The 136,869-nt window shown below is 42.0% G+C and overlaps 5 protein-coding genes and 2 long non-coding RNA genes across 9 annotated transcripts; 1 reads left to right on the forward strand and 6 right to left on the reverse strand.

The window, feature by feature from the left end:
• Window positions 1-1,592: 1,592 nt before the first annotated feature.
• On the reverse strand, window positions 1,593-24,811 carry asap3 (ArfGAP with SH3 domain, ankyrin repeat and PH domain 3). The gene is made up of 26 exons (XM_051385610.1): window positions 24,421-24,811; window positions 21,069-21,141; window positions 18,550-18,695; window positions 16,998-17,072; window positions 15,886-15,935; window positions 14,801-14,924; window positions 13,572-13,657; window positions 13,146-13,221; window positions 11,978-12,064; window positions 11,625-11,734; window positions 10,737-10,806; window positions 10,533-10,620; window positions 10,145-10,193; window positions 9,168-9,334; window positions 8,833-8,966; window positions 8,604-8,695; window positions 8,307-8,487; window positions 7,204-7,289; window positions 6,986-7,101; window positions 6,828-6,895; window positions 5,897-6,004; window positions 5,524-5,746; window positions 4,307-4,598; window positions 3,821-4,031; window positions 3,515-3,646; window positions 1,593-3,362 (listed from the first exon to the last, which is right to left on the reverse strand). The coding sequence occupies exons 1-26, from the start codon at window positions 24,544-24,546 to the stop codon at window positions 3,288-3,290; spliced, it is 3,045 nt and encodes a 1,014-aa protein (XP_051241570.1). The 5' UTR covers window positions 24,547-24,811; the 3' UTR covers window positions 1,593-3,287.
• Window positions 24,812-29,322: 4,511 nt separating this feature from the next.
• On the reverse strand, window positions 29,323-41,786 carry e2f2 (E2F transcription factor 2). Of its 3 annotated transcripts, XM_051385693.1 has the most exons (8): window positions 41,632-41,784; window positions 40,959-41,247; window positions 34,734-34,833; window positions 33,500-33,719; window positions 32,998-33,159; window positions 32,746-32,860; window positions 32,273-32,471; window positions 29,323-31,248 (listed from the first exon to the last, which is right to left on the reverse strand). In XM_051385693.1, the coding sequence occupies exons 2-8, from the start codon at window positions 41,232-41,234 to the stop codon at window positions 30,974-30,976; spliced, it is 1,347 nt and encodes a 448-aa protein (XP_051241653.1). In that variant the 5' UTR covers window positions 41,235-41,247; window positions 41,632-41,784; the 3' UTR covers window positions 29,323-30,973. The 3 variants fall into 3 exon arrangements, with proteins under 3 accessions (XP_051241653.1, XP_051241661.1, XP_051241645.1); XM_051385701.1 differs by having other exon boundaries at window positions 32,273-32,468; window positions 40,959-41,786; XM_051385685.1 differs by having other exon boundaries at window positions 40,959-41,785.
• Window positions 41,787-45,882: 4,096 nt separating this feature from the next.
• Window positions 45,883-48,034, reverse strand: id3 (inhibitor of DNA binding 3). Its single transcript, XM_051385964.1, has 3 exons — window positions 47,609-48,034; window positions 47,079-47,152; window positions 45,883-46,665 (listed from the first exon to the last, which is right to left on the reverse strand). Exons 1-2 carry the CDS (start codon window positions 47,906-47,908, stop codon window positions 47,099-47,101), a joined length of 354 nt encoding a protein of 117 aa, XP_051241924.1. The 5' UTR covers window positions 47,909-48,034; the 3' UTR covers window positions 45,883-46,665; window positions 47,079-47,098.
• A 13,228-nt stretch (window positions 48,035-61,262) lies between these two features.
• Window positions 61,263-68,437, reverse strand: LOC127355277 (uncharacterized). Its single transcript, XR_007881725.1, has 3 exons — window positions 63,371-68,437; window positions 62,274-62,394; window positions 61,263-61,374 (listed from the first exon to the last, which is right to left on the reverse strand). It is a non-coding gene; the product is annotated as an uncharacterized LOC127355277 (long non-coding RNA).
• A 3,087-nt stretch (window positions 68,438-71,524) lies between these two features.
• On the reverse strand, window positions 71,525-102,693 carry msrab (methionine sulfoxide reductase Ab). The gene is made up of 6 exons (XM_051385855.1): window positions 102,471-102,693; window positions 96,376-96,444; window positions 96,078-96,197; window positions 92,623-92,727; window positions 81,015-81,121; window positions 71,525-72,573 (listed from the first exon to the last, which is right to left on the reverse strand). Exons 1-6 carry the CDS (start codon window positions 102,652-102,654, stop codon window positions 72,400-72,402), a joined length of 759 nt encoding a protein of 252 aa, XP_051241815.1. The 5' UTR covers window positions 102,655-102,693; the 3' UTR covers window positions 71,525-72,399.
• A 411-nt stretch (window positions 102,694-103,104) lies between these two features.
• LOC127355273 (uncharacterized) lies at window positions 103,105-108,905 on the forward strand. Its single transcript, XR_007881724.1, has 3 exons — window positions 103,105-104,656; window positions 105,001-105,061; window positions 107,877-108,905. It is a non-coding gene; the product is annotated as an uncharacterized LOC127355273 (long non-coding RNA).
• Window positions 108,906-121,990: 13,085 nt separating this feature from the next.
• On the reverse strand, window positions 121,991-130,285 carry ythdf2 (YTH N6-methyladenosine RNA binding protein F2). The gene is made up of 6 exons (XM_051385663.1): window positions 130,083-130,285; window positions 129,833-129,857; window positions 128,477-128,556; window positions 125,614-127,308; window positions 123,727-123,792; window positions 121,991-123,475 (listed from the first exon to the last, which is right to left on the reverse strand). Exons 1-6 carry the CDS (start codon window positions 130,107-130,109, stop codon window positions 123,452-123,454), a joined length of 1,917 nt encoding a protein of 638 aa, XP_051241623.1. The 5' UTR covers window positions 130,110-130,285; the 3' UTR covers window positions 121,991-123,451.
• Between the last annotated feature and the right edge of the window lie 6,584 nt (window positions 130,286-136,869).

Consider the following 136,869-nt stretch of genomic DNA (forward strand, 5'->3'; position numbering starts at 1 on the left):
GTCCATCAGAGCTTCTTCTTAGCTGATTATTTGGTTAAGTGGAGGTTAGATAACCCTGTGTTGAGATGGAAAGGGCAGAATTACTGGAAATATATCCCATTTCCAAGTGCTCATTATTCCAAGCCAGGATTTGTGAAGTTACATTAAGCTGATGTTTCTGCTGTTGCTCACTTATTGAAAGGCATTAACCATGCAGATGGCTTTTAGACAGGCGGATTTGAATATCTAAGGTATTAGAAAGTCAGAACATCCTCTATCATATTCTATTTTCAGAGATTAGAGCCCCTGATGCATACAAACTTGACACTTGACACAAAAATGCTAATAATGGACTCAGGCCACACTTATATCCCATATAAACCCAGAGATTAGTGCAGGCTTTACCCTGCATTTAATGGACTACTATTATATTCCACAGCATGTACATTACATTAATTGATATGTGTGTGTGTAATGTTTGTTTGTGTATGAACAAATACACAACAATAAATGGATGAGAGCATCGTAGAAAGAATACATTTACTGTATGAATTAGAAGTAACAATTTACAGGAAGTGCTTGTTGTGCATGTTGTATGCATTAGTACACACAGGCCGGCCTAATGGTGGGAAATGGGTGTGTGTATGGGCTACTCAGTTGGCAGAGCAGAATCGGCCGTGGCATTATCATCCTGGCTGTTAGTGAGGTGGCCGGTTATGTAAGTGACAGGTTGGAATTTCATCATCCTGGACCAGGGCTAAGTAACGTCCGGATGGAGACAAAATGAGGCTGGAAGGATAGAGAGCTGCAGGGAGAGTTGCCAAGAAAGATGGATGGAGAGATTTAGCTTTAGGGAGGCATAAAGGGGGGAAAAAAGCTGTGAGGATTCCAAAAATGGCCAACAGTCAAAATGTGTGTACATAGGTTCCACTCCTTCAATTTTATTCAATTTAATATTCCAGATTTTTTAAATCCTGTATTCATCCAGTCTTGTTTCAATACTTTTTTTTAAAATGCCTTGATCACACTCATAAAAATGATCTATTGGCAGAAATGGAATATAATATTAATATGTATGTGTTCATTAGTGTATAATTATCTGAATATAAGAAATATTCTTTCGTTACCTTAGAATGAGCCATTTTAAAGCCGCGTGTGGCCCCCGGTGGAGTCCGCAATGTTTCCACAGTAGCCCAGAATGAACAAACCAAACATTGGCTGTAGCTTCTCCTTCACAGCCCGTTCTCATTCCCAGGTTGTCAAATATAGACACAACCGGTGTTCAGTTAGTTGCAATCTGCAGCTTCACCACTAGATGTCACTAAAGCCCACACACTGGTCCTTTAAAGTTCATAAATGAGCTATGTCTATGGATTTTGAATTATTGGACTTCTGGTATCAAAAACACCTAACTGATGGTCACCCAGAAGTGACAACATCCACCCATTTGAATTTGTATGCATACTGTCAAGTATAGGTGTGCTAAATGTAATCATGGCCACAAAACCCCTGTCACAGTCAGTTTATATAATACACATTACTAGGAAGTAGGTTTTATACTACATTAGTACATCTAGTACAGTCACACCAGATACAGAAAAATACCACATAAGTTACACTATTAAAAAAATGTGGCACTTTATTAAAAATGTTTTATGTGCATGATACAAATATACTGGCTAAAATTAGTTAATTTACTATTGCTCACATTTGACAGTTACTTACAGTCATCCACTGCTCCACAATTATCCGATAACTCGCTTGCCTTGTGATTTGTTTGCTTAATCATAAACACTGTAACAAGACAACATCAGCGAAAACAGCGAAGAGCAAACAGACTCATCGCCAGTTCGTTTAAACTCAGGAATGATTAAAAGGAAGTGAACACCTGCTTCCTGCTCACCTGTACTTATCAAAGGCAGTGTTTGTTTTCAGTTTGGTGAGACAGGATCCTTCCTGAACACTGATTATGCAACTGTATCTATTCCCTTCTTTTTTCTCTCCTTCTGAAAGCCATTTAGACAACCAATGAAACAGAACAGAGGACATCATTTACCAACATGAAATAACACTATCTGTGATACTACAACCCTTTATAATGCACAACAGATGAGAAAACAGGTGATATATACTGTACATAGGACATTTTTAGACAAGTATGTCTAACAAAGTGTGTGTATTAGCAGTGGAATGTGACATTGGGTGTTTGTTACAAGTATAAAAAATGGAGCAGTTACACCTCTCCTTTCTTCCCTAAAGGATCCTCAATCCACAAAGCTTGTGTATATCTGGTGGGATACACACATGCCCACTCTGAGTGTGTTAACTGAACAAATTACTGCAGTGGGGTGCTGTTACTAACAAGCTCTCTTTAAGTACCATTTCCTGGTAAAACAGAGAGTCTTTTTTTCTTTTTTTCTTCTGTCATTATTCCAGGTTCTCCAGAGACAGATGCCTGGAGCCAGAAGAAACTGGATCCTCCACTCCCCTTGCAGCCAGTGAGCTGTGCCCAGAGCCAAGATGGCTGAGTTAAAGTTTCAGATCTCTCCTTGGGCTGCCCAGACGCCTGCTGCTTTGTTGGAGACAGACTGGCAGGCACAAAGCCACTTTTAAGAGTCCCAGGGCAGGCTGCAACAGACACTGGGCAGGTTTGAACCTCAAAATGTCTCAGTATACTGTGATTTAAAAGACTAGACGGTTTCCATTCAGAACAGAAGCAGCTACATCCCTATACAGCGGCTGGCTAGATACAAATTTGCAGCCCTGCCAACTCTTCAGAACATTTCTTCTCAATGAGTTTAAAGTGCCTTAAAGGGGTTTTGCCCTGCAGGTAAGTTTTGCCTCATAGTCATTAACGGTTAAATGGACATAAAAGCAGTTTCTACCCCAACCACAAATGCATTCGTACCTATTATTAGTGGTTCATGGTTTAAACAACTGGAGAAACATGATGCAGTTAGGAAACACAAGGATAGAGCAACAGGGAAGAAAATATAGTCCTTTTCATAAGAGGCTTTATGGGGCTGTGAAAGCCATCAGTTCCAATGTTAGTTACCAGGAAATGTTAAAGGGTATAAATCCACAAAATAGTGCCATTTATATCCTCAGGTATCCTTTGGCTACATCCTCATGTGGAAATATTTTCAGTTCGCTCAAACACTTTAGTTTGAGTTGGATCCAGGAGAATACAATGTCCTCTCCTGTAGATAAAATCCACTGTGGGGTGACGATAAGATTCTATGAAGCATCCCATGCTGGTTCAGTTCCTCTACTATGTACATACAGTACTTTCACATTTCCATGTCCCTTCAGTCTGTGAGTTTGTGTACATAGTTGACAGGAAAGGTCCCATTCCTGCACGGGTCCCCCTCTATGTGACCAACCTGTTAAGATAAAGAATGATGTAATATTTACGATGTGAACACATATGAAAAGTCAATTTTATATATTTTACTTACTATTGTGTTAAATCCTTCACTGTGCTACCCAAAAGAGGAATGGTAACTGTAATGAAAAAAGTTGTAGTTGCACTTACCCACCAGTGGGGGTCATTAGCGGCCGTGACCACAATGATCTCATCTTTGAAAAAGGCGAGCTGCTCAGAACTGACTGCTCTGCAGTCCACTAAAGCCTTGACACGCTTCTGATGTGGCCTGCTGCCAGAAACCTTGAAGAGACATGTGATATATTTTTTTCCGCGTGCCACCAGCACATTTATATTGACTGTGAAATCTTACAGGCCTTTTTTCATTCTCCACAGAATTGAACTGAAGCTTGTGATATCTGGAGGACTTAAACTACAGGCTGAAAATAGTAGAAAGAGGTTTCTATGTGATCCTACCATAGCGTTCCTTCGGGGTCGTGGGGCGCAGGTCACGGTAGGCGAGGATGACGGTGCTGGAGCTGGAGCTGGGGTGAGGCCCGGACTATTCCCCACTAAGCTGCAATACAGCTCCTCCTGGCTGCCTACACAGCTTGGAGACAGCACACCACACTTCCCCTGGCTGCCTCCTCCACTGCTGGTCCGACGATACGATGTGGTCTTCTCTGAACTGGAGGGTGGGCAAGACACATGAAATAAAACTGATCAAAATAGGCCCTCTGTCATATAGAGTTGTTTGTGAACACATCAAAACTGGACAGCTTTTCATCTCTGTAGCATTAAGGATTGTCCTCCATAGTCTCAGGCAACAGCAATATTTAAATTTTTGTGTCTAGACTTGGCATCAACTTGAATTGCACCCTTTCAGTGGCCTTCTTTACACCTGACACTATTGTGTTTATAGTGTTGACAGAGATGTGACACCTTGTAGCAGTGCTGTCTCACCTCACAGGCCCTATGTGGTTCTGAGAGGATGTTGATGTGACACTGCTTTGAGACCCAGAACTAGCACCAGGTTGGCCCTCCCAGGTCTGTTTCTGTCCCCTGAGCAGAGCTCCCTGTCCGTGGGGAGACCTAGGTGGTCTCCCCGCTTGACCTTGGTGTTCTATGTTGGGTGACGGAGAGTTATGCCTGGCCTGTGTCTGGGGACTAGAGGAATGGGAGGCCGGGTTAGAGCACCGTCGTGGAAGGGGGTTGCCTTCCTGCGTCGTGACCGAAATCTGGGGGTCTGAGCGACCTGTGGAGGGGAAGAAAATGAAGAAGGCTGTAATTTAATTAAGATACTCATTAATTCAAAACCCAGTGTGGGATAAATGTCTTGCCAAGACCTAAAATTAAACTTTAAACATGTTATTAGAACTTGCACTGTGCTAGGGCTGCACAATTAACTGAAATATTATCAAAATCGCAGTATGGCCAAGTGAAATTTCCAAATCGCAGAACCTGCAATTTTTGGATGAGAAAGAAAGAAGAAAAACGTGTGACAAAACAGCATTATAATGAAGTAGCATAGTTCTGGCCTACAAATCTTTTTCTCCAGATGTAAGAAAAACCTGTTTGTTTGATACAGATCCAAAATAAATCTTACATCATCATGATCCAATCAATCATATCACATCGCAATATCTGTAATATAATTGCAATATGATTTTATATTTGTAGCTCTACACCACGCATGGGCTCAAGAGAAACAAGTTCTTGCACATAAGCAGGACAATTATGGGACATTTCACTTAATGCAACAACCCATTATAGTTTTGGCAGCAGTGGTACAGGTGTTGCATGCCAAATCTAACTGAATGTAACCTTATTAATCACTTCAATAAAACTTAATAAAAATCAATCTGCAAAATGTTACACACATTTGTTTTTTACTTTTAATGTAAATGTATCAGAATCATTGTTGTAAGTTATCGTAACCTACAACACAGTAAACTGCACATAACAGCTGTTGGAAAATATGACTTCATCTGGCTTTCGATATGTCACATATTACTTGGTGACAGTGCTCCACTGTGATTAGCACAGCTGTTTAAAATGTAAGCTGAATTATGGGCTGCTTAGAAGCACAATTCAGTGTATTCCAACTCTTTGGCACAAAGCATTATGTGTTTTCAAAGAGTGCTTTCTATAATGCAGATAAGCACACTGCAGTAGCTCACCTCTCTGGATGCATTTAGCTGGCAGTGGTGGTGGTGCTGATGCTCCAGAGGGGGCGCTGTTGGCTGGAGGATTTCTGTATAGGAAGTCTAGATTCTCATAAGTTTGACAAGGCCTGCTTCCAACACCACCACTGGCACCATTAGCCACACTCCAGCGGCCAAAAGAAGTCCCACCACCTCCATTTGAGGACAGAGGAGAGCGGTTTTTGGGTAATGGGCTTACCTGGAGGAAAGTGGAACATACATAAATGTTAATTTATAGTTAATCTTCAACTCTGTTTACGGCACTTTTTGTAGAGTAGAAATTGCAGTGGAAAACCCCCTTTGCAAAAGCTTTTTTGGCAGAGAGTCAGTAATGAGATTGGCTCCTTACCCTCTCATCCAGGTCATCCTCACTGTCATAAAACTCCTGAGACTGTGTCTCCCACATGAACTCCACGTGGATCTGTGAGTTAAACTTCCCACTCTGGGCCAGCTCCAACTAAAACACACACACAGAAGCACAAACACTCAGGAAACTCTCATCTCCACATAACACATAACAAGTTTGCACACACACAGTATTAGGAATCGGCTATGCTGCTGTAACTGTGTACTTTGCTTTGCTGGAGTAGTTCGGCTTCTTGGCTGTTCCTGGGTTGTAGGTACAGATGAGTACAAATATTTCAATGTTTGTGTATTAGCTGTTTGATATTTTGTGAGTGTGACCTTTAAGATTTAAAAATTTCACTGAAAAACTATTAGGAAAGAGATAAATGGGTTAAATATAATCGCTGAAAGAAAACTCCAGAGTCCAGAGACAGCCCTCATCTCATTGCTGCTTCCAGATTTTAGAAAAACAAGATCACCTCAATGCAAAGGAAATTTAGCCAATTGGGAAATAGGGTTTATTTTAAAGCTGCTCACTTGTGTAACCTTTTTCAGTCTCAACACAAAATCTCTAAAACAAGGCTGTGCACAATCAAACAGGATATTACACAAGGCAGGTCTGATTCAGCAGGGCAGATGGCCGGTAAGAAAATAAAACCAGCTTCTAAATGATACACACTGGGGCCTGATGAGTATAAAATTCCTTGTCCTGGGAGTGAGTCCTTAGCCGAGCTTTGCTGCACGGGGAGTTATTTCAAGGTAGTATTTCCAGCTGTAAAAGTTGTCCTGTTTTGTTTCTGGAGTAGGCTTTCTGGTAGGCATTTTAATGTTGCAACTCGATTCCTCAGTTGAACTTACCTCCTGACTGTGTGTGTTCCCTGAATTTATGAACAAAAACTTAAAGATGAATTAAATGAGAGAAAGTTGGTTCTTACGAGCTCGACACATTGCGTGTGCTGCAGTCTGCGTGCAACATCAAGGGCTGTCTCTCCTGCAGAGTTTACTATAGGAGATGTAAAAGAACAAATGGTTCAAGTCATTACTAGTTGCACTCGGTTAAAAAGAAATAAAGTTAATTAGTAGTTAAAGCTACCTGTGTGTAAGGCTGCCTTTGCTTTGAGCAATAATTTGAGAGACTCTGGCTTGTGATGCAGAACGCTGTAGTGGAGAGCTGTGTTTCCTTCTGCTGTTCTCTTCTCCAGACAATTGCTGTAGTCAACATACAGTATAGACAGATGGTGTTAAATAATACCTAGAATACCAACTCGAACAATCCTCTGAATCATACTTGACTATTTGTCAGTGTCTGACCTGTTCTGGCAGAGGAAATCCACCAGCGCCAGAGAGCTTCTTTCCTCCAGACGCACAGCAAGATGAAGAGCGGTCTCTCTGACCCCCTTAAACAGGAAGAAAAGTAGAGTACAAATTAGGCCAAATTGTTGACCCTCAAAAGAGACTGCCCATCTGCCACTCAGTGGGCTCAAGTGGCTGCATTTTGTATCTGACAATCAGGCCTAAAGACTACTCGAATACAAGTGAAGCTGTCAGAGGTTGATTGTGCAACAACTAATTTGTGTTTGTGTGTTGAAAAGTGAAAACATGGCTACAGCTTTAAGCATGATCTATTTATGTAAAGTGCAAAAGGAGGGGCAGAAGAAAGCCACTGAAGTGCCTGTGTAATTCAATAAGCTCGTCTCACTTGTTCTCAAGAGACATGAGCTCTGACCTAAAAGCTGAAATAATAAACGAGCGCCAACCAACACAAACAAACACACATACATACACACACACAAACACACAGCGAAGTCAGTGGTGTTACACAGGCTGCTTATGCTGAGCAGGAAGTGCTTGACGGGATGGTAGAACTTGATTAAAGACAAGAAGACGAGGCGTTGAGGAGAGACAGCAGAGGCGGGGGAAAATGAAATGAGAGGATGAGTAGAGAAAAAGGGAGGAAAGATTAGATTAGAGGCTTGAAAAGATGGGAGAGCCTCCGACTACCCACCCACATAAACCATAAACACAAGAGGACAATTAACAAATACTTCACATACTGTAACCATTCACACACCTCCTACATACTGTATGGCTTAACAGTTTTTAACACTAGAAGGGTTTGGTTCTATTTTTAGCCATTTCAACCACAGTTCTAAAGTGACAGGAACAAGTCACTTTAGTTAGAAACTTTATGAAACATTGCACAAATGTGTAGTATTGAACAAGCCGGGTGGGCGGCCTTGTCAGGATGTAGCTGTCATTCAAACAAGAAAAGGACATCTGTGTGGATGTTATGGTTTAGATTTGTCACAAGATGATGTGGGTTTATTACACGCATTCCCACCCTCACCCTCAGGACACATTTCAGGAAGAAAAGCAGGTGTGGAAATCCACATGCGGCTCTAAATTATTTTCACCTGTCCATCAGACAATGTGAGTGGTTTGGCCAGGTCTGCTCCCTCAGCGTAGAGCTGTAGAAGAGAAGTGAGGTCACGACTCCTCACGGCGTCATACAGCCGGCCAGGATCTGCTTCTTCTCTACGCACAACATACCGACGCTCAGCATACTTCGCCACAATGTACTCCTTTCTGGCATTCCTGGTTGTTAAGATTTAATGGAAAAATACAGTAAGTACAAATTATATAAATCACAAAACTGTAGTTTATTGATTTTGAACAGTCTGATTGTCTTGAAAAAAAAATCAGGGACTAACATGTCACTTTGTGGCAATGGTTTGACCGAGTCATTTGGAAGACCCGCCTCCATGATGTCATTGAATCTGGTGTTGCCAATACTGACAGCCAACTGAAGTGACACAAAATGCAGTAACAAAGATGTGACATTATAGTATTTCAATGAAAGACCGCAGACGGTTACGTAATTCCTGTAATTCCATCGAGACAGTGTCGGTTTTAGTGTGTTTCCATGTGTGAATTTAGTACCAGAAGCTCAGAGGTGCTCAGTAGGTCCAGAGTGAGGGACTGGATCCTGGAGTAGTGGACACCCAGCTCTCTGTGGATGCCAGAGCACTCTATACAGGTCAGGATGCCCAAATTGGTCGACAGCCAAGTTGGATCTGAGATACACCGAGCACAAAAAGTCACCGGACTGTTTAAACACACTGCCTCTCTAAAAACACAGCTTGAATTGATGAATGCTGTTTGTTATGAATAATGTCATGCTCATAAAATATATGAAACTGGTTAGAAAACATCTAAACTCCTGATATAAATCAATTTAATTATGCAGCGATCATCAATAACAATGCCTATCTGACCTGGAGCTCCACAGTCAGCGCAGGCCTCGTTGCCAGGCATGTGTCGGAGCTCAGCGATGATGGCTCGGGAAAGTTCCTGGAGCCCGCTGTCCTGGAGGTGGAGCTGATCTCCTCCCAACGCTGTGTTCAGGGCCTCCTCCTTACTGTTCTGCAGAACTGACACCCAGCTAGAGTACAGATACACATACATAAAGAAAACATTTTAATAAAAGAGCCAAAAAGTTATTTGTTTACAATTTCCACAATTTGTAACAGCTCACTTGGAGGGGAAGCATAGAGTTTGTGGCACCAAGAGAAACCAAAGGATTGATCATTTCAGTCGTTTCCCCAGAAGATCAAAAGTGGTCCAGCATGTGTTTTGCATGTGTTTTTGCTAAGCTGTCAAATGATAAGTCATCATTACGCTCACTTTCCCAGTTCTCTGCCACCAGGACTCATACTGAACCTCAAATCTTTCATTTCTGAAGCTTTCTGGTACTTTTCCCTCCAAACCATTTCCATCTCCCTCTGCCCCTAAACTCACACAGCATATCACATCAAAGAATCTGCCTGGAGGCCCACAAACAAGGGAAGGGTAAGGGACAGAAAAACCCACATCACATAATAAAGTTCCCTTGCTTGCTGTCTGTGGCTAGAAAGAGAAGTTCCACCCAACACCATCTGGGCCAGGGGGCTCCTAGAGGACAGCGTTTTCTTTCTGCATCCTTTAGTTTCTCAGCCTTTTTGCCCATTGTCAGCCTGTCTTCACTGCATACATCATTAGATTACACAATCTTTCTATTTTATCATCTTCAGGACACTTCTATTCCTTATGAACGCACCTTAGTTGTTTGTAACATTACACAGATTCTTTCTCATACAGGCCTAAGCTCAAATCAAGGCACATGACATGTAACTACTTGCTTACACAATGAGAAAATACAGGAGATAAGAAAGTGAATAAAGCTAACACTGCCTACATTAATTTCAACACTTACATCACGCATTCCTGCTCGTCTTCTGCCTGGAAATGGTATGTCCGATTATCTATAGAAAAGAACATACAGTGGTTATACACTGTAAGTGCATAAGTGCAAAAAATAAATTGCTCAATATAGGAGGGAGTGAAGAGGGTTTTGAAGTTGCATGAGTAAACATGGCGTAAAATTAGCATGATGCACACAAACGCCCCTATCAAAACAACAGTTTAGATTAATCATCCAAACTCTGGCATCATCCAAAATAAAATGTGTCTGATTCCAATTTCTATTAATGTGGGGACCAAACAGACAGGCTTACACACAGCTGCACTGCAGATGACTCTTTAGAGTCTTTAATCACGTGGAGGGTAAAATGTCAAGGGTCAAAAGTTAGGAATGAACTTACGAGTGACCAAGTCAAAGGTCCTCCTATCCTCTGGGTTCGGTCGCACCTGACAGGTCAGTAGGTTCAACTTGGCTGGGGGTCGATTGATCTGTAGACAGACACACAAACTTATATCAGTATGCATTGGAGAACAGATTTCAGTTGACAGCTGCACTTTCATCAGAATTCAAAAGCTTGGTGACAGTTTAGCCCACGTGTCCTCACCGTACTGTGGGAAATGGTCAGGCAGCCAAATTTCACTCCACACTTCCTCTTCTGCCACACCTTCCTTATCCTGTGGGTTGAAATGCACACAGAAAAAAACTTCCATCTTGAGGAAAAATATTTTAACACATACTGTTGACATAACATTATCAGCTTGGATGATTTCTGTGCAGTGCTTTAAGTGATAACAGTGATAACAGTGTTAACATGTACCATTGAATTGAGTAATGGTGATCTACACACTGTGCTGGCCCAGCTTACTGTGGTTGACAGTGCTTCACTCTTGTTGTCATTATCTTGACTGAATTGGGTAAAATGGAAAATGGCTGAGAATGTGTTCTGTTTTGTATCAGTGGCCTAAGGAAGTTTTTGCTCCCACCAATCCCCCCTCTCCCATTCATCCTACTGCACCACATCCCCTCTCCTTATCACACTGTAATCTAGCTCTGTGTATATGTGTGTGTAAGTGTGTGTATATGACGCAAAAGTTGGATCTGCTCAGTTAGCCAGTCTGCCAGTAAGTTTCAAAGGAGGGGCCCCTGCTTGAATCTTCATCTCTCACAATAATGAAGACCAGGTGGGATAGACAAAAGTTCCCCTTTCTCTCTCTCTGTGACTTACTTGCTTACTCTTCACCCAGCTCTGAACACTACTGCCCTCCACAGTGAGCAGTGTTTATCACTTTGAAAACTTTATAATTCCTTAAAATATGTGTTACAATAACAAATGAACTATGTGTTAATGAGCCACGACCCATTAGATGATTATTGACAGTTTACAGCACATTGTGATGTTAGTATGCATGTTTTTGACATCTTGTGTTTTTGTGTTGTTTTACAGCTGCTTGTAACCTGATATTTGGAGACTGTAACTAATGCTTTTACTCACCCATCACTCTTCTTGAGCAGGAAGCCAGATTTCTCTGTCCCATACTTCTTGTTGCCCTGTGGTTGGTGGATGCTATACCCGTTGCCAGAGTTCTTCCTGTTCAGATACTCCTGGGATAGAAACAGAGATTTAGGGCTTTACTTCAAAGGCTTCAAGCCAGCTCTGAAGATCTTGAAAATTTAAAACAATATAAAACAAATGCATCCAGACAAAGTCAGCTGACAGTAATAACTAGCAATTAAATCCGTCTGCCGCTGGACGGTTTAGAGCTTGCGTTTTGTTATATGCATTTTTATGCCAACTCAAGTACATAATATGTAATGAGTACAATGATGCATTATGAATAAGCATACCTCTTTCCCCTCCACTTGCAGAAGTAATCTGAGAGAATCCCTCAACTGAGTGAGTTGTTTTACCTCCTCGTCCTGGTCCAGACGCACCTACAAAACACACCATAAAAATCTTTTTATTCAATTGCAGCAATAAAGAAATCTAATGAGTTGGAAGATCATCGTGTTTTTGTGCTCTCCTATGTTCATTTGATCATATGCAATGGTTTTTTGTATTTGTTCCAAGAACTGGGTGTGGAATGACAATACATCAGAGCTTTGTGTAGTGGCCTAAATAATACAGAACAGAACTCAGTACTGGGGTGTGTCATCTTAGGAGGTTTTGCATTTTGTAAGCAGCAGAGTGACCAGTCTTGCATGCAACATAAGTCAGTTTATGCAAAATATTTTAGCATTTTTCCTGGGAACTATAACATATATTCTGTCTGAATTTCCTTCTTGAGGCTGAGGTCTGGCATGTCTGAGCGGGTCTCTGTTCTGCCTATGCAGAACCAGAAAAACCTCTAACACTCCCAGTATCACAGTTAACAGCCTGTTTCCAACGCTCTATCCAGAAAAGGGAAGGAGGCAAATTGTGGACTGGAAACCAGTTGGAGTGGTTGGAGAAATAGGTGAGCACCAGGGAAAGAATTAAAATGAGGGATGCTTTCAGTTTGGTCTTTGGAAATAGGGGGAAACATTTCTGGGAATAGACTCCAATAACAGTGTCTGCCTGTGGGGTCAGCTGGGGGGAAGTTTCAGAGGAGGGGGGAGAGGCTAAGGTTTTGGCCGTTGTAAGATAGTAACAGAGAAAAAGTGCTGTAGGAGGTACTAAAAAGCGAGAGCTTTACTGTAAGTGCTTCCTTTTAATAATTGTTGTGACTGTGCAATGGATGACAATGGATGGATGTGTGTGTGTGTGTGTGTGTGTGTGTGTGTGTGTGTGTGTGTGTGTGTGTGTGGGGGGGGGGGGGGGGGGTTTGTAATAACATCAGTTTGAGTCAGCCAGGACCACAGCAGCAAGAACAGACCCTACACTCCACTAAATCATGACAAAGATTCTCCTGGAATCATAACAAAGCTGAATAATAACAATACTGCAGAAATAAGATGACTAACATTTACCCCTATAAGCACTAACTGATATAAAGCAGATAGACAGACACACCAGCTGCAGCCTCAGTGTGTTTACCGTATGAACAGAAGCAGCAAGCTTCTCGATAAAGGGAGTGAGATTCTCTGCCGCTTTCAGCCCATCCTGAAAGAAACTGAGATCAGAAAAAGAACAAATGCTGAGTCATGATGGTACTTGAGTCCTAACGTCCTAGTTCACACCAACCAAAACATCACATGCTGAAGCTGTATAAGCAACTCTGTTCCCACATGAAACCCTCGGTATGATTAAAATTGGTAAATGGTTAACAACAGTAATAATAGCTTGTAAAAGGAAAGTGAAAACCAAAGAACCTCAACGATTATGCAAAATCCTTCACTGAAACCCTTAGATAGAAATCAAATCCACATGCTTTTTAGGCCAGAAAGAAGTCTAAACTTTTCTTCTTGTTATTATTTCATACATAAAACAAAATGGCAAAACATAGGACTGGCTGAGACTGACCTGAGCTGAGCCTGGAAATACTTGATGAGGCTCTGGAGAAGATCAGGGCCCTGACGCACCTTGAGCTCCTGGATCTTTAAAAGATACTGCAAGCATAAACACAGAGACAGTTAACAACAGCCCCAGAACTGACAGCTCTCCATAGAAAGGCTAGATATCCACAAAAACATGGAGTCTAAATATGAAAATTAAAATCAATTTAACCCACCATTTCTCAGTGCCCATAATTTTAGGCTCATCCTATCCTAGACACGTTTAATATCCTGTTTTGAGAATGTTTTTTTGTGTGCGGCTCCTTGCTCCCTAGGACACTGCTTCATATTGTTTCAAAGGTCATGTGCCTTATTTCAACACTCCAGCCAGTCAGTGAACCTTGTACACTGAAACTGGAAAAAGTCTTCAAAAAATATGAAAACACAGACACAGTGTAGGCTTTATTGTGAATAATTTCCACCATGCCCCAGGTCTAAATGCATATTTTAAAAAGGTAGAAAAAAGCTTTGAGGGCAAGCTATAAGTGTTTTCTTTTTGCTCTGTGTGGAAGGAATGACTATATTGTCTTTGCTCCATAAAACTCAAGTCTGAATCCATCTGTCTCTCTGTAACTGAAGCAGAGACAGGCTCAGTGAAGTGTTTCTGTTGTGTGTGTATATTTGTTTGAGTTTGTGTGTGTGTGTTTCTCAGTGTTTGTTGTATGTATGCAGTTTCCTGCTGCAGAGAGAAAGACAGAGGGTCGGAGGGGTGGGGTAGCTTGCAACAAGTGGAAATTCCATTTTCCTTGCCTCTCTTTGTCTCAACAGCTGGTCTCAGTCAGGGTTAGACCATTTTTCTCAGGGTCTCTACATCTGCACTAACATACTTAGCTGAGACACCACCTGTATGTAACAGCACTGCCAGTGCATTTAACAAGAATTTCCCCCAATTTGGCTTTCAGGTGTGGGTCATGAAGCATTTTCATCTGCCTTTGAACTGCACATGTATATGACCCGGCTCTGCTGCAACTCTACAAGACTCGACCAATTAAGCTCATGTTTGACTTTCTAAAACATATTTTTTCCATCATAGGAATTACTGGAAAGACACACAAGGGATAGACGCTGGCCATCCAGTTGACCATGGATGGAATATGGAATCCACAAGGCAGACCACCCATGTGAACTAAATCAAACCTACCTCAGGTATGTGAAAGGTGTCTGGTTCTGGTATTTTGACTGGCACTAATCCCTTACCTCACACATTTGCAGCTGAAAGGTCCTTCTTTCTCTCTCCATGTCCTCCCCTCCGTCTGATCCCTCTGTCCTGATCAGTCCCAGCTGCCTGGTCTTCTCCTTCCTTTCCTTCTCAAGCTTCCCTCTGATGGGGGAAGGGAAGATAAAATGAGCGAAGAAAGAAAGAAAGATAGTAAGAGAGAAAAAACGTTATCATTATTCATTAATGTACTTCACAATTCTATAATCTGTCTGATCCACTCTCTTTCTCTCTGGGATTTTCCACTAACTCATTCACCTTCCTCATAAATCGCATTTCCAACGCAGGAACTTTCCCCAGGCACTAGGAACCTTTAAAGGAACATGTGCATTTCCACCACAGGGACCATGGTCTAAATTTAAGTCCCATGGACATTATTTTACACCCCAAAGTCCCCCACTCGTGGAGCAGAACTCTCACAAGTATAGGAACGTTGGGGATGGGGCTTACCACGACGAACTTTTCGGTTTAATGGTCAAATACCATCAGCTTCAGTGCACCCACACATCAACAAGGAGTTACAGAAGAAAGGATAATACACATGAACTGTCACCATTGTTGTTTTTGTAGTTGCGTGCAAATATGACGTGTAAAAACAGCCCTTTTCACTTTTTCATATGTCAGCAAACTAATTCCCAGGTCTTGATACGGACTAGAACAAGCTAAAGGAATCCTTAACTTCAATGGAATATCGTTCCTGGGACAAAACTTTTCATGTACTTTTGGTTAAAACACGGCTATAAAGAGAGAGAAGGAAGAGGAAATTAGATGAAAGCCAATAAGGAAGAGGAGAACTCTCCTTACAACATTATAAAACACTTTGAACCAACTCCTGAATGAGATCAAATGATAGCTGCAAAGTGCAATGCCTCAGTTTTGTTTCACAGCAATGTAATAGAGAAAGGCCATGGGGAATTAACGATTATCCCATTAACCTCTGCTGTTACACCAACTTCTGTGACCCAGTAAAAGACTAGCAAGAACTGTAAATGTGTGAAGTGATTCTCCTTAGGCAATAACATATGTCTGATGATTCGATTTCTAAGTGTAGAGTATGGTTAATTACATTTTTATGTCATACTCCCTCCAACTCTTCTCCATCTGTTTCTTGAGCTCCTGTAGAGAAGAAAATGGATGTTAGTGTCAGACAGTATTGTTTACATGGCATTGTTAATAGTCCACATACATTCAGGTGAAGCAGTACTCCACAGTACTTCCTTATGTATTGGTTATTATCTGCGTAAATCTGAGTGGAGCCAGACAGTTAATTCACAGAGACATGATTACTCACATTATGTTAACTAGTCTGCAATCTGGCTGAACAGGACTTCAATAGCACTTTGCCTTCCTTCACAGTTATAGTGAAGCAATGTTCATCTGTCAATGTTCAGCTTTTTCAAAGATAGGGCAGTGACAGGAGCTTACAGAAGCATTAGCCTGTTCTTACTCACTAGTCTGTTGGCATGGCAAATCAAAAGGCCAAATACTGTGCAAGACAGATCAGTTCAGTTGTGGAACATAGCTCAGTCTTACGCATTAATCTGCATAAACAGCCTCATCTTATCCAATATCTTAGTAGGCTCAGCTGTGTCTGCGACACAGACAGACAGCATTGTGTGCTTAAAGAGGAAATCCACCCTAAAACTGATTTTACATTGATATATTTCAGGTATTTTGGACAGTAAACACGTACATTGGCTTTTAAAAGCCCCACACTGCAGTAAATAGAGCATGGATGATGTGCTAAAAGTTTTTTTTTTTTAATCCCATACCTTGATATAATATATTATAATAAAACACCGGATATGGTTATTGTATCATTATTCTGGGATTTCCATTCAATGTTATCTCCACTCATCCTAAACCTACATTACAGATAGCTGATTTGCTTAAATGATTGGGCTATAGCTGAATGAAAGGAACAAAGACTGCTTTCATATCCACATTACTTTGAACTGTTTCTCATAATGTACATCTCCAAATATTATCACACTATAAATCTCAAAAGCTGTATTTGATTTTTTTTTGTATTACACCATTTATTAATCAGCTTCAGGATAGGTATAGTATCTCTATCCTAAAACAAGCCATTGAAAATGTCATCATCATATGTATATAACAAGTTTAGCCAGCAGTTGAATTAGTACTTCGTACATTTATAATAAAATCTAGACTCACTAGTCTGCTGTCCCGGAGTTCTGACTTCAGGACATTTTCCAGAGGAAATGCCATGATGTTGTTGAGGTTTTGCACCTGAAACATGTAGGAACAGAACAAATTAGTAAAATCTTTTACATAATGTCACAGGTGGCTCTTATCTCTTGCCATGTGAGCCAACACTCAAATGCACACGCACCATTCTACACACTCATATTTCCCTATGGAATTACATTTCTGGGAATGAGTGTGGATAACCCAAAAACATGGTGATTCAGTCATTTTGAACTGGTGATTCATCAAAAGAAAACACTGGGCACTAATCTGCAAAATTAAGTTTTTTTTTTTATCCAAGGGGGAGCATGAGATAACAAGATTTTTTTTATCACTGTTTGTGTACAGTAAAGTGAGAAGTTGAGATTAATTTGATGTTTGGATGAAAACGAGATGAACTCCATCAGGGATCTGATAAATCACAAAATAACCAGCATAACCCCCACAGGTTGTGCTTTACAGTAATAAATAATTAACACAAATTCCCCCATGGAAATACATCACATCTGTACTTATGCATGCAGCATGGCTTCATTTATTATTCTTCATCTCCTGTCCACAAATCTCCAGTTGACCAGTGTCACAATTTACAGAGTATGTTTGTAAATGTTCCTGCAGCTTTTCCATGGATCCTGTTGGATTACAACCAAGCTGCATCCCGCTCTTAACATAAATAATGTCCAACCACTTCCGTGAGCTGACTGCAGAGCTGGCCTGTACATATTGACACAGAGGCCTGGAGTCTGGGGAGATTGTTTTGGTTGGCATCCAAAAGCTGAGGTAAGTAATAGATAATACATGGAGTTCTGACACAGGGAAATACCTACTCCCAAAGTGCCACATGTACAGACGACACGGATCAATGCACGCGCACTGAGACAGTGGGACAAGCACGCAATCACACACACGGCATTAAGGGACGCACTCAGGTTGATTTTTCAGTATAACTCCTTAAATCACCCTCCTGTTAGTCTCTTGGACCAATTTCCCTTTACATCTGTACTCTCCCCTGTGATGCCTTGATTGACACATGGTAGGGAGTGTGTGCGACGGTGTGTGCCGACTCACACATGGAGGTCTGGGATGAATTATCATCGCCACAGAAACTATCAGTGGGAGGGTTCCGGACTGCCCCAGATTTTAGAGTCAAGAGTGCAGCTGTTGAAAACCCCTTTCCTCCATGGAAAAGCATGCATGTTGCACACACACTTATTACTCCCAAATACATCCAACATCTTATGGGGAGAGATTTGGGGTTCTTTCACCTGTTGTTTGCTATATCCAATAAATAAACTACATTATGCTGATTTACTTTCTTCCTTCTTGGTACTTTCAGATTTCAGATCATTTTTCTTGTCTTTCCCCTTTTAGTTTTTTTTTTTATTTCCACCGCTCCTCTCTCAGTCCTCTAGATTTGGTATGTAGTTTGAACTCTCTTGAACTCTCTAAAGACAGCTAATTTGAGGAAACCTCTCCTTTCCCTTCCATTTTCCTCCTCACTCTTCTCTCCTTTCCTCACCAGATTTTTGAAGAGGGCCGTGACCTCTCTGGTGAACACAGCCAGGTTGAGGAAGCCTGTGGAGACTTCGTTGTTGTCCTGGGTCAGGTGGCTATTTCCCAGGTTCTCCAGCACCTCAATATACTGCTCCTTGTTGTCCACATGGGCTGAAAAACAACACACAAAGTGAGTATAGACGTAGACAATTAAAATGTGACTCAGACTTGAGTTACATGTGCAAAAATCTTAAGAAGGCAGACTGACTTGCCCTGTTGCAGTGTGGGGATTTTAACAAGACAAGCATATGGGATAAATTAGTACTGGTTTCCACCCATCCTGGAGCAGGAGACTAGCGAACATATAGAAACCCATGTTTCTCTGGGGCTTATGGGTCACTTTCCCAAGGGTCATGACCTTAGTGGGCTCTCAGTCTGTTGAATTTATGTGGAAAAAGGCTGACGGAAAAGAATCCGAGCTCCGACTGGCACCACTTTGGTTTACATTACACTAAATCAAGTTTTACCCTACAGCTATTTTAAACTGAGGCTTAGATGAAGACATCAAATAAACACAAGTTACAATTCAAACCATGAAAGTAATCATTTTCAACCAACAAAGATGGGAAACCAAATGTCTGTTAACCACAGTTATAGAGAAGCGTCTTAGCTGCCTTTAGGAAACCCCTTGTAGATTAACAATTTAAGGAAGTAATGAAGGACCACTTGGAACAGACATCTGCAGAAGCACCCAAAGAAGACTAAACAGAGAGTAGGAATAAGCATGAAGAGCACAGTAAGTTAACCTCTTCTGCTCTAGTTTCCACTTCCAGACAAATATAAAATGGTAAACTGAGTGTATCTGGGAGACAGACTGACACAGTTGTACCAACTGGCTAAAAAGCAAGTTGGATTTTGTATCACAGCAAAATTGTGAATTTAAGGAAAAATGCAGACACACGGCAGGATAGAGGAGACAAAATCAAAGGGGGAGCAGGAGAACTGAACCGTTATGGCTGTGTGGTCATTAAAAAAAACTATTACAACAAACAACACACATGCATCTATCAAACAACAAACAGCTGAGTCACCGAGGAGCTCAGAGGATGATTTTACAGTTGACCTTTAACCACCAGATACGAGGAGAGCAACTCAACTCTTCTCACTCCACTGCCAGAACACACACAGACTCGCAGGCTGCAGCGTCTTGGCAGAAAAGTGGTACTTAGTGGTTTATGGGAATAGAGAACGAAAGAAGAGAACATCTCACCATGTGTGTGTGTTTTTGCATGTGTGACACAGTAACGCACCATCAGACTGCGTGGGGGAGGAGTGGGCGTACAAATGTGTCTGTATGCAGGGTGAGTCAGACTGTTGATTAAAATCAGGACTGATTACGTGGTTCAACAACATAATGACAGAAGTGGGGGACCTCCTGTTGTCACATTACTGGAACTAACCCATATGATTCTATTTAGATACATAAGAAGACATAAAGAAGGGGAGCGAGTGCGTATGGAGAGTAATCATGGAGCACTTCTCTGCAGCAACGACATTGCTGCTGACCGTATCTGGTTGCTTAATTCTGGGCAGCTGGCTCTCTGACTCATTTTTTACTAAAAACTATGAGTTGAAGCCTCGCAATGGGAAGCAGGCTTGTAAGCGAGCACAGAAAAACAACTTCAGGATACATTGTGCAGTTCCTCTGTTTCTCCTGCACATTTTTGAGGTCAACACTCACATCTTATGCATGTTCACTTCTGATAGACTCAAGGTGACGTACTATAGGCCTACATGACACATACGCACTCAGAAAAACATTCACTTAGTGACCCAGTGGATCCGTTAGATCACTGAATGGCACCTCGTTGTTGCCAAAACCGCACATACCATTTACTTTAACACAGACGCACACACACACCACACCAATCTATACACTCTGTATGGATATAAACACAATCACCCAACATCCCACGCACCCTGGTCCCATAACAAGAGGCCTCACTCATAAACACCACTGCCCACATGAGCTTGATGAGGTCATCTCAACCAGGCTTGTACAATGAATTATGCTGAAGCTCCCCTGTGTACTGAACAGCTCATCCTGCCATAATAGAGGCTGCCCTTTACTAGATACCAAGTCGACATGTTTCATTTGTAAGGACGGACTTATTTGTGGATTGTAAATTGTCAAAAGTTGTACTGTAGTAATGTATTATTACACTAAAACCTGTTTTAGTAATATTACATGTCCAATTACAACAATCCCAACTCAAGGTCAACTTATTGTGTTTTTTGTGGCACTAGGGCAACGCATTGATGATATTTCTAAGCTCAAGAATGAACTTTCATGCATAACTTAACTGAAGTGCCATAGATGAAATCGTAACACCTACTGCAAATTCTATCCGCTGATAAAGACTATGCAAAACAGCAGAAAGTTCTGGAAATAGCTAGTAAGTGAGCCTTGAGTTGGGATTGTTTCCTTAAACTAGTAATGTACAGTGTGCATGAGATTATGTTATGTGACGCACTGACACTTACAGAGTCCAGACGTGTGTATAGTTTTGATGATCTTCTTCATCCTCTGTAGAGTTGTGAGGTCCATCTCCAGAGACTGCAATGAAACAGACAGAACAAAGACAAAGTATGTGAAATTAATAATCAAAATAAAGATCTTTACACTCAACAAAGCCCCCATGATATGAATCAACTCTTGTCTTGTTATAGTACATGTAATTATATTCTCTGAATTTAATGTATCTTTTTAATATTGTACGATTTCTAGAACTCTGGTGAACTAATTAACTCAGTTTAAGCAACATACTTTATCATATAAATCCAATATTTCCATGCAGAAGTCCAGCTCATTGATTTGCAACTTTGCCGGAAATGGCCTAAATTGTACACCCAGAGATATTAGGGAGATAACGCGCATATTAAGGGTTACAATCTTTCGTAGACATAGGGATTAGAACTCAGTTACGCCAATGTTTGACTTGAGCTTGCTTTACTGTACCAGGTTACAGTAGGTATCTGTGAATGTGTTCAGTTATGCTTAATTTTCTCACGGTGTGTGACTAAGACCAACAGGTGAGTCAGCACTCGCCGGCAAGACAACTTGTGTTGTCATGTACAACCCCAAATGATGTCACAGCATTTATTTCACCTGTCTGACTGTCTGTCACCTTTCAGGTTGAAACAACACTGTCTTCCATTGAGAACAGAATACTTTTTCTTCTGCTGGAAAGAGCTTTCCCTTAAATGTGACGCATGATTTAGACGCAGTGCAAACAGGCTTCATTGTATTTGGACTTTCTCTTCCAAACCAACCAGGTTTGAAACTACATCCCATTTATTTCACCTTACACATGCCACTTGTTTCACCGAGCTAGACATGCTCCTCTCCACCTATGTGCAACCAGAAATAGTTTTAATGAGCCAGTAATCTAGACTGAACAGAGACTCTGCCTTGTTAGATGGTGTTGTTTACACGCCCCAGTCTTTCCCGGTCAAGTCCGCTCCCTAAGTGTTGGTTCACTAATTAAAAGGCGGTGTGGGTGTTGTGTAATGCGACTCTGCAGACAATGAATGGGAAAGTGATTTAGTGGAGACTGGAGATGGGAGTTGCTCACTGATGATGCTGGTGCTGTAGTTTCCTCTGCTTGGTAAGTTGGTTGGCGTAAGGGATAAACAGTAGAAACAAGCTGGTGCAGGTCATTAAAACAGGTTGTGTTTGTTGAACTTTAATCAGGAAACACGGCCACACAAACCGACAACAGACAGACAACCCGCCCATTAGTTGAGATGGACAATGAACAACTCAACACATCTCTTCTGAAGAAAGTAATGAGCTCCACCCATAAGTGTGCTAATGTTGAGAAACTAGCGTTTGCTGTCATTTACAGTGCATTTTTGTGTCTGTATGTGAGGTTGTGTTCACCTGCAGTCAAGGGTGTGTGTGCTACTGCTGGCAGCAGAGCTTAATATTTCATGACTAATAGACATCTGATCCTTATTTACCACATTAACCAGGCACAACGTCACGTTGCTTCAGGAAAACCTACAGTATTTCATTTCATCATGTTAACCTTAGGGGGAAACTTAAGAGCTGTTCTTCAAAACACTTTTATGGCAATGACATTAAGACCATCACAGCTTATAGCAAAAGGAAACTAAACCATTCCTTATCTGTCTGTCTTTATCGTGGCGTCCAATCAGGAGTAATAAGTAACAAGCAGCCGAGTGTGTGGCCGTAAATGGTGTCTCTGTTTCTCTGCTTGCCACCATAAACCACACACATGCCCACACATTGCCCTGGCCATTAATCAAGCTTTTCCCAGCTGAGCAGACTAAACATAATAACCACAGATCTATCTATAAAGGGACTGTTGCATTTACATCTGAGTGTCTGACTGTCTGTCTGTGTGCACATGTGTAGGATTCCAGCATGTCCCTCCCCAGAGAAGCTATTCCAGCTATGTATTTTCCAGTATGTCATGGGCATAAAAAAGGACATTAGTCCTAGATAAATACATCAGCCAGCTGTCTAAAATTGTTCTCTTTATAAATCCTGGACTCTGCTGTCTCCATCTCTGCTCAGCAGTCCGATTCTAGCCAGGAGAGTCTTAATGAAGACCTTTCATCACTCACAGACTTCAGACTCCTTACATAATCAATGAAATATTAGGATATCGGGACTATATAGAGTTACTGCTGTCAAACAACCATTGCATATAAAACTATATAATTTCCCCATATGGTGTATATTTAATTTTAGAAAAATAATCCTCAACTTTCAATGCGTAAGAGCTTTAACTGAAAACAGAGCTCCATCTTGGGTTACAGGAGAACAGTGAACCATACTGTTATGTCACAAGGAATACGGACAAGGGAGGACTGACTTGTGTGCGCACTTGGATTATTTGTTTTATGGCAAAGTTTGTGGCTGTCTCCCTCTGTTTCCTCCTTTGCCCGAGGAGCTTTGGGAGAACAGATTTCAAACAAACACACACGCACACACACAGAGACCTTAAACAGGGCCTTGAGCCAAAGTACCAGTGCAAACAGACAGAATGCACAAACTGGCCTTCACAGACACGCTCGCAAGCATGAACAAACATGAGTGCGCTCACTTACATTCACAAAAACAATACATCATTCTGTTAAAGGGCCACACTGTCTGCTCGGCCATGTGTGTTCTGTTTGTGTCCCATCTCAGTCTGACTCCCATGAGATGGAAGATGAGGCTAAGTAAACTCTCTGTATGCTACATTACCTCGTGTAACCTTTTCTTTTCTGCTGATCCGGCCCTTACTGAATCACCATGAGTGATAACATCCACTCTTTTCTGAAAAAAGTACAAGTGCAGTACCCACCACACTGAACAATCTGACAAGCAGTGCTAAATAGGACCTATACCAGTTTTGGGTCTCAAATTGTATTTAGTGAATAGTGCATATAAGTGAGTGCACAAAAACTTGTCCTGACAAGAGTTAAGAGCACACAGGTCACCCCAACATCAGCACACCACAAACATACATACATGCAAATATATTTCTCCAACATCTGTGCTAACAGAAACACCTTGCACCTTCCCCTCTGTAAATGCATCCTGTTGCCGTTAGCATTGGGTAGCTATTACAGCTTTGGAAATGAAATGACAGTTTTGTCTCCACATCTCTCTCAGACAGCTGTGCCAACCTGGAAACAATATAAAACAACTCTGAAGAAAGTTTTTTAATGTTAGGTCTACTGTAAAAACTCCAACACCTAAGGAAAAGAAAGCTCGCCTGCAGGTAAAGCCTGGAGCTACATAGCTTATGCTATATGGACAGGTAAACAACAGCTATAGGTGCGCGTTTCTCTGCGTCGCTACCCCCTCTGCCCCTCTCACCTCCTCCACGGTTGAAACTGTGCTCCGACAGTCGCTCATTTTGGACTGAAAACTTGACGTCCCCGGCGAAGACAAATCCTCGTTTGTCAGGACCACGAAGTCCGAAATGCTTATTCGCTCCGGCATGTTTCGAAGCGAAACGGGTCTGACAATCACTGAGGAGAAAATAGAGCCAAAGTTTCACGCGCGCATGTAATTCCCATTTGAAAAAAAAAAAAATAGTTCACTCCTCCATTGTGTGCAAGAAGGAAGCTGAAAGAGACTATATTCCTCTGAGTGCTGGTCCCTGAAAGCGTCTTTAAGGTGAAAAGTTGCCTAAAAAGTGGACCTGCGTCTTGACCAAGTTTAACTCCTCTCTGCGAGTGTGTGCGCGTGGAGGTGCGCCAGCGCGCTATTGTCCGCCCAGTGAGGGAGGGAGGGAGCAAACTCCATCATCACGTGGGAATGTTTGCGCTTTCTGGCACACTGCAGAGAGAGAGAAAAGTGTGTGTTTTTGTGTATGTGTGTGTGTATGTGTGTGTCCTTGCCCTCGTCTCTTTCATTCTTACTTCTCATTTCTATGCAAACTCCAGAGAGTCTGCAGTGTGGTCGCCATGGATATGCAGAATGCCTCATTCACAGACTAAACTGAAGGAGAGGAATGTCAATGGATAAGGGGACGGGTTTTGATGGAGCATTTGAGCTGTGACGCAGAGGCATACTTTATTCAGTGTCACTGAAAAATGTTATAACTCATGTGAACTGACCTGGACTGATGTTTTACCTAAAAACTGCGATTGATGCAAAGGGGCTATTTTATGTTAAGTGTTTAGATTTGCACATATTCATCACATCCCAAATAAGGCGTTCACAGGCTTGTGAAACTGCCCTTTAATCGTGAGTTTGGAGGTGTACAGCCTCTTTGGATCTTTGCACCTTGATCCTCCTGGCTGCAGACTCCAAAGCTCTTTCCTCTTCCTTTTCATCTCATGAAAAGACATTTCTCACTGAGGGAGGATTTCTGAAGCCCCCCCCCTCCTGAAATCATCTGACAAAGTGAATGAAAAGGAAAGAGTGCATCAGAGAGGTAGAAAAAAACAGCAGGAGCTGTGTATAGAACATAACTCCTGCATGCCTAGCATTGTCAAGGCTGTCAACTCAAAGAAAAGAGGTGTATCATTGAACCTTGCCTCAGGCATGGCAGTGATACAATACACTATGAAGTGCAGATGGGTGATTTTAGGAAGCCGCATCAAATACAGTGGCTCCTTTTGGTTTTACCACAAAACCACGTATTTGCCCCCTGCTTTATAAAGGGAAAATTTGTCCCAGCTCTATAGGCAAATTGAGGGTATTTTGACCATATTCATCCAAGGAAAAACAGACTCACTTTGTGGTAAAAGGGTTTCATCTGTTCTATGTAGCTACTTCTCACTGCCAATCCGTGAATATTGCAGAATGCCTTCACTGTGTGCACTCACAGTGCTGCTGTGTTTATGTTCACAGAGATGGACAAACTCGTTTTTGTGTGAAAGGTCTCTTAGCAAATAACTCACAGACACACCAAAATGCACATGCACATGCATTTGATATCTGCGTTGTGTTGCACATGCACACACATAGCCTTTGAAGCGAAAGCTTAAAGGAGTGGTTATCAAACATGATCCTCACTGGAATTCACTGGAAAACCAAACAAATACCTGTTTTTTCCATGCAAGTTAAGGAACTACACTGTTCAAAATGTGCACTAAAGTCTCCAGAGGAAAAGCTAGAAGACTCTCTCTTTAACCTATTAATCATTAAGAAAAAAACGCCCACTCTTGTAAGGAAGTGAGGGCACACGACATATTCCAAACAATGCTGAGCTATAAAAATAGCTTTGCTGACCCAGTTTACCAGGCCATCATTCTGCCATTGTTTCTGTTGCATGGCTGTATGTATGTATGTGAGAACATCAGTGAGGGAAAGATGAACAGACAGATATAATGTATGGACACATGTAGGTGTCTATTGTTGTAACATATGTTCAACAAATGTGTGTCTGCACACTTTTATGCATTCACTTTTTTGCATGCAAGTTTGGGCTGATGTAATGCAGAGGCTTGCTGCGTCCCAACAATACCCTCCTTCAGTTTCTTTTGCGGCCTCTAGTAAAGAAGCAGAGTCTTTGTGCGTTTGCCAGCCTTCCAGCCTGGGTCCTATTGTAAAACTGAACAAACCGGTCTGCTTAGGCGATGCACTAACGTATGGTGGAGAACACAAGTCCAAGGACAGGGAGGAGGGAGGGAGAGAAGAAATGGGGAATCTACAGAGGAAAATAGTTTTGGAAGGGAGTGGGGAGTCAGGGAGGGGGAGATGCACAGGACAGGGAGGAAGACAGAGGTGAGGAAAGGAGAGAGAGAGAAACTTCATTGTCTGAGGACACAAACTGGAGTGACTCACTTAATGTTTTCCCTCCTTATCTCCACCCCTTTCCTTCCTAAACACCACACACCTATTCATTGTCATTTCCCATATGAATACTCTCCTGCCACTGCTAATGGTGATTTCACAAAGAATATCTCATCATAGTCTTTGAGCAAGGAAGTTGTGGCTCCAAGAAAGTGTGGCAGGCCATATGCAGCTTTCTCTCTGACGCACGCACACGGCAGCACAGAGGTCGTAGCAACATCTTCCAGTAAAGATTACAGCTGCCAGGATTTCCTCGCTGCTTCCCAGCAGCAGTGGAGTTGCAGCACAAGGTCCTCAACCCTCCCCCTGCAAAAAAATCTCCCTCTCCCTCTGCTTGTTGACTCAGCTCCACTAGTCCTGCTATCAATTTACTACCGCTGTCAAGCCAGGAGGCCCTCGCTTACCGTAAAATACCCCCTCTTCTGGTCGACATGGATGACTGAAAATGGAAAGGACTGGAGAGAGTAAGAGAAAGAGAGAAAAAAAGAGTGGTTTTGATTTATTCTTTAACACAGGTCACCAGTTTCCCATTGGAATAAGCATATAAAGAGTCTTGAACAGGGCAGGGCCCCTACTGAAAACAATCTACCTCAAGAACCTGCACAACTGCACTAAGAATAAACACTGGGGAACACCACAGCTGCCAAAAGAGCTGTGACATTTAGTGATATGTCATCCCTGACTCAACTGACTGAGCAGTCTCAGTCTCAGTCTGCTACCTTGCACGTCTCTCTGTGGAACGGCTTCCTGGTGGCAAGATATGTTCTGTACCTGCCCATCAACCCCACCCTCAGACAGACATTCTCTCCAGCATGCCTGTCATCACAGTTGCTATGGCAACAGAACATTTTCCAGACTTTACATGTTGTCAAACTGGTTTGTGATTTATAATTCACTGTAAATGTAGTATGACGTAAAATCCACCGCATCACGGTGTTTGATTCTGAGAACACTTAAATCACAGTTCCTTGAACTGGTCCTCCTACCTGTTGAATCACATCCATTACTCCATTTAATATCTGTTAAATGATAACTAAGTCTGATTTTATTCACAAAATTAAAGACTTTTATACAAACACAACCTGTTCAGACTTATAGCCAGACTTTGTGCCAGAGTCAGTACAAGGCATTCAGTAGCTCTAAATGAGAGAGACCTTAAACACAAACCATAGTCACTAAATTGCTCCCACTCTTAGGGAAAATAATACTCCCATTACGTGTCCCTTTAGTGGTGGCGGCCCTAAACAAAGGCATGCAATGTTCGGCCCACAGGTAGTTGCTGTTCATTGACGAGCTGTCACTTCAGTCATGGCATGCAGCAGCAGCATACAGGCTTAAGTTTTTGGCAATTTAAGCGTTCAGCCAATAATATTTATTCAATCCCTAGTTGGTGTAGAGCAGTTAGTCTTAAGGTGTGATGTAACAGAACTGAGGTGGTCTGCTGTTTAGTTTAGATAGCATGTAAACCACGCAGTCAAAAGCTATGTATGTGTTTGCAGTGTCTGACATTTCAGTTTATGACCTCTTGTTAAACACACGAGCTGCTGCAGCAACATCTGTTAATAGACACTTAGTGCTAATAGACACCTGATGTTGGTTCAGAAGCAAACAGACACAGGTTTGCATAGTTGACAACCTGCATGAAGAGACAGGCTTTATATGTGAGCGGTAAAATGTACTTGTACAAGCTCAACTGCTTGTTTTAGCTCCTCACTTGAACTGTGTTTAACCACTTCTTCGACCATAATAAATTTGTTTCCTGTTGTCATATACAACCTCTATAGGCCATATACTTTAGGGAGGCAATGCAAAATTACCTCAGGAAGAACTTGGCCAGCAAGTACTCTTTTTCTTTCCTTCTTCCTTGGGAAAGGACATATGGGCTTAGATTTACAGATTTATTTATATGTATTTATTACTACATTTGTGATAATTTCCTTGCAAATGTCTTCACCCCAGAACACTATTCCACAGTGACCCACTGAACTTTGACCTCCTGGGACCTCCCTTTTGTGTGCTTGTTTCCAAAGGAACCAACTCACAAAGAAGGATGGGTGGTTTTTGTCTACCTGTCTGGTTGTGTTTATAGCTCATTCAGTGTCATTGTCACTCGTCATGTCAACCTATTCTCTCTCCTCGGGGGAATGTCACTTTTCATTAGATCATTATCCTCAGCGGCCATACTCTTGGTGGTTTTGGACAGAAACTACTCCACATTTTGATTCCCCCCTGTGGCTTCCTCCTATAGGGTTTGGAGACTAAAGCCCTTATGTTACTCCATTTTCCAGCAAGTCAGGTCATATAAAAGGTATTGCAGAAGTTTGGAGAAAAAAATGAAAGGAAAGATTTATTCATGTTAGTCTAGATGTATTTCCATTGCAGTTTTGTTGCAAAATATTTATGGGAAGAACTGGTTCAAAAAAATGTCTTTTAAAAATGTCTACAGGAACTCCAGATTCACGACAAGCACAATTCCAAGTGTAAACCATGGCTTCAGTATTTATTTAATAATTTCAAACAGACCACACAATATTACAAAATATTAAGTGCTGCATGTCATACAAAACAACTGTGCCTCGTGTAAAAAAGGCCAGTATCAACTTTCAAAAAATTCAGAAAAATAGGTATAAATACAAAACAAATTATGTACAAATACCAGAAAAATAATGCTCATTGAAAGAAAAACTACAAATTCTGAATTCACATTCTCTAATCTACATTGTAAAAACACACACGCAAACACACCTTGACACCAATTTCCCAAGCTGTCAAATACACACGCAAACACACATTTTTCAAGTTTTGTTAGGACAGGACAGTTAGCTTATCTCTGCGGTGTAGAGGGAAAGCCAAAAATAATCATCAGCATGAAATTCAAATTTCCAAATGTCTAGAACGCTTTGAAAAAAAAAAAATTGTCTTTGACATTAAAAGGGTTGCACCAACATGTGAGAAAGCATTCATGGGCTTGAAATTTTAACAGTAAAGAATTACAATCTTTATTGTTTCTGTTGTTGCCGCTAGGCCAACAGATTTAATTCATTTCAGGACAAGAGGAAAAAGAAAATTACTAGTCTAATTAAACCTTAATTACATCAATTAACCCCCCTGCAACACAGATGTTGCATTTAATTTATATTGGGATATTTCCTCAGAAATACAATAGTAGTTTTGCTCTACTAAATCAAAAAATAATCCTCTATTAAAATCAGCAAACTCACATCGATAGAGGAGCATCTGGATTTGAAATAAAGCTGCCAAAGCAACAAGAGTGAGTGTGACGCTCTTGCTCAGTAGAGATGAAATATGTTCACAGAGTAGTAGTATTATCAGTCATTAACTCTGGGTCTGGGTCCAGTATCGGCTGTCAGAGGCTGCCTTTTCACATTTTGGCACACGACACACAGGTACAAGGTCTGACATAAAGCTTATGGCAGGAGAGAGCTGCTTGTGGTTCTACAAGGCCTGTTAATAAACAAGTTATTCACAGCTAAATTTGGTAACTGTTTAAGATTCTAGGACTCTTAAAAATGCACCCTGTGTATAGTTCTTGATGGCTTTAGCTTACTCTCATCCAGTGATTGAATCCTGTAAAGCTGCATGGCAGTTAAAGCTGACATAATACAAGGCTGCCCCCTATGGGCCAAAGAGTGGCACAAACATTCAGACTTTGGAGACAAGGAAGAAATAAATTCCTGAGTTGTCACACTGTAAACACTGCCTGATACCCACATGCATCAGTTTGTGTTGCTGGCGAAGTGATATGCATAATAACTTCTGTTTTTGTATACATTTTTATCTGTGTAGCGGAATATGAAATTGTGACATACAATCCAAGAAAATCCTTGCTTTTTAAACAGTGTTTCCTAATGGTTGACACCCATCAGTGTCAATCTCAGCATCACCCAACCTCCAACTCCCCTCATTTTTTACAATCATATGTACAAATGATTTTTACTTTATTAAAATAAACAAAAGGGGGTAACTCCTCCTTTAGCATCGTTGATATTAAAACAGGAATGGCAAAAACAAAGAGTGATGGCTTCATAGTGTAATATTTCCTACCGTGAGATGGCATTCAATTAAATACCCCCCAACCCCCCTCCCCCACTTCATCTATACCTCAGCTCTTCAACAGATCTCCAAGATCATATGTGTCGAAGAAATCTGATACTCCCTCGCTATCCTCAAGGCTCCAGAGGTAATCGTCGTGGTCCAACGGTGGAGAGAAACTGACAAAAGGGGTGTTGGGGTCTGGGGTGAAAGAGGTGCAAGGAAGCTGGTCCTCCGTGATCTGGAGCAGGCTGGGAGGCAAACCCAGCAGACCCTCAACATCCAGCAGCGAGGAACTGGAGGCTGCAGCTGAGGAGGGGGCTGGAGCTGCTGTAGAAATGTTGGCTGTGAGAAGGACAGAGCAGGGGAGAAAGTTGGAGATGTGTGTCAGCGTTTCAACAAAAACCTTTGGTGAGGTTAGGTATAGCTGTTCCTACCGGCTTCCCGTCAAGTTTTATTTTTCATTCCTGTGATTTGTATTCCTTTTCATTTATATTATTATATATATATTATATTTATATTTAGTCATTTCTTTTCATTTGTTTGTACATTAGCCTTCGTTGTTTTACTTTTTCAGTGTATCAAATGTGACTGATTGCACACCTGTTTGATACATATGTCATGTCTGTGCGTCAAGTATGGAGCTAGAGCCAGGGGGCTAGGTTAGCTTAGCATAAAGACTTATTCACAAATAATGCCTCTAAAGTTCACGAACGAACACTTTAACATCAGGAGTACCCCGTCGATTTCACATAGCACTCCTATAACATTGTCGGATTCACAATCTTAAAGGTTTTTTTCAAAAAAAGGATCAAAATCAATGCAGCTGAACCAGAGATAATATCCTTTTTATTATACTTATTCTTCTTCCCTGTTCAAAACCCGGCGCCTACATTACCCACAACTCAACTCGATTCACTTGACTGCACAGATTCAGGTGTGTTATGCTTGTAGCGGCTAATGTAGCCTGCAGCTGCTATGATGTGTTGAGATAAACTGTTGTGAATCAGGAAACAGTTCTGGTAGTTTTTCCCATCTTTTTGTGTAAATATTGAAAGAACAAGATATGTTACTTTAGAAGTGCCAGTAGGTGCATTTCACTTTAGACAGAGCCAGTAGGCCGCTTCCAGTCTTCATGCTAAGCTAAGCTAATTGTCTCCCAGCTCCGGCTCTATATTTAACAAATAAAGTGTATTTCTCATTTCTCAGTTTGTAGAGCGTATGCTTACAAAGCTAAAGCCTCAAATAGCAAAGTAGCTCCCCGAGACCAGTGCATAGGTCAACAAAATGACAATCTCACAACCAATCAACCAATTAGCTCCCATTTTGAAAATAAAGTCTACATGACCCTACAGAGATCCCAGCTTACATTCAGCAGGCTCCTCTTTGACGCTGTAGCTTGGCAGCTCCATTGGAGTTGTAGCTGGAGGGCCCAGGGGTTGAGGGAACTCCTTTTTAGGGGTGACAGCACTTTTAACTGGGCTAGCATCTTCAAGACCCTCTTCTGGACACAGGTAGACTTCAATGGGACCATTCTTACTTTTTAAATAGATCTGTAATGAACCCTGCTGTAAAGAGAAGAGGGAGATTTGTTTTTAATATACATATAGCTCATGTCTTGCATGTTTTCTATTTGTCTTTTTGACAGCTTCTGTTTGTACAATTGTTAATTATCTGAAACTATTATTAACTAGTATTTACTATTTTTGCCAAACTAATTTGTCTTAAAAACATTCAACGAGACTTTCATCCATCTGTCAGCAAGAACAACATGATTCAAATTTACATGGGTGTGCAAAAGCCTCAAAACTGAAAGATTCAAACAAAGAAGTGCTCTCTCACCCCTGCCGTGTCTGGCACCTCCAGTTTTGTGTCAGCAGGGGCCTTGACAGCAATGACTGTCTGGTCTCTGAGACTGCCGATGGTGCGGATGTCCTGATACGTCACATAGCCCAACGTAGATTGTGGAGTCAAGGGTCAGAACAGCAGCAGAAATTAAGTAGATATTTGCATGTGTAAGCAGACCCAGACAACCACCAGAGAAAGAAGTAGTATATATATATATATACACACACAGCTGCATGTAAAGGATATCTCTGATTATCTTCATATTCAGTGAGCTGTTTGAGCTGTGCAGTGCTGGAGTGGATCAGTTCGTCCAGAGACCTCTCCACTCTCTCCAAGTCTCCAAGATCTTTTCTCAGGGCGCAAGCCTTCTCTCCTCCACCCGCACCACCCTCAAATACATCTCCAACCCTACGAGGAGACGGGAAAAATATGAATAAACAAGAAAAGCACTAAAAGTGCAAAGATCTGACTACATTCAAAATTGTCTGCAGCTGTTACAACAATTTCAAACACAAAGACACACAGTGTAATAGATAGTAAGCACACTACATAGTTCAGCTGAGGTGGTAGAAGGTCGTTTAAACATGTTGCAATAGCCCTTAACAGTCACCAGAGGGCAGATAAGCTCAGAGTAAGCAGACACGTTCACGTACTGTGATGCAAACACAACATCCTTTAAATATACATATACATAATATCTACTTTTCCTATCCTCATATTAAAATAATTCTTCTGTATTGGTACTCACAGCCACTGGATGTTGTTCTTGGACTTCTTTCGGATGAGCTGGACTCCCTCTAGGACGTTGGTGATGTCATAGATGCGTCTCTTCTGTACCTCCAGGACCTCAGTGGCCCAGTTCAGGTCAAGAACGCCATCAGGAGACTCAGCGATCAGTCCTACAAATTTTTTGGTCAGCAGGCCCAAGGAGGTGTCGTAGCGTGTCCGCTCACCTGGAGACTTTGGAGCTGAGCCAAAGGTGTAGACAAAGGCACGTGAGAGGAGAGCAGTTAACAGACATAGCTACGCAGATATGTAATCGAAAAGGCAAACAATCATCAAAATGAGTCCAGAACAAAGACTGTTTAAACTGAGCTAAATTAGATTAATTTACATAAACATGTTGCTGAGAAATTTTAAATAATTGAAATCTCTCCCACAGAATTTAAGAAGTGTAACAAGATAAACATACACGAAAGGTGCAAACAATTTCAGAAGTAATTTGAGTAATTCCTTCAGTGGATATGCAGAGAACTCACTTATGTACTGATTAAATTAGTCATTCGGTTGTTGTTAATAGTGTATAATGAAAACAGACTATTACATGAATGTGTCAAGTACCCTGATTTCTGCTTTAATGACTCATGTTGCATTCTGTGTTTATCATCTTATTCATCAAAGGTAAACAATATTCAATCTCTATTTCCACATAGCATGTCTTTAAAAATATTGTACATGGTAAATTAACTGATGCTTTCTCATGTCGCACATGTTGACTATTTATTTAGAAATGACATCTCAAACAAGTACTTTTTTTTATCTGTTCATGGACTAATTATTTCCCTCATTTCAGTTCCTGAGGCTCCTGTGTTGGGCCTCCTCCATCACCCTCCCCCATCCACCAGGCTATCCCTCTTTAACAACACCCCCCAGGTCCCCATACAATCTTCTGAACTGCTCTGCCCACTTACCCTAACACCCAACCCCTCACCTACCTGCCTCCCTTTGGACTCTGTAACTGTAATTAAACTACTTCCTGAGACTTATCTTTGTAAGAGTAATTTATTGGTCTTTTTATCTTGCTGTCCTTATAATTATTTGGGATAATATAACTCTACAATTGACCACATTGCCTCTGTCTTGACTAGAACAGAGTTACCAACACCAGTATTGCTGAACCTCTAGTATCTACCCACAAATCACACTACATTACACCACCACTCTCACAACATGTATCCTCAGATCTGTAGTGGTGTACTCACTCTTTGGACTAGGTATCCTGGCAGCAATGCTGCATTTGCCTTTTGGTGTGCGGAAGTCTGGCAGGTAAAGAGGGTCCTCTAGATCCAACTTCCTTTTAGCCTAGAGAGAAATGAGTTTGTGAGCATTAGGAAAAATATACGAGCAAAAAGAGTCTTTGTTATAGCTGCAGCGTTCACTGTGACCTAATCATTCTGTCACCATGAAAATATATATAGTAATAATATTTTCCCCATTTGAATTCTTTCAGAGACTGTGGTCTGCTTTAAACAATCATTCATCCTACCTGCTTTGCATATCCCATTGACTTTACATAATGGCAAGTTAAAAGTTGAATCATGAGAATGAAGTGTGTAGGGCAAGTCCAGCCTATCCACAAAACTGTGACATCAATGTGCTAAATAGGGGGTTGTTGAAAAGTGTCGTAAATGTGCCAACAGCCCTCAAGTGCAGGAACAAAGCACCCCCCTCACTTTCCCAAGCACTTCAAGAGGGGCTGATCTTGTGTGTTTGTGTGTGTGTGTGTGTGTGTGTGTGTGTGTGTGTGTGTGTGTGTGTGTGTGTGTGTGTGGGCGGATAGGGAAGGGGGTTGATTGACTCTCAACCCACTGCCTGCGTAACGCAAGGAAATCCCTGGAATCACTCAGTGACCTCTCTGCCCCTTCTAAAGCCTCCCTACATAACCTTTCTTCTGCAGCTTAAAACACAGGTTCTCCACACAAACAAGATGATTACTACTTACTTAGACCTGTAGCAAAGTCAAAGCACACACCAAACCTTTGGACCACAATATAAACCAAATATCTTCATGTGACCATTCCTTTTTTCGGTGACCTACATAGGCACAATATAACAAAAGTGAAAGTAACAAGAATCCCATTTCCCCTTCAGGACTGAGAAATACCAACGGTTGGAAAAGTGACAACTTGTGAGCAAACTGGCAACACCCTTAACTGCAAAATTCCTGCCAGTTAATTGTTAACGCCAAGAAATGTTAACAATGCATAAGAAAGGTTGCATTCAATCTGTATTTATTCCCCTTGTCACGCACCGTGCCCACACAAAACACTCTGGTGACTGAGCTAACGAGGCGTAGGATTTCAGCTAGATGTCAGAGGCTGCTGGGTAATTTGTAGCATCTAGTTAGAGACTACCTCACTGCAATCACCTAATAGTGTCCTCTCTTATCCTTTCAGCTATGCATTGTCTCACAAACTCGCCTTTCATTCACGTCTCTTCAGAAATAATAATCCCTTTTTGTCACTGTAGTGCTTTAGCTAATCGATTAGGGCAACTGACGTTTTCAGAGGTGGGGAAAGTGGTGTGTGCTTGTGTGAGTGTGGGCATAATGAAGGCTGCCATTGTCCCACAGTGTGCTCCCTGACATGTCCACCTGTTGACTGGCGACATCTGGAGCAGCACAGCAAGTGTATGTGCTGTTGGCGGGGCAGTTTTTAATCTCTACAGCACACAGGCAGTCATACAGGAACTCCAGTAGGACACAGAAATACACAGGCCGGGGTAGTGGTAAACTACTCTCAACTAAATGGATACTATTTACATTTATTAAGACCTTTTGTTGAACAAAAAGTTGTGTTTTTTTGGGCTCAGAGTCCTGACAGTAGCTGTCAAACACCAGGTGTCAGAGAGGAATCAGATGATAAGGGTTGGAGTGTCTACAAGCAGTGACAGCTGTAGTTTAAACAGAGACTAGATCTGTCTGGTTTTACTTGTTTGTCCAATTTATTCAGTCCCAGCATAAGTACTGTATAAAAAGATCTGCCTTCACATGACTTCCATGACCTAAATGTGCACACCAGGCTGCATTCTTTAGGCTTGTAGGTGTACAGTTTGGGAGTCACAGCCACAGGCAAGGTTGACATGTTGTAAGAGGGGGAACCAACGGTTTCACTCCGCAGCTGTATGGGTTTGGGTGGGGGTTTGGGTGCTCCCTTTTTTGCATGAGGGATTTCTCTGGTGAGTCAACCATATTACGCAAACACCATTACATCTGGTGGAAAGACAGGCTGCCCCCTTTCTTTCACTCAGTCATAAAAGGACATTATACTAAAATCAGTTTCCATGAGGTTACTGTGCAGTAAGCCACTGCCAGCTGCAGTGAGAGGAAATGGAAAAGGCCTTAGCTCTTTATCTCTAAGACCTCTCCTCCGCTATATCACTCTGCTCACGTTTGCTAGAGCCTCACCCTGCCTGCCTGCCCAGTTACACCCAAGCACTACACATGGCCTCTTCTGTTTGCTGTACAGTCTTTGGCTGATTCTTGCTGTCTCTGTTGCTGATGTGGTGAAATCTCCACAGTGTCATTTCACACATAGTCACAGTCACGTAAAGGACTTTCTGCAGCCGGGCCTCTGCGTGGGACTCAGATTCCATCCAAGCATGGGCAAGTTACAGTACGCCTGCAAATAACTACGCCTCTGTACACGAACCCCTCACTACCACACCCTTAGGTAGTCAAAAGAAAAACAATGCCTGCATTGCTGATGAGATTGTCAATGTGTCCCTCAAGAGGTAAAAGAGAAGGGTGGATCTGCCCACTTGGGTGGAGAAGGGGGGTTCGGGCAGCTTTGAAATGCAAAACCAGTCCTATTGAGGACATTATGCCCCAGGGCCAGCGCTGGCCTGAGGCTGGGGTAAAACAAGGTGAATGAGAGGGAATAGGGAAGTGGAGAGAATCTGGTGGTGGGCATACAGTTGGCCATGTGGCCAATGTCACACAAGAGTGTCATCAGTCTGAATGGGGGCTCACCAGCGGGACTCCAGGAATCTCTGGAAACAGAAGGTGGTTGGAAGTTATACGAAAGCTCATAGAAAAGGCAGTTTCCCTACAAAACGGCAGAAAGAGTCATTCATAAAGCTGACATCAATACCGATGCAGTTTTGGCTAATCGTGCACATTCCATGATAATCTGTGAACGCACGTGTGACATAAGCAGAGAATAAGTAGGACATTGTTTCTGGTCAACATTATGCAGATGCATCTCGGGCCCAAACAGCCATCTGGCTGTAGTAAATATTGCTTGTTGTATCTGAATCAGACATTCAGACGTTGTTCTATACTGCCACAGAGCAACAAGGGTGTGATTTGATTGAAAATGGCCATCAGAGAGAGAGAGAGAGAGAGAGAGAGAGAGAGAGAGAGAGAGAGAGAGAGAGAGAGAGGGGGCTTCCCTGGACTTTGGAGGGAGGCCTTACTCCTGTAACACATTTACATCACTATCAAGCAGAAAGGAAGCATGAGTGACACAACATTATCAACAGCCTACACACCCTGGTTAAAACTCATGTGACAGTCACTGATACATCAACTTTTACTACAGTCAGAATGATCAATAAGTAAAGACGGGATCTCTGCAACCAAAGTTAACTACATTCAGTCAAACAATAACCTTTTAGACAGTTTTTGAAAAATAATGCGCCGAACAAGCAAACCTTTAACAGTAATGACTATTGTATAGATTTGTTTAGTTTGTTTGTGGTTAAAGGAACTGGTTCATGTTGAACTAAGCATCCTGTTAAAACACAGACAGTGGTTATACTGTTGTTTAAGATGAAGGAAGTGAAATGTACATGAAGCGACAACAGTTCCTGTAAACATAAGACCCATGACTGGATATGCAGTGACACTGCTGTGTCAGCAAGCAAATGATAAATAATTAAGTTATATTAAATGTATGTTGCATGCTTGCTGTCCTACGTCAAGACAGCACATAAAACTACAAACCATTTGTAATAATTGTCAGTAAGACACATTATTTACTTTTAGATTGAACCATAATCATAATAGTGACATTCTTGTATCTACTGATATGTCAAGTATAACTAGTATTGTACACATCATCCAAAATAACCTCTTTATGTCCAAATAAATTAAGTGACTACCTCAAACGCTAATTTGATGACAGGCTGTATTAGACATGAGAATGTATTCTTTAGTCCACAACAGCTGCAGCAACGATGTTCTCTGGCTATAAACTGAAGTTCACCTTATTTTGGGCACTATTCTGTACATCTCAATTCATGTATTAAAGGAATCTGGAGCGAAATGTTGTAGAATTTGAAATGTGGCCCTAAATGACTCAACACTGCATGTGCAGCCGTTGGTGATTTAAAGATTCGGGTATGTGTCAGAGACCATAAGGCACCGAGAAAAAAGGCCAAAAGCAGTGACTACCTCCAAGTACGACCAATGTAGTCAAGAAAAAAATGTGGGGAAAATAAAACTAAAAAGCGGAAGCTGTGAGATCATCACCTCCGAGAGGTGTTGAGGCATGGTAGCATGAAGGAACATAAAAGCTTTACAGCCCACTGAGCTGCTGTCTTCTTTTTTTTTTAAGAAAACGCAATCAGTTGGGATTAATAGACTTAATGTTTCTTATTCTTTTTTTATTTATTTATATCATAATTTCTCAGACCTTAAGGTGCTTTCTCAGAAATGTGCTGAGGAAGTTTCATAATAATGGGAGTTTGGGGGACTTTTGAAACCTGCACTGCAATTTCAAAAGTGCATCAGTCTCACCACAGCGCAATCGCAATTGCATTTTCGTGGTCAAGAAGTACACCTGTGACAATTTACAATAACTGGCTATTTTTCTTCAAGTTGCATTAAAACCATAAATAAATGCAGCCACAACAAATCCAAACACCATATGTATGTACTGTGTGTTTATGTATGGCAGAGATAAAGAATGGACCAAAATACTATCAGTGTGAAAACACACTCGGCATACTGACCCCTTATCACTAACTTGTCACCATCTTTTAATGATAGCATAGCAGTATATGCATAATAAACCCTATGAGCCCACATCCAAGACACTATATTAGCCTGGGCCTATAATAGACACACTATCTGTCACATGGTTTTAATGCTGGATTAAAAGGGGGAAAACATACTTTAAAGTCAGTGAGGATGAAAAACTAAGAATTCTAACATGTGACGTGTACAAATCCAAGAATACATACACACTTTAATTGCAATTAAGTCCAACTTGGCATATAATAAGCCAGGTGGTAGCCTATTTCTCACTTTACTTATGTCCCACTAATCCTCTTGAAGGGCCTATTAGTAAATACAGGCTCCAAGGGCAGGGGGTTAAACATGAGATTTGGAGACCCTGTACACACTCTATCCCCTAACCCATTTAACCTCACTGCAATTCACTAAATCTATACGACTGCGAGGCTGGCTGGCTGGAAAGAAGAGACCAAACATAACAAGCAACAGCAGGTGTGGAGCACTAAACACGTTGCCGAGTGCGATCCAATCCCCTCAGATCATAAAGCTTTTCAAATAATCCTTCAGGAATAGGAAGCACACTGTTCATACGTGGCAGGAACAGAGCTCACCTTGAATGTTTCTTACACAAACCGATGAGTTTAATGTTTATAACAGGGTCACACACACACACACACACACACACACACACACACACACACACACACACACTCCAGCTCTAGGGAAAACACACCAGTTGTTCAGTTATGACCTCTGACCCTCCACCTCCTTCCTACAGTGATATGAACAGGTTACACAGGTCCTATATTGCCTTTAATGACAGGTGCAGCTGTCGTATGAGTGTAATTACAAAGAAAGCTGTACAAATACAAGTGCTTCTAATGACACAGGAACATTTCCTAAAATCTGAACTCATTTTTAGATCACCAAGTGGAACAGATATGAAATGAGAGTTTAAAAAATGCCGTGTTTATATTAGTGTCTCTCACAAGCCTTGTCATCACTGGGCATTGTTTGATTGTGTAACAGCCACCCGGCTATCTCCCACTGTGAGGGCCACTCATCCTTCCTTTTCACAACAGAGGGGCCCCAAACACTATCAACTACCCCCCCTCCCCACCCCCCAATCCCTCACCAAAACCATCAAACACACATGTAGCGTCTGGTCTTGTCTGGCTACAGCTGGACTGCGGGGGAAAAGATGTCACACAACTTAACATGGAAGGCAAAGGGGAACACACCACTCACACACATCCAGCAGCAGTCACAGTGGCTCCTCTGTGGCTTATCACGTCAAAACATATTTGAATGTGCCCCCAAATACGTTGCTGAACATGCATACCAATGGAAATCAAGAATTATTCCTCCCACACAGCTCTGAACACGCATGGTATTTAGCTTTTTTGCTTTGGGAAAGTGTGTATTTGTATTACAGGTTTGTATTTGTAGTGTGTGTTTGATTCCTTACCGGCAGTCGCCCGGAGGATGATCTGATGGGTTTAGCCTCTGGTCCGTGGGGGGTTGAATACAGGCTGTTGGCTCTTTGTTCGGCCGCGGCGGTGTTGCAGATCTGGGTGAAGTAGCCGGCCGGTACCGTGTTCATCAGCGGGCTGGACAGTCCGGTGCAGAAGAACTCGGTCTTCACTCCTCCGGTGGACAAAACCTTCATCTTCTGCTGAGAGGAAGGCAGTCCCACCGGTGGCCGACCCGATGCCGGAGAGACGCCTTTAGGCATCCGCATCATTTTCCTGAGTAAACTAAATTTAACCGGATTGGTCAGGCGAAGGGAGAAGTGTGCTGGTGTGCTAAGCACTCAAGTGCTCTGCTAAAACCTTCCCTGTTATTAAGATGCTGCTGCTAAAGGCTTTGTGTGGGAAATATAGCTGCACCCTTGCGATTATAACAGATCAGTCAGGAGCTTCTCATACAGCTGAGATCTAGCTATTAAATGCAAATTGCACGGATTAAACAATAAGTTCGGCCGTATTTTCTGACAATATTCAGAAATAAATACAGCAGACTGCTCGGTGTTATTACCCTTTGTCCTGTAACAAAGTGCAGAGGGAACTTATTATTTTTTTAAACTGCTGACTATATAAGTAAGCACTTTCAAACAACCAGTATTTTTAAAAGTCCAGTACCAGAAATGTTTCCAGGTCTCATTCGGATCGGGTTCCACCGTGAGATTTACAGCTTTATGTGACCCCCTTCTGATGCGGAATCCGACCCGGGTCTGTCACTCCTGTCCGTCCAGCTCAGCGCTCCGCTCTCTCCATACAAGGGGACAAGAACTGGAGAAGAACAGCTTTTTTAGCGCCAAACTTCGTCCCGCGAAATTTAGATCTCCCGCGGTTGGAGCTAGCTTCTGATTGGCTGGCGGCACGTTCGGCTTGTCATATTTGCATAAAACAGTTGTTCGCGGATGGGGCTGCTACTCTTAAAGGGACAGTAGCAGGATTTTGGGACATTGTGTTCTTTCATTTCCAGGCTGGAGTTAGGAGACAATAATTGACTACTTATCATTTGGGATATGAATGAGTCCAGTCTATATAATCATTAATATATTAAGAGTTGTAACTTTGTTGTTACAGCACTATTAGTAAATATCTGTAGGTTATTACACAAAATGTGCATTATATATAACATTTGAACATCTTACATCATCATTATCATATAGTAACTTCAACTTCGCATTTGCATGTTGTTTAAATTAATAGAAGTTTGGTCTAAATTTAAGATCACATAGTTTTAAAACATCAGAAATGTCAGGAATAGTTTGTACAAAACATTTAAGAATTTCCTACTTAATGCAATGGTGCAGCTACAAAATTGCATTGTGATATTTGAACATTAAACTTGATAGTCTAGCCTCAGTGTAAAAAGTGGAGCAATCAGATACAGTGTATATTTTTCAAACACTTTCAGGGAAATGTTGTGAACAATAGTGTTCAAGTGGTTAAATATGAATAGTATGTAATTACATATAAAAATGACCTTCATGCTTTATATAGTCAGAAAGGAGACATTTCAATGAAATCCATATTCCACTTGATGAAAGTGTATTGTGGCTTCTGCAAGGTGCTACTGGGGATGGTTTGTAGATGATAATTGGATTCATTCAGTACCACTCTTGCTTATTGGCTCAGAGGAGATATTGAAAGAAAACAACCCCTCCCCCATCCACAGCTACCAGACCCAAGCCATATGACTTGACCCCCATTGGCCAAGGCAAAGTAGACTGCCATCCAAAGAAAGCCTATTGTTAGGCCTCAATTTGAACTACAATTCAAATGAAACCTACTAGAAATGTTCTGAATGCAAGATAAGTTAATGATGCTTTATTCACTCAAGATAGTACCTAATGAGTTTATGTTGAGTATATATAAAGGGCCAAAGGTGAGAGAAAAAGCTGACACAGTTGCTGGCCTATTAAACTGGATTAGATAAGATAATTCTTAATTGTCTGTTGGTTGAGAAAATTGCTTTGTAGATCACATGATATTGCAACATAAAACAGAGATTAGAAATACTAACAGAACTGTCATCATATTCTCCACACAGTGCAACTTAAATCATCTCCACCCTCTAATTCTTCCTCTTTCATACCAAATTTCAAAACACAGTACGACTCATTAGATATATTGCATAGTCCACAGTCATGGGAGTGTTTTTTTTTTCATGTTGTGTGATCCCTTTCCTAGTTTAATGTGGTTCTGCTTGTAAAATACTTATACAATGTTAAGGTAACTTAATTCTCTTTTAATTAATTCACTTTCCTTGTCTTCTTTAGAGAGCTTGGGGCTGGGTGCAGCACCAGTTCTGATATGAGCCTGCAAAGCACAATGATGCAATAGGCTATACCCTTAACACCTGATTGATAACTATTACACTTTGGGGACACAATAATGTATAATTAAATCAGTAAAGCTACGAAATCATTATTATTCATTTTTAAAGCTTTTATTGCCTTTAATTAATAGCTAAAGAGTGACAGGCAAGGGGAAGAGAGATAGGGGAGATGACAAAGGCTGGAGTTAAACCCATGACCTATCAGGACGCCATTGACTTTTAAAGGGAAAAAATAAGAAGAAAATCAACACCACCAAGTTCAAACATAATTTAAATGGCTGAAGAGTTAATATATTGCTTAAAGCTGTTGTAAGTACAATGTGATAGCTCACACTAGAGGCTCAGCGTGGTGCAGACGAACATAAACATACATAATGTGCACAACAGTGATGTGCTTTTTGTTCGACACGTGAGACTTGTTCATGATATTGCTGCACTGATTCAGAGTTGTATGTACATTATGTGATGTGAGTTGCTTTGCAAGTTTATGCTCAGTCATTTCTAGCTTGTATCAAACCAATATGGAGTGGTTGTGTTGTGAGTAGTTACATTCCTGGGATGTCAGAGGCATGAGCATTGTTACATCTTCATCCAACATCCCCATCTTGTGGTGTGACTGGGACCTGTTCTTCAGTACTGTAGCCTCAAGCATTGTTTCTTGTTTATCCTTCAATTAAAAAGAACCAAAAACATTCTTTGTGTTATCAAGTTATCCATATATTCTAAAAAAGTATGTAAGTACGAAGTAGATACAATATCATAGACATGTATCTAATGCAGTTCAATACAAAAATCCTGCAACAAATACTGCCTTTATTAAAGTGTTTGTTTTTGAGACAGTGTCAGTTAGGTGTTGATTCTACTCAATGCTAATGTTTAGCCAACTGTTTGTAAGTGCAATATACATTAAGGTGTTGTCCCCTCATTTGCATACTTGAGGTGAGGTAGAAATTACATCAGAAAGATAGAGACAGACATTGGAAAAACAAGGACAACAAAGCTGAACAAAGATAGGTGAACATAAATGAACTATAACTGAACTATATTACAAGTAGGTTAAAAAAAAAAAAATGTGTACATTAATATAGCCTATGTAAAAAGCAACAATGAACAGTATGTCTATATACAAGTCAAACTGTTTCTGCAAAATGTCCAAGAATAAATATTGACTAATAAATGTTTATGATGATGAAAAGATGACTTTATATACATAAAAGGTACATATTATCCACGTATACATGTCTATATAAATTCTTTACATTTAACAATGATGATGGTGTGCACTTAAAACAGTGTCTATTTAAACTATAAAATCTAGAATTTATAATTTCTAGGTACAGTGGATGTTTAGTGTTGCAGGGTAATTGCATTGGATTGTTTTCTGACACTCTTACAGATTTAAAATGTTCTTGTGTTGTTTTGGTGTTCTGTAGCGCCTTCCAGAGGGGAGACGTTGTATCCGGGGCACGAGGAGTCTGCAGTAATTTTTCCTGCTCGATTCCTGACAGTGGAATTGCATAAAGGACCTGAATGGATGGCAGGTAGGCACCGATTATATTTTAGGCAATACATTATTTAAAGGAATTTAAAAAAATAAATGCAAGTCCACAAAGGTAGTATTTAGGCGTATTGCAAAGAAAAACATCATGTTCACACCTTGTGTCTCATCTCCTAAGAATATCTATTACAGTATGTTCATGGTGTTCCACTAGCTGAAAAACTTTATTCATAGCGCTAATAACCAACTTTACCACTAGATGGGGTTGTAACCTCATTATTAGGAGTATACTGAAGGTTAGAACTAGGTCAACTTAATCAACATATTTTCCAATATGTTGATTAAGTTAAATAGGTCTGTTTTGTTTGCTGTCTCTTTTTAAGTTTGGTAAGACTGTAAATAATAAGAAAAGTATTAAAATAACAAAACTTTAACTTTCTTTACTGCTGCTGATGGTCCAGATGAGGCACTGGTAGTACTATGTGCCAACATTTAATGCTTGAAATTCCACAAGGTGGAGTAGTTCAGACAGTTTTTGTGATTAAGTACAGTATCATAAATTTACAAAACTGCCCTGTTGTCATTAGACCGATATATTTTTTTCTGTGGGCCTAGGAATGGTGCATAAATGTTGCATTACAAGTAATGCTCTTCAGCTTCCAAGGTCAAGGCAACGTGTTTATACACACGGTACTCAGGTGTCGTGTACGTTGATACAAATCTTGCTTCAAGATTTATGAATGATCAGAATGGCTGGTTTGAGATAACGTAACATCCTCTCTTCTTAGCCATTTAGAAAGATCAACTGCTTTAAACTGCTGGTAACTCATTCTTTGGAAAATTAGTAACACTGACAGGAAACTCCCTTCGTTTGATTTCCAACCACTCAACCTCAAGATTCATCTGAATACATCCTGTTGTATCAGCATTTCATTGTCATCCAAAGCCAAAAAGTCACGTCAGCATCATCCTTACCATCTGAATAACACCCCATAGAGTTCCAACTCATTCATTATTTCTTATCAATTATGTTCAACGGCCAAACTGTTTCACATATTTTTTTATTTCATTACATAAGAACATTCATACATACAAAGCAAACTTTATAATAAAGAGTTTATGAAACTCACAGCACATTGTCTGTAGAAATAACACAATCCCTACAAACATTTACAATTAACTCTAGTATAGAGTTCTGATTATACCTAAGAAAACCCAAACTCCCATTCAGAAAAAATACCAACATCCAAATTGACTCACACCTTACATACCCACAGCAGATATGTACACATTCGTATGAAGTTTTAACAGTCTCCAGATCATTAGAAATAAGATTAAGAAGGGGAAATAATGCTGGGATAATTAAGTGAGATCATGTGAGACTTGGTGTAGAAAGGGTTCTGGTTGGGTTTAACCCACAAAAAGTTTGTTTGGAATGCAACACAAAAAAAAAAAAAAAAAAAAAAAAAAAAAAAAAAAGAAAGAAAATAGAACAATGTACCAATATTTCTACTTCTACCTACAGGTGATCCCAGGCTTTTGGAGGAGGGAATATAAAGCCGGTCGCTTTCAGTTTCCAATCCTGGCTTCTGCTTTGGTGTGTTGATTTGTCTGTCCAGGGGCCAAAGAATGAGTCTCTGTTTTCTTGCTCATGCACTACTGTTGATCCCCACTCATCTAGGAAACGGTCCACTTTTTTCTGGTCTTTTCTTTCTTTAAACCCTCCACCTCCTCCTTCTTCTCCTTCTCTCCCAAATACCTATCCCACCCTTTCTGCCCCTCTTGTCCTCTTGCCCGGAGTGAAGTGGAGACATGTGTTTCCCTGCACCTGCATGGAGAGAAAGGAAGAAAAGTGAAGTCAGATCTCTCTCTCTCTCACCCTCCCTCCCTCCCTCCCTGCAGAGGAGAGCAGACAGACTGGCGCCTAGCATGGAACTTTCATTAACCCCAGGCAGATAGCAATGAATCCGCTACACATTCACTGGCCTGTCTAATTGGCAACCATAGTGAATGTGGAGGGTGAAGAGACTTTCATCTCCCAGCACATGAATGCCAACACTATCCTCGCTGGTATTTTAAATTTTTATTTTTAAGTTATGTCGTTTTGAAAGTCATAAAAAAAGGACAATGTTGTCATTATATGCAACGTCGCCCGGAGACAGGGTGTTTCTAAAACCCATTTATCTTGTTTGTTTATTCATTTAGAAAGATATGATTGATTATTAAATGATAAATACATACCATAACATGTCATCGTCATCCTAATGGCACAACCGCCCTTCTTCTTTGGAGAAATTGCGAGTAAGGTCCGCAGTCTGAATGCAGAGCAAAAACAAGGCAGTGTTAGAGGTTGGCAATACTCTTATTCTGGCAATGAAGAAAAACTGTGTGCGAGTGTAACATGTCTCCCCCCAACACACACACACACCACGCCATACTATCAGAGAACATCTGCTATTGCATCACAATACTCGATAATAGAATATCAGCACCGTGCATGCAGGCTGGGGGCGCATAAAGCATGACCTCATGAGTGGAACAAACTTTACAAAAAAAAAAAAAAAAATCCACAGACAGGAGCTACTAAATCAAATTCTCCCTTTTTTTCCCCAGGTCAGTGCAGAGGATCTGTAGTCCCCCCCACCCACCCACCCACGGAAGGATTGCTGTTAGGTGAATGTCAGTGTTCGCTGCTGCTGAAGGACAAGCATCCAGTCCACCCTGCAGCACGCATCTCTCTCTCTCTCTCTCTCTCTCTCTCTCTGGCTCACCTTTATTGACAAAACCATCTCCGGCGCGGCTGCGTCCTCCGCCTCCAGCGCGATCTGCAGGTCGAAGATGTAGTCGATGACGTGCTGCAGGATCTCCACCTGGCTGACCGACTGGTTCTGCGGGATGCTCGGCACCAGCTCCTTCAGTTTGGAGTAGCAGTCGTTCATGTCGCACAGGGCGCTCACCGGCTCCTCCAGACACGAGTGTTTATTCCGGCTGATGGCGAGGCTCTGCTCCGAAATACAGCACACGGCCTTGTAGCAGCTCCTCACCGAGCGGACGGGACTGATGGCTTTCATGGTGAAAACAAGAGGTGGAAAACGATGAAAACAATAAGACTCGGCTCGATGTTTGTGAGTGTAAGTTCGTCTTCGTCTTGCGGTCTCCTTAGTACTGTTCTGACAAGCTACAGTGCTCTGACAGCGACGTACAGTTAGGCTTTTATACGCCGGACGTCTGCTGACGCCCCTTTTCTCGCACCGTGCTCTAATTGGCCAGTGTACAGAGCAAGGGCATTCTCATTGGCTGATATCACCTTGTGGAAGGGTTGGAAAGAATGAGGAAATTAGGCTGGGATGCCTGGAGGGGATTGTCAATCAATTAGTTACCTCTTTCAGGTGGTGGTATTTATTTGAAATAGGAAGTAAAAGTTCTCGAAGTAGGGCACATTACAAGTTTAGAAGAATCCCGAGAGAAAAAAAGAAAAGAGGAATACTTTTAGTTTACAACCAGCCTACTTATCTCCCTAGGAGTAATTGCAAGGAGAGTTGTTTTAATTATAGTTTTTTACTATAGCATGTCTGACTTTTGCTTTTATAAACAATTATAATTCCAGACCATGTCAACAATAAAAGAAACAGAGATAGCCTACACGTGATACATTATCACAGAGATGTTCAATTTTAGATAATTGTGGCCTATTTTTATATCATTATGACTTTAAATCCTTCATGAAATTTGGCTGCGTGTCTGACTATGTCAACACCTTGAAAACACATTCTTCAGAACTATATAGATAGATAGGCTATTATAATACTACATAGATGGGTAGATGTTTAAACAATGTATGTGCTACCCCCAGAAAATGGGCATACAAAAATAAAATTTTGAAAAAATGGATATTTATATAATATGGGTAAAAGGTCAGTGGATTTCCAGGCTGTTTTCTACACTTGTTAATTGCTGAGAACGTTATTCTGATGATCATCACTGAGTATGGATTTATGATTGTTTATGTTTTGGTAGATTATAGGCCTTCTCTTATAGCCCTATTGCATGTGTCAAGTATAGTTAACAATCATTCAAACTCGCAAAAGAATATTAAGGGTGCACTTCTGTGTAGTTACTTACTGTTTAAATCTAACCTTCTTTGGGTTAAACAGTTTTATGAAAATTATATTTTAACAATTCCAAATGTTGTTCCCTTTTAGTTTACATCAAAGCACGTCCCGTTCTGCTCCTATTTGGGTCTTATTTTCCCCTTTTCTCACAATCCTGTTTTGTGGAGGAATGCAGGCCTGAGCCAGCTGTGTGTCCTATCCCGGCCCAGCTGTGTTGATCTAACGCGCCAGTCCCAGACATGCTGGCGCCAGCCTCCCGACGTCATCCATTCACCCCGACGCGCACTCCCCTCTTTGGCAGACGGCCCGCCCTCCCCCGTCCACCACCAGAGGGGAGAGAAGCAGAGGCGCTCGGAGATACCATTGGCTGACCAGGTCTGTCACTCAGGGACATGGATCTACGCCCCCCGAGCTTCCCTCCTCCCGTCTGCAGTTCCACTCAGAGACATTTAGAGGCAAACCTTTCCAAATACTCCATAACTTGTGCGATGTCGAATTCGCCAACATGGCCTGCTGGAGACGGATCTCAGGACAGCAGCGTTAAGGGACGATCCACAGTCAACATGCGACAGTTAATAAAGCCAAAACAATACAAAATAATGTCCCCCTGGGATTATTAAAGTATTTCTGATTCTGATTTCTGAACAAATCCCAAACTTTACATGTGATGTAGTTTTTGTACAGTTGTTGAAGTGGTTGCTTAATGGTCCGTGGGTGCCAGAATGCTAGCCTGTCGGTATGTCTTCACAAGACATTTTGCAACCACTGTGAGCGTCTCACCCACTCAGAACTGAGGGTTTGAACTATCCATTTTAGTTTAAGTGGTACAATTTTGGCGAGGCTGTCGGGAAACATGACACAGTGTTACGTCACACACAACAACAAGAGTGGGTTAAATATAATGTTTCAAAATTATGATTAATTACAAGCACTTCATTCTTATCTTAATTCTGGACACGTTTGTGCGTAAATGTGCACGGCTGGAGATATCCGCCCCATCATGCAGAGGTTTAACAGATGTTCAAGTCACTGCCTTCCTCCTGGCAATCACACCCCCCCTCATCCTCCCTAAAAGCAGTGACCCTGTGTATGACAAGTCATTCTGCGAGCTCACTTTAGAGCAAACCACAATATTGAACCGTGAGACAGGACTTTAGTCCAGTGCTATTTTAGAGATATATTGTGTGAGCGGTGCAGGGTATCCAAACAAGTCTTTGACCTTAAATATCTTTCTTAAATATGTCAAGGGGAGGACAAATATTGCCCTAAATTTCCCAAGTCTGGTGGGAATATAATTGTTTGTATTTGCAAACTGAGCAAACTGCTGTCTAAATGCATTAGGCGACTGGGATTACAGGCCTCCGTGTGAAGTTGACACAACAAAATACACTGCCCCTGAATTCGAAGTCATTTTTAGGAGCTATTTCTAGGATATCAAAAATGCCAACAGTGTATTCTACTCCCATGACAGCGCTTGTCTGCAGATTCCAGAGTTCTCCGTGCGTAAATCTGTAGCCACACACACACACACACACACACACACACACACACTAGTGTGTCTGGGCAGGGATCAGGTGCTTGTCGGAAAGGCCCCGGACACAATCGGGTCTCTCTTTCAATGGATGGGAGAATTCCGAGCCTGGCGTCAGTGAGTCTGCCTCTCTCCCCGCCCTCCCTCTCCCTCTCCCCGCTCCTCCGTGCAGCTGGACGCAGACAATCAAGCCATCAACAATCGCCATGCATAATTAGCAGCGCCCCCTCCTCTCTTCTCCTCTCTACTTCTCTCTCTCAATTAAATTTCAATCCACTATATTTTATTGACAACCAAACACTACTATGGAAATAAAATAAAAGAAGACTATGACATTATAATAAGCCTGAACATCTGTTCCACTTCTATGACTGAATGTGTGTGTCTCCATACCTGCAGACCCCCCCCCCCTTATCTTGACCTCTCAAAGCAAAGTATCCCTTTTTACTTCTGGTAACAACAGAACAGAGTGTAGAGTAATGAGGGTCATCTTGTGAGATGAGACAGAAGGAGGGAGGGAGATGGAGAGACAGAGGGGGTAAACCACCATACTGTCATGTGGAGAGGCAGTGTTGTATACAGAAGGGTATCTTTTTCATCCACAAGTGCAGGCCCATCTTGGGGGGGATAATTAAGTGGTAAGAAACACAGTGAAACTTAATTCTTTGTATCCCTGGTGTGTGTCATGCAGGATTCCTCTGCTCCTCCTCTGCTCCCTTTTTTCACTCTGTCCTCCATCAAAGCCGCTACAGTCTTCTCCATCAGCTTTGAACAGCCTACAGATCCCAAGCTTTTGTCCCTAGTGACCCAGGCAGCGACATGACATTTTAGGCACATTGTTGATTTGTACTGGTCACTTGTTAATAATGTTTGAGTCTCTTGTTCGAGCTTGCGCATAATAATCTTGCTTGATTTTTACATGAGAGGGTACCCAATGTATTAAGAAAGAATCTCACCCACGTACTTCATTCACTGATTCAGTCACTCACACACTATGTGCCCATTGTTGCTGTTAGGAGGCATTGCACACCCTGAAGACCCTGCACACCAGGAGCAGGACCCTTTGTCGCTTGTCTGTAACTTTTAAGCAACTTTATGTGCTACTGCATGCCTTTTTTATGTATGTATGTTTCTTTGCAGCCCTTAACATGTGGTCATTTGTGATGTATATATGTGAGTTTACTCATCACAAGGAGTACTGTCACTAAAAGTACAGTAGCATGATGTCTCCTGTGGCTTGCCAAGTTACAAGCCAGTGGTATGGAGTTTGAAACGTGTGGATTATTTGCCTAGCAGGGAGCATAAAACCAAGAGTTGCATTATGGGAATTGTAGAATCCTTCAGTTCAAGAATTTAGTTTCTGCTGCATCAATTTGGATTTTTTGGTCTTCCAACTTGTGATCGCAACAATGACCCAATTTCAACCAATCCCTGAGAATTCTGCACAACCTTGCAATTTTGTCCAATCACTATAACTTTCCCCAATCATTGTAGTCTCCCAGGAGTTTCAGTAATCATAGCAGTGCGCAGAGCAAGTTGAGATATAAATTAAGTCACTCAACTACTAGGGATTTTATTCTCACTGGAAAAAGTTGCCCTCGATTTTTAATAACTTATACAAATAAATTTGCAACTATTTTCACTTTCTCCTGCAGCTACACTGCAATAAAAAATCCCTAAAAACATTGCAACATGCCTTGCAATATTTTAGAAAAGCTGCCATGAAATCAGTCATTTTATGCAGCAGAAATCTTGAAAAAAGCCCACGAAATCTTGGAAGGACTGCTTAATGATAGTGGAATGCTAAGTCACCAGAATTTTCCTTTAAGATCTCAGGTGTGGACTACTGTCTGTCTCAACTGTAACTAAATACAATTTAGATATAGACAGAAAATATGAACATGCCTTCTGTATCTTTGTTTAGCCAATGAATAGGAAGCACATGACATTTTCCATTAGAGAAAGTACAAAATCAATTTGTGGCAACCAAAGTTTTTCATTTAAACATACCTTAACAGAAATACTGGCAGTGATCAAAATTTGGTAATGTGGTGCTTGGAAGTAGAATACACCTTAAACCATAATAATACCCATCAAAAGTCAGTCACATAAGGCAATATTTTCACTCTACCGTGGCTGCCCGTTGTGGGAACTTTGCTGTTGTCAGGTGGCCCTGTCTATGTCCTTGGGTGTGAATATTTTACTGGTCTATGCAGGAATAAATGGAGGTCATACAACTGTATTGCAGGTGGGACAGAAGCCACAGAAGGCCATAAAGCCCATGGCCACCACACGTAGGGCCAAAACAAGCTGACTATAGTGTTCAGTGTGACTGGGCGGGTGGGGAGGCTGCCAGCTGTTGGTCACACTATTGTTGTGGCGTTTTCATCGTCCCTGACTGGAACGGTCCGTTTATTCTGCAGCCATCCAACGAGGAAAAAACATCTGGCTTTGTGTAAGCATAGTTAAGGTCAGACTCGGTGATCATGGTTGGGGCCAGTTGGTGTAGGCAAGGGTGATCTGATTAGTCATAATAGCTTCCATCATTTCTCCTAAACAACCACTTCTCAGTTTGAATTTTGTCATTTTTGATTAACAAATGGACTGACTCAGAAGACACATCGCTGCATTCTTTGGCATGCCCAACAGACTGTCAAGCAATCAGACTCAGAATTATTATTTACAGCCTCTCTAGAGCTGACAGTGAACTTGCTTCCACTGGATGACCATTAATGGAAGCAGTGCAGGCTCTAATCTCTCTTCTAAAAACCATCCCTCTGTTTTCAAAACTGCAAATAAACACCAGAATGAGTGTCTGCAGACAGCACAGAGACAAACTGGCTGTCTCTGCTAGTTGTCTCCACATTGCCAGGGAGGAATGAGTCTGATCCACATCCAGTCTCAATGTGGAGCTCCATCCTTAATCGTTAACCCAAATAAAGACCTATGCAACAATTTGCAGATGACTACCAGATGATGACAATAATAATTACAAAATGCTCTTGTGTAATTGCTGTTCTTACTGTTGTTTTGCAAGTGGGACATTTGTGGTAAATACACTTTAAACTCACTTGAACTAGAATATTGACCTTGTAATTACAGACAGTCTGGGTCCATACTTTGTGAGACCCCACACAGAGTGTGGCCTGTACGTAAAGACGAAAAAGAGTGTTTAAGAGTGGGATCCAAACCCATTCCTCCACTTTCATGGCTCCGGGATTCAAAGTGAAGTCCATTTTGGCTGCTAAACTGCTGTTGAATATAATGCTGTTAAAGACTAACAGGCTAGAAGTAGGAGAGTCCTGCAGGTTGTGGTGGAAGGAGGCAACTGAAATGGAAATAAACCAATACTAACATTTCTGACCAGTTACAATGGTGTATTAAGTTGCATGTTGGATGAAAATGTATGGCCAAATATGGCTCTTTTGTTCACAGATCCTAACAACAAGTCCATAGTCCACGCATGTGTTTTTGTGTGGAGGGGACATGGACTGCGGGAGCGAGATGGAGAGATACAAACAGGAAATTTGTACTGGTGATCAGGAAACATAGTCCAATGAAGAGAGCAAGCTGAGGGAAGGCAGAGAACATTACTGTGGAAAATGACTGCAGGAGAGACTTGAGGGCGAGTGACAGAAAGGAGAAAGAGACACTCAGAGGGCAAAAGAAAGAGAGGGATTGAGAGAAATAAAAGACATAGAGGAGCCTGACGCTACGGCTGCTGCTGCAGGGGTTCAGCTGGTCAGGCTTCACAGAGACACACAGACAGAGGCCATTAGGTCCCTGGTGGGTATCTCTGCACCTGTGTGGGTGTATGTGTGTGTCATGCGTTTCTAGGTCAAGTGGGTCCCTGAAATCTAAGATGAGCTGCAGCAGTGACTTTCTCCTTCTGTCACTGGCATTGTATTCTCTTAACACTTTTTCTTTCTCCTGTTCCCCACCCCCCACACACACACACACACACACACACACTCACTCCTGTCCCAGCACACTAGATATATGTAAGCATACATGCATGAGCACACACACACACACACACACACACACACACACACACACACACACACACACACACACACACACACACACACACACACTTGCCACCCCTCCTCATCTTTCTTGTCTTTTCCTTGTGCTACTAATGAATTGAAACTGTGGGGATTGAGACATGATACACAGCTGATTCCCATCGCTCCCACACACACACTTACCCCTTCCTAATCTGGGTCAGTGGTGCCCCTCTTGGTCACCCCTGGCGGAGCCCTCCAGACGGAGGGGGCAGAGTGGGAGCAAAGAGGTCTGGACTCTCAGTGACCTGATTAAAAGCCCTTACACAGACTACTGAGCTCCTTAACCAATCAAACACAACACACACAGACACCCTGGCCGTGCTACTGGATTGTCTCTCACTCTGTCTGGCTGTCATACACTCATCTGCTCTTATGCTTTTTCTGTTTAGGGTGATTTATATTCTCTTACTTTGGTTTGTGAGTTTTCTGTTCACCCTACCCCCAGGAATCCCCCCCACCCCCCACCCCCAAACACTCACATACACTCTTGCCGCAAAGTGGTTTTAATCTTGGTGGTGTGACAAGCACAGCATCATGGGATGGACATAAGGACTCAGGGAAAATGGAGACTCTGCCAGCTGGTCAGCTCTGCATTGCCATGTTCAAAAACACATCACGTCACCAAAATTGCAGCCCAATGGTTCAGTGTGTTTGTCTTTCGCCGTGGGAGTTTTTAAAACGTAATGGTGTTCTTGTTCTGTCTGTGAACCATTACAGGCCAAGACCCAGAGACCATCCTCAGACTCTGTAAACCATTGCACCTTAGCCACTGCTGCTGCTGCTGCTGCTGCTTATGAATAGTGCTAAGCCAGTATTGTTTCTGAGAAATAAAGCTGTAGTAACACAACCATGAGTCACTCCCCAAAGACAGTAACACTACAAGGAAATGCCTATATCTGTTCAGCCATTTCTGGTCTGTGTGTATTGTTTTATGGACATTTCCTGCTAACATTCTCTGGCTACTCTGTAATTTACCAAAAATATCCCCACACCGCTAAGTTAAGAATCTGGCCAAAGTGGAGGGTCATAGCCACTCAAGATTTCTAAAAATGTTACTTCCTCCAATTCCCCGGAATGGCCAAACGAGGAATATGGTCTGTAGAAGCAAGTTCTCACAGACTGGAAACACTTGGGCTTAAAAAAGAGGAGAATTATATTTATATGGCAAGATATAAAAAAGATTAAAGACTCAGAAATTCAAACAAAACTGATACATATATGGAAATATACATTAAAGGACTGGTTCACCCAAATGATCAAACAACATATTTCACCATATAGATAGTATTATTTGCCTAGGGTTTGGGTATGTCTGTATCCACCCCACTGCAATGGTGATGAATAGAATTTCATGAGTAGTGCTCACAGCATTGAATTTATTTTTAATTAATAGAAATGTGTTACTCTAGAAACGGTTTTCCCTTTACTGTCATTACAAGGACAGACACAGTCTTAAATTTGCAGATGACACAAGTGTTGTTGTCAGTCTGCTTAATTGGAATGAGTCATGATCACTCTCTGAGACTGAACATTTCCAAAACCATAAATATGATCATTGACTTCCTAAAGACATCACTTCCACCTTCTATTGTTGAATAACAAGACTTCTATGCAAGAAGGGACATCAAAGGCTGTATTTTCTGCAGAGGTTAAATGTTATTAATGTTGATGGATGTCTAATCATACAATCAGACGCATCATAGAATCAGTCCTTAACTTCTCACTGCTTTGTTCGTATGGAACACAAAAATTAACTTGGAAATATTGTCAAGGCAGTTAAAATTATTAATGAGCAGCAGCCTTTTCTACGGAAATCACCCTGAAAGTTAAATCTATCCTAACCAATTTCCAAACCATCCTCTTCTAAGGGAGTTTGACATCCTCACCTCTGGTCAGACAGTAGTTCAGGAGCAACAGGTTCAAGTTTTCTTTGAACTCTTGGTTCGCCGCACAGCTTACCACTTTATCTTTCTTATTTTTATTCCTTGTGTTTTCGTTGCGTTTGTTATATCCTGAACTGCAAACATAGTACAGCACTTTGAATTTTTGCAATTGTCATGTTTTACATATGTGTTTTTATGCTGCTTTGCTGCAAAAACAATTTCCTCTTGTGGCACAATAAAGATCTGAACTGAATTAATAGAGCTTATTTGATTACCTGATAAAGACTGCTTCCAGTGGAAACTGTTCACAATGAGGTCTGTGGTTTATTCACAGTATTCTCTCTCTCTCTCTCTCTCTCTCTCTCTCTCTCTCTCTCTCTCTCTCTCTCTCTCTCAGGAGAGGTACAATTCTGGTAGATTAATTTGTAATTTTAAAAGTGTAATTAGTTGTTCTCCCTGCAATTATTACAGGCAAGGATAAAATGATTGCTGTTGTGATCCTGGATCATTTTTTACTTTCTCACTTTTACCTATAACAACACACACGCACATTAACACAGCCACTTGCTTTTATTTAAATCGCAGTGCTATTTTCCATTTGAACTCTTGCTTAGACACCTACAGAGTTCCCAGCTCAGTTCAAGACAGGAAACTTCTTCATATGTCATCACCTTCTCTCTTTGTTTACCGTCTACGTACATTTAACGTCATACTTTCACATTAAACAATCCTTTTTTTCCACTCAGAGTTGGATATCTGAAAACTTCGGCAAATAAAATCAAAACTATCTGCAAGGCAGGACACTAGAGAAATAGTGAGGGCAAAGATAGGGACCACTGGGTCAGGCTGATGACCTCAACAGTGAGCTCAGATAAAGACGAGCACTTCAAACACCACTGATAAGCTTCACAGTGAAGGACGCAGAGCAGCTCCTTTGGAGCAAGAGATAGGCCTGACAAAGCCCAGTTTATGAGAGGTGAGAACTAATGTTAAACAGATAGAAATCAGTTATCATGTCTTTGTATTCACAAAAGTCACAAGTGTAAAATTAGTTTTTTCCCTATGTGGGTTTTATGTTGAATGTCAGCAGAGGACTCAGTCAGATGGGACATCACCTTTATCTAATCAGTGTAAATACAGTCAACAGTGGCATTTTGTAACTGAATAGGCCTCAGCCTAATGTGACAGACAAGCTATAACAATGTTAGTGGTCAATCAAAGTGTGTGTGTGTGTGTGTGTGTGTGTGTGTGTGTGTGTTGTTCATTCGCATCACAGCATCCCTGTAATGACTGTTTAACAACCTGAGTAGTGCTCACCTGTGTCAACGCGTCGAGTGACTTAGTTAATCATTGTCCTCCAGACGTCTGCAAGGCCTCAGAGAGACAGAGAGATTATAGAGGACAAAGTGGAGATCGGATCAACCGAGAAGCTGCCTGTTCTTTTTTAGCTGCAAGACTAATCAATGTAAAAGATTTAAGCTCCATTCTGCGGTTAAAATATTGCAGATAAGCAAAAGCATAAGCGCTGTTATTCACGCTCGTTTAGGATAATGCTCATAAATTACTTTTTCTGTTCACGCCAGATGTGCCCCCCCCCCTTGTAAGGGAGGCAGATGATTCCACCCTCCCTGACCAACAACAACACTCCAATGTTAGGCTAACCTCCTGGTGACTTTACCACAGCATCTGGCAAACGTTAGGCTTCACCTGAACCCACCGTTTATGCTGTAATCTGAGCAGCATTCTTACAGATGTGGCTTCAGTAGGCAAAGCTGTGTGTGTGTGTGTGTGTGTGTGTGTGTGTGTGTGTGTGTGTGTGTGTGTGTGTGTGTGTGTGGTGTGCGTGTGCGTGTGTGTATGATCATGTATGTAGTCTTGCATCTGTGTGCTCTCTGGGTTCAGCTCCGCTCGCACGATTTTAAAAAGACAATTGCTCGGTTCAGGATGGGAACCAAAGAAGCCGGTGCAGGCACAGCAGGGGAGCCCTTTTCACAGCGCGCACAATAACCACCCAGCCCCAGAGAACACAGTGCCTGGCTTGCCTTGTGAACGCACAGCAGTGACAGTGTGCCGTGCACGTGGTCGAGACGGGTCTAGGCGTCCTTTTGTTAGCAGCCACTGATAAGTGAAAAAAAAAAAAAAAGAAAGCAAAAACAGACAAGACCTATAAGACAATAATACCGCACTCCCTGCACAGCTGGCATATTTTCTGAGAAGCTATTTCCTCTAAAAATTCTGACACGGGAATAATGATGGCTTTGATTGGGCCCCAGTTAACGGGAGGCACTTCCTGTTCTTTTGTATTGGTTTCATTGTGAGGCGATGGGGTGGGAGGGGGAGGAGGGTGCGAGGCAGGGTTTGAGGGAAACAGCTGCTGGAGATGACACAGTCAAGAACATCCCTGTGACCCCCCATCCCTGCACACACACGCATATATGCACACATGAACACACTATCACCTCTTTTGCATGGGTTTGGCTTCAACCTGATTTTTCATCCGTCGACCCAGTTAAATCTCCTCTTAAATACCAGCGTGAGTCGAGACGGTTGAGATATCGCCCTCGCAAAGTCAGGACATGGCCGTGAAAGTCTAAATTGCCAAGCGTTACTCAGAGATGAGTTTTCAGGCCATCATGGCTTCTCAAACACACTTAAATCAGTCACCAATACCTGTCATCTCTGGTCTAGAGTCCTGGCCAATGAGAATATCTAGATTACTGTGGTTTTCAGAGGGATAATACCTATTGCACTTAATTACAAGAAACCTGGTTCAAACTGAATTTCCAAGTAATTCTGAGAATTTATTTAACGTGCTAGGAAGACCAGATGGATGACATTTATTTCAACAGCACCATTCAGACTATTTGTCAAACCGTATTTCCTGTCATTGTCTTAACAGTAAACCACATGCACTATTGCTGTATGTGGCACCAATTTGCCACCAGAATAGCATATAAAAAAAGACTACTCAAAAAGTTGTGAGCACAATATAATCCAGGTTTGAATTCATTTTTGCCACAACAAGACTGTGAACAATTGAGCGGTAAACAAAAAGAACAAGAAATTGATGACATTTTTAAAAATCTTATATATAACATAAAGTCAGCAGTTAGACCAAATATAGCTCACGTTTTTGAAAACAGGTTTTAAAAAGCAGTTAGAAAAAGCTGTGAAAAGGTTAGGGTTTTTTTCTTGTCTGTTGTGTTTGCACATTTCAAAGGGAAGTCTCACTTGTTATCTGTAAAGGAAAGTCTGTGGTTCTCGAGTTAATTGCTGCAAAAACAGATGTACATTGCATTTATTCCTCTTTAAGAGAACATAGAGTACAGTCTTCGGAACAATCATAATTCTGACAACTTGCAACTGACATGCAGGTCTTCAAATGCACGCATGTAAACACAAACTTGTGCTTTTATGCACACACACACACCCACGTTTTCTATCTGGGTGAGGTTTTCCATTAGTGTTTTTGCAGAGATCACAGGTTCTTCTGTTTCCTGCCACACAGTGTTTCGCCACAGAAGCTAACCAGCGTTCATGCGCTCTTTGCTATGCACTGAAGATGATCACTGGAAAAATATCAGCAGAACACACACACACCCCACCACAAACACAGATGTATGAACACAAACACAGTTATTGTTTAGCTCTATCTTGAATCTGAATCATATTGGGAGAGAATTTATATAAAGGTTTAGACCCTTACATTTTTTTTCCACATCTGATATTTCTTTTCTTTTTTTTGCCCCTCCATTTTTTTTTTACTTCTATACCTTTCTTCTCCTCTTTTTTATTTTCTCTTTCCCTCCTCTCATCCCTCTCTCCGGCAGTGCCAGTCTCTGAGGAAGGCTGATGTGAGCTCCAGATGTTGGTGTAGACTGGCTGGAGACAGAGAGGGCAGAGGGCTTCTCTCTGTACCTCCTTTTTCCTCTCCTCCCCACAAGCTTATATTACCTGTTATTTCTGTGTTTTGTTGGATCCCTTTGGCCTCTGTGGCTTCATGCAATTGCTTACTTTTGCCTAATTTCAAAGACCACATCTGTTTGCAAAACTATGCCTTTATTTGTGTTTATATTACTGCATGTGAGCTAAAATCGACTACAACCTTACAACAGAATAGGAATGACACCTATGAAATCATTATAATCATTTTCTGTGGCAAGATATTATGCTATATATAAGATTTGTTTATTTAATTAGATCTCCATTAGTTTTTATGAGCGCAACAGCTACTCTTCCTGGGCGAAAGTGACCTGTCGCTCATTGTGAGGTAATGAAAACACAACGATTCCTATATTCAGGTGAATATACTGACATGAACACATATCTATAAATATTACATTCCATTTCTGCAAATAGATCCTCCTCAATGTAACACCTGGACCTATAATGTCTTCAACTGTCTTACTGTGTTTTGATTATGTCTATGTTTGTATGATTTCTGCTGCTTTCTTGCAAAAATAATTTCATCTTGTAGGAAAACATAGATCTGAACTTAAATGAATAGTGATGTAGACATACAGCAATAGGAGCTCCTCGAAAAATTTCTATAGAAATATAGGTACAGAGAAAAAAGGGAGCTCATGGAAGGTCAGCCTGCTGGTAGTGTCTCTCTTTAGTTATTGTTGAGACTAGTCTCTTGTCCTTCACAAACACGCTCTGCCTCATGACCTCTCTCTACCTCTCTTTCAGTTTCAAAACAAATGTTGGAGTTGTTGTCTTCGCGTAAGGCCTTATGGGTTGGGTCGGGGGTCATCTAGCCTCTAAAGATACTATCTCTGTATGTGAACATCCATCAATCACCGTGGATACAAAGTCACCTTCCTCACCTCTTGTCCCATACTGCATCTCTCCTCCTCCTCACCCCCGCTCTCTGTCATCCATTCGAGGTCCTGCGTTCGCTCACCCGGTCCCCTCCTTCCACCCCCTCGCTGGTGCTTCCTTCAAAGAACACATAGATCACCGGTGGATACAGATAGACATTTAAAGGAGTTGCACTGGTTTCTCTGTGTGAGTGTGTCTGTGCAGCAGCTGGGGTCACGCTGTGAAATTAGGCTGCATGCCGGGGCTAATTGAACTCAGGGGTCAGTAACATGCATCGTTGACCGTGCACGTTAGTTAGCATATCTTAATCTACTGATAAGATGGTGTGTGTGTGAGTGCGGTACAGGTAATTTGAAGTAAAAATAACAAACTGAACAACAACGTAGCTGTTTGATAAGTGGAGGAAAGATGAGATTTTAGTGGTTTCAAGTGTTATTGCTTTAAGTTACGGGAAAAGAGTGCAGCTTTCACAGTTTGCTGCCATAAAAAACAATCATATTTAATTAGTTTATTTAATTAGACAAACGTGTGAATGCCTGGCTGTTGTTGGTGATAGTAGGAGGTTTGAATTGGATGCAGTTGTTAAACTAACCCTAGCTTATATACATTCAGTATATACAAGTGCAAATGTGTATAAAGGACCATGGCAAGTATTTATAAGTCCTTCTCAGGGATATAGGAATGAACATAAAAGCTAGGAAACCCAAAGGAAAAATGTTCACACAGATCACAAGACCGCTCTCAGGAAATTTCCCCCCTGATGTCTTGGCTGTTCTCCTCATATACGAGACCACAAATCTTCTGTAACTCAATTTCATATACTTGTCACTCTCAAAATAGACTGTTCATATTATCTTTACTGCCACATGAAGAAACACCAATAACCAACCCCGTTCCACACACTCCGCTCACACAAAATGACACAAAATGTCTATCTATTCAAAGGTCACATTGGGTAGCGATTGGGCATTTTGAAATAGCTGCTAAATCCACTTTGCTGTAATTAGAGCACTTACCAGCACACCAATGTGTCATGCATTAGCCCGGTCACTTCGAGGCAATTAAGACTTGTTTCATTTCACCTGCTGTGACCCAACATCTCCTGAATATTATTAAGAAGCAGCTATTCTGGATTTCCTGTGAGGATTAGAAAACACAGAATAAGGCCACAGTTAGTAGTTCATACAGTTATATAATATATATATATATATATATATATATATATATATATATATATATATATATTATACAGTTATTAAGAACTTACAGACCAGTTAAAATGAGACAATGTAACTTTCACTTAACAGCAGTCACAGTGGCTACAAGTGACAATTGCAGGAGTGTGGTGAATTGAACAAGGGTATGTTCAATGGCCTATGACTTTAACTTTAAATTTGTAAGTAAGAGTAAGATTGCTGTTGTTATTTAATCTCTCTTTAGTCTCACTTCAAAGAAAAAAAATACTAAAATCTACAGTATATTTAAGACTTAAACATACCAACATGTCATTTCTGCCGCTATGGGGTCTCTTACATCAAAAAAAACCCAAAAAATATTTAATGAAGTTGTGAATAAGGGTGGGATCATGGGATCAGAGAAATGTTCAAAATCAGTGTTCGGACATCCTGAAGGGCCTACCAGCAGAGATACTGCTAACGTTAGTTCAGCTTGTTCCTCTGACAACTAAAGACTCAGACGACCGATGACTGAAATCCTTCATCTGGTTAAAATATATAGGTAAAAACGACCTTCATCTAAAAAGTGTATTACAACGTGGCTTAAAACTGGATAAAAAGTCACTTTATGACAGCTTCTGTCAGACAACCACAGTGCTGATGCATGTGCAAAGGGGATATGACAGCATTTACAGGCGAATGGTGAATAAAATGACTGATTTTACACATACAGTTTTAACATTGTTGGAAAAATTTAGGATGTTAGTACAAAACTTAACAAAATATATAGCATTTTTAGACATTTTAATGCAGAAATGTTACATATTATAGCCTTTGGAGTGACCAAACACATATTCAGAGAACATTGTAAGTAAAATAAAATAAAATTTGACACTATACTATATAATATGTCAAAACTTTGATTTTTAATCGCTTACCTCTAAAGAACAAGGGGAAACGTATTGGAAATGGATCTACTCAGTTGCTGCTTTGATGTTGACCCAAGTTGTCCGGCTTGGCTTCTTATCAAATGACCACAAGTCTGACTGACATACTGTTTCAGAGTCAGTGTGTGCATGTGTGTGCATGCGTGCGTGCGTGTGTGTGTTCAGCCTTTAACTTCAGGCCAAACTGCAGAAAGACTGACATTCTCTTCCTCCTTTGTCCATCTGGAGCAAAGGCTCAAGAGTTGCAACAGTGTTGGATGATGATTTTAATAAATGTGTGTGAGGGTGAGAATTTCGTGTGCTTGATGCCCTCGTGCTCCCCTTTCCTTCTATTGGAGTTCTCTGTGGCTTGACCTTTGACCTGGTCATTTGACCTTCGCAGTGCTTACTGCCCTTTGGTCGTCCAGCTGTGAAATAGTGTGTGTGCATATGAGCACATCTGTGCTCTCGTTACATCCTGGAGGAGCTCTGTGCACTTTGAATGAAAAAGCCTGATAGACACATTTGTTTTTTTTCCTCATAGTGTGGGTTCCTACGTGGTTTCCTCTTATCGTTGCCCTATTTGCTCACATTTAAAAATCTGCACTGTGAAATCTTTCAATCACTGCTCTTCCATTCTTTTGTTCCCAGATTCCTTGCCCCCTCTGCAGAAGATCAGAGGAACTGCATCCTACAGACTGATAGTTATGTATTTGGGACTCAGGAATAGACGGATGGAAACTGGGCACACAAACGATGATTGTCAGAAATGTGTAAATTGGCTGCATTTAAACCACAACAGAATTACTTTCACATGAGGTATTTTGAAACAACCACCAACTGGGTGAAGCATTGTGCAGGTGAAGCTTTAGATATACTTTATTGTGGTTTTACATGCACTTTATTTCCTGTCTTGAGACAAATTAATAATAACATTTGACATTAACATCTTTACCAGAGAAAATAAACCAAGCACACTGATTCCTGTCACATGTGGCTGATGCAGAAACTTACAAATCGGTCTTTCACAGACTGATTGTCATAGACAGAAAAACTGCTTTTAAAAGGGAAGTTCCAGCAAACTTTAAAGATTGTGAATACAGTGTAAACTCATGCTCGCTTCTAAGCTACTGTGCCTAGAAATCGCGTCCCTCTATTTTTCCTTTTTTTTTCCTTTCTATTTGAACTCATCAGGTCCCCAGTACAGCACACACAGGGCCCCCTTTTCGCCTCCTCCCATCCCTCTCTCTTTCTCTCCTTCCTCTATCTCTCTCTCTCCCCCCTGCTAGGATCCCCACAGCTGCGCGGACCAGGTGCGTTCCGCCCCGACACACACACGCACACACTGACACACACACACACACACACACACACACACACACACACACACACACACACACACACACACACACACACACACACACACACACACACACCCGCCAACGGACGCAGCAGGAAATGCCTAATACCAGTTTTAGAATGATGCCACTATGCCAGCTTGATAGGGAGGTTGCAGGATCTGTCACCAGAGAGAGAAAGTGAGACACAGATGGAGAGAAGTATCTTGCAGCTGATTGTAGGGAAAAAAGGTAGAAACTGAAAGAATGAAACAATTGCTTTATCTCTGAAACATTATGTTCTAGTTTCAACTTGAGTTCAGACAGTTGACAAAAGTTAGAATTTCTTAACTGATAAACAGCACCCACACATGGCCTATTTCACTCTCCGTATAGGTCCATTTCCAGCACTGGATATCAACACACAATCTCCTCTGGCACGGCCAAAATATATCCAACTACAACTCTCTCTAGGGATCCTCAAGTAAAAGGGACCTCTGTGTGTCTGTGTGAGTGTGTGTGACTGTGCACACATGTGTGACTTTATGTGTGGGTGGATGCACATGTGTTTTTATAAAAAAAGTACCAGTTATTTTGGTCTGTGGCTCACCACAGCTCACACTCTCCCCTGTCTTGTACTCATCTCACACGGCCCCAGGAGAAGAAGGGGGAAAGAGTGTGACAGACGGAGAAGCGGTGAGCAAGACAAAGACAGATAAGTAAAAGTAGAAGAGGAGAAGAGGAGGCTGGAGAGGAAGAGGACGTATTTGTCATCAGAGGTTATGTTAATGTGAGATTTCAGAGAATGGGTGGTGAATCAGAATGTGTTGGTAGCCATCACAGATGTTCGTTCTTCTTAAACATCGTTACACAAAATATACTGTACATCTCTCAAAATGAAGTATTCCTCTGACATCTGAATCTTGGGGAAGTTGGCCAGTACAGAAGTACTTAATTCTTTCAAGAAACAGCAATAATACAGTGACATGAAATGTACACCGCCATGTAACATAATAAAAAAAAATATGTCTAATATTTAACTAGGGCTACAACTCATCATCATTTTTATAATCAGTTAAGCTGACAATTATTTTCTTGATTAATTGTTTTGCCTATAAAATGTCAATCATAATTTTCTAAAGCCCAAAGTGACTTCTTCAACCTCCTTGTTAGTCTGACCAGGAGACATAAAAACCCAAAATATTTAGCTCACATCACAAAGACAGCATCAAACTCTTCTGTACTCTTTTCTTCTGATCAACTAATTGACAATTTTTTTCAGCTCTATTTTTGACAACTTACAGCACTGACAACAATGAACAGTAAGTAAATATACTTAAGTTGAAATACATTTGACATTTATTTCAAACTTTTACGTCCTTTTGGGATCGGGTCACTTTCAACATCAGGAATTACCAACAAAATGTGCAACTTAAAATAAAATAAAAAAAATCACCCCAAAGATTTTGGAGGAAATCCTGTTCTGTAATTTGCCAAAAACTCTAATTTCCTTCAATAATAGCAATCCACTTTGAACTGGCACCACTGTAATGTAATAGTCCATCACACAGTTTTGGTGCTGAACACGTGCTGTTCCCCCATCATTATGGAGTGTGAAGCAGATGTACTGTATCCTGCCACAGAACAGAACAATACAAAAGAGGAACCTCCAGTCATTACAGTATCCCAATCCAATGTGATATCTCAATTGTCGGGCAACATGTGACACGCTATCAGTTGACACGCTGGCTATGGTCTACATATCTGGATACACAGTAACAGCTGAGCTGACAGTGTTATCCTAATGACAAATGTGTGTTTAGTTTAGTTCTGTTAAATTTGTTGACTTTATGTTGATTTGACTGTAAAGCAAACTCTCCTCTTTCAGCCATTAATTAGTTTGCAGTTGGCCTGTTCACTTAGAAATTACATCACTGATCAAGCAAATGCAGTTAAAACTGGCTTTAGTTGGTAATTGCTTGATATTATTACATTACATGAGCAAAATGTAATGTCATTAACAACACATTTGATTATATTTTGCGTTTACTCAAGCCTGCGTCATATTGTTGATATATTTCTTCTATGGAACTGCTTCATTTTTCATTACTTTCTCACATTTTAAACAGAAGCAGAAGTTGAAGGTGAATGCTTATACATGGCACAAACTGACTATCTGTAGAGAACAAGCATGTCAGAGGTCAACCTGAACAGATACAAAGGTGAAGCAAACCAACCAGTCAGTTACAACAGCAACGTGGCAGCATTTCACTGTGATGGAAACTTAAGACCGCCTCAAACATGCATATAAATGCAAGTACACACAGTCACAGGTACGCAATCGCACACCCTGCTGACACCTCAGTGTGGCCACATTCTTACCTCAAACCTTTCCATTCACTGACTGTCAGGCCTGTGTTTCCACCAGCGGATGTTTTTTGAGGCCAGTGTTTCTTTGAAAAGACACAGAGGGCCTCAGCCAGGCAGGAGAAACCTACTTCAGCTATTTTAGACTGTGACTTCTGTAGGATACCTGAAGTTGTACTTCTCAAGAGTTTTCAAGCTACACCACTGAACTCTTTTTGTTCTAAGCCAGTTTTCTGTTTGATCGTATGTGATTGATCTGTCCAGCGCAATGTTTAAAATTGTATCTTTTTTTGCCTCTTTGGAAATCCACTTTTCACCACTTAGCATAGTATGGCACGCACTTCAATATTATTACATATATTCAATATAATGCAATAACATAAAATAATTAAATCAGCACTAAGTGAGTAAAAAGTTTTAAGATTTGTGTGTTGCAACAGTACAGGTTCTTCCTTTCCCTATGTGGAAGTAAGACACTCTATACTCAAAATTTAACACACATACACAAACACACATACTCCAACAGGAAGAGTGTGGGTGTTTGGGAGCAGCTGCATGGAGAAGCATCAGACCCAGCTTCCTCCTGCTGCAGCCAGCACCATCTCTCCTCCCTTCTCTTTTTTTCTCCCTCCATCTACCCGTTTCCTTCACATCTTTAACAGAAACATATATAGAAACAGATGATACCGCCATGGTGCCACCTTGTCACGTTGGCTCTTATCCCGAAAACTGAACACAACAAGATTCAATCTGCACTGCTGGCAGAAATGAGCTATCTGTGGCATGCGCAGAAAACATGGTCTGTGCATGCTGCAAAGCAAACTGTGTGCGTGCGTGTGTCCTGATTCTGTCCTCTTGCCTCAGATTGGTGACACATCAGCACATCACCACCTGAAAGCCCAAATGTTGCACAACACTTTCCTGTGCTGAGCTCTAATCAAGTGCTTGCTGATATCGTTACAGAATGCTCTCTCTCACACACACCTGTGCGAGGTGAGGCTCAGATGACTCAAGGCGCAGATGGACAGAGCAGATAAAGCCAGATAATGAACATAAGAGATGTTTTGGAAATGTAACTGTTACACCTCAGCTGTTAAATGTCAATCTTTCACTGTTGCTCAACCCTCTTTGTAGTGATAAACAGGATATACTTTCAGTGAATACATAAATGCATCATATAGTTGAACACAGTGTCTGTATCAAGGCCGGGGAATCTTCCGATAACACAACACAGTGCAGGTGCAAGTGCCTTAGCATCTTTGTGTTTCACTTTCCTTTCCAGTTTTCTATTCTTACTCCCTAATGCTATCAGCCAGTCCCATTCCAACCAGTATTCCTCTGTCTTCTACTTTCCTTTAACCCCTCTCATCAACCCCTTTCTGTCAGCAGCACACCCCCAGTAAGTGGTTACTATGCTGAAGACACTCAGCAGTTATTTCTGTGTTTCCTGTGTGTCATGTGGTGGTAGCTTGAGCTAGCTAGCATGGCTGACAACACACAAGCTCCCAGGTGCAGAGTGTCACAGTGTGGGCCGTCAGCCAGAAAGCCAGTGGGCCAGTTAGCAAGCCAACTAGGCCCTGCAGCACGTGCTGCCCTGCACCCCCCACCCTTAACCCATTGCTATTCCCACTGGAAAGGAGGAACAGGCTTGTGACATTTTCTCTATGTGAAAGAACGCACGCCTGTGTATATGTGAGCATGTGTGAGCTCGCCTTTTTTGTTTATCTTTTTAATAAAGGTATTGCTACACCAAACTAACCTGTTTGAGATAACAGTTTGTTTAAATGTTCTAATGTGTCATCATCACCTGTGCTTGACTCAGAATCACAAGTTTCTCTGGCTACGTGCAGATCAACTATATAAGCTTGTGTTTCTCCCCCAGAGTTCAGGGGTCAGGCTGTGCCAACAGAGAAGACCTCGAGTAAAACCAGCATGCAGGGGGCACCAGGGTTTGCCCTCTTCCCCCGGCTCGCCCCCAGGCTGCAGATGCACTGACCCAGACAAGGCTGCACTTCTCTGGGCAGCACAGAGAGACTGCTGTGCTCCGGTTCCTGGAGCCCTGATGCTCTGATTGAGACCCTGCGCCCATGCAGGAACCAGAGGGAGGGGAAGGGAGAGCAAGGGAGGGATGCAAACACATCTGGCATCTGCAAAACCCTGCACACAACTCTCATAACATCACGAGAGAAATGTGCAGGCCATATAGAAAAGCAAGCTCTGTTTTCCCTCTGCTATCACACATGCAGCGGAAAATACACACACCCACACACACATATCCAATTGTGTGCCTACTACCTCTACAATCTAGAAAAGTAATTATGTGAGGAACAGGACAAGAAGGCACAACAATTCTCCAGCTGGTAGGACATCACCAGAATACTCTCTGCTATTGTTCTATTTATACAGCTCACCAAACAATGCCGTGTTGGTGTCTACAGAAACAAATTATTTAGCGGCACAGCATCTAAAGAGGAAATGGTATAAAACAATGCTATTATCAATGATGTATACATACACAGTGCTGTATATACATATGGCAAGATCTATTAAAGCTGTCAAGAGGAAGATAAATGAAAAGCTGTGAAAGGAGGACACAATAGAGAGCATATGAGAGTGCAAGAAATTTGTGTGGGTGCACGTCTCTGCAAGGTGTCTTTCTGGTGTGTTTGTTTCTTTTGCGTGGGCGCTGCCTTTTGCATTAGGCGGCAGTACAGGACGGAGTTAGAGGTAGTGGTTGGGACGTGTGTTTGTATTTGTGTGCGTGTGCATGTGTGTACATGTGTGGGTAAGAGTGTAGAGTACTTCTGATAAACAACCAGCACCTCTCTCTCTCTCTCTCTCTCTCCGTCTCAGCCCACTCTTCCACGGTGCCACGCATTTTTGCAAACCTATTCTTTTCTTCAAACGATCGGGGCGAGGATTTCTCTTTATGGAGTTTGAAAGAATGTGACAAGGAGGAAAGGAAAATAAACACAAAACATGCTTTTAGGAGTATAATAGAATGAGGTCTCAAATGCATGCACACAGTGGTGTTGGTGTGCCTGTGAGCTGCCTCCTCTCTTCAGGGTGACTGAGTATAGGCCAGTGAGAGGCATAGCAGCGAGCTGGAGCGGTATGCTCTTTGTGGCCAGCTGTGGGGCCATTAAAGGCCCATCTGCAGACAATAGGCTCTGTCTGAAGGGCACACACAGCCTGGTTCCTGTCCTGCCCTGCCTCACTGTGTTTGTGTATGGATGCGTATATGAGAGTACCATGCATTTCCATGCCCCATTTTAATCTATTACAAAGGAATACGCAGAAAACATACACTTAATCACGCAGCTACTTCTAAATGTCACTCATTTTAATGTGTCTGCATTAAAGGTGGTAATTTTCCACAGCAAATCTGAATCTCTTCCTGCATATAATGGACTTATAACCATAGTTTGCTATAACTCCTTCTCTGTAATGTGGCAGAAATAAACAGAATCATGCCGCGGTTCACTGAGGCATCTCTCGTTGAAGTCAGACATCGTTGCAGATGGTGGAAAAACTGATTTCACCGTGCGATTAAAGCTTTCACGCCATCCTCTCTTCAAAACCGAGGAAATGAAGATCACTTTATTAAAAGGTTATCTCCTCTCACACACTTCACAAAACAGAACAGCATGCAAAAATATAGGCGGGCGCTGGAAAACAGCTAGCTGGCCCAACCACATACCACTCAGCGCGGTTCGATCAAGCAAGCCACAGCTTCACATGCCCCGACAAACACACACACACACACACACGGCTGCTGCATGCAGACACATGCAAAAAATATCTGTCCCAATACTAAAATAGGCCCTGAGAGGTTGCACCTGCACCTGTGCCCTGGTCCACACCTACACACAGGTGTCAGGATGTGACACATACACACAGACAGAGAAAGAAAGATAGCAGAGAGGGAGGGGGAAAAACGAGAGCGGGTGAATCACACTACTGCGGTCGACCAAAAAGCTTTTTCTAGATACCATCTCTATATTTTGGAGTGCAAAGATGAGTGTGATTTTCATTTTTAAATAGACTTTCAGGTAAGTGTGTTTGATAATTAAGAAAATGTACTGCACACAATGCTTATTCAGTAATTGCTCTCTATGATATGCAATTATATGATGTATAAAAGGACTTTTACACATAATTATGTGTTTGCGGGAAGTGGGGCGAGGGTTTAAGCAAAGTGTGTATCATATTGCATACATGAGTGCCTCAAGTGCCTCATTCTGCAATAAATGAGTGTGTGTATCTGTGTGTCTCATGGTGAGTCATACACATTTGTCCCTCTTTGGTATGGTGTGTCCCTTCTCAAATGGGGCAGAGAAGGGGACAAATATTCTACAGTGACTTATCTTTGAAATAGATATATATAGCTACATGGGCAGACACATGCATGCATGAACACGCCAACGTATGCTTACACAAACACATGCACGGTACATAAACAAAAGGTTGGAGATGTTTTTTATTAATTTTCACAGTGAGAAAGAAAATAAGGCAGTGCTCAGTCCGTCTTTATTCATTTACATTACGTATTCACAGTAAAATGAAAATAATAAGATTGCATTAAATTCAAGATTGCCTTGTTACTAAGCTTCTCATTGTCATTCAATTCTGCATTTAAGAATTTTAACAGTAATACCTGAGCTCTCTGGAGTGTTCTGGCTTTAAAATGGGTGAGAAAAGGTTGCTGGACTGTAAATCCATTCATGTTGGTTGATTTTCTTCCAATCAACCAACTTTGGAAGACAAAGTTTTCACATGGTTTATTACACACTGTGTCACATTGAAGGATGCAATAAAAACATTCTGCTGGAGCTCTAGTGTTTTTTTGAGAAATAGCCCCACCTTATGGAAACTGACTGTTGCTGCAACAGACACTGATACAGCTGATAACTTAAAAATCAAGTTCCTCCTCGCTGTCTTTTGATATACTGTTATTTTTTTACTTTGATTTGTTGGATAGTGACAGTAGAGAGAGGGGAATGGGCTTGGGGCAGGATTTGAACCTGGGCCACTGTGTAAGGCCTTAGCCTTTATATTTACTCTACCAGGTGAGCTACTGGGCTGTCTCCTAAATGCTGTTTTTATGCATTTTTGTATCTTATTAAAAGCACTTTTTTGGTGCAGACACTATATTCACTAAATTCCCTGAGCCTTGGTAATGTATTTGCAATCTAAGTTATAAGATATTATGTTAAAAACTACTGATAGATACACCTGAAATGCATATATTTAACCAGTCTATCAGATAGTTACAAAAAAAAGCAAGATTAAGGATGGTAAATAACACAGCACCTCATCTTTCTCACCACACATCGGTCAAAGTTCATCCTTCCCGGCGCCAATGGGACAAGAGACGCCGGTTCCTTTGAGGCCACAGTAGCCTTTAGGTACCTTCTTCAGGTACTGCTGGTGGTGGTCCTCAGCGTAGTAGAACTTATGCCCCTCCTTGATCTCTGTAGTGATAGCACTGTAGCCTTTTTTATCCAGCTCCTAGAGACAAACACATAACCCACAATAGTTACTATTATTACTGTCTTGTGATTATACTACCAAAAATGAATGACAATCGTACTATACAATTAGTTATTTTACAAATTAAGACAAGCGTGTATGTGTGTGACATGTATGTTTTTTCAGATAATTTAGGTAATTGCTGAAACTCCCCTACACAATAATGCAGCAGGCAAGAATAAATATAAATAAACCCATTTTTATGCATATCACACACAATGAAATGATTATCATTATGAGGTTAAAGTCTTCTTTCTTAAAGTTGAGGATGATATTCAGTCAAGTTCAATGTGCACAGCTACTGGCCTCCTTGTTCAACAGCAGATCACTAAAAATTCTCTGTGAGGAAAACATTCCCCGTATGCAGCATCTTCATTTGTTCAGATTCTGTTTCTATCACCGCAGTCATGACATACATTCAACTCTACTTTCTCCCTTTTTTTCCAACTTCCTCAAAATGAACACGTCTTAAATGGTTGTTTTACTCTGTAGTGTATTGAATGTGAACTTTTAATACCTCTCACTAATACAGTAAAGAGTTTCTGCTCCTCAATGAGAAAAGCCAGGTTATTGAGTGACAGAAGAAAGGAGCGTCTTTTTTCTTTTTGTAGTGCAGCTTGCCTCTGTGGCTCTCTCTGTGGGAAAAAGCATCAAAGAGTATCCGCTCTCTTTGAGAACTCCTTAAGACACTTTCATACTTACACTTTTCTAAACACCTTGAGAGAAGGCTTCAAACACACTAAAAAGAGTGCACTGGTTCACATAGACACACATACACACACACACACTAAACACTGCTGACAGATATATGAAATACATGCTGTGCTGAGTGGTTTTCTCTATCTAATAATACAAGCACTCAGTCCTCTCTAGATCAGTGCTCCTGAGAGCTGACAAAACAACAAGTTTGAGGTACACTGGGGCTGTCTGCGGGCAACAAGTAGCTTTGCATGTAGTGTGCTACACCTCAGAACAGTGTGCACTGAGGAGCTTTGCTTTATGGGGGCGTCAATTGGCAGGGTTCAGCAAGCGCCATGAAACAGAAGCTGAATGTATTCCACCCTAGCTCAACCTGTTCTTATCGGCTTCTGCATACGTCCAGTCTCCCCACGTGATACTGTCATGTATGCTGCTGGAGAATTTAAAGAAGTGGCGATAAAACTTTAAAATTGCCTGTTAAAGTTTGTAGCTTGCTCCCTTTATGAAGGCTGTGGTCAGCTTGAATTCTTAGCGGTTATTCCATGGGGACAAGTGTCTCAAAATGTCTTACTAAAGCTTCTAAAAAGACTACATCCGCTTTTCTGTTGTTGGACTGTTAAGCTCTTCCTGTTCCAAAGACATAGCTTTCAGTTTAATCCTCGGACATGACAATGTAGAGTTTGTGAGCTGGCACCTGTTCCAAGATGGAGTCGCCATCTTAAAGCTGCAATAATCCACATTTTATATATTCAATGGATCAAATGATTTGTGATGTAAAAAAGCAGTTGCTCGTGGTGATTTAACTCACACAAAGAATTATCACCCAACTTTTCAATTGTTTGGAGCAGGTATCAGCTCATTGTCTCATAATCATTATAATTTTTCATTATATATATATATATATATATATATATATATCATTGTGCATGTGATATAAAAAAATATCACCACTAATCTATTAAAGGGAATAATGTCAGTGAAGGGCAGCAGGGTAGTATATAATGTTATCCACATGGAGGCAGTGTGGTACAAGCTGTGTGTGTGTGTGTGTGTGTGTGTGTGTGTGTGTGTGTGTGTGTGTGTGTGTGTGTGTGTGCGTGTGTGCGTGTGTGGGTGTGCGTGCGTGCGTGCGTGCGTGTGCTGGAGGTGATGCAGTGGAGTCAGTAAATCAAAGCTCTGCGCCCCACAGAGAGGCTGAGGCAGCAGCTGACCTCTAAGTCCTCAGTGGCTGCCGCTACAATGTGAGGGCTCTAATCTCCCTGCAGGAAGGACCCAACGTCCACAAACCAAACTACAGCACAACGCAGCCCCTCAACACAGAACACCCACCTCACAAGCATGGACGTATTTACCTTACAAATGCACAATGTGTGCAGTCTGACACAGGAGAACCCATTTTGCCTGTCCAACAGCATTGTAAACCGGCCGACACAAGCGTGGAGCTTTGTACATCATGGCCTAATTAATCAGTCATCATCACCAAACCACTGTAGTAGCAAACCCTCCGGGGCAGAGGATGCTTCATGTGAGGAGAACACAATGTCCAAGAAAAGGTCTGCTATTCTGGGCAAACATACACCCCCGCCCTGACATCCCCGCATGACTTCCTCGCTCTCCATCCAGCCCTCTACAGCAGTCACAACACGGCGGCCATTTTAGATCTATAAATCAGAATGCATGGCGTTACGCCACTGTGTATAACCTTATGTGGCTTCACTCTCTCTCTCTCACTGCAGCAGCAACAGCAGCTGAGGAATGGAGGGAAGAATGTGGAAGGTAAAAAGATGGAGGAGAGAAAATTCAAGAGAGGAAGAGCAAACTAGATGACCTCAAGTTGAGCATTTCGATGCTGTTGATGAGGATGTTTAAACGATGGCTGCATAGAGGGTGACAAATGTGTTCATCTACGTTTGTGTGTGTAAGGCTTGAAAACAGAGGCTCATGAATACCGGACACGTCAGGTGTAGTTCAGTGTGTGTGTTTATTTGTATGACTGTGGGGACAAAAATCACGACACACAGCCACGTTATGGGGACTCACTTCCCATTTGACAACAAAAAGTGAGTCCCCACAAGGTAAACCTTTATAATTTAGAGTAAAGACTGTCTTTTTGGTTTGGGCTGGGGTTTGGCATGTACTGCTAATGGTTAATGTAAGGTTAAATCGCCATGGAATGAATGTAAGTTAATGCAATGTCCTCGTAAGTGACAAAAGCATGTTTGTGTGTGTGTATGTGTGTGTGTGTGTCTGTGTGTGTGTCAAGGGCTGAGCTCACTCAGCCCAGTCAGCCCTTCCTTTCTTCACGCCTGTCGGAAAGACTCCCCTGTCAAAGACATGGCTGAACGGGTGCATCTCTCTCTCTCTCTCTCTCTCTCTCTCTCTCTCTCCCCATCTCCCTCTATTGCTGATTCTCTCTCTTTTTCTCTCTCTCCCATGTGAGCACAGACCACCGCTTCGTGCTACCAAGTCCTCCCTGCTCTCCAGCCAAGCGAGAGAGCCCCTCGCCATCACCATCGCCAGAGAGACGGCCCCGGGACACAAATAGGACGTGACACCCCGAGAGAGGGGTGGAGGTGGAGGAGGAAGAGGAGGAGGAGGAAAATGTACTCTCTCCTCTCTTCCTACCCCACTTGTCTCTCTCTGTTTTTTTCCCTCGGAAGGCCTACGGCTGCAGAGTGGTTGGGAAGAGACGCGCATTGACATAGAGTTTGTGACACTCGATGACTCATGGCGAAGACATTTGAAGAGGGCTATGACCTCAATTTGGTGATTTATGTAATCATCCCTTAGTCCACTCCTGTTACTGGTGTGTCGTTAGCACTATTTACCATTTCTCTGGCTACTCATCTCTATCGTTTTATTAATTTTACTTGGTGTCCTCATCTCAGTCTCAAATTGAAATGTGCTTAATTGGCATTACCATAATTAAGTATGCCAAATAATTTTTATAATGTACATATAATGACTTAGCAGTGGTGCAAGATGTATTGATTTAATTTAATTTTACTTTTAAAAAAAAACTGCAATGTGAAAGTACTGCATTACAAGTATTAAGTCCTACATTAATTTAAAATGTTTAAAGTACAAAGGTACTGTTTATCAAATGTGAAAGTACTCATTAGGCCACTGAATGACACCTAGAAAAGGTGTTATGTTGCTATTAGGTTATTAGGGATTATCATTATTGATGCATAACTGTGTATACAGAATTTAATGTTGTGGCTGGTCTAGATGATAATTTGAAACACCTCATATACTGCTGGGCATTTTAATCTATAATATTCCAATATTTAACTGGTCATATATATGTGAAGCTATTAGCCTTTACTACTAACTAGTGACTTCAGCTGCCAAAAAATAAAGACTCCCTTTGAAATGAATGAATAAAATAAAAAATACATTAAGAATAAGCACCTCAAATTTGTACTTAAAAGCACTTAAATGTCCAAGAGTTACTTTCCCCTACTGCTCCTGAGAACATAAAGACCAAAGACAACAAATGGTTTGTACATCCCCACAAAACACTTGATCTCATTGGCTGAGATCTAAAGCCAATGTTACGTTGACGGCAGCCGCACACCTGAACGCCGGAGCATAAAAAGCTCCTCAACATCACAAAAATTTAAATACAGCAAAGCTGCTCTGCGGTACACTGCTAATAGCTGTGACTCTGCCTGAAAACACATGAAATAGCCTGACATGATTCTTATTGACTAGTCCGCAGTACCACGCTTGCCCCCAATGACCTCAGGGAGAAAGACAGAGCTGGAGTGATGGAGAGAGGACCAAGAAGAAAGACAGAACAGGGAGAGACACAGAGATGGTGCAGAGACACACACGGAGAAGTGGAGTGAAGTAAAGGAGGAGAGCATGGAAGATTATCAGCCTGAAAGACAGAGATTATGAAAGAGGAGTACATTATGCTTCTTGTTCTTGTGAGGTTCTGTAAAATACCATATATGTAAAACACCCATCTACAATACTGCGCGTGTGAGTTAAAAGATGTATATTCCCTCTGTTTGTCTGTCTATGCACGGAGGATGCCCTGCCCTTTCTGCCCCCGTTCATCTCTCTCTTTCTCTTTCTCAGCCGGGGTCAGGCATCCATTTTAGCTGGGCTCTAATCTTCAGCGAGCGCTCCTACATTTTGTGAGCGAGGAAGCCAACACTCCTACATTTTGAGAGGGAGAGAGGATGCACACACTTCAGTCTCGGAGCGAGGCGGTGCGCGCTCCTACGTTTTTTGTTGTTGTTGTTGTTGTTGTTTTGTTTTTTTTTAAGGTCAGACAACAAGTAGCTCAACATCTGAAGACCGAAAAACGCAGAAGATCATCCCTGCATTCTTGTGAAAAGTGATCGGCTTTCAGCTGCAGTGCTTAGACAATATCTCACTGGAGGGATGAGCATTTACCTTCTGGCAATTAAAAGTTATTTGTGCCGAATATACCACTAACAATTTTCTATTAACTGTTATATCTTAGCCAATACTGTCTTGTGGTTGCACGAGAAAGACGTCTTGTTGCTATCGATTACCGCAGCACAAAGCAAAAAATATAGATGCCGATTTTCAGACTATAGCACGGGAAAGCTGGGGAGTAGTTGGAAGGGTAAATCTGACTTTTGAAGACTTTCCAAAATGAGAGATGTGAGCTTGTGTGACATGCTGTGCCCCGTTTTAACAACCCTCGAGCTTCTCCTCAAGACTTCCAGCCCCAAACGATCCCCCCTTTTTTCCCCAACCATCATCCGAACACCCCCGCCTCCCCCCTTTCAAGCTCATTAAGTTAGGATGCCTTATCAGAGGGCACACTCACCCCTCCAAGGCCCTACACACATCCATGTGCGCATACACATGCAATATTCAAGCTGGCTTGATAAAACCTATTGTTCATACATGCACACACTCTCCCCTCTCTCTCTGTGTCTCTCTCTCTCTCTCACTCACACACACACACACACACACACACACACACACACACACACACACACACACACACACACATACATATATAGAACCCCCGTTCTTCCATTTTTCTCTCCAAAACCTAACCCATCTCTAACCCACCCCCACCACCACCCTGCACTCTCCTCCTAATCAACTCTTCCCATCCCTTCTCTCTCACCCTCCGCTCACCCCTACCCCCCCACCCAGCTCTGGGGAGACACATTTTAGCAGAGAGGGAGGGATGGAGGGAGGGAGAGAGAGAGAGAGAGAGAGAGAGAGAGAGAGAGAGAGAGAGAGAGAGAGAGAGAGAGAGAGAGACAGAGGGAGAGAAAAGAGATGCACTCCTCCTCTCTGCTCTGCTGCCACAGCGGCTTGGCTACAGAAGCCTTTGATGTTCTGCAAATTTCAAATTTCATTATAGAGAACCCCCTTCTCCTCTCCCCTCTCCCTTCCCCCTCCCTCTCCTCCCCCTCTCAGCTCCCGTGCTTAAACAAGCTTTTCTGCCTCACCCCCACCCCCTCACCCCCCAATGCTGAAGTTAAGAAACTGAAAGCCCTGCAGAAGAGACTCTTCGTATGGGTTAATTATTCATTGGGCTGTGCGTGTATGTGCCAAATGTATGTCTGTGTGTGTCTGTACGTACATGTGAGTGTGTGTGTGAGTCATGGACTGGCAGTGGGGTGGAATCTGGATTTTGTGATGCCTGTCTTATCTCTGATCGTCTTAGATCGCCTCCACCCACTCTCTCTTGTCACTCTACCGAACATGCACCCACTTCTCCTTAAAAAAGAGAATTGGCCTTTTAGGATAAAACACACACTCACACAACCTCACACGTGCAGACGGACACACACAGCAAGCCCTTCCTCTGTATGGATGCCATTTTCAAGCCAGGCGCTCTTGAGACTCAGCATCAATGCGGCAAGGCAACCATTTCAGGGGCAGGAAGCTGCCATTTTGGTTCAGAGCGTGTCAGCTGCTTTGAGAAGCTATGTGTCCCAGTGGCCCTCAGATGAAACTGGGGTGCCACTGAAGTGGTTGACAGATCGGTGGTGTCAGCAGCGTTGGTGGGGAGAGAGAAGGGGAGAACAAGCGAAGTGTCTGAGTGCTGTTTCTCCTCTGAATGTTAGTAAATGGGTGTGTCTGCTGTAAACTGGGTTACGGTTCCTAGCCTTCCCTAGTATGGAGGTGACAAGAAGATAATGCTTGATATAATAGCCTTTTTGTGCTGTAATATTAACCCAGTGAACTCTTGGCTGTTTTGCTTTCTCCCCATTTATTCACAGGCTTATGGCACAATCATTATATTGGAGAAGGAGGAGGAGGAGAAGAAGAAGAAGACGTAGGAGAAGTTGTTCAAGGTCCATTTAGTTGCTGCTCTGAAACTTTTTTCCATGTCACATGAGCTTCGTCAGATGAAGTTTGCTTAGTTGTAATGGAATTATATTGTTGGTATATTGGCTTACACTCCTTGATAATCACTATATTTTGGCTGTGCATTTCCCATCAAGCTTTGGGCGATGCATGTATAAAGCAATGTTTCCTCTATGTTGATTTTGGAGCGGTGGCCCGCCGCTGTTAAATTTCTGCCGCCACGGTATCAGAAATGGGGCAGACGCACAATGTAGTCATGGTAAACACTGTAAAGTCTGTGCATTCCTCTCCATGCTTTTTTCAATATACACTCCTTATAAATTAAACTCCTCATCTCATTGTCCCACACCAGTTGCGGTTTTATGTTTGTTAAGACTGCGATGCACCGCCTATAAACCTGGGTGATGCGTTCGTGTGTGTGTGGGGTCACCGTCAGTTGATAGCCTGTCATGGCCCTCTGATCTGACTGCGCTTTTCCTGCTTTTCCTCCCCCCCAATTCACCACCTTCCTGGTCCCAGCTGCCACTCCTCTCTCACCTCTGACCCCAGCACAAGGCCAAGGTTGGGAGGTTGTTGCCGTGGCAACATGGCAGCCCCGTGGCCTGTGACTACTGACCCCGGGAGCACCAAGTAACCATGACGATCATAATTTGCTCCCCTCTGCCCCCTACCAGCTTGTCCATGAATACCATTTAGAGAGCGAAGAGGCAAACAAACCAAGCGGATGCAGGGATCAACGGATAGATGGACTAATGGATGGATGGACGGACAGATGGATAAGAGAACAAAAGGGGACGCGTGTGTCACTGAAAGGACGAGCTTTAGAAATTAGTTTTGATGACCTATCGACCCTCTTCCTCTCTTTCAGTTCAGGAAAGAGGGTGTCACCGATTGGATATAGATGGGGATCCACTTAACAGTGGTGGCTTTGCTTAACAAAACAGCATCAAACTCTAAAAGGTCACCACTCCAGAGACTTGCTTTAAATTGTTATTCAAATAACTGGGACGACACCAAACTACAGCTACAGCTCTTCTTAACGGCCAAAAAAAGTTATCTGAAATGATGACAAAATAATGTTTTGTTTCCTCTGATAATTCTCATTTTGTGACTGACATGATACAATGAACAAAAAAACAACCACACTATAGAAAGTTACAGCACATCTGTAGTCCTTTTAACAGGAAAGATGTGTGTGAAGCTGTGGCAACATGTCTTAAGTTACGCCTCAACGCGGAACAGAAAATTACAAAAAATGTTAACCATTATTTGCATCTTTTAACACCTTTTCAACCGATGCTCTGCTGCAAATTTCTAACTTCACACATGGTTTGGTTATATGTGACACCATGCTTGAGTAAATGTCATAATGAAACGTTGTGATGTGTGTGCAGGTATTATACCTGCTGGAAGGCCATTTTGCTCTTCAATGCAAGCTCCTGTTGAGTGGGGTTGGATGTGTAAATGGCTGAACGATACTGAGTACCACGGTCATTCTGCTGCCTCATACCTGCGTAAACACACACAAAAGGGAAAATAAGACACCCCACAAACAAGCATAAGTACCACAATCACCGCAGACACAATGTCATTTGCATGGAAGAGGTTTTCACAATTATGTCATCATCCTGCATCTTGTATCCATGAAGCCAAATGAATTCAAAGATCACAGCAGATTCGGGCATTCATTAGGGAGGCCTGCGGTGTGTAGGTGTATGGGCTCATGTTAGTGGGTGCATTTGCTTCTTCTTTGTCATCTATGTGGCACTGTCAAAATTTTCATCAGCTTTACATCAGTGTGTTTGGAGAAGGCCTAGTGTACCTTGATTAGGAGACCAAACAGCTGCTATCACTTCTATGCTTTTCAGAGGCTACAATCCTGAGCAGCTCTGGCATCTATGGACCACTCCATGGCAGGCTTCTCTTGGTCTTTATCTATCTTTCTCCCCCTCAGCCATTGTTTCTCCTCTTTACTGAAGAGCATCATTCTATTCTTCATCCATCGTTGTAAATCCTCATCTTTCTTTCTTAAAAAACAAAAGAAATAGAATATATATATATATATATATATATATATATATCACATCTATATATATATATATATATATATATATATTTAAGCTACAAGGGTGCCCAAATCCTTTGTCTTTTTAATCTTTGGCCTGATGTTATGGGCTTGGGCAAGTGGCATGTGTGTTCTTTAAGGCTTTCATAGCTTTGTCTTATCGTCTTATAAAGCTGATATGTGAACATGTTAACAAACATTTCCCTATTTACACATAAGACACAGAGTAACATTAGCATTCATTTGTTTATGTCAATCTGACAATTTTTTGTCCGTCATTCCCTCTCCTTTTAGTTCTGGTTTGCTCTCGACAGACTCTGGCTATTTAGGCACCAGCTAGTAGCTAACTTTATCTGTCTGCTCTTTGGCAGTTAGTGTTTTTTTCTGTTGAAAACAGCTGTCTGCTGCAGAGTTAAATGGTAAGAGCGGACAAACACAATTAGCTGAAAGATGCTAAAATGCTTTATAGAGCTGAGGGGAACTGTAGGGTTAAGCAATAATTCTTTGTGGGCTTGTCACTACCAGACCCTACTAACCCTACTAAACATAGTCATTTGATTGATTGTGAATATAAAATGTTGATTAGTGCAGCTTTAAATGAGTAAAACAGTGCCTCTTTAATTTGCAATGTGTGGTAAAAGTAGTCAGTTTGTGTGATGAAATGTGTATTGTGCTCTAGCAGTAGAGGGAAATCAAGTATATCTGCAGAGAGCAAAGATGACATCCTTAGATGAAAAAAACAAACAAAAAAAACTGAATTGCCCAATCAGATGTGGACACTGTCATACCATAGTGTTCCCTTTACATTGCTCTCCCCTGGATTTCTTCAGGCAATAAGCTTTGTTGCCCATATAAGCTTTGCAATGTTATACATTATGTAAAACAACATTCTGTAAGTTACATCTGCTAATATCTCATTTGTTGCTTTTTGTTTATATTGTGTGAGAAAACAGATTTTCAATATTGTGCAGACGAGCTTGAGCTGGCATCTCCCTGACACAGTGATCTTGTTCTCTTTAGATTAAATGTTACCTTACATCATAGAGTGTCACAACCTATCTGTGACACAGTCTGTTCAGATATAATGGCTATAAGTATTCATCTGGTCTTCATTCAAATCAGAGCAGACAAGCAGACGTTGCCTCCTCTCCGACACACACCGACTGCCTCAGAGAATTTGATTCACTGAAAATTTCATCAACAATATCAAATGCTTGAGTTGTTCGAATATGATTTTAAAGAAGTGTGTTGTGGAGATTATCTTGTTGGACAAAATGTGTGCATATGATTAGTCTCTGTTCAGTACAGGGCTTATTCGCTTTAATATTATCTCTATCAGAAATGCAACTTATTTTATTACATTTAAAATCTTCCATAGCGGCCATGAGTAAAGCTAATAGACATCTCTATGAACTGAAAGTGACAGGCACGGTTAGCCTTAGAGAGAAAAACAAAGAAGGCGTGTGTACCTTCCTCTTTACAGATAAATAAGTGCTTTATAGTCAAACTGGCCATGTTCACCACAACACAATCTCTATCTTTTGTCTCCCTCCATTCTTAACCTCTCACACAACTTCCCCCCCTCCATTGGTGGTACCTTAAACAGAACTTAAGTATACTATAGATAAGCCTAAAAGTCTACATCCATGCCAGTGGCTCTGTGAGGCTGTAAACACAGCGGTGCTTGGGGCTAAATGCCAAGATGCTCAGGAATGTCACGATCACAGGTTGTCACTTATCATTTTTGATTGGTTGCCAAGTTTCAAGAAGGTGGGTCTTATCTAATATCAGATTGTCAAAGGTGAGAGTAGAGAAAGGAGAGGAGTATGGCGTGCTGCTGTTAGCTGCAACTCATGTTGAGTTCTGGTGGACCATGAATAATTCCCTCATTCCCTCAAGTATTTTGGTTTAGTTTCTGTCACCTATCACTCTTTCTATCACCGTCACAGGCAAACTTCAACCAATCAGATCAACAAACTGTTAAATGTAGTCAAACTCTTCCTGAAGCCAGTTGGGAGAAGAGCGAAAACAACTCTCTCTCTAGTTGCTAGCAGCGTTGCGCCCATCCCTGTAGATGCCAGTCCTATATCTAGAGAACCGATACTTCGGTACCATGTCGATGCCAAATTTCTGAATCTTTCAGTACTCTAAATACCAGGGATGCAATTCTTCTGGACCCGACGGGGCAGCATATGCGCCTACAAGTAATGTAGTCTGCTGTTAAATGCCACAGATTTAACAGCAGACATTATTATTTTTGTACTGTATTATTGAAATGGGTATTGAGAATTGTGAATTTCACTGGTATTGGTACTGACTAGTATATTTATGGTATCGTGACATCCCTATTCAGTACTTCCTCAAAGGACGCCAATTGGTCTGGTACCACTGTAGTTTAACCAGAAATGCAAAGATTGACCCTAACCCTAGAAAGATGGATTATTGCGTAAGGTTAGAGGCTGATGGGAATGTCTTTAGTTTTGATAAACCAGAGTACTGAACACACTAGATGAGAAGCTAGGAACACCAAAATTATTATAATCGTCATGATGGGGGGGCATTAATGTGGGTGCCAAATTTCAAGGCTATCCATTCAATAGTTGTTGAGATATTTCAAGTCTGGAGAGAAATGTGGACCAACCTACAGACCACCACCACCATCCCTGAAGCCACAGCATAGCTAAAAAAGGTCCCTGATTGCATATTTCACTGTTTCATAAACAGATATTTTTTAATGTAACTTTTTTCCACCTATTTTTCCTTAACCATGCCATACCACAATTCAACTCACTCTCTCATTTGTCTCTCTTTGCATCCATCTCTACCCTCACCCTCTTTCTCTCCATCTCTGCAGTGTTGGATATCGTCCATCTTGCCCTCAGCACTGTTGTTCAGTGACGGGGCTAATGGTGGCCCCTCCATCAAAGGCCACCAAGCCACTCTGCCATTGGCTGTCCACCGGAGCCTTTACTCTCATTGGCTGGCTGGCAGGGGTCTTGCAGCTTTGCCGTTTCCTCTAACCTTCCCTGCTGACCCCGAGGTTCTGACCACCCCAAACACACACACACACACCCACACCCACACACACACACACACACACACACACACACACACACACACACACACACCTATGCTTGCATATACATCTATGTATGGATAAAATATGCACATTAATTATGTGAAGAAAACTTGATGATATAAACATCATAAATCATAAAAAATACTGGTCTGACTGCTGTAATTTGATTCAAGCTATTTAACAACAGAACAAATACTTTATTTTCAACCTTACAGCAAAAGTAGACACTTGATACCTTGTATAAAAAAAGGACAACAAAGGATTTTCATCTCAAAGAAATGGTTAATGATATGGAATATCAGAAAAGAAGTCAAGAGACAAAACACCCTTGAGTGGTAGCTGCTTCCAACACAAAGACAATTAAGACTCATCACATCTTCAGAGATCCCTTCACCATCACAAGAGGAGTTACTTCCCAATCAAAATATTAACACCATCCAAAACATCCGCCTAGGTTTTGACTATACCAAGTCCAAATCCATCCCCATAAGCATTCAAACCTCAAAGAACTACAACGGCAACAAATACCACCCAAAAAAACTTAAATTCCCCCCTCCCGCCTCAGCCGTCTCTCTCTTAGTCTCTCCATTTTTAACAGCCCCCTTCGTTATTTTCTCCATCCATCAAAGGCGGCAGTAATTATTAATGAGAGCCTCCCTGTTCTCTTTGCATTATGCATGAGAGCCTTGCCTCTGAAAGCAGAGGGTAATGGGGGGTGGACAGAAGGGGAGGGGCTACGGGTCACACACATGCATACACACACATGCACATGCCGCCTCCCAGGGTCACTGACCTACGCCCACAAAGCCAAAAATATTAATTAATTGCTCCCCCATATCAGAACATTTAAAAGTAGCCCTTTCAACACAAATGGAAGTCAAAATGAAGACAAAGTGGGAGGCTGGTGCGGTATCTTAAGTCTCACAGGGAGTAGCAACTCTCTCCAACACACATTCATGCACAAACCTGCATACACAAAGGTACATGCATACACTTTCTGTCTCGTTGTGTTTAAACCCGCTGAGATTTCTTACAAGTCTGTCAAATCTCTTCTAGCGTTTACCCTTGCACGCAAAAAAAGGGAATATTTAAAAAAAATGGCAACACTCAGCTTGTCCCTGCTGGCTGTTGGGGATAAAAGCTTGCTATTTCTCCCACTTCCAACTTCACCTTCACTCCTTCCTTCAGCAAATCATGCTCATTCACCTTTTGTCTTTGGCTGTCTTTTTTCCCCTCACCCATTTCCTCCCATTACTTGTTCTCTCTCACCACATGTGCATATATGTTTGTGTGCATAGCTATTGTTGAGCGTTTAATGAAACAAGTGGTGGGAACATAGCCAGAGTATGCAATTTTAAGTTGCAGGCAAAAAAAAGGAGATGAAAGAGTAAGAAGAAGAAAAGAGATACTGGCTGCTATGAGAAACTGTTAAGGAGGGAAGAGAAGATGAAGAGACAGAGGTGGAAATTACAGGCTGGCGAAGAGTGAGATAACTGCACCGATCCGTGTCCCGCTTTAAACGTGTCCTTTCCTTGCCGCCCCTCTACAGAACGGATGGCCTGACCCCGGCTTACTCTCCCCTGGCGTCTTCATCCGTTCACAACTTTAAGCGCTGAGATTAGCCTAACCTCTTCACCTCTTTATGTACTGTTCCTCCTTTCCCTCTGTCCCTTTCAGTCCCCCCCTCTCCCAGTGTATTTCAGGGCAGCACTCAGCACTCAAATAGATGTAAAACAAGAAAAGATTGCAAACGAGGGAAAAAAAAAATCTGATTTAATTACGGAGACGAAAAGAATAAACATTTCAGCATTCAAGCTATTGTCAGTGTCCGCAATTAAGAAATGTTTCTGCATAATTGTTGACTTTTTGCATCCTTCTGAGCGGAAAAACATTTGAAGGGAATTCTGAATTATTGCACTTGGCTGTTTACCAATTAGACTGCAGCAGAGTGAGCACTAATGAACAATCGAATGCAGTTTCTTTTTTCTCCTTTTTTTTTTTTTTTTTTACCCCTTTATTCCTACCCCCTACCTGCATTTCCCCCTACACTGTCACACAATGTAACACTTGTTCACCCACTTCAGGTCTAGAGAACTCTAACCTTGCCCAAGCTGAAACATCAGAGGGGATTATTTGGTGTTTTCCCACTGATGCAGTCTGACCAGCTATGATTATTTCTACTATTCTGTCAAAAAAAGTACACCGCATATAAAAAAAGAAAAGTATAATGCCTGATAACTGCAGTCTTCCCTCTGTGTGTGTGTGTGTGTGTGTGAATGCGTGATAGTACTCAGGGTTGTGCCGTGCCCCACGGTCCCGTTACGACTGTGTGCGTGCCAGCAGAGCCCTCTCCTCCTCTCCCCTCTCAGCTGCTATTTTTGCCCTGTTCTTATGTAAGCCGCTCCTGACGCGCTGGAGACAGAGGCAGAGTACGGAGTTGGGATGAGAGCATCCCCAGCGGACACACGCATACACTCGCCTGCACATCCAAACCACACACACACACACACACACACACACACACACACACACACACACACTATACAGTATATACTAAGTGGAGTGAATATGTGACATATGCAAACATACAGAGCAAAACAGAAAATGATGCTCTGCTGGCTGTCAGATGGTGAGACTACACATACGGAGGCAAACCTTAAACCAACAGCGGAACTGTGTGTGCCTTGGCAACAGCACAGTGCATGTGTGTGCGTGTGTGTATATATATATATATGTCTGTAAGGTGTGCAGGCCCATCCTGTAGTTACTGCAGTAACAATCATCATCTCTTTTAAAAATCTGTTTTTATCTCCCTCCTTAGCTCCTATTTTATGTTCTCTACTGGAGCAGTGCTCTCTAACATGATCACTTCATGGTTCTGGGCATGTTGTCAGAGCACTGTGATTCTGGCCCTTACGCTGTTTATTTTTAGCCGCATCTAAATCTAACATGTAGAGCTTGTTCTACTGTTGTACTCAAATCAGGCTGGATGAGAGCATAAGTTAAATTCCTGTATTTTAATCTGTGATATCATAGGATAATGTTTGGTCATGAAAAAAAAAAAAACTACTTAGTGTTCGCAGGTCAGCAGTTTCAGCAAATAGATGTAGAACATTTCTATCGTAACTTCTTTCATAGAGTCTTTTACACTCATAACTAACACGCAGCTTTGGGAAGAGAGAGTTCAATTTCTAGCAAATCTACATATCATGTAACAATGTGATAATAATATTAACTATAACTTCTTAATCTTTCTGTCTAGAGTCGATTTCATTTTACCTGTAGGCAATGTATTTGTAAGAAAGTATGGATTATTTAAATGTTGCACATCTTATTTTAGAGCAAAAAGTCATTTAATACGGTTCATTTGATTTTGTGCGAAGTCAACTCAATTTCCCCAACACTCAAATGACAACTTTGACAGCCTGAAATGAACGGTGCAAATATTTAGGCTCTGTGTGCATTTCTGCGTTTATGTGTGTTATTTGGTGTTCTGTCTATCAGTCCTTATTATTCAAAACACTGATGCTGATGTCTCTAATCAACAAACAAAGCTCAGGTTGGAATCTAATGTTCTTTTTAAGTGAAAAGGTGACAAAAAATATAGAGAGAATTTTGAAAACGAAAGCAAACAGACTTAAGAAAAAAAGCCTTCTATTTTATAAAATGTATAACTTCAACATCATCAAATAGACAGACATAACTCAACCCCCACAGTGTGCACACACGTGCCGCAATCTCCATAAATTAGGGCTGTCAGTGTGTGTGAGTGTGTAATAACTGACACCTGGTAATGAGCATGCCATTTTCAGCCAACCAGTAGAGAGGGAAAGGGTTGGGTTAGAAGTGGGGGTGGCAGAGGTCACAGGTCAGGGGTCAAGGTCACCTCCTGCGGGGTTTGCCTTTAGATGGCTGGGGCATCCGTAAATTGAGGGATGTGGTGACACAGGCGGACATGGGGGTACCCCAACAGGGAATTGACGTGTGTCGCAGCCAGCTGGGGTGAAGATATTATATAAAAGGAATATTCATGCTTATCGTAATTGTCAAAAAGTAACTGCCACCAGCATGACTTGGCAGATGGAAGACAGCTTGATTTATGTCAATTTTGGGATTTGACCTTTCCAAGCATGTGTGATACGTGATAAGCCATTTTTATATTCTATACCTTATATACCCTATGCAGCAACTACACAACCAGGATTACAAAACGAAAAAGCTCAAATGAATAAATGCCACGGTCACTGATTTTTGAATTGCATTTACCTATTTAAAAGACCTGTAACATACCTCTTTTCTACCGTGTGACTCCACCGACGTTTACCTACAAGGGTGAGCGTGCATGTACGTGTAGACGTTATCAAATGAGGACAGCCGCCTCGGCCATCTTAGCTGTGCATTTGTGTTTTTGTGTCTATCGGCGTATGCCTGCGATTCCTGTTCACTGACGCAGCATCAGCAGCCCACACCATAAATACTGCATGGCCTCAAAAAATAGAGAGAATGGAGGGAACAAGGGAAGAGGAAGGAAAGGAGAGGAAAAGAGATGAGGAGGAAACAAAGAGGAGGGGAAAAGCCTCGGTTGTTAAGATGAAGGGCAGCGGAGGGGGGAGGAAAGCAACGGAGGAAGAGATGGGAGAATGGGGAATGGGGGGTGGGGGGGTGGGGGGGGGGGGGTTGAGGAGCAGGGAGGAGCGAGTGACTAAGAGATAAAAGTGGAGTGAGTGGATGCGAGTGTGTTTGTGTGATGAGCGGATGGCCTCGGGGAGCGGTCGACTCACTGCGCTGCTCTGCGGATGTGCTGACGGGCTCCAGGCCGTTTGCTCACTCACTCGCCCCTCCGCTCCACTCACTGCAAAGACGACAGGGGTGGGGGTCGGGGTGCAGGTGAGACGGGTGAGGAAGAGATGACACAGGAGGAGAGTGGAAAACTGGGAAAGAATGTGGAAAAACTGATTGGGGAAAGAACTGAAGGGTAGAAGAGAATGGAGGCATAAGAAATCATAAAAAAGGAGGAACAGATATGACCTTGTTTTTGAATGGGTTAAGTAGCAAAAAACTGTGGTAGGGTGACAATGGGAGTAGCAGCTGGATAAAATAAGGGGATGAACTGACAGGTTAAAGAAGTGGCTAGAGATGGATCTATCCTCCCTTGGGAGCTAAGGGAATGGGGGATACCAGGAGTGAAATGGGCCTACTTTTTGTAACAAGGAAGTACCGAATAAACCAACTGACTGGTGAAGATGTGTGCACCCTCTGCATGCACAGTGTGTGTGTGTGTGTGTGTGTGTGTTCTGCCTATTCTCATGTACGCACAAATGGAGTAAAGCTGTCTATGAGTAGGCATAATGAGCACTTCACGTAATGTGAAGTGAACACTATGCTTGTGTATGGAAATGTGTGCGCAATTGATCTGCAGTGTGTGAAAGAACAGCAAGATGTGTTTGCATCTCAACAGTGATCATTCCAAATAACATCAAATCATGTTTTCAACTCCAATGATGAAGCAGAACTGCTGCTGCACCTCTGAGAAGGAGATGTCACTTTGACTGCTGAGCGTTCATGTGTGCTTGTGTGTTTCCATGCACACGTGTGAAGGTATGTTACTGAAGAGTTGCCTTTACGCAGACATAAGAAACTTATAATTTGCGTGTTGAATGGGGGGTCTTTATGCAACATCCTAGGGAAGCCAGCAGATTGAGACTAGTGTTGCTGAATATGGAAAGAGGGCACACAGCAAAGGCTGCTGGGAGTTTCTGATTGGCTGCTAATGTTGCTATCCAGGCTGGGATTGGTGGAGCTGACGCAGCCCGACATCACGTTGTCGGGACTAAACCCTTTTGAACTGAGGCAAAGCAGAGAGGCACAGATCTCAAAACACATACACACACATACGTGCATACACACTTGCAGATACACACCCACATCCACGCATTAAAAGGAAGTATTGCATGCAACTGAATATGCATCTGTATATGATAGTTCCACATGCACTCCAACACAGTTTGTATATATAAGCCAGGATAGGCTCTGTGCTGATCGTGTCAGGAGAAAACGGAATTCATAATGTTCCTGGGCTCGTCTCCATATATGATGATCTCTAGTGAATCTGCACAGTTGAAAGGGAGAAGAGCGAACTTCCTTAATTTCTCCATTCTCTTTTAAGCCCAGCTCTAAGGTGGACAGAATAAATTGGAGCTTAAGCATGCGTGAAGGCACTGCCAGCGGGCCCCTTTCCACCACTCCACGCCACATTTGTCAAATCAGAGGAATTTCTTCTACACGTGAACCCAGAATCGGAGAAGAGAGAGAGAAAAGGCAGGAATTCACATTTAAGTCACGCATAAGGAGCAACTCTCCTTGACAAAGAAAAAAAAATATATTTCAGTTTGTGGTTATTCAGGAAAATGTCGCCTGGTCTTAACTGTGACAAAAAAAACAAAAAAAAAAACAACAACTACCGGAGTGCATAGTCAATAAGCTGCATGCTATTAATAAAACATGAGATGAGACAAGGCAGTGAGTCAGGGGAAATGCATGACTACTCTTTTGGCCTCACTGCCTTTACCCCTTGGCGTGTCGGCTCGACTCTGCTTGTGCCTTTGCCCGTGGTAAGAGGCAAAAAAGTCTTGCCATTCGCAACTGTGAATAGTAGTAGAATCTCAACTGATTGGGGTGATGTGGTTCTCAGATGATCCTCAATACAAACGGTTTCTTCAGTTGAGGTGGAACGTGAAGAACATTTGCAAACACACAGCTGATGCGTCAGCTTATGTATGTCCTTAGTTGGACAAACAGGGCTGACATTTTAGTGTATTTAGGTCACATTGTGTATGAGAAAACAACCATGACTGATGCAAAAGAGATGACAGAACTGACGTGGGCAATGTCACAGAGTGCGTGGAGTGTGTATGCCCGTGTGTGTTTGCAAGCCTGTTTTAAGACTGAAGGTCGGTCCTATGAATCTTTGATCCATCTCTTCCCAACTTGTCATGCCCCTCCCTACATTCAATGAGTGAGCAGAGTACCTCTTTGCCTGTCCTTTCTCTCTGAAACACACACACACACACACACACACACACAGTGCCCTCCCGGTGCATTAATGTTCTTACATCACCTCCTCCAGTGAGCGGAGAAAACAAGAGAGCAAGAGACTCGAAGAGATGGAGAGATGGGTTTTTGGGGGATGGGGTTCTTTTCGTTGCTTGGGGGGAGCGAGTGGAGAAGAGACGTGTGTCATTAAAGAGGAGCGGGGAGGAGACCAGGATTCAAATGCTATTAGAGTTAAAAAATATGCAGCATAGAGTATGTAGTTTATCAGAACCCAACAGTATCAGTTATCAGTTGTTTGGGGGAAATGTTACACCATCACACCAAAGTTTCACCAGTTTCTTACAATAAATAACTTCGGAATTGCTGTCAAGGGATTAAACTCAGCTATGAAATGCACTATGCATAATAAAACAAAAATTCACATACATTATTCAACCCAAAGAAAATCAAATTTAGAATCATTATTGCATCAGTCGAGAAGCCCATATGTAAAGTGAATGACAAAAGGCTGGTTCACATCAGATTAAGTACATGCCATGCACATACTCTAACACAGAGAGAAGGTTTTTTTGTAGTTAGGGCTTGAACATGCGCCACACTGGTGTGTCTCTCCATGGATGGCTGGATCTCAGACACATTAACACTGTCTGGCGTTGACTTGCACCCATGAGACCCCCCCACCCCCCGACCACAGTGCACACGCAGGCACACGTCTGGGCATCATCCTTCTGCTCTAATACACCGTGTGCCCCTCGGGACGGCTCTTATTTGAGGGCCACTTTTGGGGTTGTTTTGTGTATGCGCATGTTGCTACCTTGTGTAGGATCGTGGCTCTCCCAAAAGCGTTTGAGCAGCTCCTTAAGACTGATGTCTTTCGGGAAGAAGACGACCCTCACCACCTCAGTGTGACCCGTCAGACCTAAAGGAGAAATCACAAGGTTGTATGAATACAAATCAAGTACGATGATGTTTTTGATTATATGATGGCTGCTTGGCTCATTGCACCCTCCTCCTCCTCATTCTTCTCTAACACCTTAAATGCTGAAAAAATGCTGGACACGACAAGTGACTAACACCAAAATCAGGATGTCTGAATCAAAGTGTAAAAATTTGCCAGTTCAAAATTGAAAATGAGAAATTATGAATAGCATCCTTGTGCGTTTGGCGCACATGTCATTGAGTGCATGTAGCACGGGTGGAATCCACATAGAGCTACGCTATTGCTTATGGCACAATGGGAGAGAAAGAGAGAGTGACAGAGAGAGGTGCAGATAAAGTGAGAGAGAGAGAGAGAGAGAGAGAGAGAGAGAGAGAGAGAGAGAGAGAGAGAGAGAGAGAGAGAGAGAGAGAGAGAGAGAGAGAGAGAGAGGGCACAGTAAGGGTCGGAGCTTGTTGTGAAAGTTGCCAAAAGTGCATAGACACTCGCTGCTGACTGCAGCTGCCAGGACCCCAAAGCGTCAAGAAGCTGCCTGCAAGCATGCTTTAGGTCGAACATGCAGTTGTATGCATATACACACACATGCAACTCAACACAAACCTACACCTTTGCTTAAGGTAAATACAGAGCTGTTAATTTAGGATTGTATCCAAAGTAGCCATTACCTTCTCTTGTTAAACAGACACATGCACAGGTGTACACACACATACGCAGACATGCCCACACAGACCGATGCATCGAGTGCATTGCAGACAATTGGAAAAGGCCTGCCAAATCCATGCACCTGGCCTGAGACCCACTTTCTGTCTCTAAATGACACTTGGCACTCCCAAAGGATCATCACCATGCCAAATTAACATGGAAGAGAGCAGGCACGCTTTTCAGTGGATACTAGCGGTCTGTCATGAGTGTCCAACAACAAATAGTCCGTGTTAAAAATCAGGGTTAACACATACGAACAATAGGGTGTGAAAGTCAGTAATATTAGCCATGAAAGCAATGCACGAATGTGTGGCACGTGTGCTGTGGAGGTGTTGAATGTGCAAAAGCAAAAGAGGAGGCTGCAGGGTGGACATCAGCTGTAGGAACAAAGCACATTGACCGGATTATATAGCAAAGGGCCCAGGTGAGATAATATGAGGGGCATCTCAAAACACGTGCATACATTTTGCTGTGGTCACCGCCAACAGTGAGCTGGGTTGTAGGGTAGGATTCATAATGCAAGAAAGTCAACGAGAATGGTGGAAAGCAGGACAAAGAGAAAAGGCAGTAAAACTAGACCTGTTGAAACAAACAAGGTGAATGTGCACCATGATTTTCGACGCTTGTCCCAATTGAAGGGGGTGAAAGGCTGAAAAACGACGCAGACAGCCACAGCTAGAGCTGCTAGAGAGATGTTTTGCTGAGGGACACTTCAGCTGGGTGAATAAAATCACTTCCCAAATCCCCATGCCATACTGTTGCCCTTTTTTGTTTAATTGTTGTCTGCTGTTGGAAACTGTAAAACTTCCCGAAGAGAAAGTCCTCACCAGAACAAAAAGCACTGGTTGCTCTTTCGTTTTCAAGCGACCGATTACCTGTTTTCCTTATATGTCTCCTCTTGTGGTTGTGAGAGTACTGTTGTCTCTATGTATGAAAGACAGAAGTAGCGTGGACTCACAGTGGATGGTTTCGTCAGACCGTTAATTCAAACCTAGCCCCATACAAACAGTCAGCACTGGTTACTTTATCCAGTACCACAGTCTTTACCGAACCTTAACCAGTAGTTTTAGTTGCTGAAACTTTGGCAGAGCAGAAAAAATTTATATGAATCCTTTCTAGAACGATCATATGGGCTCTTTTGGAAGACAATGACAACCTCAGAAACCTATTTTACATATGAGGATTGTTGGATTAAACCCCAAGAAACACTGTAGAGCTAAAGCACAAAAGCTTACAGCATCAAATCTTGTACTGCAAACCTACTGCAAAGTGGACTATGTTGTGAATTAATAGAGATAAAATATGCTGATTGGTAATAACATCTCCTTCTATCCATCTCTCATCTGTCTGTACTGTCTGTCCTCCCAAGACAAATTTGACTGCACCTCAACCTCCCCTACTTCTTACTGTCAGACCATCCACCTATCTGCCTGTCCTTCCATCCTTCCCTGGCTCTGCTGACAGTTCCATCAGCCCCTTCTTTCTGTCCGTCCATCTGTCTGTCCAGCTGTCTGTCCTGCCCTGGCTGTGTTGACAGCTCCTCGGTCTCATGCCGTCGCAGTGTTCTGCTCCGTCATGGCCACTGGAGCGACGCCTGCACTCTCTCAGCCGATGGACAGGCAACCATTCTTTCTCACACTTTTTTCTCAAATTTTCTTTCCCCTCGAAAAGTTTATTTTACCCGCTCCCTCACTTGCTGCGGCTCTTAATCTCTCTTTTCCTGTCATCTGTCTCCATCTCCATCCTCCCTCAGAGCTGACCATCTTGTTGCTGGGAAGCTGACAGAAAGAGAAAGACTGGGAAAAGCAGACAGATAGGAAACATACAATCCCTTGAAGGGCTCTGCTCAGAAAGTCTGCCAGCCAAGCCCAAAGCATCTTTCCCCTCCTCTTCATGTCCCCCATGCTGCGCCTGCACCTAGACTCCATGACTGCCTGTAATGATGTGCCCTCATAAATGGAGAAGCCTCATACTAACAGATCACGACTCCTAAAACACAAGACAGGCACACAGAATGAGACCGAGCTAGACATCTTCATTTGAATTATATATCAGCGCCCTGTATGAATCCATTCGATTGTCACGATGAGGAAAACTGAAAGAAACTAATTGGGTTGTAACCAGCTAGCCAAACATTTTCAAGGGCTTTGATAGCAAATACACAGAATTCAAGCTTGTATCCTCAACATCATGTTCGCCAAATCATATTCTCAGAGAAAAAAAAGCCCATCTTTGGCGCTTCATACACAGTAACCTCTGTTGGCAAAAACGCCGCAGTACAGCACAGTACAGAGCCCAATCCTTACAAGTAGGTCATGGGGGGGTGGGGACGGGGGGTACAGCCCATCTGGAGCAGTGCATTCTGAGTAGTTGACTGCAGATGAAGGGAAGGCGGTGAGAGGATGAGAACGCTGTACTTAAAACACCCTTTCCGACTCTCTATCTTTTTCTTTTTCCTTTGCATTTTTTGGCTTCTTGAACCCTGACTGATCTCACGGAGAAATGCCCTGCCAACCCACTTCACCTCCTCACAGGGAAGGAGCACAGGGAAATCAGGAAAAATACATCAAAGTGTAGACGGTATGCATATGGAAAATGTGCAAATACACAGATTAGGTGCAGTCTATTACCTGAGCAGACTTCGTGGTAAGTGGGGTTGGGTGTGAAGCCGCCGGCATAGCCCACCTGTGTGGAGAAGACTCCTTGAAGCCGCCAGAAAAGTCTCTCAGCTCCCCAGAAACAGCCCATACCTGGACATAAAGACAGCATGCCAACAGACACAGTTTTAGTGCTTCTGTGCTACTGTAACATCCACAGAGAGGCAAATATTTTATCAAAATGTGTCAATAACCACAGCCATAACTGGTAACAGAGGATTCCATATTGAGTTGATTCGGATTACAGAAATGTGTGATTGTGCAGTCTCACCAAACATGATGGTCTCCGTGCCTTCTGGAAAAGGCTCCACAGTGGGATTCCCATTGACTGCATGCTTGTCTGCAAAGGGAAACAGTGTGCAAATTTGAAATCAGATGATAACACTGTGTTACAACAGCGCAAATTACAGTATGCGAGTAAAGAGACCCATTAGCGGCCTCAACTAGGCCTCATAGGTCTGCACTTCGTTATAGGCTGACCCAGGCCAGCGGATCAGAGGCAGAGGCTTCTGTGCTGGAAGACATTTAAGAGATTATGCGGCTTTGACCGCCATTCTATCCCTGCTGTCCTCTCCTCAATACCCACAATTAAACGCAATCACGCAGTTATTTTCTGATCCGTCTCTTACTCTACTGTGTGTCTTTGAATGGGAGTTTATTTAGTGCTACGCTTGGCACCGTGGGGTGCCCATGAAGCGAACCAGTGATGACACTTCAGGGGCATGCGCTTGTATAACCTCACGAGCAGAGAAGGGCCTCGCAAGCAGACCCAATGCTGTCCTAATCTTCGCTATGTTAAAAATACCTAAGTAAAACAAACTGGAGTGCTGAGAGGTGGCAGGGGGGTGGCACTCTACTGCCAACTGTGCTGCGTGGAATTAGAGCGCTAAAAAGGAAGTGTGTGTGTATATGTGTAACCCACAGATGTGTGAGGAGGATTAGGGTTTAAGAAGACTGAGGTGACTTAGCGTGCAAATCTCCACTAAGCAAGGCTGGTTTGTACTGCAACCACTAATATTAGTCTACAGATAAACAGGCCACAGGGTACACTAAGAGCTTAGGCACATACCATTAATGGATGCTTGCTCGAGGTTCAATGTGTGATTGCTCTCTGGCTGCTCGGGGATGTGATGTGTGACATTGACCTGAATACAAACAATCTCTAATCTGATAGAGACATAATAGTTCATTTCCTAGATAGGCCCGGGATGATCTCTAACTGTGACAACAAAGACTGGTTACCTGCAGTTTATTTCAGACTGAGTGATTACTTTAAAGCCGGATAGTGCAGAAGCATTGAAAAGGAAACGATGTCATGCCTGGACCCTAAAGATTGACAAGTGTTTTGAAGAAGATAGGAAGCAAAAGAAGCACTACAGCACTTGAGCTGATACCACCTGTCTTGGTGTGCCACCTTAAGGGCATTTTTTGATATCAGACAAACTTGTTTGGTTTTTCTGTGCAGTAACAGATTGCAGAAGCATGAAGGACTCCTAAAATGTCACAGAGGCCTGGCTGCCTTCAGGCAGTCCTTTCCTGTCCTCCTGTTGTGCGACAGTTCTGTCTTTTAGCAGCAGGTTGTTTGGTACTGCCAGGTCATGTTCACGGGCACAGTCAGCTGCAATCAAAGTATATCTGTGTCAGTGACTGTAGTGGCTAAATATTCTCAGTCCACAGGGGTGACTTAAGGTGGTGGGAGGACAGAAAAAATGTTCATACTTCTTCTGTTTCCTATGCTTACGTTCACCCTCTTGTCCTGCTTTTCTGGCCACAGAGATGAAAAGTACTTAAGTTGCCAAAATGAGGGAGCGAGAGAGAGACAAGTGTGTGATAGAGGAGGAGGAGTGGGAGGAGGAGAGATCGGCCTGCCAAAACAATAAAAGGAGTAAATAGCCAGTGAGAAGCAACAGATGAGGGTAGCAGAAAGGCAGTGAAGGATTCTTTTGGCTTTCAGACCACCATGCCTTTGGGCGCTATATAAAAAGACCAAGCACTTCATCCAAGAGAGAACACAGGGAAAACAAACAAGCAAACAAATAAACAAACAAAAGAAAAGAGAGGTAAAAAATGAAGACAGCCAAGAACACGCCGACACAGCACTGTCCAGAGAAGCCAACTCCGAGCCAAACCTCTCCGCCCTCTCGTCTCTCTCAGCTGCTCTCCATCCTCACTTCACACTCTCTTCCTCACACCACCTTCCCATCATCCCTCACTCTCCTCTTAGAAACACTAGCGCACGCGCCTGCACGCAGGCGAGCACGCAATCAGCCACAATCACTTGCACACCAACCTCTGCTGTGGGTATTTCTCCCATGGAGCAGCTGGCAGAGGTCCAGGTGGTGCCAGGCTGGCTCCTTTCACTGTGCCTAGCCCAGCATTCCCCCCTGCCAGCCCAGCGCCCACCCCCATTCTGCCAGAATTACCCCACCTAACACACAGAGGCACAGAGAAAGAACTGGCTGAATACCCTCACTACGCTGCCTCACTACGCCAGCAAAAGAAAGAACAGAGGACGACAAAAAACAAGTAGGGAGGGTGACTGACTGAGCTTACAAAAGAAGAAAAACAGGCTGAATATGGGGGAAGGATTCATGAAAAGGATTTTTTTCCCAACTTGGATGAGATATGGGCGTAATTTCTTTTGTGCGCCTTTGTTTTCGAGGATATTTGAAAAGCACAGTGCAGGCTATACAGTACAGCGGGACTGAAGCGGAATACTTTGGTCACCTTTTGTTGCTTTTAGCATGGTGGTTGTAGGCGGCTGGACCAGAACCAAAACATCGGACCCTGCGCCCTGCCACTTTGCTTGTATCATGGTTACTATCAGTCAAGGGCACAACAATCTATCTGTTGCTTAGCAGATAACAGCGTCCAGTTTGACTTGTTTCGGCGGGTATTTAGTCTTTGTTACCCTTCGATTCTACCCGTGGTCCCATGTTCCTCACCCGTAAAACTGAAGTCCAAGCGCTGCTGCCCCCTCATGCAGAGAAACGGGAGAGGTACTATCCCTGGATGCCAAAACTGGTAACGGAAAGGTCGATTTCCAGGCTGCTCTGTTTATTTCCTTCCAAAAATCCATTCTCTCCCTTTCCCTCTCTCTCTCTCTCTCTTCCTCTTCCCTCCCTCTCCCTATTCTGCTTCCTAGCTTCACACAGGTTGGCAGAGAGTCAGGCACGAGTCGTTGTCGGAGGATGATGCTTTATACTGGTGCCAACTACCCTCTGCTGTATGGGAGGATGGGTAGGGGGATAGAAAGAATGGGGCAAAGGAGGGGAGGGGAGGAAAAGGCAAGACTGCTGGGAGGTGGTTGATTTTTAAGAACAGTAAGAGGTAAAAAAAAAAGTATGCGGCTGTGGCCCCTAAAACTACCAACCCAAGTTGTTGGTGTGACTCACATTTAAAGGTGCCTCTGTTCAGGTTGGGCTGTCCAGACTCTGAAGAGTACAACTTTGAAGCCATCCATGCATTCCATACATACTGTATCCAAGCAACAGAAAGAGTTGCTATGAAGAAGACCATCTACTTCGAGCACTGGCTCCATTATTTCCTTCCACCAAGATGGAGGCACATCCTGTTGGGCCTGCTCAAATATATTTACCCAAACACCGAGCTGACGGGGAAAGAAGTGGATGGCGTCCACCTGGTCAGCACAAATGGATAAATGCTTTTTGTTTCTAACTAAACAGTAATGGGAAAATATTCAAAAAACTAAATTTATCCTCTGCAGATATACTGCAGCAAATCCAGTCATTTTCTTGTCATGGGGGGTTGGAATCAATCCCAGCATGCATTGGGCAAGATGCATGGTACACTATTCAGGGTCTTAAATTCACCTAAATGACTGTTGGATGGGAAACCGGAGATCCTGTAGAGAAACCCATGCAGACATGGGGAGAACATACAACCTCCAGATTTCAGGTTGGGGTCAGAACACAGGACGTTCGCAGCGCTGAGGCAACAGTCCAAATCAGTGAGCAACAGCAGAACCCATGAGCAAAATCTCTCATTTATTTATCTAGTGTTTGCATACTTAATTTGCAAGCTTTCCCACTTACTTACATATTTTCTCTTCCCCTCTGAGCTTACTGCAAACGCCAAAAAAGCAAGGGCATCTTCAGACAGTAGAGATGGGAAAACAAGAGAGAAATAATGCCAGAAATATATCTTCGCCATGAACCTGCTTTAAAGAGTTATAGTGAAGCATGTAACAGAGATTGATTTTGGTCAGCTGACCTCCCCCATCCTGTTTGGAAGAAATATTGGCAGTCTATCCTGCACTGACTCAAAATAATAGCTACTGTGCCCCTACCATGTAGCAATCTGCCACTGGATCATTCTCACCAAGGTCACAGAGTACATTATACAGACAGGAGCGAGGGAAGGGAACGCAGGACGTCTGAACAAGAAACAAGAAACAAGAAACAAGGAGCTTCTTCAGAGAGGCTGGAGGGGCAAAAGCAACTTTCAAAATTAGTGATCTTCATTGTAGAGAGGGGACAAATGTGTGTACTCCCCCACACACACAAGGCTGGGGCATATGTGGAGACAGTCCTTGCAACCCCTAAATTACTCATGCTTACTAGCCCACACCAAAAAAAACACAGAAACATACTATTCCAACACACACACACACACACACACACACACACACACACACACACACACACACACACACACACTAGAACAACCCTGTCCCCACCTAAGCTGCCCCCCGCTGTGAAAGGGGAGGAACAGATTTCTGCCATGCGGTGTCTCCGAGCTGCTTCGACAGACGGAGCAGGAACTTACGACGGGGCGGAGCCTTCATGCGCATAATGCCCAGATGGGCCCCTGGACGCTGCGGCACCGCTTCCTCTTATGCACTCACAACCAGCTCCCACAATGCACTTTGCGGACGCTTCAATCTGAGTAAGTGAAGACCAGGTTCAAATCGCACCATGTCTCGCCTTTGTCGCATACTCCTACGAGCCCTTCTGTCCCAAAATAGTGCGATGAAAAGCTGAATGAAAGGATGAAACGGGCGGAGATGGCGACTAAAACATGTTTAATAGAGCAATAACTATAACATCATATTTTTTGTGAGTGCACGTATGTCTCTGACAGCGCTGAGAACTTCTGAGATCCATACAGATCTGTTTTTATCCTGATTTCATCATTAACTATTTGTAACACAATCCCACTATACATCCCAACAGGCTTTTGCTGCCACTACAGATTTTGTGGTTTACTCAAAGATTTCCTTACAGGCCAAAAACTAAATCACAAAACAGGCTAAAAAGGTATTGCAGCAAATTTACCCTGGGCATACTTGGTTTAAAAGGTTAACTGTGCTAGATTAGGTTCCCATGGCCATAACTCTAAAGGGAGAAAACGCTGTCGTTGATAAGGGTAAACTGTGAAAACATTCTGCTGAAGTTTAGTAGTTAGTTTAGCTGAAGTAAGTCTGGTAATAATACTTCTTTTTCTTAACATAGTAGCACAAAGAATATATTAACTGCAAATCCAGATAAGTGCTTGCGGATGTCCCTCAACAGTCAGTGAACCTTGCCCACCATTGGTTGCTTTGGCTGATTTTCTATATAAAGAGTCTTAAGACCTCACAAATGGTAGCACATAACACTGGAAACCTACAATAGGTTTCCTCATTTAAAAAAACATATACTTTTATTCTTGTCTGTAATTTTCATTTCAATATGATATCATGTCTCTGTTGCGTCTATCTTTCAGCCCTTGACATTTCCAACAGACAGGTAAGCTACACGTTTGGAGAGTGATCTCTGGACGAACCCTCATCAGAAAGAGAGTTGTGTCTAAAGGACTGTTGGCCAAAAAGTCTCGATTTCCTCGTGTCAAGGTCTCCCTTTAAATCATAGACTGAAAACGGTTTTGACACCAAACCCTGTAATTTCTTGAAGGTTTTGCCCCTTTTGTCCCCCGTCTGTTCTGACGTTAACACTAAAAAGTCCAAACCTGTGCTAAAATGAACCATATCCAGTTCAAACTCATATAGCTACTGTTGGCTGATGAAGCAGGGGTAGATGCCTTCAACCCATGACGGCATACAGAATCTGGTACAAAGCCAGCAGATGTTTGGCTGCGTCATCATGAGTTTGCTTTTGTTCTGTCATTGTAATGCCTGTAAATCAGCTTTATTATCAAATATCTATGTCTTAAAGAATTACAAACTAATAACGAACCAGTTATTGCGATCATTAGCTATATCCCTGAATACACTGTCTGTCGTTACTTCCTACAGGGACCGCTCTGAGGTCACTCGCGTGTGCGTTTGTGCCGCGTAACACGCGCACGAGGACAGTTTGCCAACTGCATCGTCGTGGATACAACTTGTCACCGCGTGTTATTTACCTGCCACGACCATTTTCTCCTCTCTTCCTCTCAGAGCGCGGTCTCTGCTCGGCAGCTGAGTCTTATCTGCCATTGAGTTGGCGGCAGCGAGCGATACAGAGAGCAGAAGGAGCCACACGGTATGGGTTTGTGTTTGGGACAACCACTGTGAGACTGACGGTACCGTCTTCCGGGATGCCTCCATAGCGCCAAGCCGTTGCGTTATACGGCAAGGGACGGCGCAAAGAGAGAGAGAGGGAGGGGTGGAGAGACGGCGGCGAAAACGCAATCAACATGAATATTCATCGTGCGTGGGCAACGTCGTGCACTGCATATTAACTAATCAAGGGGTTAATATGACTTTGGCACAAAAGCCTACGGTGCACCGTGTGCGGGAACGAAATTAAATTTAAATAAATATCCGCGCCGTTCTGCATGCAAATGAGCTCGCGCCAATTATCAGGTCTCATTCTGTGGGAGGTGCTTCTGGTAGTATCAAGTTGGGAGTGTGGATGTATGGATGAGTAGCTTTCCCCTCCGTGGCTCATTTTAAATGCGTGTCCTGGGTTCATCCTGATGAGTAACAACTTCAAGGGGTCCGCTGGTAATAGCCGACAAGGTGGCTCGAGCCTCGCATGCATTATAAAAACGTTTTTAAAAAAAGCATATGTAAAGAAAACTGTTCCTGTGTCTGTGTAGGGTACTAGCTGTCACTCAACACTGAACATAGGATATTTCTTGATTTCTTTAAGAGCATCACTGATGAGGGTTCCTATAGCAAGATGGAGCTATGTGTCCAATTAACTATCCCATAAGTGATTTAAGCTGTATATTAAAATATATATATAAAAACAATTTGTATGTATTTGACTCCCCACTACCCATTGATTTAGAGACCCTCTGTGTTCTGCTCTTTATCTGTAATGATCAGGTTTGTTGGGTCGTATCTGTTGACAAATGCCAGTGCCATAAAACCTGACTTTAAAGGTCCTGTGTGTTGGATTTAATGGAATCTAGCAGTGTGGTTGCAGATTACAACACCCTCGCCTCACTCGCCACCAAGCTTGCAACAAACACAAAAGGCACTGTCTAGAGCGAGTGTTTGGTTTGTCTGTTCTGGGCTACTGTAGAAACATGGTGGTTTAACAGAGCTCCCTCTGTAGATAAAAACGGCTCATTCTTATTTTCATATGATTGTATACTACTGAAAACATTCCTATGAATGTTATAATCAGTTTCTGCCATTATATCCTCCCAAATGTTACTGGACCTTTAATAAAGAACCTACTTGCCTTCAAGTTACCTGCTCAGTCTATGGTATTTCAAGGCCTACAGCATCGGGGTAAAAAACCATGACACTTGGCTATATGCGATGTAATTTTTCCTGTGGTTTAGATGTGCAGAAAGTTTTAAATTGCAGCCCAAAGTCTTCAAACAAGTCATATCAATCACCTGGACAATTGTGCAACACTGAATGTTGATATCCAGGATGTGTCTCAGTCATCAAAAGCTGGACACGATTTACACACGATTTACTGCAGATGGAAAACCAATGGACAGAAAAAGAATGTTGAGCTGAGAGCAGCAATTCAGCAACAATTTGGTTCTTTCTTTTTTTTTGGTTCCATCTTTTCCAATATAAGGATTTGCTGCTTTTTTCTGGTTTATATCATTGTAAACTGAAGATCTCTTTGTTTGGACTGTTGGTTGGACAAAACAAGGTATTTTAAGACACCGCCCTTGGACCCCAGAGTCTGGAATCACAGCGGCCAAGTGGTCGAAGATGCGTCTCCCATTGCCCTCATATTTCCAGTCTGATCTGTGACCTATCAAGAAAATTCAAAATGCCTAAAAAATAATTTTAAAAAAAGTCTCAAGGAGTCACAGGCAAGGTCGGGTCACTCAGATGTGATTTCATTTCCACTACAGCCAGACCAGTAATGTGATAGTAATGAAGATGATAATTTACATGTGGGAACTTAAAGCATTCTTGTGCACGCTCTGAACCAGCCAATTTACCAGTAACAAAGAATCCAGTGCATTGTTCCCATATCCTGCAAGCCAGAATAACATCACACCCTGCTGCAATCCCCCTTTCCTCTCTGTCTCTTCTCCTTTCTCTCTCTCTTATCTGCCGGGGAAATGAAGCTCAATCACCTGCGGAGGAGCTGAGGGCGGCACGGGGGACTTTGCAATGCAAATGCCAGGTAATTACCCGAAAGCTAGGAGAGTGGAAGCACACAGGATGAAAATAGAGCAGGCAGAGAAAGAGAGAGAGGGGGAGAGAGAGAGATGAACCGAACACTGGGTTCACATGCCTGTTGATGCAGGATGATTGGGGTGTTTTGGGGGTGTGTGGGGATGCAGGAAGAAGAAAGGGGAAAGAGGAGGAGGGGACAAAAAGGTGATGAGAAGGCACAGGGATGGATGGGAACCACATGCATACATACATACAGAGTCCACAGTGTGTGTTAATTTTCTCTGTGTCTGCATCTCTGAACGTATGTGTGCATTGATCTCACAAATGATCAATCAATTTGGTGTTTTCCAGAGTCTCTGCTGTATCCTGTGATGAAGGAAGGATCTACTTTTAATTCAGAAGAATATCGGCGGTGAATAAAACCAGTTTTTTGCACGAGTACGGTAGCAGTTTAAGTAGAAGTGTGTGTGTGTGTGTGTGTGTGTGTGTGTGTGTGTGTGTGTGTACGCTTGCATGCATAAGTGTTTGCGCCTGGGTGAACCATTGTGTGCGTGTGCTCTCTAATGGGCACTTGTGTATGTAGTGTACGTGTGCGCATGTGGTGGGTGATTGCATATGTTCTGTGTGTGTGTGTGTGTGTGTGTGTGTGCGTGTGTGGTTTGTGTGTTGTACCGGCGGATTTAGTGAGTATGCCAGCTTGCAGCTGTTTGATTGTCAGTGAGTGAGAGCGAGGAGATGTGCAGATGTGAGCGAGTATCAAAGAGATTATGAAATGACCTGGAATTAAACACTGCAGTAGATTTGAACTGGGTATTGTGGCACGTTAAGCCTACTGTTTGACTGAGAGGTGGGTTTGGAAGGCTGTGTGTTTATGTTTACCTGGTTTTTAGACAGTTAAGTGCAATTTTATTTAATACACCAAAACCCTTATTTGTAATTCAATACAGGAATCTAGTGTTTGTTTGTTTGATTGTTTGTGTGTTTGTGGAAGATATTACCAAGCAATAGTGTGACTCACAAGCAGTTTGCACCTTGACTCAATAGCTACTTCTGATTAACATCTGAACAGAACAGGAGCCAACCAACCAGAAAACTGTTTTGGCGATTTAGTGTAATTGTGGCTTTGCTAAAGTCTCACTTTGCCTAATTAGAATAATAAATCATGCCGCCTCGTTGTTTTCAAAGGGCCCTCCATCGTCTCGCCGAAGCAGGTGGGATTGTGGGATGGTGTGAAAAACAAAGGCTTTGATTGCTCTGCTGAAGCTACAGTCAGTTAAAAGCAACGTGGCGCTCTCCGGGGATTCATATTTAAAACTGAGCCGTATCAATTCATAGACCTGAGTGGGAAAAGCCAACTTGACAAATTTTGATTCACACGCTGGCCCATGCTTGACTTCACTTGACATAAATCACTTGGCTCATTGGAAAATGGATAGAAGAGATGGGGGGTTTGCTTGAATTACATAAAAGGCTGAGGGGAGATTGCAAGGTGGTACCTTTCCAAGATGGTTTGGTGCCATGCCATTGTTCCAACGGTCCATTATTCCGAAACTCTAATAGTTCAAAAAATGTCCCATTGGACCAAAAGCCCATTGCTCCGAAGGCCCACACTCCAACTTATCTTATCACCAACTTACATCTGTAACCCAAACTGTGATCTTTCCCTAAACCTAGTAGTTCTGAGGCCTAAACCTAACCAAACTGCAACTGTTTCACACTGTTAACCACGTGTTTCTTATTGTTACCATACTGACAAAGGTCAGCTGACTATTGTTACCATCACGATAAAGGTCACCTGACTGTCCTTTTCTGTATCAAAATACAGAAAAATAAGTTCCTTCGGAGCAATGGGCTTTTGTTTTCTGGATAATAGGCTGTCGGAAAAATGAGATTTCGATCCAATTGAAGATTTTTGGACTATTGGAGTTTTGAAATAATGGGCCACCGGAACAATGGGCAGTCCCCGATGGTTGTTGTGTTTTTTAGTTGCTTTCTCCAGGGAAGTAAATACACATACACAATATTTTATCCCAGGTGACCTTGCAATATAACATCCTCTCACTCCCATTGTCTTCTTCATTAAACTTTACTGACATGATGTACAAAATCAACCGCAAGAAACTTAATTAGAGTGAAGAAAATTAGACAAAGCACATACAGTACATAACCTAGGGCTGCAACTAATGATTCTTTTCATTATCAGTTCATCTGCACATTGTTTTTTCATATTAAACTGTGAATTTTGTCAATAAAAGGTTCACAAAATATGTGACATCTTGTATTGTCCAACCAACTGTCCAAAACCCAAATATATTCCGTTTACATTTGTTTGCCTTTTTGCTTAAAAACTGCAAATATCAAAATAGTTTCAGATTAATTTACTTTTAAACTACTAATTAATTAATTGTTAAGGCTCTAGTAACATCAATCTTGTAATCACAGAAGCACAACAGATATTATTGTAGAAGAGAATGCTGGTATATAACATGGTACAACTGCCCTGTTGTTTATTAATATTCTCTGTCATGATGAATTTCTGTAAATTGTGTCCTTTAGACAGTGGGAACTTTCCCCAGTAAAGGAGGAAGTGAATCTCTGTCTCAACCTTTTGCTGTTCAACAGTGATTTCAAACTGTGTGCACTCCTGTTTAGGCAGCCATGTCTTTTTGTGTATTCTTCTCATTTGATAGTCATTGAGTCTATACTTGGTTGGAATGCCGCTTCTGAACAGATACTCTGCCAATTTGTGGTCTCTCTTTAGAGCCGTGTAGCTTATCATTTTATTGTGAGTTTTGGATTTGTTATTTCAGTGGTTCAAATAATTAGATTTAATTTGTTCAGTGATTTTGGCTCATTGTAAAATGTTTGTGGTGTAAGTGGTGCTTATGTTGTAAATCTGGAGAGCTCCTGCATCTGAAGGGCTTTATACAGTATTATTGGGGTTGTTAGGGAGTAGATTTTAAGTTTAATAGCTCTTTTCAGTATTGATCATGAGTGGGAAGAGAAGCTCCTCTCTACGTGAGTTGTTTGGGACTCTTTCTCATGAACCCTCACCTAAACCTGCCACACTGTATTATATTGGATTTCTGTTTGTCCCTAAGATGTAATAGGCCGGTTGAGCCCTATACTTCAGTTGCATATACAGTTATCTAGTTGGGGGAATTGCATGGTCTTTTTTAAAATTTTATCTAATTTGGTCAAATGTCTTTTTTCTCTATCACTTTCAGATCAAATTTTTCTACAAAGTTCTGATGATGTCGTAAACAGCAACAGCAGGCAGAGATGGAGGAAGTAGCAAGGCCACTAAATAAAGCCCTGCATTCAAATTTTAATTTATAAAGGGCAGAAGTATTGGCAACAAAATGTATTCATTGTGCAGAATTGCCACTGTCACTGTTACAGTATTGATGCATTAAAATATATACAATAATTTGTAGTATGGTCAAGGTGGAACAACTTTAACTGCTTTACTTACTGTTGCATAGATTAAGCTATAATAATGTGATGTATTTTAACTGATGATATGTTTTGTATGTAAAATTTTATTCTGAAAAGTTAAATAGTGACTGGAGTGAGAGTAAAATTTTTTCCTCTGACATGTAGTGGAGTAAAAGTACAAAGTCGCATGAGATGAAAATGCAAAGAACTGTACAAGTACAAGGTTGTATTCATTGTATGTATTCATATCTTTTAAATATGACCTACAATGTTACAATCATTTGAAACTGTATTAGTTGTACAAATATATGCTGCAATTTCTTTTCTTTCTCACTTTTCTCTTCTTATCCTTCCAATTCATTATCTTCTTTGCACAATAGTTGTCGCATTTTTATACATTTTACAATGACAGGTGGATCATAGGACGCTGTAAGCAGAGGGAGAGGACAGAGATAGGTAAGAGAAAACAAGAGGTGATTCAAGTGCGCTGAGTGCGGCTATATAACGTCAGTCCACTTCCTCTTCCTCCCACTCTGGCATTCCACCCGTGCTAAGAGTGGCTGGGCTAAGCCACTCTTGCCCTACATACAGCCTAAACAGCAGATTACTGACTGTCCCTCTAATCCCATGCACCAGGGCATGTGCCACTGTCACCATGCACCAACCACCCAATCACCCTGCAGCCACCGTCACCATGCCTGCTGTTCTGCTAGCTGTGTAGCCCCCAACCCAATCCCCTAGCATCTCCTCTGTTTCTGCTTTCGTTCAGTCATTTTGGATTTTTGGTTTAATTTCTATCCGAATAAAGCACGCTGGAAGCCGAGATATCCTAATACTTCATTCCACTAGAACCTCTCTCTCTCTGTCTTCCCTAGCAACACCCTGTCCCATCCTCATCCTCCCAGTGCCCCCCACCCTCTCCCTGTTTTAACCTCCTCATGACCACCTGGCATAGGATAGCTTCCTCCAGTCCCTCAACCTCACCTAAACCACCAGGCCTGAGATTAGGGTTAATCTGGACCTTGTGTCATCCTGTATCTATCCACCACCCCCACAGCCCCATTCTTTCCTCCCTCCCTCCCTCCTCTTAACCAAAGAGGCTTTGGTTTAAAATCCTTTATTGTGAACCCCCGCTCCCCTTGCAGTGTCTTTCTGCCTGCTGCCAACTGCAACTTTTCCTTCCCGCACCACATCCTCAGCCAATCCTTAAACAGATACTGGTAGAACCTGTCCCCAAGCTATGTTGGTTAAGAGATGTGGGCAAAGGATTTTTGCATTGTCTTTGTCTTTAGAATAAATTTGGAATTAGGCAAGCACATGCACTACGAAATAAAACAAAATGCTTGCTTGTATGTGTGAGCATTTGAGCATGCGCTAATACATGACTATACTTAGCAAGTGTGCAATACAGTATGAGGACTTGTCGTAATGGTGTGCATGCAATGATTTAATGGAATATATATGCACCTTTGTCTATGATTGCCTGTGAGTGCTTGTTCAATTCATATGAACAAGGGATTTAGATAAGGGTCTGGAGAATTCATCCTCCACTCTGCTGTCCCGATCACTCAACCCCCAGTGCATTTAGCCAGCCAAGCTCTCCCAGTCCTCTCACCCCGAGGACAGAGTGAAGACACGGAGGCCTGGGTTGGATGAAGGGACTTCACAATGGTGCAGAGAGCAAAGATTCGTAGAGAATGAAGACAAAAAGGGGTAAAAGATACAAAGTGCCAAGCCCCTTTTCATTTTTTTGTCTCTGGAAATAAATGGCAAATTCTCCCTCAAGCAAAGTCTTCTTTCTTGAGTTGAAAAGCCAACAAAAAGCACTTGGCAGACAAAAACTGGTAGAATGGGGAGCGAGAGGTAGAGAGGCACTGAGAGATGTAGGCCAGCAATAAAGTGTCTTATCGTAAGGGGGCAGAGGGAAAGACCCTTGAGCATGAGAACCTGCATGAGTTGGACGGTTTAATGAGAAAACGGCATGGAGGATCCGTTGAAATGATCACAAGATGCTGAGCTTATAATGTTAATGTCAAACTCCTTGTGTAATCATAATCAGCCAGTTTGTTGAGCACTGTTTAATTTACCCCGATTACACAGATAGTCTATTCACTTATTAAAAACTCTGAGTACACGTAACATAATGATTATTTGTAGGGTTCACTCATATGATTTCCAGCAAGCCAGAGGTTCCTCATGCCTCCAAGAGACACGACACACTACATGAACACAAAACACACATAGATGTAATACAAACCTGATAACATTATCATTTATGTAACAGACCTTAATGCATAGAGGTAGGACGGCATGCTAAAGGTCTTCTAAATGGATTAGGAATATGGAATCCCACTACCTTGAGCAAAACGAGCAGCGAGATGCTGGAGTCACTGGTAGAGTGAGAGTTACTGATTAAAGGGGAGAGAGCAACAGAACATGCTGAGAAAGGAAAAAGTGGGAGAGTGAGGGGTGAAACGAAGAATGTTCAAAGTGATTGTGCAAGAGTGCAAAATGTCCACAGAGAGCAAGAAGGAGAGAGCGAGCGATGTAGTTAATGGATGTAAATTAATTGCTGTCATGTGGATTCTGATCCCAATAAATCAGGGTCAGTGTGGTCTCCGGTGCCATCGCTGCTTGGTAGAGAAAAGGCAAAAAGGATATACACAAACGTACAAATAAAGCGCAATGCTGAACAAGAAATATGAGAAATTTTGAGAAATTTTATGATTCTTGTGCAATTTGTAAAGGATCAGATATAACGTTGTGCATGTATTTGTACAAATATACTATAATTACTAAATTATGACTAAAAATGAAATAAAATCTGTGGAGCCACAAAAGTTGTGTAACACATGAAATAAATATAAATATATTAACAGCAATATGAAATAAAAATCATTGCAGCACTCCCAACACTTGCCGCTGCACAATCTGCCTACATGTGATATTTGAGATCCAGTGTACCATGCCATAAGATCCCTTCATCATTAGAAGCTTTTTGAAAAATGCACCTCAGGTCCAAACAGAATACTGGATGCCAAACAGTGCAGACCTAACTGGGTTATAAATGCAATGTGGTCCAATGAATTAGCCATGCCTATTACTGAAAATTACCACTCTGCTTTCTGCTTAACTAGGCTGCAAAATTGATTTACCTTATTTCCCCAGTCTATGACCATCACAAAGACATCCTGTTATTATGAGGGCTATGAGTATTATTGTATGTGTTAATCAGAAAATATGTGAACCATGTATTTTAATTACAAATCATGCAAGGGCAATTTTAAAAACAAAAGCCTTTTAAAAAAATGTGTTGCCCACACATTAAAAGAAGCTGCCGTGCTGCAGCAACACCAAATCATAATTTGAAGGAGGAAAAGAAACTGTCAATGCTCATGTTAAGGTTTCCATATTTTTAAAAACACATTTCATTCATTACACTTTACAGCCATATTATATACACCGTGTTTTCTTTGATACTGTATGCCCCAAAGCAAATCACTCATGTTCAAACAGTAATATCTGAACATGACAGAAATGGTGCAAAATGGGAAGTAGGTCACATAGCAATTTATTTGACAAAAAGGGATGGGGGTGGGGAACTGGGGCATGGTGTATGCAGAGGCAGCAGCAAAAGGGAAGGTTTTTGGGAACACAGATCAGATAGTGTGTTTGCGTGTGTGTGTGTGTATGTTTGTATGTGTGGGAGCGAGCATGCATAGGTTCGACCTGTAAGTATAGTTACAAGCTGTTCAGGGCTCATTCGAGAACTGCTTGGTCAGTATGGAATTGAAAAAAAAATGTCTTCTTGCTGACACATGATCATGTACACTACTACTACTCATGTACATTTTTTGGTATTTAGTAAATATTACAAACCACACACACACACACACACACACACACACACACACACACACACACACACACACACACACACACACACATTCATCAGAGGCTCCATTTCCCAGTCTAGAGAAACTGAAACTGATATTGCGGTCACTGGACCATATCAGCACATCTGACACAGAGTGTGTCAGCAGCATTGATCAGCTGTCAATGAACTGCCCAGCTACCCCCAACCCCTGACACATCTAAACACACACATACACACACACATACACACAGTTGAGCTGTGCGTATCGCCACTGATATTTACAGAGTAAATATCCAAAATCCACATAACGTACAGTAAACACATGTATTCCCTGCACAGACACCCACACTCCCTCGTAAGCTCTCTGGCTTCCTACTGATCCTGTTTAAATCCCGTCATCACTGAACATCACAGTTGTATGATTTGCAAGTGCACTAAGGCCATTTACGTCGGTGTTCTCCACTGACCTGCAGTGCTAAATGCTACAGCTTATCTAGCTATACAGTTAGATATACTGCTGATGCATTTGCTTAAGAGGCTCCTTCATTTGTCTTCACCTGCCTCTAGGCCAAAATTTGTAAAAGAGCTTTCAATAATAATGCGAAGTAGTGTTTTACTTAAAAAATAAATTCTGATGATAATTGTACATTTTAAGATTTAAAATCTATAAAGACATTAAGCATTTCTCCTGAAATAAATATAAAATGTTCAGCTGATGCAAAAATAAAAATTGTATTTATAGTTTATAAATTAGTATCATTCATGGGACATTTCTTTGTGATACACTTCTTCTGCAATTCTGCAATAAACACTTCAGCAGCATTGCAATGTGGACCTTCTTCACCCAAAGAAGTAGAAAAAAGAATAAACAAATTCTGCAATTACTTTCCTCTTTGTTATCGAAACAGGGGATTAAAACAGGAGAAATAAATAAAAGAATTAAAGAAAAAAAAGAACATCCTCATAATGATGGAAATTTAATACTGCACCGAAATAATACACATATACATAGAAAGACATCAATCCGTGGGGTCATTGGGTTTATGTGGCCCTATTTACATATTGAAAGACTATCTACTGTATATGCTCACAACACAATCTAGACAATCTGCGCAGACTGCACAGAGGATCTGTAAAGCCACATTAACACATGAGAGAGGCTCTGGAGCACCAGTCTTTTCTAATGACTCGATAATCCGACCCAAATGCTGCCTGCTTGCTAATCTCTCCATCGGATTACCAAACTAGGGACGAGCACTGTCTATTTGTCTCGGCCTGTCTCTCTGTCCTCCTGTCTGTCTGTCTCTCCCGGCTTGTCTCTTTGTATAACTGCTTGCTCTTGTATTTTCCCTGGCATTTCTCTGTATGTAAAAAAATCTTTGCTTGCCTCTCTGTGATCTTCCTAGCTGTCTGCAAGTAGGGTTGCATGCCTGTTTCGCCCGCTCTCATCCTCCCATGTACAAGCTTTTAAAATGGAGAACGGGGTAGCAGGACATCAAAATGCAGTCACAAATCTCCTTCCTCACTTCATGCCAACATGCGCAAGAGTAAACATGCCTAACCTAAACATATCTGGTACAGAATGTGTGAAATTTATGGCATGTAATTTATGCCCATAAGCAATAAGGTTCCAGGCTTTCTAAGACATAGACAAAAAATATTTGACGCAAATTGGAAAGAGTGGACAAGTGTATTCAACAAGATAAATAAAGGATAATAAAGGAAAAAAATATTTTTTTGTTCGTGCTTCCACTCACTCACATCCTCTCTTAAAATCCATCTATCCCTCAGAAATAGAAGGCCAAGCTGCCTCTACCGTTCCACCCCAAAGCTCTGCTGCAATGTTATTGTGCATTTCATGTAAACAGATAAACTAATGTCCTATTTGTCACACATCAACCATGTCTGATTCTATATATTTACTCTAAAACACTGACGCTGTTTTCTGCCTGCGAGGCCCTACAAAATGTCTCTTTGATTTTACAGAAATCACTCTATGTCTGCTTCTATGTGTGTGTGCATCTGTGGTGTGTTTGCATGTGTATGCATCAGTTTGTGTTTGTGTGTGTGTGTGTGTGTGTGTGTGTGTGTGTGTGTGTGTGTGTGTGTGTGTGTGTTTGGACAGAACCGCATCTCTGTCTTATGTACTGTAACTCAAACTGCTGTTGACAGTCTGCAAAAACTTTTGACATTTAGCTTTTCACAAAATAACACTTGACGCAACTAATACTAACTGAACATGTCTCCGAATTATCCTTCTGTACCTGGCAGTTTTTGCTGATTCGGTGACAGACGGGAGACAGGCTGTATTTTCCATGAAAAATAATATATCAAATTCTAGCATATTTTATCCCATCCAAGTATGTAATTCTTCATGATATTGAAATAGATATATTTACGCTTTTACTAAAATGGAGATCAAAGGGTGTAAAGTAAATGTGTGTCAAATCACAACAGGAAAGACGTGCAGCCGTTTAGCCTGCCTGGTTTTGGTAATGCCTGACAAATATCACAATAACAGCAGTGACTGAACACAGGTGATTCAGACTTCCAACATCGCCTTTAACTGCAATATTACAAATAAACTGAACATATAAAAATGATCAGTCTGTACAGAACACAAAAAACAGAGAGACACTAGTTTATCTCACATTACCAAAAAAAAGGGTAATAACCTCAGCAGCTGATATGTTTAAAATGTGCTTTAAGTGTTAATGTTCATAAAGCAATTACTGCACTATTTTTTTTTTATTATTATTATTTGAAATATTGATGAAGAGAGAGTATTTTATTTGTAAAATGTAATTTGCCTTAACTCCTACATGCAGGACTGCAGATGTAATATGGAAGCACTGTGTCATAGGTCTAGAGTTGTAGAAAAAATAATAGTTGTAGAAAAAATTATAAAACTAAGACTGACAGCCAATATAAGCAAAAATTCTTGAATACAATGGCATCAGTCAAAACATGAACATGTAAAAAGAAATACAGTCATACAGAATGGATCTCTTCCTGCATGGATATGGCAGTTGTAGATGTCGACACATTTCAAAATAATGAGAAAGGTTAGGAGCGGCGATATCAGGATGAGCTAAGTGGTGAAGTGAGGCATGAGACGGGAAAGAGCAATGGAGGGCTGGAGGGAGCCAGAGATGGAAAAAGGAATGGTGAAAAATAAAAAACGAGGTGAGGTGGGCCCTGGTAGATTCAGCATTGTTTAGTGGACAAGTGTGTGTGTGTGTGTGTGTGTGCTTGTGTGTGTATGAGAGGTAAAAGGAGAAGAGGAGGGGGGTGTTACTGCGGCTGTCCATTTCCCGGGATCAGCTGATGGCCGCGGATGATGGAGTGGAGAGGGGTCAAGGGTCAAAGCCTTGCATTGTCAGCCTAGCCCCGCTCTCCCGTGGGGTTCCCTCCCTTTTCTTGGCCCCCTCCTCCATCCATCCCCTGCTGCCTGCTGCACATTTACATACATTTATCAACACTGTGCGTCGCCGGGGCGAAAGGATGCACCGCATGCATTACTGCCTGGCTACCCCTGCAGACTGTGCCGCTGCAGCTCGTGCGTTCACCGCAACAACAAAAAAAGCCATATTTGTAAGCATTTCACATTGTGTTCAGGCACTGGTGCATGATACATATGAGCGTCTGCGTGAAATGTGTATGTGAATGTGTGGTATATGTGAACAGATTTGTGTGAGTCTTCAAGCACATCTGTGTGTGTGTGTGTGTGTGTGTGTGTGTGTGTGTGTGTGTGTGTGTGTGCAAGACAAGACAGGACCCCCCCCCCCGTATTAGGACTACCCTCCATGTCCCCCCTCCCATTCTCACCACCCCCACACACACCTCCCCCACTTTGCCTGTGTAATCCCTGCCAGCTGGCCCCGTTGGCTAATCCCTCTGCACTGATCAGCTGGGCCACGCATCCAGTATGGGACAGGACAGGGACAGGGGCAGATAGGGGCGGGACGCTGTGTGTGTGTGTGTGTGTGTGTGTGTTTTTGCATGTGTGTGTGTGTGCGTGTGAGGTGGGGGGTGGTGTCGACCAGAAAGCATAAATTGTAGCCCGTGCCTTTGCCTCGGCGCAGTGTATCTGTGTGTGAGCCAGTTGCCTGTTCCTCTTCGTCCGTCCATCCCTTATCTCTGTCCTTCTCCTCCTTCTCCATTGGATCCTTATACATATATACCTACCTGGCGTATATATGTATATTTTGACATCTTGGGCTTTTTTGTCTTCCTTTTTGGTTTTGTCTTGAGCAGATCCAAATGGATTTTTCTAATGGTGGTGACTGGGTAGAATTTAGCTGAGTATTTTTTTTCCCTGCTACCCTCTCTCTTCTTTCCCCTGACTGCATGCGTGACACCTGCCTGCCTCCCGTCCCTTCAGCCTCCCTTGTCCACCATCCCACCACCCCCTGTGTGCCTGCTCCCCTGCTCCTCTTCCTAACCCAGAAGGACCTTCACAGGATGGAGCTGCGCACTCAGAGCTACAACTACAGCAACAACAATAACAAAACCAGGACCAAGGACCTGAAGGAGGAAATACTCTGCAGCTCCACTGCTATTTTTTCTCTCGTCTTTAGAGAGGAAGGATGTGTTTGATCTGAGCAAACCCTATTCTGCTTGTGCTACAGTAGTACTCTGTAGGCAAAAATAGAAAAAGAAGGTAGCGCAGTGGTCAAGAGTTTAAAAAGAAAGGGGTTTTAAATGTAACAGTTGCAGTTTTTCTGGATGCGAGAGTCTTGCGTAATGGCAAAGAAGCTAAATTCCTCCTCTTGTGTTTTTGCTTTTTTCTTATCAGTATTTACTCTTTGCTAAATATTAATTTGTGTATGTAGATATTAATCAGAGGATAGAGACTGTTGCTGTTTAGATTCTGTTTTCCAGCCTGTACATGGCTATAGTTGCATGCGCAGAGTGCACACACACACAGAGAGAGAGAGAGAGAGAGAGAGAGAGAGAGAGAGAGAGAGAGAGAGAGAGAACAGTAGAGAAGAGATGGAGAGTAGGAGGGAGGGAGAGAGGGAGGGTAAGGGGGAGATAACGACACAGCTTTTCCAACTGTAATGAAGAACTGCTTGGTCTGATTAAACCGTACCAAGCTCTCAACCAGGAACAGCGGAGGCAGTGCTATGGGGAGGATAAAGCATAGCGGCGCATCGCAGTGTGTACTCATAAATATCTAGTCGTCATCCTTTGTTTTGCTCTGAGGGGAAGATGCTCTGCAGGAATGGTAGCAATCAGGTAGCTGGGCAGCTGCTCTCTTTATGGTGCAACAAAGGTAGCTTTGCTCGCTCACTCTATCTCTCTCCCTGTCTTTCTGTTCTCTCCTCTCTCTGTGGTGCTTTTTTAATGATGTGCTGTAGTATGTGTATTCAGAGAACGCCTTAATGCTGCAACTGCTGCTTTGATGATCACTAGATGTTTTTTTTTTTTTTATCACATTTTGTTGCTGGGAACCCTTTTTTGCACATCCACAAATGCATGTATGCATTCACACACTCTGGGGCTGTTCGTTCATAGGAACCACAATGTCATTGGCTTGTATCATATATGTTTTCTTTTCATGTAATGTCTGTATAGAAAACCTGTTTTAATTTGCAAAGGGAGAACGCATGTTGGTGTGGGATTAGCATGCAATGTACTTTGACGTGTGAAAGGACCGCATAGCCGGATTTGAGCCCACAGGGATGAGAGATCACAGGTGAGGTGAGAAGAATGAGAAAGTCAAACCGGGATGGACTGACCAAATACAACAATAGGATGCACTTTTAAGATCGAGAAAGTGAAAGCTTTTAGCAAAAACTCTTCCTGCTGAACAATTGCTGTAGAACATGAATACAAAGGAGGGTAAAGCGTTGCTAAAAGCAGGGTAAGTGACGAGAAGAGCAGGATATGAAAAAGGAGCTGAAAAACATTTTGGAAGTTTGGGTTTGAGCTCTTTGTGTTCACAGTGGACCTTGATTTAATTTCAATACAATTAAGGCACGCGGTGAATGCCAAGAGAGAAGCCACAGTCTTCGCTTACCTGAGAAAACCAGAATAAAGCCACGACAGGACAGGAGAGTGGCACTGGAAACTACACAGATGGATGTTCGCTACAATCCTATGAGATTAACAAGCAATGACATTAACAGTCGCAGAGAAGCCGGAGAAGAAGCATTAGGCAAAGAGGTTACAGAGCAGTGACCTAAGACAGGTGCACAGATCGGTTAATGCAAGCCAGGCAAATCTAGGAGAGGTATAATACCAAGACATACAGGATACACAGTAGAGAGAAATGCGCCATAATCACTGGGCACCGGTCAAAGTAATACACTGGTTTCCATAATGACAGAACAGACAGAGCCGTAGGCAGCCTACCAGTGTTGGTCCTGTGGCCAAATGGACAGAGGGATCACACCAGGGGGATTTGCCATGTGGTGACAGAGGGCCACTTCAAAGGTCTGTGTGTTTACGCATGAGCGTGCACTTACCCTATCTATGAGGAAGATGGAAAAACAGGGTGAGAATCCTACGAGAATTCATGTTCTTTATCATTCTCATGCATGCTGATTTCTTTTATTTCAACAGAGCATATTTCCATGACCATCCATTCTCTTATTATATATTTTGAATTATTGGTTAAATTAAAACAGTTTTTTTGGGTTTGTTTCTGAGTTTCAATATCACGTCTTTGTTTATGTTTCTGTTGCTGCAAAAAGTCTCAATAAAGAAGTCATTTCATGGACAACATTTCTATTTGTACTATCTAGTATTTCTTTTCAAAAGTACAGAAAAGGCCCAGAGCACATCAAGTAATTTAAATAACGAGCTTCATTTCAGCTCCTATAATCACAGAGCTACATCAAATGATTCGAGCTGTAAATCGCTGTAGGCGATAGAGATGTAAGTTGACCTACATCTCAGACGATGGAGGCGGCAAATAAGCAAAAGAATGAAATCGTGGATTTTTCTATAGATTCCTTTCGATCTATTTTACTTTCTGCTGAGCTTTATTTCTAGATTTATTTTTAAAGGGTTAGTCTATGACTCAGTGTGTTTGTAGGAAGAATTAATAAAACCATCACAAAAACAATCATAGCATTATAGTGAGTGCAGAATTTAGGCTACAAAGATTTTAAGATGAACACAAAGGCACCCCCCCCCAGAATACACCCTGTATCTATATTAGGTCTATATGCTTCTTTATGTTTTAAATACACCAGTGGATGACATTTCATTATTGCCTGTCATCTGCACACAATCAGAGCGTGCAGAGGGCAAGTGTGCCACATATGTTGAGACAGAGGTCATCAACTGTTTCCAGGCCCCTTCAGCCCGTCTGCACATTATGCATTTTCAAAACTCTCAATAGAATTGGGACACTAGGAGAAATGAGGGGGTAATACTCAATGTGTCAACAGTGCGGGACCCCTGGCGATGGTGAGCAGGTGACCGCACGTAGCCCCCCCCCCCCTGCTAAAAACATTCATCACCCTGACGTATTCGTATTCCTAAATAGCCTGCAAATTTATTTATTTATTTTATTTATGTAGCTCCTATTGGTTTTAGTTATGATGCTGATGAATTGGTGACAGGTGTGGAATCATAGGCCTACATTATTTAAATCGAATATCAAAGAAAAAACATTGTGACAGAGAACTTATAATATTATACATATTTAAAATATTTATATTGATTTTTTCTATTAAAAATAAAGCAGTCTGAAGCTATTGTTCTGATATTACTGCGTTTTTTTTTTTAATCTATTGAATATTAGAGGCAGGCTTTCCGAAACAAAACGCACGAAAAGAGAGAAGAAATCTAATTTAGTCATGTAAATAGAGGTCGGGTTGGCGACATGGTGAAGCGTCACTAATGGAAGAAAGAGATGGATGCCTTATGATAATGAGGGGAAAATAAGGCAGAACCATGACCTTGCAGAGCAATATGAACCCACAGCCTCAACGCTCCTAATGTGTAGCTTAATAAACAATATTTTATAGGACAAAATGATTTAAATATTTGGATTACAGAATCACATTTTCGCAGTCTAATGTTTGAATTGTTAAACACTTTAATGCAAAAATAAGGCTCGTCGCTTTATATGGTTTTTGTGGATATATTCTTTTTAATTGTGCCTGAATTAGTTGAATTAATTAGTGCCTATTGTGAATTTAGTCAGTAGTGTCGAGATTCTGGACAAAAAAAAAAAAAGCAAGAGGTCCTCTACTAACACACACACACACACACACAGGCACAGTGAGGAATTTCTCCTTTCACCACTGCAGGGCAACTTATTCTGTTTCTCCTCCATGCATTTAGCTTGATGTGCGCTCTGAGATGTGAGTGCTGACCTCCTCCCCTCCTCTCCTCTCCTTCTTCGCCTTCGGCCCCCACCTCCTCCTCCTCCACTTTCTCCCCATGGTCCCATTTCTCCTTTCTTCTCCTCCATCGTCGGTGGCTGTATCTGCCTCTCCCTTTATGGCCGTTCATTTGCATCCCAGGAGGGGCTAACAGGCGTCCCCAGAGACGCGCAGATAAGGGTCACAGGAGATCCCCTCGAGGCAGCGTGTTTGCCACGCACCCTCAACGCAGACACGACACGTGCCGTCGCCCCCCCCGACCCAACCTCCTCCCTCCCTCGCGACACCCGCAAAACGCAAGCACACACACACACACACACACACACAATTTTTCTCCTACTAAGCCCTGCTCTTCAGTCCCCCAAAAGAGCTGAGTGATCGCTTCAGATTTTCTTCTCCCACTCTGAACACCATGTCTACATCACCAGCCAAAGTTTGCAGCTATAGACTTTTAAAATAGATCTTTTTTTTTTTACATTCTGTGAGGAAATGATCATCAGTGTGCAGGCTGTGGTTATATGGACTCCATCAGTTCATACAGTAGTGTAGGCAGGCAGACATTTTGACTTTTTTTGTTAATATGAATTAATGAAACCAATTTTTGGGGGCAGTGCTTCATCTGTAGTCTAATTCCTGTGAATTAAAGCCACTAGGGTACATTATTTTAAATTATAAAGCATAGCTAAATTTATAGAGGCTATATAATTTATAATAAAATAATGTTTTTTTATATTTAGCGGTTATCTTTAACTGATTTTTTTAATATAGACGATATATTTTTCAATGCTTGCAAACACAGTAGCATGAGCAACCTTTAAAGCTTTACTTAATGGCGAATATAAAAACAGGCTTTATTTGGGATGGTCTTTAATGTTGGTGGTAGGCTTACTATTTTATTTGTGAATTTAAAGACGAGGCAAATCTGAAGTTTAGTCGAGTTCATCTCTTCGTCTTACTGTAGACGGTGTTTTAACACCTTCGGTAATTGCAGGCCACATAAACCCATCAAATCTCAGGAATACAGGCTCCCATAGCAACGGCTAATTTAAGTGTTTATAGCAAATATATTTCTTCGTTGACCTTTTCTATTGCCGATGATAAGAAGCCGTTTTCAGAATCATTATAAAAACAAAATAAGGAATAAAACAGATTAATGGCCGAATGTGCAGAAGGCCTTGATGCTGGGAACAGTTTTGGGAACCCGCCAGCCTCCTCCAGCTGAAGAGCCTGTCCTCTGCTTAGCACGGAAGCTGAACAGCAGTAACGTTAAATAATACAGTGTCTCCCTCTGGTGGCCGCTACGTGCAGTACAACCGCACTGCCGAGGACAGAAAATGGCGGATGGCAGATCACTTGTACACACGCAGGTATACGAGATAGGACAGGCATATACATTTGCACAACTTAAGAAAAAATTAGCTATAGCCTGTCAATCACCGTCATATTATAGTCCCTTATGCAAACATACATTTCAGAGGGCTACATTACAGTGCACTGCCACAAGACAAATGAAAGTACAGCATGGTAAAAACTGATTTTACTCATTCAGGACATCCAAACAGGTGTTACGTTCCGCCTGCTGTAAGGAAAAGGATACAGCAGCAGAGAGGTAGGTTACAACTGGCCACCCATGTGATGAAAGGAGACAAAAGGAAAAAAAAAAAAGAAAAAAAAAGGCTAATAAAGGAGAAAAAGCCACACACCACTTTGTGGAGCATCTTTATTATGCCACAAATAAAAGCCAGTAGTTCTGAAAGAGGACCTTGCGATTTTTTTTTTTTTATTTTTGTCTTTTTACTCACCAACAATGACATTCTGAAAATGGTGGAAGCTGATTGTGATATTATAGTACGTATAGTTGGCTGAGCAGTCAGAAATGGGAGTGTGGAGGACAAGGCGGGTTTGGAAAGTAGAGGGGTAAGAAATGCAGGGTATAGTGGTGAAAATTGAAAGTCAGGATAGGGAGTGGACGGGTTGAGCATGAAGGTTAGAACAGAAGTCGTTCATAAACCCATCTGGGGAAAAGAAAAACATGAAAAGAATGCACAGACACGCTGCATGACAAAAATTGCTGTACACAGTCAAACAAGGGGAATGCACACCAGTTCTGCTGAATATACCACATTTATTACTTTTGAACTGATTAATAGAAAGAGTGGGGGCAAGGCCACTCGCATCACTGTCTTTAGAAAACTGAGGAAGGAGAAAAAACAAAAACAAGAAAGCAGCCCAAAGCAACAATGAACTAACTTGTCCAAGAGAAAGAAAGAGGGTAAATAAAGTCCAATGAAGACTGTTAACAGAGGGCCCCAATTTTTTTTTTTTTTTTTTTTAGACCATAAAATTATACACTGAGCAAGACTCATCAACTTAACATTTCTTCTGCTTTCAATCCCTTGATCCCCCCCCCTTCCCTACTCTTCCTCTCCAGATCCTTCAGACCTCTACGTTCCCCCACACACTCCATCCAACACATGCGAAAACAAAATGGAGGGCCATTCTGAACATCTGCAGTCCTCTCAAACAAAAACATGGCAAGCATGAAAAAGATTCTGGAGTGAGCGTAGTTTGACACCCGCCTACGATGAAAATCCACTGAGGAGGAAACTCCACTGGGTCCTGGTTGAAGACGTGAGCATCCTCAGAAGACGGGGGGTGAGGGGGGGGGTTACAAAGAAAATGAGACAAACTGCCCATTTTTGACTTTGGGACACTATCATAAGCCAACACTACAAATTTCTATTGGACTTGTGTGTTTGTGTGAGAATTACAGACTTGCTCTTGGACCATAAAAACAGAGGTTGATCCTTTCATTTAAAAAAGGAAAAAAGCAGCATACAAGGGGGGGAAAGCATATGTAGTGGAATGGGGTGGGGCAAAAAAAAAAAAAAAGATATCACCTAAGGATGCTATGCATTTAGTTGTAGTCCTATGAATAATCGTTTCCTTTTCTTTTTACTACAAGTTCGAAGTAAGTCTTTAAAGTCAAAAGAAATCAAGAAAGTCTTCATTTAGTTTTTTTTGTCCTTGGTTAATTCTTCACCCCTATTAGAATTTCTTAGAGATCTGGATGTAATGATGTAATGGGGTGGACAGGGCTTTAGGGGGGGCCATTGCAGTCTTTTGACCAAAGCACCAACTGTTACTTGACTCGTCCTTGGCGCTCCTAGAACAAAAAACAAAAAAATACAAGAAGTTACTCACAATAAAACATATTTGTATTTTTAAACTACAGTTGACAAATATGCACAGTCCCCCTAGCTTCTATTTTCATTCAATCCAGATACATTAATAAATACAGGTTTTAGATACTTGATTCCTGAGCAACATTCACAAAGTGACTTAAAAATCAAAAAACATTTCAAGCAGTATCCATGTAAACCGCTTCTGCACACAGTGACAGATGAAACAAGTTACCTGAAGCCTGTAATGACTCCTGTTGCTTGGGTTGCTGGGATATGGCTCACTGCCTTGGACCTCCACCTGTCACACAGAGGAGTGAAAACTGAGCGTAACCGGAACAGATTCAAAACAGACAAGTCACTATACTTAAGTCAGATCTTTGTCAAAAACTCAACCAAAAAGATTACTTAGAAACCTGTGGAGATTTTTGAACAGAGCATTTTGAGAAGAGTCTGCCAACTTTGCATGCAGCAGTTGGTCAAAAGCTAAAATGTAGATTACAACTCTGCCTAAAGACGTCACAAAGACAGTAGATTTAGATCCATGTCTCACAAAATCTAAAACCTAACTTTCACATTATACATTAACCAATTATTCTAAAACTGCAAAGTAATACTTTAACAATACATGCTCTGGATAAAAGACCTGACGTTTCATATACTGACAGATCTTTTCATCACTGTTCTCAAGTCTGTATCGGTGATAGCACTTAAGATACATTATTCAGCAGTATAGGAAAACTGCTGGCCAGGCTTAAGATTGTGTACAAACATGAGCCCCTAAAATGTGATTAAAATTACAGTATTTCACATTTCATAAATGAATACCTGTAAAGAGAATTAACTTATACAGTTGCAAAATAAGTTATATGAATGTTAATGACTGTACAATTATAGCTGCCACTTCCATTCATGTACAGATTTCTTGCTTGCTGTTATGCGTGAGAAAAGCAAGCAGCATGATAAAGATAATTATTATGTATATAATAATATTTTAAAATAGAGATACTGACCAACTCACTTGTTTCTAGATCTCATGTGTCATGGCTTTTAGGTACTCAACAGAAACCTTTAAGCAGCATTTTTGTGACTTTAACAAGCTAAACACTACACTTCAAAAGCATCTCTCAAACATACAAAGACAAATAGAGCAAATATAAAGATTCAACGAAAACTTCTTGGCATGAACAAACTAAAATCACAACACACTGTAAGAGGTTTCTGTATCTAAAGAATAAAACTGGCGTTTCTATATCCACTGGCAAGTAGGCAAATAGCAATTTAACAGGTTAACAACTGTTCTATTGAGGAAGGTAAGCCAATATTATGTTGTCTTTGCATACTTTACCTTAATTGTTTTCCTAGGTTAGGTTAAAAAGGTTATGTGATGTGTAAAACAGCTGTGCAGGACATCAAAACCCGCAATAATAAACCCTTTTCACAATTAATAAATTAAAACGATTCAAATGAGTATCGCTATGTTATGGGAGTTGCAATACAATGTTATTTTTTGTTCCTTATGTTGATTGATTTCACCCACACCAAAATGTGTGTGTTCAAACATCAGGCATACAAAATACATTTCACAAATCTTCAGAAGGCTGCACAACTGAGCATATTTTAGAGACAGGAAAAGATAAGGCGAGTAAGGCTATCAAAATGAAACAACCAAACCACAATACAAAGCAACCATGTCAGTGTTCAGATATGTTCTCATGTAACGCACTGAATATTTCATAACATTAGCTTTGAGTGAATATCACCAAATAAAATTATTTTTCTAATGCTCATTCTTCTGTGTCTGGTTTTCTATTTTAAAAAGAGGAGCAACACAAGTGATTAAAGCAGAAATAAGGTAGAACTCAACACCACAGTGAAAAACTGAGGAAGAAAAATCACAAAATATGCTACTGTGTACAATCTCACTGAATTCTGACAATCCAGCTGTAAATCCTTGAGATGTTCCCCTATTCCTTTGTAATGCAAAAGGAAAGGCTGTACATGCACCCATGCATTCAAACCATCTTCATAAACTGCACCTTTTCCAACTAAAGTTAAAGCAGAGCACTTATTTTCATTCATTCGTTTTATCATTCACTTTATTTAACAGTAACTTTGTTACCTTTTTCACACATTCTTCCTCCTCCTGACGCTTCTCGTAGTGAGAAAAGTCATCGAAGATGGAAGTGGTGTGTTTATATCCAGCGATGATCTTTAGCACCTGCCTGGCCTTGTCCAGTGGTACCTCCTGTGTGTCCCGAGAGTTGGTCACTGGCTTGTTTTCGTTGTTCTCCAGTCGAATGTGCCTTAACTGACTGTTGGGAACGTCCTTAACAAAGATCCAGCGCACATCAAAACGACCCTTCCACTTGTCCTGTGACCACACGCCAGCAGACGTGTTGTAGTCCACGGGTGAGCGCATCTCTGCTACACCACAGAAGTGACCACTCCCATTGACACTGAACAGAAGATACAGCGGCCCTTTGCCACCCAACGAACGGTAAGCCGCATCGAGCCTCTTGTTGCCATGCTCCGTGCTGCACCAGATGTTGTACTTGATGGAGCGGTGGATGTCATCCTCGGAGTAGCTCTTGATGATAAACACCCTGCCCTGCTTGGGATTCCAGTCAAAGTCCTTGGGGTTATAATTGTTGACCATGCGCAACTTCTCTAAGACTGGGTGAGGCTCAGAGGGGACCCCAGGAACCACACCAACACCAGAGGAAGAGGGAGGTGACTGGCCTGTACCATTCCCACTGCCATCCCCAAATCCATTGGCCCGGTTCCGTGGAGGGACCCAACGAGTAGGTTGAGAAGGTTGCTGCTGTTGGTTTGGGGGAGGAGGAGGACCCTGCGAGAGTGGCTGCTGGGGTATCTGAGCCATACCTGGTTGCCCAGGTGGAAGCTGATGCTGCCCCATCTGGGAAACAGGTGGTACCAGCTGTCCATTGCTGAGGGGCATTTGTGGATTCCCTGCAGCAGTAGCTCCGGGCTGTGGGGAAGCCTGATTGGGAGGCTGCCCATTGCTGGGAATAGGGGGCACCTGCTGAGGGGTGGCAGCTTTAGGCATGGTGCCCTTGTTGTCCCAAGTGCCGATGTCCATGTTGTGTTTAATGGGCGGAGGAGGCAAATTGGCACCGGCCATGCCACCCTTGGTTTTCAGCTTGGGTTGAGGCTTGGCTGGCTTGCTGGCAATATCGGCCCAGGAGGCGGGCTTGGCAGGGGCAATTGAGACAGGAGGCATGCTGGGAGGTCCTACAGATGATACAGGGCCAAGGGGACCCCCACCAGGTAAGCCAGAGCCAACCACCTTAGGAGCCATGTCACCATTACCACCAGGAGCAGTACCACCGATCTTAAGCCCTGCCATGCCCTGGTCAAGGCTGTTCATACCAGGTGCCTTGTTAAGGGGCTCGTTGGCAGCAGGCGCAAACGGGGACTGTCCATCAATCATGGCACCCCCAAGTGAGCTGGGAGCATAGGCATAGCTGCTGCTGTAGCCAGAGCTCTGCGGTGTCCCCGACTGTCCCTGAGAGCTGCTATTGCCCCATGCCGAGAAGTCGATGCCACTGGGGAAGAAGTTGAAACCGTGCTGGCCCAGGAAAGGGTTGCTCCCCAGGGGGCCTGGCTGGCCAAACATAGCGTCCGGGAGGTAGTGGGGCTCCCCATTGCTCAGCTGTCCATAGGAGGCCAGGTAAGGCATAGGAGGGTCCCCACCTGTGGACCATGCTGCCTCATTTAGGGAGTAGGAAAATCCTATGGAGGGGCTGTAGTAGCTGGGCATGTACGAGTCCGACATGGCCGTATAGGCATTGCTCTAAATAGAGAGATAATTTGTTTTAGTGACAAAATTTGAAAAACAAACAGTTATTTGCAACAACATTCAAACCTGAGTGATAAAAGAACCCTCAACAACATAAACAATTTACATAATCTTCTGTTTGACATGTGTTTACTTTGTTCTAGTAGAGTCAGCTTAAGATAAGATGAGTAAAGTTATTGAATTATTATTATTATTATTATTATTATTATTATACACCAAACACAATCATTTCTATGTCCTTCCTTCTCTCTTCCAATCTAATCTGTAAATGCATTGCACTGAATGATACAATAAGAAAAAAGTCTAACAGCACAAAGGGATGGTACATTCTTCTCAGTGAAGGAAAATACAGACTCTATTCTTTTCCTCTACAGCCCACTTCACAGGCAGTCTGTCAGTACACAAGGGGAACTCCATCTACCACACACTAGAAAGACATCAAATCCAAGGCCACTCAACCCTGAATAATCAACAAATGTGCTCATTCCAGCTGCACATCCTTAGGTCTTCCTGTATGCCTTAGTAATGCAAAAAGCAAAGATGTGCATACATAAAAGAGGACTCAAGGCCACCGAAACAAAATCAGTCTAGAAGTGTGTACATTAATCTTTAGTTAGGAAATCTGGAGTTGTTACAAAAAAAAGTTACTCTCAACTTCCCAGGCTTGCTTTATATTCAAAAAAGAAAAGAAGCTCTGAAATGAGTCAACAAATTAGTTGACTTTGTAATATACTGACACTGTAACAAAGAGATTTGTAACATATACAATATATTCAGTTTAGTAATCGCACATTTCAAATATATCTACCAAAAATACTTTACACCAAGGAAGCATGTAACATTAATATATTATGGATATTATGAGCCAAAGTCCAATGTCAGTACTAGGATGAATCAAGGCATTTATAAACTGACCCAGATAAAGCCATCATTACTGTTGACTCCTGACACAAATTCAACTACCTTTTTCTTAGATATACTCGGAATTACTGTACAAAGAACCTTAAAATAAAAACTACTGAAGTCAACGTGGAAGTTACAACCTCATCATCATTAGAGAGACCTAAATTAAGATGTATGATTAACCACCAAGTAACTTGAAGGTGTTTCAGTCTTTTAGTAATAAATGTAATTGGACAAACACCAGCCAACAAAATCTTACCTGTCTGGCCTGAGTATTCAGGTAAGGCTCAAACTCATCGTCATTCAAAGTATCCTTTTGGGTCACAGCTCCGTTTTGCACTGAAAGGAAAACAACACTGATGTAAACAGAGCATATGAAGGTTTATCTGACTACAGAGATGTGTGTGGTGAGATACGTTACTTTATCTGGTCATTTCACATCAGCATCATCACAACTTGCATAACAAAAATCACTTCCTGCAATAATTTATGGAGTATCACAGAAAAAGCCACTGAGCTGAGCACGATAAGACATCACCATACGATAACTGCTCAATATGCTTCAAATTACACAGCATAAGCTTGCATAATGAGATGAATCAGCCCCAGTGAAGAATTGAATGCACTTGGAAACTGTTACATATCGTCACAAAATAACACTCATAAGATCCCTTCATCACAAAAGGATCAAACGAAACATGACAGGTTACGGGGTTAGTGATTTCCAGAGCAGATGTATGTGTAACGCAGGTGGACCAGTGCTCCATGGTTTGTTTTCACTAGTTTGGGAGTGCTCTCTGTTATGGCTGACGTTACTGTGCTGGATGACATGGATCATTTTAGAGCCTTTCAGGACATGGAAAAGTTCAATTCAAAACACAAAACAGGTTAGCAAATGCTTGTTATCTAACACTACACTCTGAACAGCACCATGACGGGAAAGCGTGAGGCCCCTTTTGGACAGGGGATGTCGGAAGACGTGTCATCTTGGGTTAACTTAGCAACCAGCTAACGTTAGCACGCTAGCTGTGAGGTTAGCTGCATGCAGTGCGCAGCGTCTCCATGTTAACGAGCGCCAAGAGTCCTTTCAACATGACGGACTTGGCTAACATTAGCCGAGTGGCCAGCGAGAAAGGATGGCACCTGTAGCTTAACAGTGCACAAATACAGTATAGTGAACAACAGAGGGAGAGAGACTGAGCACTAAGAGTGAATTCTCACACCTGTCAGTGCAATAAAAAGCGGTGAAAGTACAACCAGGAAAAGGATGCTGATGTGTATCATGTTGCCATTTAACGTTAGCTAGTCAACAGATAGCTAATGCTAACTGTGGGAACCTTACGAGTGCCGTCTCAGGGATGTAAAGGTAACTCACTACTGGTGAGTAAAAGGGCCGAGAGCACCCTTACGAAACATAATATACTTTTATGTTTCACTGAAGTGGCAAATTAAATGCAAAAATATTTAAAAACCAACACAAGCGGGCCCATTTGCCAAGCTGCTAGGAGACAAGCTAGCGCATCCGCGCATGCAAGATTTTCAAAGCGCACCGCACGTAAAAAGATCCGCATTCACTCAACCCAGGTCGACAACGTTACACAATATTAGTCCTTACCTTTATTAGCTTGGCCTTTCGGTCTCTGGATTGGGTCCAGGTGATTCATGAAGGTTTGATTTATGAGAAGAGAGGAAGGGGAAAAATAGATGAAGAGATATATTTTCAGCAGTCAGTTCCTTTAGCAGGTGGTCAGGCCTACTGCACTACTGAGCCACAGCCGCTGCCTCGGAGCTAAGCTATCCTCGCTAGCCGTCGCGATGCTGAGAAATTTGGCCCTCGTAAATGTTCAGAAAATACCTCTCTTTACCTGTTCAAGAAGGCTGCTGGCTGACATGTCTTTCCCCCCCGGAGCCTGTGTAACTGTATTTACTCCTAAATAAAAGCGGCAGGGTGTAGAATTGGTCTAGCTATTGAAGAGTTTCAGCCAAGCGCCCCTATCTCTCTACAGAGCCTGGTTTCTACACAATGGCGGGCTGCAGTTTGCTTGACAGACTCCTCAACATGGCTGGGCGGCCCTCGTCAACCCACGATGGCATTTATTTACAGCGGACAGGCGCCCCCCAATGGCGCGGAGGAGCCACGTTAAACCCGCTACCTGTCACACGAGACTAAAGCACGGTGATATGGAAATTAAATTAGTATTTAAAATAGAGAATAAAATAAGTATATAAAATATGTAAATTAATCTTTGATTAAAACAGCAAGTCATTATAGATGCTTACAGATATTTGTATTTATCATATGTCTATTTTTATTTTATCAGATGTCTATTTTTATTAGATGTTTACTTATTGTTTTTTATTCTTTGTTATTTATTTATTCTATTCTTAAATCGTCACTTTGAATATGAACTGCTGTAATGCATTAATTTCCCCCGTGGATCAATAAAGTATCTATCTATCTATCTATCTATCTATCTATCTATCTATCTATCTATCTATCTATCTATTATTATGAAATGTTATTAGATTATATTAAACAGTTAAACATCTGATTGAATTTAGTTGTCGTGTACAGAATGGGAAGAAATAGGCCAAATAAAACTATATTCATCCTTTGCTTTAATTTCAAAGACCCCAGTGGGGTTCTAAGTGTAATATTAAATAACTAATAGATCAATACTGTCATAGGAGTAGTCTACCATATAGTCGAAGGTATTTGATGACCTGCGGTTGTCAACCCCACTCCGGGTCGTGATACAAATTGGTGGGATCACAAGGTAATTTATGGGGTATAAAAATACAAATTTCTCAAATGAAACTCATTTGTATTCTTAAAAGTTGTTCCGGTTTTAAATGTTTTATTTATAATATAAAACCTGTTTTATACACCTAATATATTTCGTCCCGATTTTACAAGAATATTTATAAGAAAACTGGTTGACCACTATACACCATGATGACAAGAAGCCAAGTGGGCATGTTTTAACTTTAAAGGGAACAACCGAAGGAGTCACTGTACAATAAACTTGGACATGTGTGTATTAAATTCCCTTCCAAATGAATCAGATTCTTCTTAGTTCACTTATATTAGACCTGTTGATTATAGATTAAATAAAATGCTTTCTTTAATTTTTTCTGAATTTTAATTGTTCACAAAATAAAAGCAATCAACTTAATTCAGTATCTGAGTCTAGATTGCTATCTATTGCACAAACTTAATTTACTGACTGAATAAATATTCTTAAGAAAAGGTGATTTAATGTTGCCCGCTATCACAATCACATCTTCTACCCTTATTAGTTTATTTTTTAAAAGTTCAGTAGCTTAAGGTGTAAAAAAAAAAAAGAAGTATAACCGCAATATAAATGCATTTTCCTATCGGTCAAAGAACAGTTGTTTTTTGTCTTTTAAACACCTGTATCACCCACTAGCGTTGGCTCAAAGAATAATCCTCTCTCTCTCTCTCTCTCTCTCTCTCTCTCTCTCTCTCTCTCTCTCTCTCTCTCTGAAAAAAAAGCCTTTCTTGTCATTTCATGCCCCTGCCACAAGGTGGACCCATAGTCACAATCATGACACATGTAAGGCAGTAAGGAGAGGGGTAGCCTGTGTGTATTGTGGCAATTATCACACGTGACACGCATTCAGGATCAGTCGTCTGTTTCTCTTTTGAATCTCACTAAAAAGGTATTCTACTAACTCACATACACATAAAGCATCATCAGCAGATCCTTTCATGGTTGTTAAACTTTGGTTTACAGGCTGATTATATGTGAAGTGAAGTGCTCTTGTTGGTGTCCATCCAAGCTCAGGCAATTCGGACACTAATTAGAAGTGTCTCTATATAATATTGTCTCAGTTTGTGAGACATCCTTTATAAATGCACCAAGCCTGCTCATACCTGCTCATTCAAAAACCCCTATGAACATCAAAATAGAATACATTAAACTCTTTGAGTCTCATTCATTTTTGATCTTGAGACCTTTGTATAGTTCTATAAGCAGGCAATAATGCTAGTTTTTCTCTTGACAGCTTCTTTTTTATCTCAGGATTATTCCATCTATTAACATATATTTGAACGTGTTCTTAAATTAACATACATGTGTTATTATCGACAGTCATTAGATACCCTTATTTTCTTTTTTTCTTATTCAAAAATTGACATCATGGAGGGCACCCCCGCACCCCAAGCTGCTGTACTTATCATTTTTCAGGGGCAGGGTTAATGGCATGTGACTAAATGGTACCTAAGAACACATAACACAGGGTCAGGAGTAACCCCACCCTTGGAGTCCCACAAACATGCACACGCACACACTTGCACATATCTAACCCTGCAGAGAGCAGAACATCGGTGCAGATCACAAGGCCTCCTCAACAGAGTTATGTTTTATTTTAAATTCACATGCATAACTCAAAAAATGTATGCTGAGTGAAACTGAAAAAGACATGACACTGGAGCTATGTGTATGAGTGTTTAAATTAGGACACTGTGTATGAATAACACAGGCAAATAGGGATGGCAAACCAGTAGCAGTGACAAGACATTTGACTTGTGAAACATGCCTAGGACAGTAGCATGGCATGCATGTATCATATTCCGCCTTTCAACTCTCAATCATTTTTGGGTGGTTGACTTTTTTTCCCAGGGGCTTGTTGACTGGTGCGGATTGGACAGGTGGCACAGAATGGAGAAGAGCTGGCCATTTACCAGCCAATAAAAATAGCTGCGGTCTCCATGATGTCACCGGTGAGTAAATCATAGCTCCTGACTGTAGATGGAGAAATAAAATAAAAGACAGATAAGAAGAGCCGTATTATTGTGTCTGTTATTTGGGAAACTTATTTTACACTAAAGTGCTTTTTATCTTCTCTCTCTCACTCCAACCCTGTATCAGTTTTTTGAGACGTATTTCTCTGCATGGTCCCACCTTTTGTGTCATGTCTGCATGTTCAGTGGTATGTAAATCTAAATGACCAGGAAGATAATAAAAGACCAGACAACGAAAGACCACGTACCTCACGCCAAACTGCCTTCTTCAGCTAGTCACACTGGCTGCAGTTGCCAGAAAGGGTGTACAAACTAAAGCCGGAGTCTGATCTCACTCCCATACCTGGCATTCTGAAGCCACAACACCATGCCGCCGATGTGGAACCTGATCAGTCGTAAATCTTCTCTGTTTGACCATGTGACATGCCACATTTGTGATTCTGCCCTCCGTCCACCCTTTGCATCTCTTTCCCTCCACCCGCTGCCTCCAATAGTTTCCTTCTAACTGCAGCCCCCTCTGGCACGCTGAAGCAGGAATGTCAGGCAGGAAGGTGACAATCCCACATACCCAGATTAGTGTTTCTGTGTGCATCTTTCATGTGTTTGTACCTGTTCCTTTGGCTTTATGTGTGTGTTTGTATCGAGAGTGTGAATTTGTGATTGTGTGTGCATAACTCCAGTGACCCAGTGGCAGCGCGGTGGCAGGGTACCCTCAGTAATAGGATGTTAGGAATGTAGCACTTGTCAGACTCTCTGAGGATGCTGTTAATTCACATTCTGTCCATTTCAGAGGGTTAGCCTTTAATAAACAGTGAACATTGAGTGTATTTACCTGTGTGGAAGCTCTCTCTGTGTTTGTGTGTGTTTTGTATGAAACATTACCTTAAAGGTTCAGTGTGTAACATTTAGGAAAATCTATTGGCAGAAATTAAATATAATATGTATAACTAGGTTTCATTATTGTATGAACACCGAAATATAGAAGTGTTATGTTTACTTTAGAATGAGTGTTTTATATCTACAAACGCTGCAGGTCGCCTGTCATGGAGTCATGGAGAACTGACATGTTTCTACAGAAGCCCAGAAGGGACAAACCAAACACTGGTTCTACATAGGGGCATCTGCATTTTTTTCGGGTTTTGTGGCCACTGTAGTTTCTCTGCAACTACACCACTAGATGCCACAAAATCCTTGGACCTTTAAGTTTTTGGAATTGTATTCCAGTATAATTTGTTTATAAGTGTTTGTAAGTGTTTTTTTTTTGTATGGCATGAAAATCAACTTTCAATTGTAACTTGCTTGAGAAAGCATAAAAGTTAAAGGCAAATCAATTAAATGGATCTCATAAAACTGTGACAGAATGGCATGAGTGTTGGTATGATGAGACAATATTTTGGGGATGAATATTAATATATTTTCAAGAAATATTTGAGAAAATCATTTAGGACCAGGAAAAGATCTTTATCCCAAATCCTAGATTATTGATGTTTTCTGTGATTTCAGGTCAGGTTTATGTCCCTGCAGTTGGTTTTCAAACTGTGCTGCCGTGAACTGAAACTAATGACAATGTAAAAATGCATTAATCAATCAATTAATCAATGTAAAAAAGTATGTATGCTGTGGAAAATGGTTGGCAGTAATGTAAAAAGGGCATGATTTGTAATGAATGGGCTCAACAAATATGATCTTATACATTCTTTATTTATATTTAACTGACTTCTAGTATCCTGGACCCTGGTGGTCTGTGTGGACAATGAGGGAGTTGTTTTTAGGGAGAAAATAGCTGCACACTTGCACATTCTATCACAGTAGATTTATCACCAACATTTGTGTAGAAGGATGAACAAGCCAAACCTGTCCATATGTGGCTCTTTGTGTGTGTGTGTGTGTGTGTGTGTGTGTGTGTGTGTGTGTGTGTGTGTGTGTGTGTGTGTGTGTGTGTGTGTGTGTGTGTGTGTGTGTGTGTGTGTGTGTGTGTGTGTGTGTGCCAGGGGTCTGTGTTTCCGATGACACTTAGTGATGATTTTGAACAGCTGAGATGAGTTTGTGTGGAACTGGACAACGGGGCAGCTGTACATCTCTGTCTTAGACATACACACACACACACACACACACACACACACACACACACACACACACACACACACACACACACACACACACACACACACACACACACACTGAGGCATATAAACAACAGTGGAATCCTGAGGTCCGACCCCCTTGGGACCAAGCCAGACTGAGACCTTAATAAAGGCCTTGTTGTTTCAGGAGGTAGCTTATATGGTTTCAGGTTCATATCTCAACAAGCCCCGCTTTACAGACAACCACCATAAGCTTACTGATTACATTGTCCTCATTTGCATTTACATACATGATTCTTCAATTGTTTTTTACATTAGGATGTTTTACTTTAATGGTCATGTAAGCTGTTGATAAAAATATATGTTTGCACTTATATCTTTAATGTACTCCGGTAATTGTAGCATAGAGTATAAACTATTAATGGTGGTGTTGCAATGTGAATAGTAGTCTAAATAAAACCAGGTTGCCACTAGTACCTCAACTGGCCCTGCAACATCTCAGCCAATCAGAGGCTTTGCCTGGTCAGACCTCTTTTAAAAGAGGCAGGGCCTAGATGTGCTGGAGGGTCACAAGGAGTGATGTAACCTGTGTTTATTTTCAGCATATACACGTAAATGTAGACACACAGAGACCTCCACACACACTTGTGCACGCACACACACACACACACACACACACACACACACACACACACACACACACACACACACACACACACACACACAGAGCAACTGTAGACTCTTGCACATACTGTTCTTTACATGCAAAGATTTTAGCATGCACAGTTAAGTATCACTGACAAACACAAGTGTGCCGACTGACTTAGTTTTGAACTTTGGGATCTCAGCCATGTTTGTGCAAGCTGGTTGTCTCTTGCCCTCTTCCTAGTTTGGTCTGTCGATGACAAGTGTTGCGGCATGTATGTGCACATACACCACCTGTGGTACACACACACACAATTGACAGCAGGGTGTGACTGTTCTTGGGGAACACGGTGATTAAATAGAGAAAAGGTGTGTGTATCACTAGGGAAGACAAGTGGGGAGGGGGGCAGAGACAGAAAGAGAGACAGAGACACAGAGAGAAATTTAGTCATGGCCATTAATACTAATAGTGGCCTCCCTTCCCTTCTGTCAGCCGCAGCTGTTGATCACGCTGGTGTAACAGTGAGCTTTCTAGCATTGCATCACTCTCGTTCTCCATGACTCCAATTCTGTCTTGCATTACCATGCATGTATATGGATCCAGTAGTCCATACTGCACACCATGCTGCAAGAGTAATGGAGTGAAGTAGGAGCAGAGCGCCAATAGCTTTAAGATTTACCTGTATGAAAAGTGGATTTACACATTTTAATTTAATCATTAATTAGTTTAAGAAACTCGTCTCTGTTGATGTTCTACTGAGGCTTTATGCCATACAATACTGTGCAATTTGCAGTATAATATTGCAGTATGAATTGAAATCAGTTTATCAAGACAGTGATGCAAGACAAGGTCAAAGAGAGAGCTACAGTGTCGGCTTCATCTACTGACTGCTATTTAAGAGCATGTTCGATTCATTAGCATACCAATAACCTGCCACTAGTTATTCATACCATGTGTGATGTATGCATAGCGAGATGTTGGTCATGTTCTTCATCTAGAGAACGCAGCAGAGGGACGATGTAACTTCCCGAGGAGCTCGTCCACTCGCATACATCAGAGACATTCCACCTCATCTGACACTCGTCCATGGAATTCTGCAAATTTTCCACACTATTCTCCCAGGCACACAGGCAAGTGCCTGTCAAAAAGACTGG

Source organism: Dicentrarchus labrax, unplaced genomic scaffold (assembly GCF_905237075.1).
Source record: "Dicentrarchus labrax unplaced genomic scaffold, dlabrax2021, whole genome shotgun sequence".
NCBI lineage: Eukaryota > Metazoa > Chordata > Actinopteri > Moronidae > Dicentrarchus > Dicentrarchus labrax.

Excerpts from the sequence above, each read along its gene's own strand:
- ythdf2 (XM_051385663.1), bottom strand. The coding sequence starts at position 130,109 with ATGTCAGCCAGCAGCCTTCTTGAACAG. Across the intron at positions 128,557-129,832 it reads GAAAGGCCAAGCTAATAAAG|TGCAAAACGGAGCTGTGACC; the intron begins GTAAGGACTAAT and ends TTTTCCTTTCAG. Across the intron at positions 123,793-125,613 it reads AGGAAGAATGTGTGAAAAAG|GTGGAGGTCCAAGGCAGTGA; the intron begins GTAACAAAGTTA and ends TCTGTGTGACAG.
- msrab (XM_051385855.1), bottom strand. The coding sequence starts at position 102,654 with ATGGAGGCATCCCGGAAGACGGTACCGTCAGTCTCACAGTGGTTGTCC. Across the intron at positions 96,445-102,470 it reads GGAGAAAATGGTCGTGGCAG|ACAAGCATGCAGTCAATGGG; the intron begins GTAAATAACACG and ends TTCCCTTTGCAG. Across the intron at positions 72,574-81,014 it reads GCAAAATGGCCTTCCAGCAG|GAGCTGGATAAAAAAGGCTA; the intron begins GTATAATACCTG and ends GTTTGTCTCTAG.
- asap3 (XM_051385610.1), bottom strand. The coding sequence starts at position 24,546 with ATGCCGGAGCGAATAAGCATTTCGGACTTCGTGGTCCTGACAAACGAG. Across the intron at positions 18,696-21,068 it reads TATACACACGTCTGGACTCT|CCCATGTGGACAACAAGGAG; the intron begins GTAAGTGTCAGT and ends GTTGTTTTTCAG. Across the intron at positions 4,599-5,523 it reads AGCTAAATGCATCCAGAGAG|GTCGCTCAGACCCCCAGATT; the intron begins GTGAGCTACTGC and ends TCCCCTCCACAG.
- e2f2 (XM_051385685.1), bottom strand. The coding sequence starts at position 41,234 with ATGATGCGGATGCCTAAAGGCGTCTCTCCGGCATCGGGTCGGCCACCG. Across the intron at positions 34,834-40,958 it reads CATCCTCCGGGCGACTGCCG|GCTAAAAGGAAGTTGGATCT; the intron begins GTAAGGAATCAA and ends ATTTCTCTCTAG. Across the intron at positions 31,249-32,272 it reads CAAAGAGGAGCCTGCTGAAT|CCAACATTTCTACAGCAGCT; the intron begins GTAAGCTGGGAT and ends TCCTTCTCACAG.
- id3 (XM_051385964.1), bottom strand. The coding sequence starts at position 47,908 with ATGAAAGCCATCAGTCCCGTCCGCTCGGTGAGGAGCTGCTACAAGGCC. Across the intron at positions 47,153-47,608 it reads AGATGGTTTTGTCAATAAAG|ACTGCGGACCTTACTCGCAA; the intron begins GTGAGCCAGAGA and ends CTCTGCATTCAG.